Source organism: Microtus pennsylvanicus, chromosome 3 (assembly GCF_037038515.1).
Source record: "Microtus pennsylvanicus isolate mMicPen1 chromosome 3, mMicPen1.hap1, whole genome shotgun sequence".
NCBI lineage: Eukaryota > Metazoa > Chordata > Mammalia > Rodentia > Cricetidae > Microtus > Microtus pennsylvanicus.
The window spans coordinates 80,319,054-80,440,949 of record NC_134581.1 but is presented as its reverse complement, the minus strand read 5'-3'; the positions used below and the strand labels follow the sequence as shown (position 1 = coordinate 80,440,949).

General features: G+C 46.4%; 1 protein-coding gene across 1 annotated transcript; it reads left to right on the top strand.

Annotated features, from left to right (window-relative positions):
• The first annotated feature begins 11,866 nt into the window (after nt 1-11,866).
• On the top strand, nt 11,867-118,818 carry Clmp (CXADR like cell adhesion molecule). Its single transcript, XM_075966284.1, has 7 exons — nt 11,867-12,037; nt 91,433-91,590; nt 103,990-104,191; nt 104,981-105,148; nt 106,821-106,943; nt 114,828-114,969; nt 115,940-118,818. The coding sequence occupies exons 1-7, from the start codon at nt 12,013-12,015 to the stop codon at nt 116,238-116,240; spliced, it is 1,119 nt and encodes a 372-aa protein (XP_075822399.1). The 5' UTR covers nt 11,867-12,012; the 3' UTR covers nt 116,241-118,818.
• The last annotated feature ends 3,078 nt before the right edge of the window (nt 118,819-121,896 follow it).

Here is a 121,896-nt window from a genome sequence, read left to right as displayed (position 1 = left end):
CCTCAAACTCACAGAGATTCACCTGCTTCTGCCTCCCAAGTGTTGGGATTAACGGCGTGTGCCACCACTGTCCAGCTAAATAAATAAGTCTTAAAATAAATAAATAAATTCCCTTAATGTGGTTTGGAATAGTGGGGAGGCTTGGGCTATTAAGGTAAGACTGGAAACTCCCCCAACCTTGCCTAGTTCAAGTCCTGCCACAGGCAGTAAACACTGTGTATCGATGTCTCTTCGTGCTTTCCCTGGGTAGGGAGAGAAAACGCAGGCTCGGTTTCCTCTGTTTATCTGCTGTGTCTAGCGCAGGTCCGCACCAAAGGCTTGGGAGCTGAGTGATTCTCTGCTGCAGCTGAGTAACATGGGAAAGAATGGTGGCCTCCAGCGAGGTTCTGCCAAACCCACAGTGTGGACGCCTCGTCGTGTTCAGCTCACTTTCATGAAGAACCGAGGTTTACAAGGCAATAACTTCCTTGCTTTCTCCAGATAGGTAAGTAAGCCACAGCGATTCATAATTTGTTCAAGCTGGCTCAGTAAGGGTGATGTCTGGAAGGGCCCATTTTGGTTGGCTGACATCCACCCTCCGCCATTGGCTGTCTGCTGAACACTGTTGGTTTTGGCCACAGCTGTCATTTACCTTCCCCCACCTCCTAGGAATGGTATGGCTGGGGAAGATGCAAGGCCCTGGTTCTGAGTCACAAGTCTCTCTGCTTGCGGGGGCTGGGAAATGTTCCTCCCCATCTCCTGTCTCCTGAGCTTGGCCACTGCACACATCAGTCTTGTCAATGAGCAGCTGCAAGCAGCTGCTGTCAGCACAGAGCATCTCAGCCACAAACCATAAGCTTCTCACAGGCTGGACCCCAAGACTTGCCTGGGCTCTGTATGTGCTGTATCCTCCCCAGTCTCATTGGATGGTTTCAGCTAAGCCTCATTCAATGCTTGGAGAGAGAGAAAAAAAGAATCCCAGCTTTTCCATCAGCTCTATCACACCTTTCTCTGCCAGAGGCCACCATCTAGTTTTCTATTCTCATTTCTTGTCCATTGGGGAGAAGAGCAGCCATTCTGTGAGCTGTCTGTCCACACTCTAGGAAGAGAAGAGGACTCACAATAGGGCAGCTTGGTTGCACACTTGCCTGCACCTCCAACTGGAGCTAAATCCTGAGCTAGAACTTCCCGTGGGTGACTCTCCAGCTACGAGATGAGCAAGCTGGATTCAAAGGCACTCAGGGGGCCATCCGGCTGAACAGCTGCATAGCCACAGAGCGACTGTGGACTCAGGCCGGGGCTCATTTTTCAGGTCCTCACGCTGGCAGGAGCCTAGCTGGGAAGATAAAGACCTTTCTGTCTTCCGGTTTGGTAATTTCTGTTCTCTGCCAGGTGCCTACGCAGCAGCAGAGGGAAATGATGTTGGATTCTTAGGGGAGAAAACTCAAACGGGTCACGGTTCGATTACAGAATGAAGGTGGGCATGGATCTGCTCACCCTCCAGGTGGCCTTTGCCTTGGAAAAGCTGCCACTCAGCAACCACAGCAGCTCAGTTAGGGGGACAGTGGCAAGAGCATGCGATTAGGAGTCAGAGGAAGGTTCTGCACAGATGTCCGCTCTGAGCTACTACTGTCCTTCACTGTGAAATAAGGACCTGAGGCCAGGTCTCTCTGATGCTCCTGTCACCTTGGGAATCTGAGCCCTGGTGCTTGGCCTTAGCTCTCCCATGCATGTCCTGGGGGCAATTCTGAGCATGATCAGCTAGAATGAATCCTATGAACCCCCCTCTCCTTTACTCCCCCGACTCCAAGATGGAGAAAAATGAGAAGAAAGGAAACAATACAGGGATACTCTTTTTAAAAACACTTTTTATTTTATTTTATATTTCATATGCAATGGCGTTTTGCCTGTACACATGTCTATGTGAAGATGTTGGATCCTCTGGAACTGGAGTTACAGACAGTTGTGAGCTGCCATTTGGGTGCTGGGAATTGAACCTGGGTTCTCAGGAAGAGCAGCCAGTGAGGGTTCTCAACCGCTGAGTCCACTCTCCAGGCCTTAAAACACTTTTTAAAAATAATTACTTATTTTTAAGAGCGCGTTTCTCTTTGTAGATGAGGCTAGCCTTAAATTCATGAGCCTCCTGGGAATACAGCATGCACCACCATGCCCTGTTGAGGAATATTCTTCTCTATCCCTTTTGCTGTGTATTTCTTAGGCGATCACTAGACTGTACTTATTTTTAAAAGAGGGAGAAGGTGCCATCCTCTTTTCTGAGACCTGAAAGGACCCTCAGCTAGTAGGAGCTGCAGAGGGACACAGACCGTGGGCACTTCTTAACAGGAAGAGAGAAGGGAGCTAGCCAATCTGAGCACCAAGTTGTTCCGTACTGGGACCCTTCCTCCTGGACTCTAGCAACCTTCTCAACAGTCAAATGAGAAAGGCAACTATGAAATCACACAAGCAGAGAGGGGTTAAAGGATTGTGCTCAGGTTAGGGACAATGGATTAGAGCAGTGGTTCTCAATCTTTCTAATGAGACAACCCTTTAGTATAGTTTTTTATGGTGTGGTTGGTGACCCCCAACCATAAAATTATTTTCATTGCTACTTCATAACTGTAATTTTGCTACTGTTATAAATTGTAATGTAAATATCTGATATGCAGGATATCTGATATGTGACCCCCTTGAAAAGGTCATTTGACCCCAAGGAGCCACAACCTACAGGTTGAGAACCACGGGATTAGCTACCTTTCTCACCGCTGTGATGCAACACCTGCCAAAAGCAGTGAAGGCTTGCTCTGGCGCAGAGATGGAGGGAGACTCCACTGTGGCAGAGAGAGCATGCTACTTTGGAAGGAGCATGCGTCAGCTCATCGGGAGCAGAAAGAGAACACTGGTACTCAGCTGGCTTTCTCTTCTTTATTCAACCTGGGGCCCCAGTTTATTGGATGGTGACACCCACATTCAAGGTGAGTCTTCAGGTTAACCTTTTGGGAAAGACCCTCATACACAACTCCCTCTCCAGGTGTGTTTCCATAGCGATTCCAAGCCAGTCGTGCTGATGATGAAGACTAACAGATGCACTTTGGACTACCGGGCACATTTTCAGTTCCATGAGAGCTAAAAGGGGAAGGATGAGAAGGCTGGAAAGCCCCGAGCACACTGCTCCCAGAGAAGGAGGAGGAAGAAATTCCAAGGGCTCCCGCTGTGAATCAGCTCCTTGAGTTGCCCATGCCTCCCTCAAAGACCCAAGAGTAGAAGGATACATCCTGGGTGTTGCTGCAGAGGCAGCGGTGTTAATTTTCTTTGTGAACAAACATCCTCCTAGAGACAGCGACCACTAAGTCCCTGCCTCTTCAGCTGACCCCACAGGTGGGAGGTGATGACAGAACAGGATCCAGAACACTCTTACCTCTTCCTCAGCCTGACCCTCAGGAAGAAAACAGCCACTTTCTCTCCCAGGGTGAGGAGAACACTTCATTACTTAGCCCCAGGCACAGCCTCCATTAAAGTCACCCTGGCCAAACCTTGAAAGCCAACTGGGGCCTCTTACTGTCCAGCCATAAAAAGAAACACACTGAATAGCCAGGTTGAGAAGCATCTTTGTGAGAGAGGAAAGAATATATAAAGATAACCTTGTTTGAGTAGGAAAAGGAAATGAGACAGAAATTGGCTCTGTTTACTGCACAGAATGGAATTCTATGCACTCCACTTCAGCTTTGGTTAGAACAAATATTTACCAAGTCTCGTATGTGTTAGACACTGCAGCAGGCGCCTTCTCCATGGTGCTGCTAGGCTGAGGCCAGGAAGGTGCAATGACTCAAGAGGACTAACACAGCTGCCGAACCTGCTGCCTCCGACCCAGAACCCTTCCCTTCCGCCCACAGCTCCATCCTCCCACTCATCCTCATCCTCATAAGTCCGAACCTCATCTGCGAGGATACAGTGTTGCTGCAGCTATCCCAGCTGCTGCCCATGAGTCCAGCATGTGCAATGCTCGGAGTGGCATCCTCAGTACCTCGTGGGAGGGATGTGGTCTATAGTTCCCAGTGGGATGGGGAGATCTCAGAGGTCTTTGTCTTTCCGCTGTGGCCCTCTGCCCCTCAGTTTGTAGACATTCCTTTCTTTTTTCAGTCAACCTAAATTGCTTGTGGGCTATGAATTTCACAAGCATCATTATGTTAGCAGTGACGGTGGAGCTTGGAAGAATTATGCCTTCTCCGAGCTGCATGGCACAGTGAGAGTCACCAAGAGTGTGTGCAATCACGGCCCCTTTCCAATTCTTGCAACTTGGTGGCATGAGCCCACACCTCTCTGTGTTTGTGAATGGGTTTGGTGACCCACTGGGTTTCGGGATTTCTTCCAGGTGACTTTATGGAATGGATTGACAAGGATAACCTCAAATATTTTGTGTGAGGAATCTTTATCAACCCAGTAAAATCCAGGACTCTCGAAACCCCATCCAGCTATTTCTTCCACAACAAATTGGACGAAGGCTTTGGGCAAACATTAGCTAAGCAGTTAGCACTATGGCAGACAGGCCAACCATAAGTGGCACCCATGGGAATTGGTTGTTTGCTGGCACCACAGTGCACAGGAGTCCTGTATATGGCACAGCCTTGCGCGGTCTTGTATTCCAGCCTGGACATTTTATCCTGCTGGGTGGGGTTTACAGTGCTCTAGCAGGGGACCCACAGAAGAAAGCTGCTGGGGTCCGGCTGCCTCTTCCTGTGTGACCTTCCGGATGTGCCTGTGTGCACCCAGCTCAGCTCACCTGGTGGCTTCTGTGGATGGGAAGGAATTCACAGGCTTTTCTCCCAGACTTTTGTCCTTGACATCCATGCACAGACTCCGCTCAGGGTCCTGCTGTGAGCTGCACTCTCTCATTCCATGGACTGGTTTTTCACATCGTCTCCCTTAATTCACACCACACTCTTCAGAGCAAGGACAACTGTTCTTTAGGCACCATTGATTTTTAGTATTTGGCCCATACTGGGTACCCAGTGGATTTGCTGAGGGTTTTTTGTTTTGTTTTGCTGTTGTTTTGTTTTTAGTAGGCATATGCTTTGCCTTTTAGTTACACCCTCAACTTTGAATTATCAATTAAAAAAAAACAGGAATCTAGATGACAGATGGACTGATAATGATAGCCTTCCTTCAACATTACCATCTCTCAAAGTAATTGAGTCATTTAGTTTTAGCCTGACTAGTTGACTTGCTCAACTCCCCCGGTTTGTCAGCGAGGTCTAAGACGGTTTGACTCTTCTGGCTTTACGACTTGGCTTAATTGTTTACTACCTATGGCGTGCAATACAGTTGGTTTTCTTCCCCAACCCCGGCTTCCTCACTGTAATGTGATACTATAGAGCACATAGATGGTTGCCATTTATCTTAGCGCATAGAAAGCCGAGTGTGGCGACCGATGCCCGCAATCCCAGCACATGGGAGGCAAAGAAAGGAAGACATTCATGAGTTTAAGGTCACCCCACGTTATATAACATATTATAACGTATTCCAAACCAGCCAGAGCTATGCAGCAAGACCCTGTCTCGAAAGGAAACAAGCTCGGCATATAGAACACTGTTAGGTCTCCTACCCTCACTTTTGGTGCCTCTTCTGCCTTCCCCACCGGCCCTCACACACAGTAACTGTTAGACAGTTTGCCCTGTCTAATCTCTCTTCCATGTACCTTCTCTTTGTTTCCCCGTGTTTCTCTATCAGGTATTAAATGCAAAACATTCTAACTCGCTCCTAGGTCACCTCCAAAGCATCATGCACCCTCCACCCAACCCCATGAAGGCCCTAGTACTTTTCTAGAGGAGATATAAGGTGCTACTCTCTGGCACCCCAGAGAGCAAGAATGAAAGATGTGTGTCTTTGTTTTGAGGTAGGGTCTCACCCTATAGCCCAGTGTCAAACTCACACTCACAATGATTCCCCCACACAGAGATTGCACACACCTGCCCCACAAACAGCTACAAGCGCTTCCTTCCTTCTTCATTTCCCTCATTCTTCTCTTCCTTTTAATTTGTCTTCCTCTTCCTCCTTTCTTTTTCCTCCTCCTCCTCCTTCTTGGAGGGCAGGATCTCAGGTAGCCACACTGGCCTCCAACTTCTTACACAACTGAGGATGACCTTGAACTTCTAATCCTCTTGTCTCTTGCTCCTGGAGCTGGGATTGCAGCTGTGCATCGCCATGCCGGTTTAATGTGGAATAGTGGATTGGACATGGGTTTCTTACATGAGATATATCTCCAGCTCATCAACCCATAAAGCTGTATATTCAAAGTTCCTTACAAAATCTGGAGACAAGCTGGGCTTTGCGTGTGCATACTTGTAATGTAAACACATCGGAACTGGAAGCAAAAGGATCAGAAGTTTGAGGTCTTGCTAGCTGTGTATCAAGGTTAAGGTCAGTCTGAGCTACATGAGACTCGGACTCAAAAGAAACAAAACGAAGACCAATCAACCAACCAAACAGAAAACCAAAACACTGAGACACTGTCTAATGTTTACATGAAAGTTGGGAGTGGGAAGATGAAGGTTAGTGAGGGAGATGCTAAGGTTCCCCGCTCACAGATCACCAACTTTGTGGTCATCAAGGTATTTCCTGTTAACATGGTTTTGATGAGAAGATGCTGAACAAATTCCAGTCCCTTTGCCTGACATTCAGAAGCCGTCACCCTCTTACTTCAGTCCCCCGTTCCAGGGTATTTTGCTTCCACACTCAATTTTCATTTCACTTTTCAATCAGTATGTCCTAAACATGTAGACTCCATGCCTTTGGCCCAGGGCCCTTGCCAGGTCCTCTCTCTATCTCAGTTCTGTTCATCCTTGAGACAGAGGCATTGTTCTCCAACCCTGCTCCTCCACAGTGTGCTTTCCTTTCTTGGAATGCCCAGCATTCGCTTTTACTGTCAGGGTTAACTTGGAAACTTTACAGCATTACTTCCTTGCGTTGTTGTTGAACCATTTCACACATTGAAGTCGTCTCTCCCACTGGACGTGACGGTCCACGAAAGATAAGAGTGCCACATAGATCCTTGGATTCTCCCAGAGGAACCAGGATGGGCAGCCAGTGGGAAACTCTTACAAACTGTCCCCAGAAGTTCTACGCTGGACTGAGGTCAGTCATCTCCTGGAGCGGAAGAGCCCCACCCAAGGAAGATGCATCAGCTTCCTAGTGGTCACAAGATTTGGACTTGGGAAAAGTGGGTGTTCAAGATCACAGCACAGTAAGATCTAATGATCTCTGCTGACTAACAACCCTGGGCCGGAGGCATCTTGATTCCCTCAGCGCGGATGATGTGGATCTAAACCCACATCTGCCAGGCCTGCGCATGTCTGTCTTCAGAGGCACATCCCTCCAGCCAGAGAAAGGTCGCAGCGGAATAAAAGTGCTGCTTTAGAAGCTTACAAAATGCACCTTTCCTAAAAAGCAATAAAGAGGAAAAACCGAGGAAAGGGCATCCAGGGACTTTTGTACTGTTTTTACTACTTCTGGGTGTGTCTGAAATGATGTCAAGCATTTTTTAAAACTGCGAACCAGAAATAGCAGGAAAGGATGTTTCCAACAGTCTCCTTCCTGCCTCCCTCAGCCTTTATAAAGAATTCACTTTTCAACATATTCATATGCAACTTATAGTTGTGGCTGTACCCTATTAGTTAAGTGGTTAAAGTTGTTGTTTTTTTTTTTTTAATTGCCTGCTATGTTACACACCTTCGATCCTAGGACTCTGGAGGCAAATACAGGAAGCTGTCTATGAATTCAAGGCCAGCCTGGACTACATTGTGAGTTCCAGGCCAACCAAGGATATCATTCAATAAGTCCCTGTCTCAGACACCAGCTCCCCCCCCAAAAAAATTACTTCATAATCAAATAAACCTTTTAAATATTTTATAATGTGCATGGCTCCAGTTACCACTGAAAACTGTATGAATGCCCAGGGTCTGGTCAGCCACCTGAGACTATGTTGGTGTCCAAGGGCCATGGGCCACTTGGATATATGCCTTATGCCACTGGAGCCGTACTGATCTAAATGGTCTGTGCTGCCACCCTGGAACGTGGTACTGTCCAGCCCCAAGCTGTGATCAAAGGCCATGTCTGAGCCCATGACCTTACAACAGCCAGTGTCTGTGTTGATGTCTGTGCTTCTGTGGATGTTGAAGCACATGTGGATGCCCAGGTTCTGGGCTGCCACCTGGGGCCATGTTATTGTCCAAGGGCCACACTGCAAATGGGTTATGCTGACCTCAGTGGACTGTGCTGCCATCTGGGGCCATGGTAACATCCAGGTCCAAACTACTGCTCAGGGACATGTATGGGTTCATGGTCCTACAACAGCCAGGGTCTCAATTGTTGTCCATGGCTCCTGTTACCACCATGAACCATGTGGATACCTGGGATCTGGTCAACCACCTGAGACCATGTTGGTACCACCGGGGCCATACTAATATGGGTGGTGTGCACTGGGGCCATGGTGACACCAGGGCCCATCTGCTTCGGAAGGTCCATGGTCCTCCTGCAGCTGAGGTCTGGGTTGATCTCCGTGACCCATGTTACCATGACCCATAGGAACCATGTGTGTTGAAATCTGAAGGCTGTGTTGAGCCAGCACCACGCTTTGTTGGCCATGGGAGAGCTGGCCGTGACCCTTACTGGCCACTGAAGCATAAGAGCTGGCTCTGCCCCTCACAGGAGAGCTGGCCCCTCACAGGAGAGCTGGACACAGGAGAGACGGCCCCATCCCTCGCCACAGGCATGGGAGAGCTGGCCATGACCCTTACTGGCCACTGAAGCATAAGAGCTGGCTCTGCCCCTCACAGGAGAGCTGGCCCCACAAAGGAGAGCTGGACACAGGAGAGACAGCCCCACCCCTCACCACAGGCATGGGAGAGCTGGCCCTGATGGCATGGGGATAGAAGAGCCGACTCCTCACCTTGACCAAGGTAGACAGTCCTAGCTGCCCCAGACTGACCAGATCAGCTACCACCTAGACCCAAATCTAGGGCTTTGAGTTGGCTCACCCCAGTATCTACCCCACCTATGATTGTCAGAATGTGTGAAGGGACTGGTCCTGCGGAACCATAGTTGCAGGATCTCCGTGACTGGGGCAACAGATATCTGCTAGGCGTTTTGGTGAAAGTCCAGTATTGACAGTGGACCAGAAGCCAGACGTCTTGAACAAACCAACAACACACCGCAATGAACATTTGCCAGTAAAGCTGAACAAACCAAAGGGTCTACTGTGTGACCCACCTGCCGCTCCCAAGAGAGGTGGAGCGGTGGGAAAGATGGGAGAGTTAAGTGGTTTTTTGTTTAGTTTTGTTTGGTTTTAATTTTTAAAATTTTCTATTGTGGGGGACTCTATGGGGATTGAGTGGTGACTGTGTAGGGACTAGGAAATGGGTGGTCTGGGGTGCATGATGTGACATTCCGACAGAAGCAATAAAAATTGTGTCAGAAAGGTAGTAGATAGCTGGGCGGTGGTGGCACACGCCTTTAGACCCAGCACTCGGGAAGCAGAGGCAGGCAGATCTCTGTGAGTGTGAGGCCAGCCTGGTCTACAGAGTGAGTTCCAGGATAGCCAGGACTATTACACAGGGAAATCCTGTCTCAAAAAAAAATAGTATATTTAAGCTATCGATTATTGGAATGGAAGAATTTTAACATTTTCCAAGTTAGAGAAGGATATTTTACCCTACTAAGAGATGGTTTTCTTACCCTCTAAAATAGACTAAGAAAGTCCACACATAAAGCCTGGGTTGGATTGTCAGGGCAGAATGTGGGGAAGGAAAGGAAGTGGGTGGGTGAAAAGGAAGTGTTTTGGCTAATATCCCCAAACCCCAAGAACAACCCAGACTTTTGACAATATTTCTAGCTAGTGAAAGAGTTATGCGATCTCTCCTGGGTTCTACTTTCCTCATCTGTGAAATGGGACTGACTTACCGTACAATTGCGAAGGGCTAAGCCAGTCCTAGAAGCTAAGGGAGCCAGAGAGGAGGGATCAGCTCCCAAGTTAACTGCCCAGCTGAATGCTGCTTTAGCTCTGGCCCCAGCTCCCAATCTAGGAGGCCGGACTAAAGGTGAGTGGCAGCACCCTCAGCCAGTTCTCCGGGACATAAATGGGCTGGAGCTAGAGAGATCTGGTCTAGGGTTTTCCACAGCACAAGGAAAAGTGTTGGGGGGAGAGCTCTGACACCTGAGCAGCACCCCTCCCCCGCCCCACCTTTCTTCTCTGCTCTCTCCTACAGGAGATTAAGCAGCAAGAATGACTCCAGGCTCTTCCCTGTGTGCCCGCCAGTCTCCTGCCTTCTGCCCACCTCCTAGATAGTGCTCCTGGGACAGGAAAAGGGCAGTAGCCACACTGGGAAGAGGAATAGAGCCACAATGCTCTGCCCCAGTCCATCTTTGCTGTGTTCTGGAGCTGGTGTTTAAGTAGAGTTGTTCTTTGTATGTAGTTTCCAGTCGAGGTGTGGGCCTGCCCATCACTGAGTTTCTGTCTCTGCAGTAAGGCGGCGACACATTGCAAATTCCTTTCCAGGAGAAAAGTTTTCTCCCTGGCTGTTCTAGGCACTATGCTTTTTCTTCTCCCAACATGAGATGCCTGGGGGGAATTCCAGTTTATTGGGATTCATTGTTTTAAAAGCCTGACAGCCAGATTGCAGGACACAGGTCTGTCATTTCTTTATCCCTGCAAAGCTGGTTACACCTAGCTTAGGCTGGCTGGGAAACTCACTAAATTAGCTCAGGGTAGATGTGAACTCTTGGCTATCCTCCTGCCTCAGCCTCCCAAGTGCTAGGATATAGGTCTGCATCTTAATGCATCACCATTTCCTTGAACCTCAGATTTCCACTTCTCTGGAAGAGTGGCTGGCTCAGCCCTGTGCAGATTTAACAGCCGGTGACTGTAAATAGCAAAGACAAGGAGCAAAGGCAAAGGCAGCAAAGGGTCCACACATGAAAGCCAGAAAAAAACTGTTTTAATGACCTACTACTGCACAAACCCACTATTTACATGGTGACTCCAGTAACTTCATACCTACCTAACCAGACCTAGAAGGGACCGGAGAGGAGAAATGGGAGGCTGGGGAAACCAGAAAGAAGAGGAAGGAGATGAGAAGAAGCAAGAATGTGAACAAAATCCGGTGTGCTGGTGCGCTCAGAAGCAGATAGATCTCTGTGAGATTTGTGAGTTCGAGGCCAGCCTGGTCTACATAGATAGCCGTCCAGGCCAACAAAAAGCTACATAGTGAGACCCTGTTTCCCCCTCCCCCTCCCGCAAAAAAAGTGAATGTGTGTGTGTGTGTGTGTGTGTGTGTGTGTGTGAGAGAGAGAGAGAGAGAGAGAGAGAGAGAGAGAGAGAGAGAGAGAGAGAGAACATAGAGCATTGTGAGGGAGAAAAATATACAAAAGAGTAGAGCGATCAGGGAGAGAAAAGACAGAATTGAGAAGGCCGCATTCACCGGCTTTTGGCCGAAGTACTGCGGATTCTCTCCTGTACCGCATCAATTGGCACCGAGCGCCCCCCTCGATCACCCCGGGCCTCGGCCCTCCCTCCCGGGTGGGAGGTAAAACAGCCCCAGCAGCTAACCCCAAACGCAGAAAGGGAGGGCGGGAGCGAAAGGAAGGGAGGGCGAGGGGAGGGATGGAGGGAGGGGCTGCGGTAGGAGGCAGCCGTGTGGTTCCAGCTCAATTTTTTTTTCTCTTTCTCCAGTCGGTTTTCTTTCCAAACAGGGAAAAGTGTTCCACGAAGCGGTAGCGCCTTACCGCCTCGCCTTCTCCTCCCTGACCCAGGGCCCGGCCCCCGTCCCGGCGCAAGCTGGTGGAGCCAGGGCTAGAAGCCCTAGGTGCCCCGGGAGCGCAGCGCGCAAGGGACCCGGGCGCGGGGCCAGCGCCCGCACATGGCTGCAGCCCCCCGCGCGCACCCCGAGGCGCCGCGCCCTGCTAGCAGAAGGTCCGTCGGCTGCGCTCGGTCGCCCTGCAGCCAAGCAGCGCTGAGCCGGGAAGTGTCCGTGTCTGGGGATCGGGATGTCCCTCTTCTTCCTCTGGCTAGGTGAGTGTCTTGGGGAGGGCGGGAGTTTGGATGGCCCTGGGCAAACGCCACCCTGCGTTTGGGTGGAGACCCGCCTTCAGCACTGTGGTCCCTGCAGTCCCGGAGTGCCGCAACCACTCGGTCCCTGCCTCCGCGCCACCGAGGGGCGCATCTGGCAGCGGAGGACCGCCCAGTCGGCCATCGAAATGTCTCACACATCTGGGCCCTCCAGCCAGCTACGGGGTGGGGGCGTTTCCTGGTGGAGTTTAGCGGAGAACGGTTTGGTGTGGAGGGTACTTTTCAGCGAGCGGTTTGGTTTCAGGAGTACCAGGGGAAAGTGGAGAGCCGGGGAGGAAAGGTTCATCCAGGGTTTTCTGTGCCAGGTTTTGAGGGTGGGGGGAGCTTTTTGTTTCAAACAGGCGCCTCTGAGCGCTGAGATTAGAAACAGATGTGTTGAAGGGAAAGCGGGAGGGAGGAGAGGAGAGAAGGAAGGAGCAAAGGGTAGAGAGGGAAACAGGACAGGGTGCAAGAGGCACTAAGAAGCCAGGTGACCCCCCAGAAAATGCAGGCTGAATGCGACCCCGGGAAGGAGAGAAAGGAAAAGCCAGAGAAGCAGAGAAAACGGAAGACAGGAATGTGAAGAGCCTGGGCGAAGGGAGTCTGGAGTCCTTGAAACCGATGCAGAAAGGAGGCGACAGAAGGAAAGACCAGACTCTGCCCCCTTCTGAACCTGATTCGGGGCAGAGAGAGCCCTTCTGGGTGGTCCTTATTTAGGCGGTGTCCACCAGGAGGGTCTCCAGAGATGGGGATGTCATAAGGCACGGGCTGGTACGGCTGGGCTGGACTCAGGCAGCTCTGTGGACCAGGGCACAGAAGGGATGTCTGCAAAGAGCTGGAGGAGGTCTCCGAACCTGTGAAGGACCAGGCCAGGAAGGCAGCGGGACAAGCCAACAAAGTCCAAGCATGTGGGAGGAAGCAGGGATCCTGTCCACCTGGAGTCCAAACCCAAAGTTAGCCGGAGTTCAGAAATCCGAAGAGTATGCCAGGTGTGGCGGACCCCAGGGTGGAGGAGCGCTAACCAGTGGGTCTGAATTGACTAGCCAGGTACCCTGGGCAGATTTGTTTCCTTAGCTTTCCCCCCAAGAAAATGAGATGGTTTTCAGGGTGTCCCCAGGTTTGAGAGCCAGTATCTCTGGGTGTTGGATAAAGACTGGAGCCCGGAAGAACCAGTAGAGGTGAGGGAGATCTAAAGAGCCACCTGGCATGGTGACCAGAGCTTGCAGACATTCTCTGAAAACTTACACACAGGTTGGCATGCCTGTGTACCGCCCCCAGGCTGGTAACCACTACGGTATAGGCAGAGAGCTATGGCCCAAGGAGGGAAGGGGAGGGGCTCCTTTCTCAGCTCTTTGAGATATTGGCCAATTGTTGCAGCCCAGCTGGCATGGCTAGACGGCACCTTTGTCAGCCTCCCGGAGTCACCTCCCCGAGTCACACCTCTAAGCTACCAAAACTCAGATGTGCAATAGAATCAAACGCAGAGTTGCCTTAGTAGAGACAACTGTCATGCGAGTCCTTTTTATGCTGAGCACTTTGTTGTGGATGGTTTTGTTAATAACTCTGTTCTTCACACCAGTCCCACTGGAGACCTGTTAGGCCTAATCTCATATTGCCGATGAAATCGAGGTATACGGAGGTCAGGGAATGCCATCAAAGCCTCGGGCTCATAATGAGCAGAAGTGGGAGCTGAAGGCAGACTGTGCACGGTGTAGTGGGAGCTGAAGGCAGACTGTGCACGGTGTGCCATGCACCGTGGCCAGTGACTTGGTTCAAGTGGTTGGGGTCAGCTGGTAGGCCTGCATGTGGCCATCAATGGTGCTCATCTAATTTGTGAGGGAGGAGAGGCAGTGAAGGGCCTGACGGAGACAGAGATCAGAGGCTATGACTATTCACGGTTCCTTCTTTATTTATTTTTAAGTTTTACTTTAGATTTGCTTATTTTATGCGTATGAGTTTTTGCCTGCATGTATATTATATGCACCATGTATGTGCCTCTTGCCCCATGGAAGTCAGAAGAGGGCATTGATCCCCTGGAGCTGGAGTTATGCAGTTGCAAGCTGCCACATGAGTGCTGGGAACTGAGCCGAGTCCTCTGCACGTGCAGCAAGTGCTCTCAGCCACCGAGCCACCGCTCCCGTCCTGGTTCCTTCTTTATTGAGCTCTTACTAGGTGTGTGATCATTTCTTTCTCCCTCTCTCTCCTTTTGCTTTGTTGTTGTCTGTTTTTCAAGACAGGGTTTCTCTGTCTCTTTGGAGCCTGTCCTGTAACTCATTCTGTAGACCAGGCTGGCCTTGAAGGCATATGCCACCACTGCCCAGCATGTAATCATTTCTTTAGTGGGGAAAACAGGATGCTGAGTTGATTCCCAGCTTGATTTCTCTCCGAGTCCATCTCACAAACTCACAAACAAACCGCCTTCAAGAAGAGAAAGGATGGCTGGCTTGAAGTTCTCATGAATCTTCATCTACACCTGATTTTTGCCTTATCTGGCCATTAACAGATTCAGACTCGTGATGTCCTGGATCTAAGTTGCTTAAACTATTCAAATCAGAGACGGTCATCAAAAGGGAGGGATTTTAAGGGCACCTCCACTCCAAATGGCATCAGGCCTTGGGTCAGTAGCACACCAGGAAAGCAGTTGTGTTGGTTGGATCCACTCCTCTTTGTAAACCGGCTTTGAGCCTGGGGATGTTGAGGACTCCTCACAAAAGCCAAAATTAAAATTCAGACTTACCTGGGGGTAAAAAATCCTCTCTTATTCTACTGATCCTCTCAAGGGGGAGTTTTTCATGATGTTTCTCTCATGGGCGGTTGCATTAAAGCTTCTTTTTGTAGAAACTGCACAGACTGGCGGGAGAGCTGGGAAGTATGGGAGAGATTAACAGTCTGAGCAAGGGTAGATCAGTTGGCTTCATGCTTGTTTTGAACCTGCTAGTGAGTGAGGCCACGTACCCCAACTCTTCAATGTGAATCTAGCCCCTTCGGATAGCATTCTGAGCCATCTCTCACTATTCAGGTCTGGCTTGGTCCCCCCCCCCCCGCTTTCTTGTAATCGTTGCCATGGTTGTGTCCCACAAGATCCACACCTTCCATTCTACCCTCTGCTGTCTTGTTGGGTAACCAATAGGAAGCAAGGAGCCTGGACTGGAAAGTGGTGAGCTCTCTGGGTTCTGGTTCCATCTCTCTTACGTGTAAAAAGGGGATGGGGTGGAGGATCTTTAATTCAAAAGTTTTTCAATGATTCTATGACCTACAGGTCTGTAGTAGTTCTCACTTCTTTCTTTCTTCTTTTTTTGTCATTTTAAAACTTAACTTTTGGGCTGGAGATATGGATGGCTCAGCGATTTAGAGCATTGGCTGCTCTTCCAGAGAAACCAGGTTCAATTCCCAGAACGCACATGGCAACTCATAACTGCCTGTAAGTCCAGTTTCAAGGACTCTGACACCTTCACACAGCATACATGCAGGCAAAACATGAATGGACATGAAATAAAAATAAATTATTTTTTTAAAAAAACTTAACTTTTAGGTTAGCATGTAATAAAAGAGCCATTGAGGTTTCTCTCTCTCTCTCTCTCTCTCTCTCTCTCTCTCTCTCTCTCTCTCTCTCCTATTGAGCCCCATCCCCAGCCCAGTACCCATTGCTTTAAATACTGAGTATAAACACTTCATTCAAAGAGGCCAGGGGAAGAACTTGGCTCCCCAGCAATGAACTTGAGGCAGGCTGGCATACATAGTTCATGGGTGTGTAGGGCAATGACATATCTGAGTGGGAAACACGTCTTTCCCTCCTCTTCCCACGTTATTGATGATGGTCACAATAGCATTAGGATCCCAGTGGACTCGTGTCTCGTCCTGTGTCAGCTGTGCAACACATGGATCAAAGCGCCTAATGATGGTGAACTACTGGACAGATGTCTTGAAACACAGACACAGAAATTCTCATAGCTGAGAGTGGGGTGGGGGGAAATCTAGGCAAGTACCAGAATCCATGACTCTAAAAAATTTGAACTCAGACCTCTCAGAGAATCTAATGAAAATCACTTCTTAAAGCAGCATTTCTCAAACTGTGGGTCGTGAGCCCTTTGGGCATCATATATCAGATATCCCCCATATGAGATGTTTACACTATGAGTCATAACAGTAGCAAAATTACAGTTATGAGTAGCAACAAAAATAATGTTATGGTTGGGGGTCAGCACGGCGTGAGGAGCTGTGTTAAAGGGTGGTGGTTTTAGGGAGGTTGAGACCCACTCACTGTCTTAGAGGAAGACACATGTACATACATCAGATTTTCCAATGATCTCCAGGGGTTCGTTGATGTCCAACAAACCCAAATTCTTCCTTTATCAAAATCTACCTTTTCTGTGATGAAGAGCATACTGAAGTTCAGAGAGAGTTGGCTAAGAATTCCCAACTAGCTTAGTAAAAGAGTCAACACCAGCACGCAGATTCCATGATGAGTCCTGTCCCACATTCGTGAGGTAGAAGATGTCTTTCCTCCCCTTTCCTCTTGCACAGTTAAGCTTTAGGATCCCAGTTGGCCTTCCAGTGTTCCAGGCAGATGAGCTAAATGCTGAGTGATTGGCATGGTTTTCCATGTTGAGAAACTGCTTGAAAAACTAGGGCAGATGTTGAAACATTTCAATTTAGCCATCATAACTGGAAATCTTGGAAATTTTCTGAAGTGTCATGTTTGATGTATTCAGAAAAGAAAGAATATTTCATACTGCAAGTTCCAAACATGTGGTGTGCACACAAGGAACAGGAAGGGGTGTCAGTGGCTCCTATTCCTTCATAACTTTGCAGTGTTGTTCCAGGCTTCTTACACCACGTCACACACACACACCCCCAAGTCTCCAGTTTCTTCCTAACATTCCTCTAAAACAAGAATGCTAGACGAAGTTCCTCTCTGGGCTTTCTTACAGGGCTATCTCCTGCGATTCTCTGCCGGTTTTTAATTCTGGGAAGGATGTGGTTTTACCACCACACTTGCTTGGTTCTTTTGTTTTGTTTTCGGGTACTGCCCAAGTGTAGCAATTGGTGGCCATGATTATGCACCCCTAGCAGTCAATTAAGTACTGGGGACAAAGCAGTCTGTGACTTTAATCCCACAATTGCTCTGACGTTCTGAGAGCTAGGGAATGTCTTTCAAGGTCAGAGTGATGGCCAGATGCTTGTGCCTGGGGACTTTATAACCCAAATACTTACCAGAAGGACTTCATTCTAAGCAAAGTTACCTACAAGACAACTGAAAGGAGAAGCGCCAAGGAAAGACCAGTTTTGAGGGTTTATCGTACAAAACTCTTTATCAGCATTAAACCCTCTGCTTTAAAAAAAAAAAAGCAAAACTATTTGTGTGTGTGTGTGAGGGGTGGGGGAGCTGGTGGCCAGCAACCCACAGGAGTTGGTTCTCTCCTTCTGTTATAAGGGTTCCAGGGATTGAACTCAGGACATCAGGTTTGGCTCTGAAGCAAACTATCTTGCTGACTCCCTCCCCGCCCCAGCTTTTTTCTCTTTATCTATAGTTTACACATGATAAACTGTAAAGTTCTGCCATTAAGGTATAGAGCTCAGTGGGTTCCTTGCATAGATTAGAATTTGTGTTTGTGTTTGCAAATGTAATCCTGTATTTTAAGCCTATTTGTGCCACATTAAGAGAGGATTCTGTAAGTCATAATACTAGTTAGGAATTCCAAATCATTTTGGTGGTTGTTTCTTTGAGACAGCCTGGTCTGGCCTCAAACTTACAGCCACCTTGCTGGAGCCTCTCAAATGCTAGGTTACAGGTGTGAGCCAGAGCCACCACTCGGCTCCATTTCCAACATCTGGACAAGGCTTGGGAGCTGGTGACACGTTGGAAAGAAGAGGGAAGTGGCAGCTGGTGGGTGGGTTCAGGGAAAGAGCTGACGTGAAATTACTCTGCGGGAATGAATGCAATAGAGGAGTGAATCACCCAGCCACGAGAGCCGAAAGCCGTAACCTGGCCCTGAGGTGGGAAATGGATAGAAAGGGACCGTGCGCTGTGTCAGAGACAAGATGACTCAAAGGTTAAAAAGACTTCTCTTTAAGAATCAGAGAGGAGGCGCTCTACAGGAGAAATAGCTAAAAGAGAGAGGGAAAGCTCTCAGTAGTGAGGGGAGGCCCAGAGGAGAGCTTTGGGGAAGTACCCCCATCAGCCACTGGCAGGAAAGTTTCATACCACATGGCTTAGTCTGGGGTACTGTATAGGACAAGGAGCATAGAGTTGCTAGGTACAGCCAGGACCATAAATTAAGGGTTTTTAAACCCTCCAGCAGCGCATGGTTTCTCTGTCCCAAAGAGAGAGCGGCAGGGGGATGTGGCCTGATTTCTTCAGGCTGTGGGATCTGGCCACTGGAAGTGACCAGTATCTTAAAGGGACAGGCACAAGGGCTCACACAAAGTCTGCTGGCATGCCTTATGTCATCTTCACATTGGTCTTCGATAGTAAATGTCTTATTACTGTATTTTACAATAAATCAAGCAAGGCTCTGAGAAATAAAAATGAACTTGCAAGAATACCCTCAATAACAGATGAGCAGAGACAATAGCCCGGGACTGGGGATTCCCAAGGCTGGGAGACACACACAGTTATTCTACAAGGCTCAGTGCAACCAAACAAGAGGCTCAAGATGTTGGGCCATGTACCGTCCACCCCCTTTTCCTGCCCGACTCAAATGGTTTGTTTGGATTACCAGCTATTGTTTATGAGTGTGTTGCTATACACACCCTGTGTGTATCCCCATTGTTGGCTCTTCCTAACTGGTTGCAGGCCCATCGCTGTCTTCAGGATTCCTGGTGAGGTGGGGTGCCCCACTTTTGGGTCCGGCACAGGAGCCTCCCATATAAACACAAGATCCTGTGGCTATAGGTGTGAAGGTTTGGGGACTGTATGACCTGCCTGTGTATTGCACTTTCTAGTTAAATCCTGCTTTTAGCAGTTCTGACTTCCTTGATCTTAAAGAAAGAATGCAGACCCTTAACTCCCTTCCAAAAAGAAAGGGAAAAAAAGGTTTGGTTTTCTGAACTCCAACTGTCAGGATTCTGAAAACATAAAAGTTTATTTCCTTTGGCACCCTGCAGACCAAAATGGGGACGAATGATGAAATGAACCTTTATTTTGTGAGTGGCAGACGGTTGGTTCAGTCTGTGTCGCCCGGGCCAGCGTCTGGCTGCGATAAGGCTGAAAACTGCTTTGTCTCAGGAGAAACCAGGGAAAAAGCTTTCCTTTGGCCCCCTCCTGGGAGGAGAGAAGGGAGCTGTTCTCCTCAGAATAGCTCCTCAGTTAGCGGAGGCTTTTCTGAAGAGATGGCAAAGCAGGTTTGGAGAGGTCTGGTCATGAAAGCCAACTGAAGAAAAAAAAGAGGATGAGGATGGGATGGGGGAGAAGGAGGAAGGAAAGAGGGGAGGAAGGGAGAGCGGAGGGGAGGGGGAAGCTTAGAACCAGCAGAGGGAAAAGCTGCCAGCAGAGGCCTCCCTGAGCTCCATCTTCAAGGATAGAGTTTCCTTTCAGCATCTTTGATATTCAAGTTCATCACGGGTTCTTCTTTATTCATGGCCTCTCCCTCATAAACAATTACAGGTGCACCATCCCTGAGCTGGGATGATTCCTATCATATGGAAGGCCAGTTTCTCGCACTAAGCACTGAGCAGTGGGGGAAGACATTCAGAAACACATAGGAGAGAGGACACATGGGGAATGTGAGGGGGTCCCTAGGAGTTCTCAGAAGTCCTATCACCATGTGTGTGGGGGAGACCCTATGATCTCCAGTCTCTCGCTATACTTCCACACTATCAAGGTTGGTGGTAAAAAAGCAGCTGGCAGGCTGGTAGGGTGACCCATCAACATCAGAAAGGCTGGATTAATCAATGTGTGTCCTTGGCATCCTGCCAGGTGCCTCCTGGAGGGATTGAATCTCCCAGCATCCTCTGTGTCCTTGCCTACTGAAACATACGGTGTCACTCTTCGTCACAACCTGCCACCCCCATTGCCGCATCCCTCGTGGGATGCTAAAAAGAGAAAGAGAGGAAGAAAGAGGAAGAAAGGGATCAGTAAACTGGGATGTGTTCATTGAGATTTTTGGTTAACTCCTCGGCTGGATTCATAGGTGTTTTTCTTCTACATGGGAAACAAGCAGGATTATGCCAAGAAGGAATTTTCTGTTCCCAAAGAAATCCATTGTACAGAATAGAACTTCAGCCCCTGACATGTTGGGATTTCTCTTCTGGGTGATAGAAGGGAGTAGGAAAAAGCAAATCCCTAAGAGGGAAATTGTTTTGTGACTTCATTGTTTAAATTTAGGCTTGGGTTTGAGGGGGATCAGGCAGACGGGGAGCGGTGTGCCTTCTAACCCAAGTTCTGTCACTTCTCATTACTTCCAATGACAATTCCAATTATCTGCAATCACTCTTCAAGGGATGAGCAGAGGGAAGGCACAGAAAGCTTCCATGGAGACCAGCCATGGAGCAACTGCTGTGAGAGCCGGGTCCTTGGGGTCCCAGAACCTGGCTTGATGCTGGCCTAGGGCGCTTCATAATTGTGTGACTTTGAAAAAATGACTTCGCCTCCCTAACCTCAGTTTTCTCAGCAGCCATTGCATGTAGTGACAATGTCATTGCATTTTCTGTGCGTGTGTATGTGAAAACTAAATGTAGTAATGCATTTCGAGTTTTAGCTCCCTGCCTGCTACATAATCAGCAGTCAGTGAACGTCTGTTGTCATTATCATGACTGTCTTTGCCCAGGGAGTGTCAGCCCATGGGGTATTTGGTGGGTGGCCTGCTTGCAGTCAGTTGACACCAGGCCATTAGAGCCAGCCTGCAGTGGTCACTGCTGCTCGCTTATCCCACTGGCAAGTCCCTTAGTGTCCTTTGGGGGGTATCGTCCTGCTCTCGGACCTCACAAGGCTCATAGACCCATCTGTGCCCCATCTGTCTGCTGTTTCTCTGGGAGAATAATTTTATGTGTTACGTAGCTGTGTTCAAGATGACCCTCCCTTGACGGCTCAGCTTCCCGCCTGCAGGTCCCTGAAGCCATAGACTGTCCTGTAGATCTTCTTTTCTCATAACCTCTCCTGCATGCTCCATAGTGCCTGTCTGTGTGGGATGGCCCAATGACGAGTTTTACCATCAAATGACGCTTTTTTGGGAAACTCCTGTCCCTAGCCGTCGCGTGAGGGATGCATGCAGGTAATCTGTTGTCGAACAGCCTCTGAGGTGGTTTTTCCTCTTTTCGGTTAGAAAGTGAGACGTGCAGGTCACACTTGCAGGTGACACCGGACTGCTTGAGGACACGTGGTGGTAGCTTGCTTTCTGCCGTGGTGTCGATACACGGAAGGGCAAGGAAAAAGAGGCAGAGCTGGAAAGGTGGCTTGTGGGGAGGGAGTGAGGAGCTTCGGGTGGATTCCCAGCACCCATGCAAAAGCCTGTGTGGCAGTTTACTTCTCTGACCCAGTGCTGGGAGGCAGAGGGGGGTAGAGCCTCGGGGATCACCAGTCAGCTCCCAAAAGTGAGCAAGAGGGTCACTGGCCGACCACGTCTCAAAAAGAAAGTGATAGAGAAAGACAGCCGAGGTGGATGCCTGGCCTTCGCACACATGTGAATGTGTGCCTCCTGTCACACACAAAAACAGAAAGGAAGGAAGGGAGAGAGGGAGGGAGGGAGGGAGGGAGGGAGAGAGGGAGGGAGGGAGGGAGGGAGGGAGGGAGGGAGGGAGGAAGGGAGGAAGGAAGGGAGAGAGGGAGGAGAAAGAGAGAGGGAAAGAAAGAAAGAAAGAAAGAAAGAAAGAAAGAAAGAAAGAAAGAAAGAAAGAAAGAAAGAGAGGAAGGAGGGAGAAAGGGAGGGAAGGGGGAAGGGGGAGAAAGAAAGGAAAAGAAAGAAAGAAAGAGAGAGAGAGAGAGAGAAAGAAGAAAAGAGAGAGAGAGAAAGAAAGGAAGGAAGGAAGGAAGGAAGAAAGAAAGAAAGAAAGAAAGAAAGAAAGAAAGAAAGAAAGAAAGAAAGAAAGGCAAAGAAAGACACGGCAGCTTGGGTAACACGTGCAAAGTAATGATGGGTGATTCTGTCTCCAGTTAAACCTCGGGTGTTGCACTTATACAAATCAGACTAAATATACTACGACTAGCTATGCTCTTGGGACCGTCGTTGTATCTCCCACCCTTGTCTGTATCCTTACACAGTGTGCACTGGTTGGTACACAGATAGGGGCCAGTCTGGGGTCTGGCCTCACGCAAAGCTGAAGCTCCTTTGTTCTCAACTGGTCACGCCCTCACCAAAATTAGACTCCAAAGAGCCCAACACTCAGATCCAGGACGTGTTGAACTATCCTTCCCTTTTTAAGTTGGGGATGGGGAGACGTCAACAGGAAAACCTCAAGGTGAGAAGAAAAACCTGCTTTTTGCCACTGACCCAAACAGCAAGTGTGATTTTTTTTCTCCCTACAAAAGACAACCAAGCTGGTGTCCCAGATTCCCACAGGCCTAGAATTCCCACTCGAAACGCATTCTGGAGCCAGGCTGGTGGAGTAGGGGCTGTTCTCTGAGGCCTGCTCCCCATCTGCTTTCCTTGGGGGGAGATCTATCTTCCATCCTGTAGCCAACAGCCGGGAGCAGCAGGCTCTGCCCTACCTCCATCCACTCTCCCGAGAGGAGAGGCCAAAAACCAGGCCACCTTCTCTGCCCCACTGCCTCTCACTCCCTGTTCCCAGAGCTCTGAAATTCTCCAGGCCCCAAGGAATCCAAGTAACTATCCCCTGAACACTGACACAGTAGCCTAATCATCTTCTTGTCCCCCACTCTCCAGGCTCCACGTGACCTTCTCTTAAGTGTGGGGGGATGTGGAAGAGAGGGAGAGGTGAAGGGGGTGGGGAGAGATCTGTGAAGGTCACCTACCCTGTACCTATAATGCTGAAGCAGCTCCATGACGGTCCCACCCCTAAGCTCATCGGGTGGCTTTGTCTTAGGTCCCACACATTACTCACAGAGACCTCCGCCTTGATGACCTTCTAACTTCACCTCAAACCAGGCTCCCTCCTGGCAAAGGCTTGCTGACTCCCAGGCAGAGAGCTCTGTACCCTAGAAACATCGTGTCCATACCTTCCCAGTACCTTACATCACACTATAGGAGAACGCAGGCTCTTCCTTCTGTGATCATATGGGTCATTGGCTTATGTTAGATACTTAGAGATGAATGGAGCAGAAACAAAGAAACATATTAATGAATGGGGAAAAGAAGCTTAGGAAACGCCTATGTTTCCTCTCCCAAGGATCTCTTCACCACCAAAAAGGCCACAGAGAGGGCGTGATAATGAAGGTGCTGAGCAAAGCTGGCAGGGACATCTGCAAGGAGAGGGGTTTCCGGGCCAGCCTCACCGTCAAGGCCCCACAGAGCATCCTGGACCACGCTGACTCCAGGAGGGAATTGCTGGAGCGGCACAGCAGCGCAATGGAGGGGAGGAGAGGGCATCAGAGTCCTCCGGAGCCAAGAACAGTTCAGCTCTTCCAAGTGGTTTATTTCCACTTAATAACTTTCAGGGCATGCGGTTTCTCCTTCCAACAGTATCGTTAGTGGGCAAGACCAGACCAGCAATGTTGACTCAATCCTGTGTCGTTCATTTTGGGTCCTGTAGGCCAACTAGTGGAAGGGTACCCTAATATGTAGAGAGCTTAGGGCTGCCTTTCTCCCTCTTTCTCACTGTGTGTCTGTGTATGTGTATCTGCCTCTGTGCGTGCATATGTGTGCCCCTATTCATGCAGATATAGAAGCCAGAAGTTGATGCTAGGATGCCCCCCCCCCCCGGTCGCTATCCACCTTGTTTTTGTTGACAAGGTCATTACTGAACTGGAAGCTGTTTGGGCCTAGACAGCCCTCCCCCCAATCTACCTGTCTCCACCCCTCAGCACAGGGATGGCAGATGCCTGCAGCAACATCCAGCTTTCACCTGGGTGATGGGAATCCAAACGCAGAGCCTCATGCTTGCCCAGCAAGCTCACTTAGTCATCTCTCTGACCCCTTCCTCTCCTGCCTTGGTAGTCCTCACATGTCACTAACCCTACCAGGGGTTCTACTGAGGCAGAGCGAGTAGAAGAAACCCAAGTCAGGCAGTGATTGCCACAAGCTGGGGTGAGGCTGTAAGAAGTCTATGTTTCCTCGTTCACTCCTGAGATCCTTGGGAGAACATCTTGAGACAGATAGTATCAGCACGCATTTCCCAGATAAGGATTAGTGAGGTCAGTTGTCCTCCGTTGTCCTGATGCAACACAGTGAGTAGTGGAATCCAGACAAGAAGCAAAATCTCCCAGCTCCTAGATCATTGCTTATCCCCTGTTTCACAGTTCCGTGGGCAGCTGCTCTCATCTTCCCGTGTCTCCTCTCCACCCCCGGCTCATCAAACGGCTCTTCAGCGAGCTTCCTTTGAAAGGCAAACTTCAGGCTTCCCCACCGCTTCCTACAGGCCTCCTGTTTAATGGGTAGGGTCACCAGCTTCTCCAGTCTACTCAGGGTTGTGGGATTTCTCAGGACGTTAGGTGTAGGATCTTTAGGGCTGAAACCTGGGTAGCCTTGAGAAAGCCGCTCAGAATGGGGTCCTCAGACCGCAGTACTGGTTTTCCCAGCAATCTTGAAAGATGTGAAGACCCACATACATTCTACCCCTAATGAGAATCTCCACTGTACCAAGTTTCCCATGAAGTTTAAGAAAGAAAAAAGACATCTGAGACGCTCTAGCAAAAAACTCAGCGCCTCTGATGGGCACTGAGGAATTGGAGGTTCACATCGAGATTATGTGAGCATTGCTGTGGCCACAAAAACAAGGTCCACAAACAGAGGAAGGAAGGCATCCCCATCTGACCCAGTTGGAAGGAAATGCTTGGGATCTCTAGTGTTGTGGGAGGTCAAGTAAGCAATGGCTAAGAGTTCCTATCTCACCTTGTGGGGTTGAGTATCTCCAGTGACTCTTGCCAATGACAGGCTGGTCTTTGGATAGTTGCAGTTCCTCGGTCCCCAAGCCTATACCCTTGGATGTGGGCAGAGACTTACAACAGATGAGCGGTGTGCACAGCAAGCTGACAGATGGGAAGAAAAGCATGGATGGAAAAGCCTCCATAGGAACCAAGCTTGGGAAGCAGTGGACCCCAGCCGTTATCCGTTGATGGAGTGATGAGGCTGTGAAGGAGCTATCCAAGCCTGCACATGCCCCCCTTTACTGCACATCTGGCCCCATAATAACAAGAAACAAGCTATCAACGATGACCCAGCCTGTTTTCCCGTAGGGTGATTGCCAGGCTTGGGTATAAACAGGGGTGATAGGATTTGACTCTAGGTGAAGGGCTTCAATAATTTCTCTGGGTTCTGACCAACCATGCATCAGAACAGTTGTGCAAGTCTCCACGGAGATAGCGGAGACTTCTGTTCATCTTAAAAGAAACAAAACCATTTATGAACTTACTGTGTATATATGCTATGGGGCACACTGGAGAGACCAATGTGAGGCCAGATGACAGCCTGTAGGAGTTGGTTCAGTCTTTCTACTATGTGGGTCCTGGGATCGAGCACGGGTCTTTAGGCTTTGCTGCAAGTGCCCTTACCTACTGAGCCCTCTCACTGGCCCCTGAAATCACTTTGCTCTGAAATCTAGTTTGACAATCCGATGTCGCTTGGTACATAAAAGGTACCAAACGAAAGTGTAGAATACATTTGTATTTCTGGTATTGCCAAGCTGACTTGAACCAAAGCAAGCAATAACCCATATTTGTCACCTTTCTCTCTGGTTCCAAGTCGCATGCCCAGTGGACAGCTAAAAAGGAGGACAGCCCGGGGGGTAAGGGGGTGTGGCTGGCAGGCTCTGAGATAGATGTGCCCATGGCTCAGTCAGAGCCGCTTGAGACCAGGCTGATCTTTGCAGTGATATGAATCCTGCCCTGACACCAAGAAACAAAGCTGTCACTTCTCTCAGAAGGAGAATGTCTCTGACCTCAGTTTGGTTTGCATGACAACTTTTTCCGTGCATGTTTTTGTCTTTGGCCGGAGGTGGACCTTCTAAGATGATATGTTCTCGAGTCAGGTAGCCACTCTCGGCTGGATCCTGTGGGTAGATATGGAGCCACACATAACTAAGACTCTGCTCATGTCAGTGGGGTGAGGGGGACAGAGGAAGATAAAAATGACTAACAGTGTCAAACAGAGCCAAAATGTATGGAATAGACAAGGACAGGACTAGGGGTTTTGCAAAAGGACAGTTAGAAAGATGGAAGGTTCTTCTAGCAGTGGCGCAAGGATAAGTAGTGAGGGGGGAGCACAGTCACGTGAGGGCATTGCACTGGAGGTGGGTGCAGGGTGGAGTGTGGAGCATCGGAGAGCCTGGAGCAGAGGGTTGGCGGGAAACACGTGGGTGGGGAGGCTGTTGCGACATCCTGCCCTCACTCTGGAAATAGTACACATTGGTAGCTCACAGACTGGGTGGGGGGAGTCTCAGGTCGTGTTGTGGCGCGTTGGTACGCACTGTGGCATAGATGTGGTTTCCCCCAAAGGTTCTGGTGGTAGGTGCTTGGTCCCTCGTGTGGCAGTGTTCAGAGATGATGGGACTTTTAATTGTTGCTGTCCTTGGAAGGGAGGAAGGTAGTTGTTGAGGACTCTGGATGATTCCTGCAGTAGAGGTATGTTGTAAGAGTGTGCCTGCTTCCTGCCTCACTAAGTGCGCTCTCTCTCTCTCTCTCGCTCTCTCTCTCTCTCTCTCTCTCCCTCCCTCCCTCCCTCCCTCTCCCCCCACCCCCCGCAATGACATAGCCTACCATGAGACCATAACCAGAGGAGTTGCAACCTCAGACATACAGGATATTCACTTCTAAATAAACTTCCTTTGTTTACATATTAACCAGCGTTACTGTTTTGTTATAGCAATGGAAACTGACTAAGCCACGAGGGCCTCTCATTCTGGGCTTTTGTGCCCATCCTGAGGGAGAACGGCTAGGTCCCTTCCCACACTGCAGCTTCAGAGCCCTAGCGTGCTCTTTTGTAGCAGAGACCCAGACATAATGGCTTCTTTCTACTCTAGGTGAGAGCCAGGGCTCTTACTGTTGAGGTTTGAACCACAGCCTGTGGAGACAAGAGCGAAACCCCTTCTCCAACGGGAATTCATTCAGGTAGCAACAGCCCCTGTCACCTGCACGCTAGTAGCATCTGTGTCCCTGTCCAGCCTTTGCTCTCTGAGACCTCCCTCCACTATGAACAGAGCCTAACCATCTCCCAGGTTCTCCAGTCTGTGCGGCTTAACCCTAAGACCTCTTCCCCCGATGATGCCACAGTGGCTTCTGCCTCAGGGTCTCTCCGCCCCCACTTCCAGAATGTTCTTTCCCAGATGGTTACAAGCCTGGCTCTCTGCCTTTCAGGTTTGAGGGCACATATTGCCTCACTGAGACCTTCCCTGAACTCGCTCTGTAGTCTAACCAGGACGCCTGCTCCTTAAACGTCACTGTCACTTCGCCCTGTTATATTTTTCTCCCAGACATTTACCGCAGTCTTGAGTATCTTTTCGCACATCTCTTCTGGTATGTCTTAGCCCATTCAGGCTGCTGTAACAAACTGTTGGAGATTGGTAGCCCATAAAGAACAAAAATGTATTTCTTGGCGTTTTACAGGCTGAGCAATCCAAGATAAAGTTCCTGGCAGATTTAGTGTCTGGAGAGAGCAGTCTTGTGGATTGCCATTTGCTGTTTTCTTTTTGTGTCCTCCCTCACACAGTGCAAAAAGAAGGCATTGCACCCCTCAGGACCTAATTACCTTCCAAGGATCTTGTCCAAAATCATCACACACAGCACTGAGATTTCGACGTAGGAGCTACTGTGGGGAGGGAGAACCTCACAGCATCTGTCTATAGGAAGGCACTTTTGTCTAGTATCAGTTTGGTTTTCTGGAGCTGAGGATTGAACCCAGGACCTTACACTTCCTAGGCAAATGCTCTACCACTGAGCTAAATTCCCAGCACTTTAGTGTCAGTTTCTATCACAGCCTAGACTTCATTTCTGTCTTTTCCTCTATACCCCTGAGCCTAGAGCATTGTCTGGCAGAGATTCTCCACGCACGTCTGCATGGTGGGCACACAGGTGCTCTTGTCTGCACGGCTCATAGCAATACGGTTCAGAATAGAAGATCATTAGACAGCCTGCAACGATCTCAATGTGTGATTTCGCTTGAGCTTTACAGCACAACTATTGAGTAGGTACCGTCGGGATCCCATCTGATAGACGAAGCTGCCATAACACAGGGGTAGTCAGATGTTAGTCAGCTGGTTAGTTAGTTAGTCGGTCAGTCAGTTAGTTTGATGTTATAGAGCTAGCAAGTAAGCTGTCATGTTAGGGCAGGAACTCAGGCCATTTGTCTCACTGATGCATGTTCAAAGTAGACTTGCTGAGAACTCTGGAGACTGCCCAGCCCACCTTCTACCCAACAGAAATCCCCTTCAGGGACTACTCTGCCCTGAGTTTGAATACACACACAAGCAAGAAAGATCTCGGGACCTGCAAATATCTCTTCTTCAGACAGCTCTCAGCATGAGGAATGACTTTCTTCTCAGAGTGGGAGTCTCCTTTCCCGGCAGCTGCCACCAACTGAGCACACGGAGATTTATCGCTTTGCACTTTAAGATGTATTTTAAACCTTTATCTGTGGCAGGCCCCATGCCTGCCATGTCCGTGTGCATGTCACCTCATGCAAAACAAGTTCTCCCTAAAGTATGTAGTATCTATCCATGGACCTTTAACAAATATGGAAACTAAGGCACAGAGGTGATCGAGTGGCTTGTCCAGTGACACAAGGCTAGGAAGCTTCAGAAGCTATGTCCTTTCTGCTTCATCATTGCCTCACATCCTCCTCCTAAACCCTTTAACCATTTTTTCTGAGACAGGGTCTCACTATGTAGCTCTGGTTGTCCTGAAACTCCCTGTGGAGGCCAGAATGGCCTCAAACTCACAGAGATCCACCAGCCTTTGCCTCCCAAGTCAGAAACCCCTTAAGTACCTAAAGAAGTTTGGTTTTTTTTAAAATGTTTATCTTCTTCCCCTTCTTCTCATTATCCTTGACACTTCTCTCCCTGGTTTTCGCCATCATAGAACCATCCATCATTAATTTGGGTCATGTCATGCGCCAGCCCTTGATACACAGTCCAAGTTAATGTCCCATCAGGATTCTGAAGTAGCGCCATTTTGTAGAAGAGCCAGTGGTGAAACTCAGAGAAGTCATGTTTCCAGGTATACTCAGGAACAGGAAGCTAGCGTGAACTTGGGTCTCTCTGACTGAAATCAGAAAAACACTAGAGGGAAGGGATGGGAGGCAGTGGGAATCCTCGAGGGAGAAAATGCAAATTTGTATGTCCAGGGTTTGAGCATCTTTATCACAATGGCATGCTTGGCCTCCTTCAAAAAGTGACTTAAAAATGAAGGCTCTTCTCTGCAGTCTCATGAGTAGCAGAATCACTAAGAGCATCCCTCCATGGAAGACATTTGATAATAGTCCAAAGTGGTTTTAAAAAACAACTTCACGGAAATATAAAAGGCATCTGATATACTTTATGCATTTCAAGTATACAGTTGGATAAATTTGGATGCATGTATACAGCCATGAAGCCATCACCACAATGAAGTTGTTGTAAATTCATAAGTCCAAAAAAGCATGGCCTTCGAGGAATGAGCTTTCCAGGTTCTCGTCTTTTTTTGTTGTTGTTGTTGTTTGTTTGTTTGGTTGGTTGGTTGGTTCATTATGTAGAACAGGCTGGTCTTGAACTCAGAGATCTACCAGTCTCTGCCTCCCAAGTGCTGGGATCAAATGTGTGCACCACCACGTTCACTGAGGGTCTCATCTTCATGTGAGGGAAGAGAGAAGGATTCAGGAAAGTGGGTGAAAGCCTGCCTCTGATCCTGTCTGAGTCATGGTAAAAGGTAAACTGAGGTATAGTCCTGGTTCTGTAGCGCCTGTCAACCTCCCTAGTGTTGCTGTTGTTAGTTTTAAATTATTTTTGTTTTGTGTGTATGAGTGTTTACATGAATATGTTGTAGCATGTGTGTGCATAATATTCATGGAGGCCCAAAGAGAGCATCTGATCCCCAGGAAGCAAAATTAAAGATGGCTGTGAGCTGCCATATGGGTGCTGAGAATAGAACCAAGGTCTTTAGCAGGGGCAGCAAGAACTCTTAACTGCTGAGCCATCCCTCCAGCCCTTCCTTTAGACTTGAGACTAGCTTTTTGATTTATTTTCATCTCAGGACCACAGACCACATTTCCATTCTCGCTTGACTTCCTTGGATCCCTCATGAACCTTTCATCTGAGTTCAAGAATAAATTTATCATCAAGTTCTTTGGACTAAGGTTAAGGACAATGTAGCCCAAGGAGGCTAGTGCCATAGCTTCCATTTTTTTCTCAGGATCCTCACTCAGAGGAGGTGGAATGCCACACCAGCAGACACCAAGGGCACAGGACATCGCATCACTTGTCCTAGGGAGATGTGAAGAAAAGTCTGTTCACCTGAGACATGGCACCAATGACAGACCGAAGAAAAGATTCCACCCAAGTCTAGCTTAGTGAACCAATGAGATCATGGGGCTAACTTACAGGAGTGTGGGTGGAGGGTGACATACAGGAAAGTAGGTGATCCTCCAAACAGATGCATCACTGGACAGTCCCACCCCAGCATAGGGAAGGAATCCCCGCCCTTCTTTAAGACGGCATGGACGGAGTCTTCACTTTCCATTCACTTTCCGCTTCCTGTGTTCTCCAGCGTTTTCCAGATCACATGCAGCTGGGGCAGAGTCGCAGACAGCTGGGTGGAGGAGTGCTGGAAGGAGCCCATGTGGCTGGGGTCTTGATGAGGTCTGATACTGCCCCTTCCGCCCTTCTGTGAAGGGGTGCTCGTGAAGGTGATCACAGTTGCTCCGATGGAGATGCCCTGGGACATGCTCTGTGTGCTACAGAGAGCTTTCATAACGCAGGGGGTACTGGGTTGATATCCACTTCCTACTCTCCCTCACTTCAAACCCCAGATGGGTATTGCACCAAAAGAAGGGAAAACACCCTAAAACACTGAAGCTTTCAAGGGGTGGGGGGCTCTGAATCCAAAGTCCAGGCTTGCTCCAAAACAGCCTAAATGGCCTGAATGCCATCTTTCCCCCCAGAATGTCCCCTCTCTCTCTCCTCTGCCAAAGACCTCCAAACTAAATTCCTAAGTTCTTTGGGCCCAGTTTTCAAATGTAGTTCTCACAAACATGGCTTTTGTCACCTGCTGAGCTGTGAGCTCTCTGAAGACACGGGTCCATCTCTCCGTATCCTCAAAGTGCCCAACACTTAAAGCTCAAAGAATGTGGAACAAGTGAATGACCGCTCACTCCCGTGTCCTCAGCCTCAGGGAAGGGCTCGACCTTAGGGTCTCACATGCTTGCCGCAGACCAAGTATCCACACGCTGCACAGCATGGTGATTCTCGCGTGTGTGGTGGGTGATTCTCGCGTGTGTGGTGCAGAGCTGAGACAGCGCTTACAATGTCTTCTCACACTGTTTACTCCACTGATGTGCCCGGCTGATTCCGGTAGAGCTGCCCTGGCAGAGATGCAGCTTCCATCTCTCCCCATCCCTGCAGGTGCTGAAGGGGCAAGAGAGAACAGACATTGTGAAGGAGAGTAGATAGTTCTCAGGGAAATGGGAGGGGGCGTGTCTTGGCAGCTGGGATCCCATTAGTTCTGTCTTGGTCTTGGACAGAACTTCACAGAACACCTAGTTTCCTGGCCAACGGTGTCTCTTTCACCTCCCAGACATAGCCATTCCTTGTGAATACCTGTGGACAAACCCACGTGGTCTTACATAACTCAAAAAGGAATCTAGTTACTGACTAAATAAAATTTTATTTGAAGTAGAGTCGTACCTGGGTTAGTGTCTCTCAGACTTATATTTCAGGGATCCACAGCTTTTTGAGGATAAATGTCGCACTAGGCTGGGGGGGGCGCACACCTTTAATCCCAACACTTTGGGGGCAGGCAGGCAGATCTCTGCGGTCGAGGTCATCCTGGTCAATAAGGTGAGTTCCCGGACATCCAGGGCTACACAGAGAAACCCTGTCTCAATAAATAAATAAATAAATAAATAAATAAATAAATAAATAAATAAATAAATAAAATTTAAAATGCAGGCACAAAACCAGAAACTTGCTGTTAAACTATTGCTAGCTATAGATGTAAACAAAACTGCAAATCAGCATTCTTTTATTAAATTTATTCCTCAAAAGACTGGCATTTCAACTAGTATAGAAAGGCAGCAGGCTACAAACGAGCAGTGAGTGTGTGTGTGTGTGTGTGTGTGTGTGTGTGTGTGTGTGTGTTTGATATTCTTTCCTTTTCCATGTGCACGCACGGCCTTGTCTTTATACTTTCTTTCCTGGGCGGCTGGGAGGCCCTGTACTGCTGCAGTGTGAACGCTGCTTCACCCTGGACCAGCTGCACCAGTTTAGACCCTACTGTCAGGATCATGAAATGATCTTGCGTAGGAAACTCACTGCTGAAGGAGCCAAAAACTGTCTGCACCTTAAATTATCCACCTGAGGACAGGGACCAGGATGTGACCCTTCAGAGTGACTTACTCTGTATGCAGATGACAAACGTCTCCCTTTGAAGTCCTCTTTGATGTATGTGGCCCATGGAGTTCCTCTCCCAGGAGACTCCACATGCGTGCAGTCTTTGTTGACAAAGGCAATGCCCCCAAGCAAATCGGAATGCAGCCAAAGTGAAAATATTTCCAGCCACCTTTGTGAGGCAGGGTAATCGAAGGAAAAGCTGCGGAGGTAGAGAACCCTCTGCCCCCCTCTCCCTGCCTGCACTCTCAAAAGGGTAACATCCCGCTATCATCTTTCACAATGAACACAAACCAGATGGCTCCAGCCAACAGGAGAAATGTGAGGTTGAGTAAGAAGGTATGAGTTAAATAACTCCCAGGAACCAGTTTTTAAAACCCCGAACTTTCCCCTAATTTCTAGATAAAAGGCAACTCTCAGGACCTTAAACAGAGACTCCTAAGGGTTTTGGGTGCTGCCCATAACCAGAGGGCATTGTTCAGAAGCTAGAAAAAGCCCGAGAATGAGGTTGTGCACTGTGATGTCTCCCGAAAGACCGGACACCTCTTCCGGAGGAGGCAGCAAGAAGGAGGTCGTGTTTATTTTTTCAGTGCTTACCAAAACAGCTCAAGGAGACCCAATGTCAGGGATGTGAAACATCTTATTTCAGGAGACAGTGCTGTTGCATACAGATGAAAAAGGAGCCATATTCAAAGCGGAATGAATGTGGTTTGTCCCGACCATCTTGGCCGATGTCATTTCTTCCGGTTGGCCATCTTATTTCTGTTAATAGAGAAGATAAACACGATCACAATTTCCTGTTGTGCATACTATGAAAAAAGCAAAGTCTAACTATTCCTGTCCCTGGAGTGGGACAAGCAGAAGGTCATATGAGGTGGCATACGTGGTGGGAAGAACACTCAAATGTGTGCAAGAAAAATGTACAGAGGACGGGGCTTTGGCCTCTGCTTCAGGTAAAAAGCTGAAGTTCATAGATGTTTACATGCTAGGCTAGAGGTGTAAGTCCATGATAGAGAACTTGCCTAGCATGTATAAGGCCCTAGTTTCAACATTCAGTACAGCAAAAAACAAAACAAAGCAAACAAGAAATAGGGGGTGCGGGGGAGGAAGGTTTAGAGTCTAAGCTTGGATTTTAATCTGCTGGGGAGGAGGGGGAGGATGGTGCCACTTGCGTATTAGCTCCGTGATCTTAGGCAGATGCCGTAGCCCTGAGTCTCAGTTTTTCTATCTGTAAAAAATGTGTGGGAGCTTCAGTGTCGCACAGGAGGGTGCCAAGGCTCGTAGAGGTAACAAAGCTGGAGCAGCCTCAGACTGCCAAGCCTATGCTCTTTCCCTTTGCGACTCAGTTCTCCAAGTGAGAGCACACATTAAAACGTAACCAGCCAGGCATGCCATGGTTCCCTTGTGGTTGTTACGTTCAACCTTCCTTCTGGTATGTATGAAAGATCGCCCTACATCTACTTAGGTATGTCAACACATCCGTATAAAACTACTAGCATCACCGTTCAGTCTGGCTCACGTAAAAAATAGGGTAAAGGGGCTAAAGAGATGGCTCAAATGTGAAGAACATGTATTGCTCTTCCAGAGGACCTGAGTTCGATTCCCAGCACCCTCATCAAGTGGAACGGAACCACCCATAAGAGGGATCCCACACCTTTGGCCTCTTCAAATAAGTTGATGTGCCCATTCCTGCCCTACCCTAACTAAAAAATTAAAATAAAATTAAAGAAAGAAGAAAGGAAGGAAGGAAGGAAGGAAGGAAGGAAGGAAGGAAGGAAGGAAGAGCAGGTTATATCTTGGGACTTCTGCAGAGAAACTGGGATGTTATGTGACGTCCCCCATTATGGAGCAGTCTGTAACTGACATAACTTGTCCCCATAGAAAGACACTAGGTGTCCTCCATAGAGAGACACGGGCTTATTCTTGAGTGGTCAAAACCTATCACTCTGTTTCAGGAGGGAAAAGCGAATTATGCCTGCCTTATTGATAGTTATCCCAGAGAAGTTTGGGGAAATACAGTGGACTTTGAAGCTACTGACCCAGATCCAGTGGGGAGGGGTCACTGATGGTGCTCCCTGAAGAACTGACATTCGGAATGGTGAGGAGACGTGGCCCACCTGGACTGTCACTCTAGAAATATGGATGTATTTACTCATTCAGGGGAGAGATGTTAAACAGTACAAACCTTTTGGGATGTTTAAAAGTCTGATTTGGCAATTTAAAAAACACATAACTTTGGCCCATTGAGTCCATTGTCAGAAACTTTGGCTACGGACATGATCTAACATAATGACCAGTAGGCCGGAGGTGTAGTAGAGGAAGAAACTTACCTATCATGTATGAGCATCTAAAGCACAGTTAAAAGAACAGAAATGCGTACACGACCCAAAAGCTTATATACTAAAGGTAGCAATGTAAACCATCAGCATGGGCTGGAAACCCCCTAAGAGGAAAGTGGTTCAGAGACAGCCGGCCCTGGACCCAAAGCCCCGAGTAGGGTGTTTTCAGGAAAACAGATACAAGAGAGATTCTACGGCTTGGATAACTGCTCATGACACAATGCTCAGGACTGGAGGGCCAGTATCTATCTTATCAATGCTGAAAAGGATGGAGGAAACTTGTTACTTCCTATGAGGAATACAATTTTTAAAATATATTTAGACTGGAAGGATATGTGTAGTAAAAAGCTAAGAATGAATGTAGCTGATTATTATTTTATTTGTTGTTTTGTCCTTCTTATGCAAGTTACCTAATAACTGCTCAGTGTCTCTGTGCTTCTCTCTTCAAATAGTTTTCTTTTGCTTGAATCGGTACAAGAGTCCACAATCACTCCCGTCCCCGGTGCCTACCCCTCCTAGTGAAGCTTAGCATACACCAGAAAGTCCTTCTGGCTCAGTGTCCAGGCTGCCCATAATCTCAGGGCAGATCTTGACCACCTCAGTGCAGATCTTGGCCACCTGTTGCCTCCAGAGTAGGAGGTACAGTCCTGGCTTCCTCAGAACTTGGGGTTCACCACATAGGCCAGACCCTTTCAAGTCTGGTCTTTAAGCGTATTCTTTCTATACTGAGAGCACACTTTGCTCTTCCTGCCCACCCTTGTACATATACGAATACATGTGTGCATGTATATGGGTGTGCGTGTGCATGTGTGCGCACACACAGGCACTTACGTACTGTTCAGAATGTTGACTCCAGTGTCTTCCTCGGTTGCTCTGTACCTTATATTTTGACACATGTTCTCTCACTGAACCTGGAGCTCACCAGTTCAGCTAGAGTAGCTGCTCCGCCAGCTTCCAAATCCTGTTTCCCTGCTTCCCTGTGACTGGGATTAGAGGTGCCCACCATCATGCCCAGCTTTTTATGTGCTTGTTGGGGGTTGGTACTCCGGTTCTCATACCTGCACAGCAGACACTTTGCCAATGAGCCATCTCCCAAGCCTCCTCCCATCTCTTTTTGTACCAGATGATTCCTTGACCTTCAGGGCGAAGCTCAGGAGTTAGCCCTTCTGAAAAACCTTACTCGTCCCTCCCAAGCAGGGTGGCTGCTGTTTGCTGTGCTAAAGAAGACTCTTGCTCACTGCTTGATTTTCGGCAAACACAGTAACTAGTGGCTGTCCCCACACCATGTATTTTGGAGGAGGAAGTCTGACTCATTCATCCCACTATACCCAATGCCTGGCAGAGTCTCTGTCTGATGATGAACTGACTGAAATTGACCACTATCCTGGAACCGGGGTGGCATCAGGCAGCACTAGGAAGGTGGTCTATAAGGTGACAATGAACTGATTTTCAGGTCCCATGTCAGAGAACAAGAAAAACAAGGCTTTGAGGTTAGCAAAGCTGGTCTGTTAGGGAGGAATGTCCACAGGGTTCAATCGTTGGGGGGCTTCCCTAGCAATGGGGTCCAAACTCCCCATCTAATAGTTGCCAGGCACTGCCTCCCGGACCCTGGGAGATGGACACGCGGCTCTCAGCCAAGCTGAAGACGCAGTGCACTTGGCTTTGCTTCCTGCTGGAGCCCCTCTGCTTCTGCTGTCGGCCTGGCAGGTGTCCATGTCAGCTGCACTTCCAAGCTCAGATCTGCAATTTGAACCTACGGCCCCGCACACAAAGAAGCTGATGTTAAGAGCAGACCCGACTGCTCACAAAACACAGTGGGGCGCTTAGCTCCACAACGCTCATTAGCATCTTAAGTTCACATAAATATATATGAGGCCTGGGGGCTCCCCTGGGAGCCCCGGAGTCCCTCACAGGCAAAGAGAATATACTTCACTGGTACCTCCCCCTGGACCTCTGAAGTCCAGCTGTGTCCAGGGAGCCCCAGGGTTGTAAGGATATTCCGCAGCTGGGGCCCAGTAACTCATTTTCAGAGTGCAAAGATTAGACACATGATCTTTTGGGGAGCCGTAGTTCCATGCTGTCCATCCCTTTCTTCTGGTGCCCTACGTAGTAAAGGTGTCATCTCATATGCCGGATCCTGGAGGCTGCATGTGGGTAGCATAGCCCACATTAGATTCTGCGGTGAGGATAGCAGGGCAGGGGTTGGGGGCTGGGAAGATGAATAGATCCGGGACTTCGTGTTCTTAAAAGACTCCTGGGCTAATGGGACATACAAATCCGAGAGGAACACGATGTTAAAAGTGCGGCACAGCATCGACACCAGAAAATTGCAAATAGGAGCACAAGTAGCAGTTGATGAACCTTTTAGATGTCACGGAGACAGGGCAGGGCCAGAAGGAAGTGTCTCCAGATCTGAGCTCATCCCAGAGGGCTCCCTGGAAGAGGAGTACTTGGAGAGAAAGAGTGGATATGCATAGATGGCCAGCTATCTCACCTGCCTGGGCAGTGCAGGGCAGCTGAGTGAAGAGTAGAAAAACAGCCCCCAAGTTCCAGATTCCAGCAGCCCAGTGTCCAAGCCAAATAGCTCAACCAGCTCCCCAATTTCCACTTCTGGAAAGAAAGGGTCTCAGAGAAAACTCCTAAACGAAGACATTCAAAGCCACTATAGAGGGAGAGTGTCCATCTGATGGCAGCCCCTGGGCGCCTTCTACTGAAGCCAAGGGGCCCCGTCCCCAGTGTCAATGTGAAGTTACAACACCATCTGAGGCGTATTGTGGACCTCCCTCTACAGGATGCTATCTAAGAAAGTGCACAAAACACACAGTAGACATGGCATAGGGTGGTGGAGTGGGCCAAGAAATGAGCCATGGGGTTCATCTTCAGCTGAAATGTTTTTCAGATCCCAGGCCACTGGAGAAAAAGGTTTCCCCAGCCCTGATTTCGTTTCTGACATCAGCAAGTTGGCAGCCTACAATCAGTTTTACAAAGAACTTTCTAGGGCTAGAGAGGTGGCTCAGCAGTTAAAACCACACACTGCATTTGCAAAGGATCTGAGTTCAGATCCCAGCACCCACGCTGTGCACAACTGCCTCTAACCCTTGCTCCAGGGACTCTGATGTCCTCTTCTGGACCCTGCAGGCATGTGCATACATACATACACATACCCATAATTAAAAATAGGTAAAACTATAGATATGAAGAGACCTTCTGCTTTCAGAGCATCAGATTTTTATCAGTTGTCAATAATAAAAAGATAAAAATATCCCTTTGATCTGTAATGCTGTTGATGAGGAAACCAGGCATAGTGGGCACCTGCCTTTAACTTAGCACTAAGGAGGCAGAATCAGGGAGATCTCTGAGTTTCAGGCCACCTAGAGCTACATGGCTAGACCCTGTCTCAAAAAAAAAAACCCACACAATTAATCAAGTTAAAATTTAAAAGATTACTGGCGAGGGTTGCAAGAAAGTTCAGTGGGTAAGACTGCCACCAAACCTGGCAACCTGAGTTTGATCCCCAGGATCCACGTGGCGGAAGGAGAGAACCGACTCCCGCCGGTTGTCCTCTGATCTCCAGTGTCCATGGCCCACGAGGGTGCAAGCACACACACATATATGCATAATGAAGAAATGTAATTTTAAAATTTTTAAAAAGATTGGCGTGGGACTGGAGAGATGGCTCAGCGGTTACAAGCACAGACCACTCCTCCATGGGACTCACACAGCAGTTGATACCTGTAACTCCAGCTTCAGGGGACCAGACACCTCTTCTTCCTCCTCAGGCACAGACTTAAACGCAGGCAAAACTCACATATACATACATAAAAATAAACTACTTATGGGCTAGAGATCTAGCCCCCAATTCTGGCTTCTACAAGAACTAGAAACATCTACGGTGCACACACGTGCAGGCAAAATACTCATAGACATAAAATAAATAAATCTAAATTAAATAATTTTAAAAGGTTTTTAAAAATATTATTGATGACAGTGGCTATCACTTATTGAGTACTTCCTGTGTGCTCAGTGCTGTGGTAAATGCTGTACGCTTCTTACCCCCAAAGTGCTTAGTACCAAGTCTGGCACACAGTAATGGGAGTTGTGATGATCGCTGCCCTTGGACCCAGAAGTCCGCAGCAGCCAGGAACAGGTCTGACTTTAAAACAAATAACGAAAACCCTACCGTTCTGTGTCTGAAAGTCAGACAGACCTAAAAGCAGGAAAGCAGCTCTCGTTCAGGCCAGCCAGTCTTACTGACCTGTCCTCCCGCACTGGGAAAAGGTCACTGGCCTCTGAGTGCAAACCCAGCCTGCTCTCGTCCTGTTTAAACAAGGCCAGGAGGCAGGCGCGCAGCCTGTGGTTGAGGAGGAAGGAACCGAAGCTATTTGGGATTCCTCGCAGACTCTGGGCTATTGAAGCTGTCAGGCTGATACACAAGTTCTGTCAGGCTCATAGCTCTTGGCGTTCTGGCTGCCTCCCCTTGATGACCATTTATAGTCAACCCCACTGAAGAGAGCGGAACCCTGGCATTGGGCAAAGAGATGAAGTTGGAGAAGAGGCACCTGGTGCCTGGGAAAGAGGCAGTAACTACGAAAAACCTTCTTAGATCCGAAAACCTATTTCCGCAGAGTGTGGGCCCAGCTGCTCCCCCTTTGGGCCCTCAAGGAAAGAACAAGTCATTTGCAGACTTGATGTTTTGCACAAGGAGGCACATCTTGCCTGGCCTGTTGGTATTGCTGCACTCAGTGTCCAAAGCATGGCAGGATGCTGGAGAGCGGAACGAATGGAAGGGTCACGCTTACAGACAATATTAACATATATTAATTATATATGACAATGGATTTTATTGTGGCATTTTCTTACATGTACATAATGTATTTTCATCATATCCATCCTTCTTGTTCCCTTCCCACCAATTACTTTCCTCTTCTATATTAACCCCGCTTCTACGTGCGTATGCACATGCGTGTGCACACGTGTGTGTGTGTGTGTGTGTGTGTGTGTGTGTGTGTGTGTGTGTTTTGAGCTGCTGTGATGGTTTGAATGAGAATGGTCCCATTGAATGATTGGTTCCCAGTTAGGGGAAGTGTTTGGGAAGGATTAGGAGGTATGGCATTTGTGAAGTAGTATGGTCTTGTTGGAGGTGTGTCACTGAGAGTGTGTTAAACAGTCCAGCGTGCTCCCTGGCTGGGAGCATGTTCTGCTCTTTGCGTCGTCTCCATTTTCATGGATTCTGGAGCACCGGTAGCACGGACTCTAGGCCGACCCTGTGCTCTCGGGTTTCTAGGATGACAAAGGATAAAGGGGAGAGTTGTAAGATCCCTGGAGACCTGGGGTTGAGTGAAATGAAGAAATGGAAACACGAGGTCAGGGAGAGGTCAGCCTGGGCTACACGGACTCATTTCGCTGATATCCCGTTTCAGGAAATCAGGGCTGGGGGTGATACAGTGGTAGAGTACTCCCTGACCATATGCAAAGCGCTGGGTTTGATCCCCAGTACTAAAGACAAAACCCAAAGAAACCACTGTTTGATAAAAGAAACAAAACACCATCCATAATCGAGGATGTCTGGATTTCTAAGAAGGCAGGAGATGTCCAATAACGCCACTGAAGAGAGGAAGGCTTGCTGGCTGCAAATGCCACAGGGAGTCAGTACTTCAGTACTATCCCCATGATCACTACTGTGGACCTCTGTGCGCCTGCTGAAACACAGAATAGCAGCCAGCTCTGTTTGTTATGAGCAGCACAGCTAGGACTGGGGTGACGAATAGCCAAGGGCAAGGATGGGTAAGGTACCAGATCCTGGGTTTGTACACATCGAGGAGGCTTTATAAGCATCTTTTATAAGGTTGAGAAGCTTGGGTTAGTTTTATTCTTATTTTATAGGTGAATAAGCTAAGGCTTCAGGAGAAAAGGGACCTACCTGCTCAAGGTTTCAGCTTTGCCAGATGCAGAGCTGGGCTGCAGACATCTTGCTATAGCCTAGCTGTTTTTAGCAGTCTGTTTATACCAAGGTCAGATCCTTGCTTAGGTCGTGTCCTCCTGGGAGATGATGCCATGTCCTCAAAAGGTTGGTGACAGACCAGAAGTTGCTCTGCGGGCTTTGTACGGTCCTCTCACCGACGAGTAAAAAAGAGAGACACTGTCTCTATTTTTGAAGAGGTGTTGGTTTCGTTGGTGCGCCCTGTCTCATGCACAGCATTGAGCGATACTGTCAACATCACATTTTCATAGTTGCTTTTTCTAGAACTTCGCAGCGATCATGACCCTTCTGCTCTGACATCCTTTCTTTCTCAGCCACGTGATAATATATTCATGTTACAAATTTCCTGCTTGGGGCTGGAGAGAGGGTTCAATGGTTGAGAGCACAGGCTGCTCTTTCAGGGGACCGGGGTTCAATTCTCAGCCCCCACGTGGCAGGTCACAATTATCTGTAACTCCAACTCCAGGTGATCAACACCCTCACACAGATGTACAAGCAGGAAGAACACCAACTCACATAAAATAAAAATAAATAAACCGTAAAAAAAATTCCCTGGTTGACTCCAAGTCCGAGGAGCCTGTGGTCACTTCTATTCACTTTTAAAGAATTTATTATCATGTTTTAAAAGCCCCTTAATGCAAATATGACTTCATTTAGCCATCCAGATTTATTGTGCAGTTTTTATATTAAATAACTGATACTATATTTGATCCTAAGAATAGGAAAATGGACACAGTCATCTCTTCTCAAAAGAGGTGGATGTCTAAGCAACACGTCACAGTGTTTCAAGGGCAGCCCTGAGAGTACTCTTATCTACATCAGCTTTTCATTCATAAAGAACACAATCAGTGAGTTCCTTCTAATTTAAATGTCCTAATGGAGATACTAAAACCTGGGGGAGTGTGTTGAGGACAGTGAACAAACAAACAACAATGGCCCAGAGAAAGGAAGGATCGATTGTGGTTAAGTACACACGGAAGCACCGAATCCTGAGCTAGAATCTCAGGTATTCCCTTTGACCTGAACTTTAGCACTTAGCTCTGAGTGACCTTGAACTCTGACTCCTCCTGCCTCCAGCTCCTGAGTGCCCACCTCTGAGCTTGGTTATGCTAGGGATCAAACCCATCCGTGCTAGGAAAGTGCCATCCACGCCTACTGCGTGAACTCCGCCCCCAGCTCAAGCACATTCGTGTTTGTTTGCCTAGAATTATTTCAGAGCAAACACTGAAAACCTGGCTGAATGGTTACCACACCACTGTCAGTGTTAGCAAAGAAACAACGGAGAGGCCCATTTGGATGTTGTTGCTATAAATGTAAGTTTTGGACAATCTTGTCATTCCTCTGTTTGGCAGAATTCTCTATACATACAGTGCGACTAAAGTGAAAAATGGTCTTGCCATAAACATACAAAATTAAGTATAAATACTTTTATCTCTTTTAGCTATAGGTCTCAGAACTAACTCATCAGTCAGCCACTAGTCTGGCCTTCCCAACTTTAATACAAACTGCTCTGATCCTCCACCAAGCCCTTATGCCTAGACTTGTAGACAGGTGATGCTTCTCCCCTACTCCTTGCACACACAGGAGGCTCTCCCCTACTCCTTGTACACACAGGAGGCTCTCCCCTCCTCCTTGCACACACAGGAGGCTCTCCCCTCCTCCTTGTACACACAGGAGGCTCTCCCCTACTCCTTGCACACACAGGAGGCTCTCCCCTACTCCTTGCACACACAGGAGGCTCTCCCCTCCTCCTTGCACACACAGGAGGCTCTCCCCTCCTCCTTGCACACACAGGAGGCTCTCCCCTCCTCCTTGTACACACAGGAGGCTCTCCCCTCCTCCTTGTACACACAGGAGGCTCTCCCCTACTCCTTGCACACACAGGAGGCTCTCCCCTACTCCTTGCACACACAGGAGGCTCTCCCCTCCTCCTTGCACACACAGGAGGCTCTCCCCTCCTCCTTGCACACACAGGAGGCTCTCCCCTACTCCTTGCACACACAGGAGGCTCTCCCCTACTCCTTGCACACACAGGAGGCTCTCCCCGACTCCTTGTACACACAGGAGGCTCTCCCCTCCTCCTTGCACACACAGGAGGCTCTCCCCTACTCCTTGCACACACAGGAGGCTCTCCCCTACTCCTTGTACACACAGGAGGCTCTCCCCGACTCCTTGTACACACAGGAGGCTCTCCCCTCCTCCTTGCACACACAGGAGGCTCTCCCCGACTCCTTGCACACACAGGAGGCCCTCCCCTCCTCCTTGCACACACAGGAGGCTCTCCCCTCCTCCTTGCACACACAGGAGGCTCTCCCCTCCTCCTTGCACACACAGGAGGCTCTCCCCTACTCCTTGCACACACAGGAGGCTCTCCCCTACTCCTTGCACACACAGGAGGCTCTCCCCTACTCCTTGTACACACAGGAGGCTCTCCCCTACTCCTTGCACACACAGGAGGCTCTCCCCTACTCCTTGCACACACAGGAGGCTCTCCCCTACTCTTTGTACACACAGGAGGCCCTCCCCTCCTCGTTGCACACACAGGAGGCTGTCAGTCCCCAGGGGCCAGAGAGGACTGTTTACTTTGCTATGCATCACCTAGAGCTTCAGTGAAAAAGCAGGTTTGAACTCAGCTGAGTCCCGATGGTACGAGAAGTTGTTCAGTCTCTCATGCTTCCTGATGAGGCTGGGGCTACGGGCTGTAGGACACACTTGAAGTAGCACTGTAGATGGCAACACAAAGTCTCCACTGCCTTCTGCTCTCCTGTTCCTGCTGTATCCTGCTCAGGTCATGCATTCTGCCCTAGTATCTGGACCAGACTCAGCCTCCTGAGAGGTCTGTCTCCCTACACACCTCGCTTTCCACTCCATCCTATGTGTGTCTGCTAAAAGAATCTCCCGATATTATAATTTTCCCCATGTTTCCCTCCACCCCCACCAAAACAGCAGCCATGAGCTTTGCTGACTGGTAACCTGTACTGAAATTCCTACAGTTGAAGGGAAGACCCTCTCGGGATGGGCTGTGGCTTTTTCCGTAGGAACTCGCCTTATTCCCACTGACTTGGTCTACCCTTCATCTGGCTTGCTGCTCTGCCTTGAAAACTTTATGACCATATTTCATCCTGCTGATACTCCTTCCTGCTTCCAACAGCAGCTCCGACCTCTTCTTCCTTCTGCACTCAAACTTTCTCCCTCCTCAGCACTGGTACTGCTCTCCGCATCTCAGAATGATCTTGCCTGTCTGGAAGGTTCCAAAGCGCTTTGCCTAAATGTAGTTACTTATGTATACTTTCATCCTCCCCGTGGGCTCTTAAGCTACTTCCTCTCACTCAATAAAACCCACAGCACCTCTACGGTACTGGCTCCCAGCAAGCTTTCAATTAATTCGTCCCAGGTGCCTGAGAAACTCTTCCCCAGAATCTGTTAATGGCTCTGCGTTCTATTTACATTACTGATCTTCCTGTTTGGGATGTGTTTTCAACCGCCCCAAATCCTCTATGGGAAGTCACGGAACAATAAATGATCAACGATCAGCTGTAAAAGTGGACACTTGGGAAATGTTTGTTGAATGAATACATGAATGCCTTCAAGCCCACGTGAAGAGCAGGCTGTTGTCTGCTCTTCTCTGCCTCTGGCCCTTTTTTTATTTCATCTTTCCTTCCACGTGATTTTTCCTAAAACTCTTTGAAATCCGGCTCGACTCTAGTGTGAGCCCTAGCTCCTCTGCAAACTTCCTCCTGGCTCCGGCTGTTCTGTGGCCTCTGGGTTAATATCATCCCTCTAAACTGTGAGCTTCTCCGTGTCAGGGACCACGTTCTTTGCATCTCTCTATTTGACAGCACGAAGGCTCCCTATCCCGGTTCCATATCCACATATTCTGCACAGCGCTGTGACTATGCAGGTGCCAGAACCTCCTCCTCGCTCAGAGGTCCACTCTCAAATGTGAGCTTGCAGACATCCTAGTGCCTGCAGGGTCACAGGCTGCTAACACCCCCTCCCAGCAAGACTGCAGCCAAGAGTTCACGTGCAGAACGAGTTCCCAGATGATCTGGGCTCCGAAAACTGCTCTTGGAAGACAGCTGCGCGGAGGAATGAGATCCAGCCATTCGGTATAAGAAGGACAGATAGAAAGAAAGAAAATCAGTGTGTCTCACATGCAGGCTGAGCGCAGTGAGTCTGGCACATGGCAAAGGTTTGATAAATATTTAACGGGTTAAATTACTTGTTCCGCCTGTCTTAGTGCTACCTCCACAGACAGATGGGAAGTCATTTGCAAGTGGAGATTCACAGTGCAGCTTTTGCAGATGCCAACGGGAGAGTCCAGGTGAAGCCTCTCACCTGAACTCTGGGACCACCTCCCCCTGACCCATGTGTTGCTCATGGAAGAAAGGAAACCTAACCCCAACTGTTCCAGAAAGTAAGGGGAGGGGAGGAGAAGGGTTCAAAAAGATGTGAGGTAGGACCAAGGCGCTCTGCCCACCTTAGGAAATCAGTAAGCCAAAGACTCAAGACTGACCTCTGACATGAATTGTGCAGAGTCACACCACATGATTCAGCCTCCGCTCCCAAGGACCTCGAGTTACACAGCCGCTGTGCACTCTGAATTTCTCTTGAAATACACAGTGGTCATGGGAGCTGGCCTCTGGGAAGTCACAAACGTGTAGCAAAGATACGGCCTCTCCTCGTCAATAATTTGCCTTCTTTTAAAAAAAAAGACACTAAATTCATAGAATATAATTGAATTATTGCAAAAAAAAATTCTTAGCACCAAATTCTACCTCTTAGTTGTCCAAACATATAGAGAGAATTCTTCAATGTAACAATATACAAAAGTGTTCCCTTTGCAAAAATAAGTTCATCCCCACCAGGAAGGAGACCTGATCACAAATCTGGTAGACATAAGAAAGACTGAAAAATTCCTCCTTTCCTTTCCGAGCTGGATACCAAAGGACACATTTGAAAGCAGCCATTATCAACAGGCTGAGTGTCTGGCAAAGGAAGACAGCTCCTCAGCCTTGCAGGCTCGGGGCATCACAACCATGCTCTGAAACTTCCCTCCTGTGTGTTCCCTGCACGCCTGGGCATCTCACCACCGTCTCAGCAGACACTTGTAATTGTCGGTCACTGGCCCCCTGTTCTGTTAAGTGTGAGAAACTGATCTCCAGATTGAGGCTGTGAAGAGGAGCCAACATGACTTCAGACTGACTGGCACACTGACTGGATGCATCTGTTGACTCCATCCTGACTAGGGATTTGTTCTCATTCACGGGCGAAGCTTGGGTAGACACTTCCCACACCTGCCTGGAGGACATCACTCCTACGGCACAGTGATCCACAAGGACGACATTTACCCTTCTCAACCACTGCCTCTCTGTCCCTAGCTCCCTCTCAGTGTCAGGTGCAAGCTTTCTTCTTGTTAGTTGGCGGCTCCTCCTTCATGGTGGCCTGTAAGCTCTCACGCTATTTGTTGGTAATCTGATCTACACACATTCTGGAAGGTAAAGATAATTCTCAAGGAGAATGGGCTTTGAAAAGACCATCCAGTTGTTTTGATATTTTTTTAATATCACATCCAATTTTAAACACATGAATTTCTTCTCTTTTTTTGGTTTTTTTGAGCCTGCCCTGGAACTAGCTCTTGTAGACCATGCTGGCCTCGGACTCACAGAGATCCACCTGCCTCTGCCTCCTGAGTGCTGGGATTAAAGGAGTGCGCCACCACCGCCAGGCATAACACATACATTTCTTTAATGTTTTGACGGATCTTGAGTCTTCCCCGCCTTTTTCAAACATCTTAGAACTTAGCCTGCAAAGCAAGTGTTCCACAGACTTCTCCAGACTGTCCTTTTGTATCTCAGCACCTCAGAGGAAATTTGGCTCCTAAGAGGAGGCTCTGTGAATTAGCCAGGGGCCCTCCAGTAGTTACCACTTCCCAGTGCTGCACAGTGTGTGGCCCTTTGTGTGCAGTCTTCTTTAATGCTGATGCTATTTCTGTAGAACTAACACTATGTAGGAACTGGCCCTGGGGTAGGAAGGATGAAGCCACTTGCTGGGTCCTAACACCTGGAGGGAAGAAAGCAGATTTCCAAACCAGATCTGCCTCCTACCAAGTCTCCTGTGCTCCACTGAGCAAAATCTGAGGACAGCAGAATTTAGGGGCTGTAAATATCTGTGCCGGCTCTTGGCTCCACAATTTATTGGGAAATTAAAGCTGGTCACCCAACAGCAAGATGCCCATGAGAGAGGAGTTCTTTAAAAAGGAGGCAGGAAGGCCTCAGCAAGAGATGGGTCCACCAGAGCTGAAAAGCCCTCAGACCAAGACAGAATTGTCTGGGGCCAAGTCTAGTTTCCAAAAGTGGAAAGCGACAATCAGGTCTTCCATAGCCACCTTTAATTCAGATACGAGGAAAGCTCAGGCAGATGGATTATGGGATCAGATCTCAAAATAACTTCTTTAAGGGCTGAAGCAGATCCAGAGAAGTGCTCTCCTCTTTCTCTCATATGTCAACGTATGAGGTGCAAGTTTTTAAAAGTAAAAAGCAAGCCAGAAGCAGATTAGAAGAGGTCTTATGGGAAGGGAGATACAACGAAATAAAGAGCAATGGAGTCCAGGTGATACGAAAGAGGTGGGCAAGAAGATTGAAAGAGGGCAGTGAGGGAGGAGGATAAATTAATAACCAAGTACAAAGACATAGTGAATGAAAATGCGAGGATGAAACCTACTGCTTTGTATGCTAACCGGAAAGACATTATTTTTAAAGGAATGTGTGTTATAGCGCTGAGCATGTAACTCAGTGGCAGAGCAGGTGCCTAGCATGCCGGAGACCACCAAATTCAATCCCCACGAGCTAGCATACGTACCTACACACACGTGCATCTGCAGAGCCTAAATTCTCTACCACTGTTATTGCTTTGAAGCCTTCTCCTGAGAGGGAAGCATTTTATCAAGATTGCAGTATTATATTATCTAGGCACCCTGAACGTTAGCTAGCTAACTCATTAAAAGGGATGGCTCTCTTTGATTGATGAGACAGCAGGCTATAATTGGAAGGGCACTTAGAGGCTGAGCAGCAATACGTGACTTGCCTACGATCGCATAGTGGCCCAGTAGCTGATGTGAGGGCCCCACTTTTAACCCTGCAGTCTGTGGCACTTTCCATCACACACATCCCGTCCTGCCAAAAGCTGGCTGGACATCAGTACTTGAACCAAGCAGTGTGCTTTGAATGCAGGCCGAGTGTTCTATGCAGGAGCCTGAGAGACCAGACCTGGGAATTTTGTGCAAAAGAGACCAAGTAGGAAGAGGCAGAGGCTAAGGAAGGGCGGTGGAGCGGTGCTGTAGGGTCACGGGAGAAAATGCCCCTTGTCCTCCTTCACCACTAAGGATAACAGAATACACCAAACTCGAAATACGAAGACCAAACAACCAAACCCAATATGGTGGCACCTATTCGTAACATCAGCACTTTGAGAGGGTTTAAGCTTGGGCTACATAAAGTTCAAGGCCAATCTGTGCTACTCACAGAACCAACAAGGGACAGTGAGAGAAATGGCTCAGTGGATAAAGTCATTTGCTGCCATACTTGATGATCTGTATTTAAACATTGGTGTCCACGGGGTGAAAGGGAAGAATTGACTGCCCCAAGTTATCCTCTGCCATTCACACTCCAGCATGCACACGCACGCACACGCACACACACACACACACACACACACACACGTTAGGGTGGGGGAGTAAATGTAAAAACAGACAAAAGCCACCAGAGAACATAAAGAACATAAATAATGAGAGTCCTAGCCTGCGCCTTCATTTTATTTTATTTTTTCCATTTTTCAAGACAGGGTTTCTCTGTGTAGCCCTGGATGTCCTAGAACTTACTCTGTAGACCAGGCTGGCCTCGAACTCACAGAGACCTGCCTGCCTCTACCTCCCGAGTGCTGGGATTAAAGGCGTGCGCCACCACTGCCTGGCTGAGCTTCATTATTTTATGCCGTGCACTTGCGGAAGAATGGCGTAGCTTCTCAGCCTTCTCTCTCCTTTATTCACCATAGAAAGAGGAGGTCTGGGATGCGTTATAGATTTGACATTCTGGGCTTCTCTTGGACTTGACTTATTTGAAGCGACAGTCCTGGGACTGTTCAGAACATCCCACTCTACCGTGGCTACCCTCTAACAAGTTATCTCCCCAGGTTCTGCTGAATTTTACCTTAGAAGCCAGAGCCAGCTAATGAATTGGTGCTGGCCACAGATCATCTGTACCGCCTCCATTCCCTAGTGGATGGGAGCATCCCTGAGGGTTCCTTCTCCTAAAGATGCTCACTAGCCTTGGACGTTTAATAGAAATCTCGACAATCATGTCTTAGCAGGGTGGCAAACTGAAGTCCCAGGAGGAAAGTATCCAAGGATGCTTTCCCTTCAGTCCCATTCGCTGATGTTGGGGATGCTTCACCCAAGTTGCTGGAGGAGAGGGATATCATTTATTAGTTTTTTATTAGTGACAGGGAGTATACCTGGGCATTTCTCTAACACACAGCCAACAAGAACGCTTGCTTGTGAGCCTTTCTGTCTGTGAGATGGAGCGTGTCTGAGAAGCATTATCGGCGATGTCTTCAAGCTAGAAGCTGTGCCTTTTGTGGTATTGCCTTATGGTAATGGCTCTCCCCGCCCCCAAATCTTTAATCAGTTAAATATTGCTGCCTATAAAACCTGTAGCCCTAACACGGTGGTTTAAACCAGTCAACACTGATCAGTTCACAGTTTCTGTGGACCCAGAACTCAGACGGGGCTTAGCTGAGTGGGTTCTGGTTTAGGACCATCCTGAGGGTGTGATCAAGGTCAGATGCCATTCATCCAGAAGCTTGGTTAGGACTGAAGAGTCTGCCTCTGTATCAGTCTGCCCAGACTGCCATAGCAAAGCACCCCGGGTTAGGCGGCTGAGAGAACAAGCACGTATTTTCTCAGAGTTCTATAGGCTCTACGATATTAAGGTGCCAGCAAATTTGCTGTGTGGTGAGGGCACTCCCTCCAGCTTCTTTCATGTGTAAATATGGAGAGTTGTCTCTCTCTCTCTCTCTCTCTCTCTCTCTCTCTCTCTCTCTCTCTCTCTCCTAACAAAGATGGTTATTTGAAGGGGCCACGCCCTCCTCATTATGATTTCTTTTACCCTCAGTTACTTCCTCAGAGGCTCCATTTTCAAACACAGCTACAGCTGGGACGGCAACTTCAGCGCAGGAACTGGGGCAGGGAACACAAACTCTCCTCAGCCTACTCCTTCCTCAGGAATGCTCATTTATGCAGGATTGCGCTAGACTCTCCATGACTGTCCTTTTTCCTTTGTGCTGTGATTCCTGACTCCCCACAAAAGGAGCAGCCCAAAAGAACAGGGTAGAAGCCACCGTGTGTTATGCGACCCAGTTTTGGAAGTGAAACACCATCATTTCTGAAGGATGAAATACCGTTGGCTAAACAGGTTGGTCTTCCTCAGTGGAGGAAGCATCTACAGATGGTTGTGAATGCCAGGGAGCCATCTTGGAGGCCAGCTCCCACACCACTGTGAAAGATCAGGACTCGACTTCAAAACCAGTAGACCCGGAAATAGAACAAGATTCTAGTTCTGTCGCTTCTAAGCTGTGGAAAACTAAACCTCGCTGAGCCTATTTCTCTGTTGTTAGGACAGTAAGACTTCAGTTTAAATGGCTGCTAAGTATGAAATGAGAAAAGAGACGTGGCATGTCACAAATAGTCACCAGGTAAAACCGTTCCCTCCTCCAGACTTGTCTCACCGCCACGAGCTCTGTCTGTAGCGTTTCTCGGCCTTCACACCCCTTTCTCATCTAAGGACAGTATAGGACTTCTAGAGTGTCACTTAGAAAGGCCTTAAATGTCAGTTAATCTAACTCAACACATTTATAACCTTCAAGTTTTTTTCTGTTATTTGTTTCCAAGAAGCCCCATATTGTTAAAATACTTTTGACCATCAAGAAAATTATGGTAATTACATACTCACCTCCCATCCTCCCATTAAAGCATCTGTCACAGCCCACCAGAAATTCCTCCCAGTGCTCTCTGGTGCTTCCACGACGAGCTGTGACTCTTCTAGTGAAAAATAAAGTGATTATTTCAGAGAACCGAAACAGTGAAAAGATTCATGCGTTCACACAGGTTAGTCTGTAATAGAACTGGGGTTCTATACTGGTTGCCCCGATTCCAAAGCCATAACCATTCCTTAATTATAAGTGGCCACCATGTTTATTTGCTCTATGTCCATGATCTGGTTTACATATTTGACATAAGAGACGTAAAGTCCTATCTCATCTAAATTGGAGATCTCCTAGACAAATTGTACACCTTCTCAGGTTCTATTTGCACAGTCTGCACAAAGGGATTTGGCCCTCAAACATACAAATCTGGTCCAGTAAATACCATAAAGCAGCCTATTTGGCCTCCATGTAAAGATCTCCTAGAAGTTAGTCTAGTTACTAGCCTGAATTTAAGATAGAGGGTGAAGTCTGTGTCTTCAGGTTGCCTGGATCACACTCCCATCACAAGGGGAAAAAATCAGCTTCTCACTGACTCATAGAAGTGCTGTAAGGATGGAGGGGGGCAGCCTATGGAGCCCTCCTTGTGGAGGAGAGCTGAGAGGGCTTGTGTTTGCACCAATCTTGCTTTGTCATGGGGAGCAATGGCTGAGAAGTCAAAGGTTCCCTGTTTACCTGGGACTGGCCTTCAGCTTCAGGTTTGGGTGGGAAGGTCAGCATTGTGATAGGTGTCTAATCCCATTGCTTCTCCAATAAGGGTCAGAAAAGAACCAAATAAAGAAAAGCCCAAGAATTAAAGCAGTATCTCTCCAGCCTACAGATGTAAAACATTGGTGTTTAATAAGTAAGTTAAGTGAACTAGTTATTTAAAAGTCAATACTTCATAATTAGTTTTATGCTGGGTTTTGTGTGTGCATGAGGTCCCCAATCAGCTCGTAGTAGAATTTCTCATATATGCTCCAGCCTGCCCTAGCTTTATTACAGGGCACAAGAAATAAGAATTTTGTATTTTCCATTCATGGCCCAAATATTAAGCGAGAGAGGTAAATCGCTGGGGGTGGGTACATTCCTGGTAACAGGGCTCAGAGGCACTGGTAGGAAAGAAAAGGAAGTTGAGAGAAAAAGATCAGATAAAAGTTTCAGTGGGGCCCTATCCCACAGAGACACATCTGAAACTCTGATCTGCTCCAGCCCTGCAGGGTGTTTGTGCCCGGGGAGAGGAGAGTTCAGTGTTCCAGATGACTGGCAAGCATGAATGTCATTGCTAACTGCCATGCAAGCCCCGAAACCTTGGGAGCTCCATGGAAGGCAGTCCAGAGTGATGCTTTAACGTCAATTACACTTAATGTCACCGCACTGTTTTCTCTCAGCCAGATATGTTTCAAGGCAAGAGATCATGATTCCCAGGAGAAAAAAAAAGAAAGAGAGAGAGAAGAACAGAAAAAAAAAACCTTTAGAAAAATTAATAATCAGCTGCTTTTGAGGGCACTGCATATCGGCCCAGTGACTAAATCATTTTTCAACATGTTCCCCATCAGGCATTTCTTACACAACGTCTGTGCTTAATATCTTTTACTGCAGAGTTTGGCTGGGGCATATGTTAGATACAACATGAAAAATATACAGGGGGGCAATATGGAGGCCAAGGAAAACAAGACCAGGTACTTGGCAAATATTTTCCTAATCTGAGCTATAAAGCAAATCAGTATTAGATGACCTCGAGGGGTACATTTGTTTATCCGGGTTGTCATATCCACGTGACATTGACTGAGTGACTTAAAGAACAGAAGTTCCTATTCTCACAGCTGTGGAAGCTGTGAGTCTGGGATGGAAGTGCTAGGGTGTCTTCACCCATGATCCGTAGACGCCTTCTTTCATGTCTTTGCACGATCTTCTCTCTGCACCCCTTTCTGCCCCCTCTATAGATTTGTCTGTAGTATTGGAGCATTCCCTTCATGGAAGAGAACAGCTTGAGAAAAATGAGTCGAAGTTCTAAGGGCAGAGGACGGGGCTGCAGACTGCTTCCTCTCCCAAGCTGGAGAGTGGAACAAACAACAATAACACACACACATCCAGGCCCATGCGGTTATTAAGAGCTTCATAAACATGACCTCATTTTCATTACTAGAATATCACCCTAATAACCTCATATTAAAGGAGTTTATATTTGAAAGAAATCACTGGGGTTCGTGGTGCTTATAATTGTAATCCCAGAACTCGGGCTGAAACAGGATTGCAGCAAGTTCTAGGCTAACCTAGACTAGACAGTCTCAAAATAGGAACGATAACATCAGACTTTATCTATATCTACAGTCATACGCTGAAGTCCTGGAGGTTAAGACTCCAATATAAGGGCTCTGAGAGCACACAGTGCAATCCCCACATGTGAAAAGCTATGCAAATCTATCAATAAAACCTCTGTGCCGCGTCCTTCACATGCGGTGCTATTGGAGTGAGCTGAGATGGGAAAACTGTCAGTCACTGGTGTGGGTTGAAGAAGGCGTCACTGACAAGTGGGAACCCTGTTAGCTAGAAAGGGGGGAAAAGTTTGCATGAGGGTAGAGAAAGGAAGTAGGAGCAGAGAGTATCCTAGATGGAAGGGCTGGTGTAGGAAATGTTTGGATCTGGCTCTAAGAAGTTGTGTTCAGAGGTTGGATAGAGTAACTTCGTAAGATTGGAGCATTCGCTTTGTATAAGAGAACAGCTTGAGAAAATGATGAACCAAAGATAGAGAGCTGGGCTGCAGGCAGACTTTCTCTTCAAAGCCAGGGTTACAGTAAAACAAAAACAATAATGTGTACATACAGCCCTGTGCAATTATTAAGATTTTTCATAAACACTATCTCATTTTCATGGCTCTGATACTCAATGAAGTCATCAGGGCCTCATTCCAAGCATTATATGATGGTTATTATTTGAAATTTAACTGGAGACGATTTAAATGGCTCAATCAGCAGACTTTTGAGGGCGACCATCGGGGTGGTGTTAGAGACAAAGCAATCTGATGGGCGTCAATTATGAAGAACATTCTGGAAGGGGAGAGAGAACGCTATTTATGATTAAATCAGAAGTGAGCTGAGAAAGGGGGCCAAGTGGGTGGTACTAAAGATTTAAAATGTCCAGTAGATATAAAATATGCTATAGTTGGTATTAGTTAATAGATATGGTATATAGGAAGATTCCATGAAATAGGCAAAAGTGGCTCTGGGTAGGGTTACACATTTGGTTCCCGATTGACTTCTATATCTGGATATAACTTCATTGACAAGACTCTGCCCCCACTTTGTAGGTAGGACCAGAAGAAAAATCAGCTTCGTCATATTCAGTATGCCTCTCAGGCACTGGATTATTATACTGTAATTGTGGATCAGTCTCTCTGTCCTATCGCAGTATGTGTTCCTCGGCTGGGAAAGTGACAATACATTATTTATCCTTGTTCACCTCACAGCTAGTAAAATGCTTCAAAAGTTAGATGTTCAATAAACACCTTTGGAATTCATGAATCAGTGAGTGAGAGTAAGTAGCCAGGAAAACCAGCACAGGAGTTGGGTTGAAGTTGAAACCTGAAAGAAAAGAGGAATTTTATCTGTCTGTCTGTCTGTCTGTTTGTTTGATTTCGATTTTTCAAGATAGTGTTTCTCTGTGTATCCTTGCTTGTCCTAGAACTCCCTCAGTAGACCTGGCTGGTCTCAAACTCACAGAGATCCGCCCACCTCTGCCTTCCAAGTGCTGAGATAAAAGACGTACACCACTGCCCAGCTGAAAAGAGGCATTTTATAAGACATGAGTGAATTGGGTGAAAAATATAGAACCTAGAGGCCACTGGACAGATCTAAGTCTGCAATCAACAGGGCAACGGGGATGGAGAAAGGTCAGAGTCAAAGGTGTTCAGAATCTGCAGGGCCAGGGCCAGGACCGAAAGCAAAGGAGGAAATGGGTCAAGCTCTCATCCCTAGTTCTGAGTCAGGAAACAAAGGGGGTGGTACTAGAGTTAGAAAAGACCCCCTTCAGTCAGGCTCAGAATGCAGGCAGCACAGCACCAAGTGTGAGGTGCCTGAGATAGTCCGAGAGAGGAAAAAGGTCTGGATGATGGAGTAGATTAGGAAGTTATCAGCATCCATGTGTGTGGAGACCTTGGAGGTAGCGAAACATCAGGATAAGTGTGAAGGAGAAAGGAACCTGGAGCCAGGTTTCATGGTTTACATTCTTGAGAAAAAGGAACTGACGGAAGAGTAAGGGAGAATGGGGGTAAAGAGTGGGTGGGCTGACTCCTTGTGACCCGAGATCATATTTGCATCTCCCTGTGTCTGCTTTTTAAAAACCTCAGACTCTTTTTTTTTTAGTATTTATTTATTATGTATACAGTGTTCTGTCTGTGTGTATGCCTGCAGGCCAGCGGAGAGCACCAGACCTCATTACAGATGGTTGTGAGCCACCATGTGGTTGCTGGGAATTGAACTCAGGACCTTTGGAAGAGCAGGCAATGCTCTTAACCTCTGAGCCATCTCTCCAGCCCCCTCAGACTCTTAATATAGAGGAATAAGGAAATATAAGAGCCAGCGTTTACCGAGTGCATGCATTGGTCAAGAACTAAACACTTTCCTTGGGTGCTCTCATTTACTCTTCTTAACCATACTATTAGTGCATGATCCGTGTGTGTGTGTGTGTGTGTGTGTGTGTGTGTGTGTGTGTTGGGGGTGAGAGGGGTTCACTTAGCCCAGGCTGTCCTCATTCTCACTATATAGCTGAGACAAGCCTTGAATTTCTAATATACCTGTATCACCTCCCAAGTGCTAAGATTACAAATAGACCACACACAGCTTACTTAATTTTTTTTGACAGAATATCATTCAGACATAAAAATATGCAATATGTAGCATGGTTGAAACTGCAGACATGATGAAATAAGCCTGTCACTAAAAGGCAAAATCAGTGAATATGCTTATATCAGTTATATAAGGAGTCTAAAATAGTCAGACTCGTAGAATCAGAGAAGAGACTAGGGAGTGCCAGGAACTGAGGGCTAGGAAAATGAGAAGCTACTAATCAACAGATGTATTAATTTAATCCTACATTTTCTAACTTTAAGTATTAAAGATATTTCAACTCATAATTAATATAAAAATATGAACAGGATCTTTTATGCTCCTTTCCTCATTGTGTCTATTTTATTTTCACAGTCTCTCATCAGGGGCCGCATTTCAAGTGTTTAATAGCCATGAGTGGTTCAGCTCTAGGAGCTCTAGACCTGAAAAGCCTGGGAATCGTACTGCAATCAGACTGTGATGGAGACAAACCCTGAACAACCAGAGAAATGAGGTAGAAAGCAGTCTATTGCTGCTTCTTAAGAAAGACAGGCAGCGAGAGGCAGGGACAGAGACTGGCCATATTTACTCACCTCATGGGGGAACGCCAGGACTGAGGTCCGTGTGCTTTGAGTTCACAGTCAATGTCCTCTCACCACGCAATGACAGCAAGGTGTGGGATCCTGGCTTTGGGAAACTTGCTACAATTTGGGAGTGGGGGCTAAAAGCAAAAGCCGCTGGAACCCTGAGGAGCCCACCTTGGTGAGAGGTCTGGCTGGCAGATGGGACCATGAAGAACACTCACTGGCTTCGGGAGATTTATTTTCATTGTATGCATATGAGAGTTTCACCTGCAGGCATGGATGGGCACTCATCCATTGTCTGTGGCCTGGTACCTATGGAAGACAGAGGAGGGTTTCAGATCCCCTAGAACTTGAGTTATGAGCTCTTATACTTTTAACCACTTAGCTTTCTCTCCAGCCCCCTCTGCTTGTGTCTTGATGTGTCTCCCCTGAGCCTATGCAGGGACACCAGCAAGGAAAGGGAATCATGGGCACATGTGCAATAGTAGATTGCTGTGTCTCAGGATCTCTAGTGCTATGATGAAACACCATGACCAAAAACAAATAGGGGAAGAACGGGTTTATTTGGCTTATATTTCCACATCGTAGTCCATCATTGGAGGAAGTCAGAGAAGGAAATCAAAGAGGTCAGGAACCTGGAGGCAGGAGCTGATACAGAGACCATGGAGGGGTTCTGTTTACTGGCTTGCTCCCTGTGGCTTGCTCAGCTTGCTTTCTATAGAACCCAGAACCACCAGCCCAGGGAGGCACGACCCACAATGGACTGGGCCCTCCTGTATCAATCGCTAGTTAAGAAAATGTCCTGCAGGCTTTCCTACTGCCCAATCTATTGGAGGCATTTTCTCAGTTGAGCTTTCCTCCTGACTTGTGTCAAGTTGACATAAAACTAGCCAGCTTAGCTTGTTGAAAAAATTGATCCATGAGAGAGCTGGGTGTTATCCTTAACTATATAGTAAGCTTGAGGATAGCCTAGGCTACAATGGCATGCACTTTCAAAGAAGAGATGAGAAGAGAAAAGAAGAAAAGAAAAAAAGAGAGAAAAGAAAATCCATCTTTTCAAGAACATCATCCCCAACTCTTCCTACCTCATTTACTTCCAGGATTCCCATGGCTCTGGAAGCTTTTCTATAGATTGTGTCCACTCCCTCTGAACTACAGATGTGGAAATTGATTCCTAAAAAGAGGGAACTGATCACAAGACCCTACAAGTTGCCAAAGAGCAAAACCAACTGTAGAGCCCAGGCCCTCTAAGTTACTGTCAGCCCCATTCTTTTATCTTTGACATCTGATAGTACAGTCGCTTCCTTTAGCTCGGAAGTTTACAAAGCTTTTCTGAAATGAACACACTGATAAGTATCTTCAGCTTTGAAGACCAAGTCAATTCTGTTGCAAAGGCGCAGCTCTGCTGAATTGCATGAAAGCAGCCAGCGACCATAACGAATTTAAATTTCATATAATTTCCAGAGTTCAAAGCAGGTCAAGTGAATCTACAGTAATAAAAGTTGGAATGTTGATTCGGGAAATGACTAAGACCCAACACAGGGAGGATTTCTGGTCCTGGGGATGTTCCATATCTTGATATTTTTACGTGTTAGTTAGGCCTGTGTAGAGAAACACAAATGAATTTCATGTCATTTCCATGTGCCAGCAAAGATTTTTTTCCCCCTTTTTCCCAAATGTGAAGGGGTGGGGACATTTGCTTAGTGTGTGCAAGACCTTGGGTTGACCCAGGACTGCAGCACATGCACACACACACACACACACACACGCACACACATATATGTACATACACACAGACACACACACTGTTCTCAGCACCACATCATACAAAGTGTGCGGCGGGGCTGGTGGAGAGAGGTGTTGGTATTTTGGTTCCATGGAGACCCCATAGTTGATCCCTCTATCCCTCCTGCCCCTCCTTCTCATGATAATGAGAAACTCCACCACAGAGTTGAAAGTCTTTATTATAGTATGGAAAAGTGTTCAAAGTCTATCAAGAACTGGGGCCAGAGAGAAGACTCTGTGGCTAGCAGCATTTGCTGTCCTTGCAGAGAACTCAGGCTCAGTTCTCAGCTCCCACAGGGTGCTCACGACCATCTGTAACTCCAGATGCAGGGGGTCTGAGTCCCTCTTCTGACTCTCAGGAGCGCTGGGTGTGCACATGGTACACATGCATGCATGCACAGAGGCAAAAATGAAATTAATTTTACTATGAACTGGTGTGAACTGCAGGCAACACACACGCTAATGCCCATTTAGTTAAATGTACGGGCTTCCTTTCATCTGAGTACACACACTGGTATTACTGGATTATTGGCGACTGGATGAAAAAAAGAAATAAAAAGGAAAGGAATATGACCGACTGATCCTAGGTGCGGTGGAGGAGAAAGTCTATTATAGACATAGCCAGAGGCAGGGACATCTGGGAGAGTCCTAGGTGGACATGGCCCTGAGCCATGTGAGCAGAGGGGGAGGAGGAGTGGAAGGGAGAGTTTGGTACCTGGCCAGGGTATGCCAGCTCACAGACATACCAGGAGACATGACAGGTAGGGACTGAGGGATGCAGGGAGGACCTGGGGGCCAGTGTGCCCTTTGATATACTAAATAGGAACTTCAACCATTCATCCCAGGTTTGAAACCTAATAGAGACCACACAGGAAAAAGTGTAGGAAGTTTTTGTTTAAGTTTTATTTTTATAAAAGTAATGACAATTATGGGCTGAAGAGTTGGCTCAGTGGCTAAAAGGACTTGTTGCATAGGACCTGGGATGGATTCCCAGAACCCACATGGTGGCTTACCATCTCTTTGGGCACCAAACATAAATGTTGTGCACAGATATACATGTAGGCAAAACACTCATACACATAAAATCGAAAGAAAGAAAGAAAGAAAGAAAGAAAGAAAGAAAGAAAGAAAGAAAGAAAAAATTTGCCAGGCGGTAGCTGCTCATGCCTTTAATTTCAGTCTTTCCAGAAGCAGAGATAGGCAGATTTCTGAATTTGAATCCAGCCTGGCCTACAGAGTGAGTTTCAGAACAGCCGAGGCTTATTTAAGAAGTATGAAGGGACTAGGTAAAGGAAGGCCTCGGTGTTTTAAAATTAATAAAATAATAATAATATATTTGTTCTATGAGTTAGAAACCTTCAAAAAGGTTTAACAAGTGTATGTGTGTGCGTGTGTGTGTGGTGGCTAACCTCGATTAATTTACCTCAGAACCACAAGTAAAACTCTTCTCTTTGCTGTGTCCTCAGAGGGGAATTAGGGCCTCTTTTACACTGAGAAATCAAGAAGATATTGCCTGATGCTGCCCAGGCCACTTGGAATCAGAGATCCCGGGCCTTGGGGGTTTCTAGTCATTTTGTTATGGGGGAGGCGTTCCTGCCAGAATGCTTGTGGTCTAAGTGCTCTCAGCGGGTCTATCTAGAAACCCAAGGGACAAAAGAAATGCAAGAGGCCACAGCAGCAGCAGCCGCCGCGGGTCCCTGGTGTCTGCCCCCAGCTGTCGCAGACCTCCGGCACATGTGGTTTCAATCACCCAGCCTGGCGCCTTCCGCCCCGCGCAGAAGCCTTGCTGCTCCGAGGGCTCAGCGACTTCTTTGTTTGGGAGGAGCCCAACCCAGCCGGGGTGGCCTCCCTCGGGGGTGGCTCTGGGCTCCGCCTTGTTGGTCTATAAAACTGCCGCGGTGGCAAGGCATCCCGGGCGGCCGACTGCAGGCAACGTGGGGTAGTTGGACTGCTGAGCTCTGGGTCTCTGGGGAGAGCGAGCCTCGCGCCCTCTCTGCAAATGCTGGCCAAAACAAGCATCCACCAGATGACCCTAGCGGGACCCTGGAAAAACCGCTGGTTCTTAGCAGAAGGCCATCTCCCCAGCGTCCGAGGATACCCTTAGCCTGTCTCTCATCCAGGCTCTCTCTCTCCATTCCATCCTTTGAGTGGGTACAATTTTGTGAACTGTGGAAAGCGAGCTTTCTAGTTTGGTTTTCTAAAGGAGGATTTGAATAGAAACGCACACGGGGCTCAGGGAGGTGGACACCGCCGGATGACTTACACGGTTTGGGAGGTAGACAAAGCCTGACAACCTAGTGTTGTCCGCCTGTCACACTGGGAGCCAAACGCTGTTCACCCGCCTGTAAACCGGGCCCATTTACTGTAAGTTACTAGAATAACCCTTTGGGCTTAGGTTGCACACATTATTTCTTGAATGCAGTAACCTGGGCTGGAAGCAGACATTTACTGCAGGCGATCATCATCTTTCACAATCCCATACCTGGTCTGCAGTCCGGAAATACCTGTTGCCTGGGAAACAGAGGTCTCCCTCTGCGTTCTTAGTCTCATTAATAAAAGAATTTAAAAAACGGACTCAGAGGAAGCTTGAGGACAATTTTATTACAGCTTGAGAGGAAAACAAGACAGGTAAGCTGAAAGGGAGGAGGGGAGATGGAGAAGAAACCTTCTAAGTTAGAAATGGAAGTCAGAGAAAGTGAGATAGGCCGGGGCGTTGGGGAAAGCATATTCCGGATTTGGTCTAGTATAGAGGGCTAGAAAAAGGAAAATATAGTTGTCCAGAAGCCAAGGTGTGCTTTCTCTGGGACATTCACTGTGGGTCTTCAGGTTTGATCATAGCACCACCTATAGTAAATAGGCTTTATAAAGCAGGGTTGGGATTTTATAGGGCTAACAAAAAAAATTTTTGAAGGTTCATTTTATTTTTTGTTGTGTGTGTGTGTGTGCGTGCGCGCGTGCACACAGGAGTACGGGTGCCCACAGAGACCAGGAGAAGTCACTGGAGCACTGGACATGTTGCCACAAGCGATTGATTGTGAGCCACCCATAGTGGGTGCTAGGAACTGTTGTTTGTCAGAGAAACAAGTGCTCTTACCCCCTGAGCCATGTCTCCAGGCATAACTTATTTTTTAGAATATCTTTATGAACATTGTAAAGATGTGTGATTATCATCCCAGGTATTTTATTATTGTTGAGATAATTAAGACACAGAGAAAATTTCTCAGCATCAAAACAGTTCATTGTTTATTGTCACCCTCGGAGATATTGCAGCTAGTCTCCAGGACACCAGACCCTCCCTGTGTAGGTCTGTGACGCTGCCAGCAGCTCACACGCCCGTTTTACAGACTTGAACATAAAGCACTCTGCTTTAAATCCCCACTGGCTCCCCTTGGCCTGTGTGTCAGGGATGACCTAATCCCCTCACTATGTTGTTGCAAAAGAAAAGGTTATTCGTAATACTTGTTGGAGGAGGAAAGGATGACTCTTCAAAGAAAGACTAGAAGAAGAAGAAAAAAAGCTTTCCTTCTACTCCTCCAGGTTTCCAGCCAAACCCCTGGAACAAAAGACAGATGATCAAGAGAAAAGCATATAAATTTAATGTCTTCTCTGACATCAGAACATTGGTAAGGAAATGAAGACTCAAAGAAATGATTCAACCTGAGTGTTTTTATAGTCCATTTAATGAGGAGTGGAAAGTCATGGAGACAAGGGGATGAACTGGAAGGCCGAGCTGAGTGAGGCTGTTCACTGTGACTGACTGCAGGATCCCCCAGTCCTTTTCCTCTAGATAGGGAGGACATCTCTCCCGGGACCTGCCACAGGAGAAGACCACAGGGTCCTTGTGCTTTTTCCTAAGGTCCTTTCAACTTAAAATAGTCAATGTGCCAAAGTGTCATCTGGATTTTTTTGGTTTTTTTTTTAAATATTTATTTATTATGTATACAATATTCTGTCTGTGTGTATGCCTACAGGTCAGAAGAGGGCACCAAATCTCATTATAGATGGTTGTGAGCCACCATCTGATTGTCGGGAATTGAACTCAGGACCTTTAGGAAAAGCAGGCAATGCCCTTAACCACTGAGCCATCTCCCCAGCCCCAAAGTGTCATCTTTTGAGGCAGTATTCCAAAAGCCCTATTTGTGGTCACTACAATGGGGTTTTGTAGGAGGGGAGAGAGATGGACATTGTTGGAGGAGCCTGCTCATTTGTTCCCAGCTGCCCAGAACCAAAATAATCACATAGAAATCTATTAATTGCAATACTGTTTGGCCAATAGCTTAAGTGTATTTCTGGCTAACTCGTATCTTAAATTAACCCATTTCTATTAATCAGTGTATCGCCACATGGCTGTGGCTTACCCTCAAGGTTCCAGCGCATCTGTCCCCAGCCACCGCTACATGGCTTCTCTCTGACTCCACCTTCCTTCTCCCAGCATTCAGTTTAGTTTTTCCCGCCTATTCTGCCCTGCTCAGGAGTAAAGGAGTTTCTTTATTAACCAATGGTATTCACAGCATATAGAGGAGAATCCCACATCAGAACATTAACTACAAATACAAAAAAAAAAGAGAGAGAGAGAGAAAGGATTTACCGTCATGAAGCAGGGAGGGAAGACTGGAGGATGGAAACATGAAGAATATGCAGTTCTTTGCTGAAAGTGACTAACGAGGTATTTGCTAAGAGTAGACCAGAGTGGTCAGATGATAGTGAGATCGAGAATGGGATGGTTACTCAGAAAGATGCTTGCGGAAGTGAGCCAGCATGGCACCCAAGGTTGTGAAGAAACAAAAGAAGACTTGGAAGGTTCTGACCACAGCTCAGTCAAGGAAAAAGTTTGACAGTCAGATTTCTAGTCATAACATCCTGTCCATCCTCCAACGACGTCACTGGGAACATCTCATCTTTCCAAAGACATATTTCCCAGGTTATCCTAAGAGTTCTAGGATTCCTTTGGTGAGTAGCTATAACCTAGGAGGTCAGAGGATTAGGAAACGTTGAAGAAATTTTCATTTAAGAACTAGTTATCTCAGCCGGGCGGTGGTGGCGCACGCCTTTAATCCCAGCACTCGGGAGGCAGAGGCAGGCGGATCTCTGTGAGTTCGAGACCAGCCTGGTCTACAGAGCTAGTTCCAGGACAGGCTCCAAAACCACAGAGAAACCCTGTCTCGAAAAACCAAAAAAAAAAAAAAAAAAAAAAAAAGAACCAGTTATCTCTGTGTGGACCCCAAATAGCTTTCCTTTGTCAGTTCCCAAAGTAACCATTCATTTGTGAGTCCCTAATAGAGTTCTTGTGCACCCACAAAGTGGGCCTGGGTGAAGAATTGACCTGAAGACTCTGAAATCATAACTAGCTATTTGTGCTAACAGGAACTCTGCCCAGCACTTGGATTCAATGCTGCTTCTTTTAAAAATGTGTTTGTCTGTAGAGGCTGGAGAGATGGCTCAGTGGTTAAGAACGCTGGCTACTCTTCCAGAGGACCTCGGTTCGTATACCCAGCACCCACATGGCAGTTCACAACTGCCTGTAACTCCAGTTCCAGAGGATCTAGCATCTTCACACAGACATACATGGAGGCAAAACACCAAAAAAAAATACAAAAAATAAGCTTAAAATGCATTTGTTTGTGTATTTGTTGTGTGAGTGTGTGCCATGGTCAGAGGACAATTCTATGGAGCTAGTCGTCTCCTCACACCTTTCTGTAAGTTCCAGGGAGGGACTGGACTCACATCTCCAGTCCTATACTGGTTGAGATATCTCACTGACTCAATTTTGCGTGTGTGTGTGTGTGTGTGTGTGTGTGTTTGGTGGTGCAGGAACTTAAACTCAAGATTTTATGCATGCTGGGCAAGCATTCTACTGATGCCCTATATCCAAAAACCTTATTATGCTTTCTTTTCTCCCCTCCCCCCATAAGCAGAGTCTCATATAGCTCACTCACATTGGTCTCAAACTCTTTATGTAGCCAATAACAACTTTGAACTCCTGATCCTCCTAAGTGCTGAGATTGTAAGCATGTGCCACCATGTACAGGTCTCCATTTTTTCTCTCTCTACTATTTCACAGAATAGCTAAGGTGTACGCTATATGGCTGTGCCCTCGTATTCTGTAGGTTAGATGTGAACGCACTAGAAAGGTCCAATGTTTTCAATTGGTGTGATAATTTGTCAGAATGTAGCCCTATTCTAAGTCAAAAAGCTGTTTTGTATGGATACAATGCTCTGTGCTTCGAACAGTGTTATTATAGTTAATCTTATGACAGCCATGCTATTCTGTTCATTGGCAAGCGTTAAAATAGGCTTCAGCCATGAAGGATCTTAGTAAATGACAATCAAGACCTCAGTTTGGCCCCAGCCAGTCCAGGAAACCGTTGGTCACCCTGGGATTTCTAAATGTTTTGATGTTTTTGTTGATGTTGATTCTTTGGGGTTTTGTCTTATTGTTTTATTTTCAAGGCAGGGTTTCTCTGTGTAACCCTGCCTGTCCTAGAACTCTCTCTATAGACCAGGCTAGGCCCTAATTCACAGAGATTCACCTGCCTCTACCTCCCAAGTACTGGGATTAAAGGCGTGTGCCACCGCTGTCCAGCCTGATTTTTTTTTTAATTGTGTGTGTGTGTGTGTGTGTGTGTGTGTGTGTGTGTGTGTGTGTGTGTGTTGGGACAGGTTCTCACGTAGCCCAGGCTAACTTGAACTCACTGCCTAGGGAAAGCTGACCTTGACTTCCTGATCCTCTCAACTGTGTCTCCTGAGTGTAACATGTACCACTATGCCCAGCTATTCCTAATCTTAAATGTTTAACATTAAACTAAGAATGATCTTAAAATTAGCTGTAAGACTCAAAATATTCTTTCCCATATTTTTTCCCAACACCTAATGCTTCTGGGAAGTATTTCTCTTCAAATGTATGGGAAAAGTAAACTCTCTATACTCTTTACCTTGGAGGGAGAAGAACAAGGGTCTAATAGGTTAAGTTATTCTAGGGAAAGAAAAGGATCTCCTCAAATGACCTACTTTGAAGTGATGCATAATATTTTTGAGATTCTTCCAGGGAAGTAAACAAAGATGTTCCCCCACTGTTTCCTCCGTGTGTGAATAGGTACACATCCGGGTACCTGGCCCTGTTTAGAAACAGCTTCCGGCGAGGTTTTAGACTGGTGAACCACTTCCTATCCCTTTTCAACAGCTCAATCTTCATTCCAGAATTCTAAGCGACCATCCCTAGGCAGGAAGCAGAATGGTGCACCTCACTGTGGTGTCAGCAAAGGGTTATTCTCTCTGATACTTGAGCCGCATTAGCTGCTCAACAAAAACAGGGAAGAGACTTTTCTTCTCCCTCTGAACTTGTCTAGTCAATACCATTTTTCCTCTCTCTGTCTTTGTCTCTGCCCTGGCCCTCCATGTTCATATGTGTTCGGCGTGTGTGCATGTGTCTGTGGAGGCCAGCCGTCTATCCGGGTGTTGTTCCTCTATTACCTGTATAGCTTTTTGTTTGAGATAAGAGTCTCCTACTGGACTAGAACTCACCAAGTAGGCTGGCTGGCCAATGAGCACTAGGGATTCGCTTGTTTCTACCAGCCCTTATCAGTTTACAAATAGGCACCCCCACCCTGCTATTTTGCACAGATTTTGAAGATTAAGACTCAGGTCCTGGTGCTTAACAGAGCAAGCACTTTCCTAGCTAAGGGATCTTCTCCAGCCCCCAGGTTTCTTCTTAATCCACACGGCTTGGATGATAAAGAATTTTGCCAAACCCTGCCCAGAGAGCAGGGTAGAAGAACTCGGGAGTCTTGGTTACTTCTCTCCGGAGTCGGGGTCCACTTCTCAGTAAGTCAGAGGGTCTCTGTCAGCTCTGCGTGGAGATGATGGGAATTGCTATAGCGGCATATTCTTTGTGTTTTAATAAATAGAGCTTGCCTGAAGGTCAGTGCAAAGCAGCCACACTAGTCAGCCATACAAACTAGGCAGTGGCTGCACACACCTTTAATCCCAGCAGCCACACTAGTTAGCCAGAGAGGCTGGTCGGTGGTGGTGTATGCCTCTAATCCCAGCACTAGAGAGAAATATAAAATGGGAGGAGACAGGTCTCATGCTCATCTCAATCTAAGAATTCGTGGATGCAGGATCGCTCATTTTTGGTCTGACGTAGAGGTAAGAAAGAACCAGTGACTGACTGGCTGCTTTGCTTTTCTGACCTTCAGCTTGAACCCCAATATCTATCTCTAGGTTCTTATTATTCATGCTACACTGCTCCTAGCCCACAAGAAAACAGATGCTATCCCTTGAACTCTACTCATTTTACTGAGAGAGGAGGAGCATGCTGTTAAGATCGTCCGGTCTCGGAGCCAGGCGCTTGTGGGTGGTGGTGGTGCATGCCTTTAATCCCAGCAGAGGCAGAGGGAGGTGGATCTTTGTGAGTTCGAGACCAGCCTGGTCTACAAGAGCTAGTTCCAGGATAGGCCCCAAAGCTACAGAGAAACCCTGTCTCAGAAAAAAAAAAAAAAAAAAGGATCATCCAGACTCTCATCCCCACTCCACTCTCATCTTCCCTTCACATCTTCAACATTCCTAGGAAGGGAAAATTACATCCATTCCTGCATTAGGAGATTCTTTTCTTGGAGCGGGTCTGCTTCCCTGTGGCTTGGTGGTTTCGAATGCAGGAGATGAAATCCAGTCCTTGGCTCTACAAGTTATATTTATTTCTCTAGTATTTCAGGGCTGGAACTTCCAAGAATTAAAAATGAGTGTTTGGTTAAAAGGAAGGGGTAGGAGGATTAGATGGGAAAGCAACAGCTTCTAAAAGCAAAGACGGTGCCTGGGGAGGAAGAGACCTGGGTTCTAGTTCCAGCTTTACTATTAACTTGTGTGGATCCTCCTTGCCACTCGGCTCTCCCGTTTAGAAGGCAGTCTGGTTGGGTAGCAAGTAACACTGAGAGGCTGGGGATCCAGACACAGATCTTGTACTAAAATAAAGACTGCGGCATCCAGCTCTATATGTTCAGCCAGTTTTTCCTCTCTAAACTGAGTGTTATTGTCTGTAAACTGGGAATGAGAGCTCACCTGTCTCACAGTGCTGTGGGAAGGTTTGGGCAAGTGTTCCATGAAGCTAGTGCTCAGCATAGACATTCCATGAGTCTCACCATTTCTGTACACCTTAAGATTTGATGTTTTTAAAAAGATATTTTTTTATGATTCAACGTCATGTCGATGATTATTAAAACTTAATTTTCTTTCTCTCTTCCGCCCATTTTATTGTTTACTTTTAAGAAATTCCTTACCAGCTGGAGAGATGGCTCAGTGGTTAAGAACACTGGCTGCTCTTCTAGAGGTCCTGAGTTCAATTCCCAGGAACCACATGGTGACTCACAGCCATCTATAGTGGGGTCTGATGCCCTCTTCTGGCCTGCAGGAATACATGCAGATAGAGCACTCATATATGAACTAAATATATTTTAGGAAATAAGAAGGAAAGGAAGAAAGAAAGGCATTTCTTGTTTTTTTAAAGATTTATTTGATTTAATTATGTATTAGTTTGTATGTCTGTATGGGCATGTGCACATGAGTGTAGGAGCCCAGAAGAGGATGTTGGATCGCGTGGAGTTACAGTTACAGGTGGCTGGGAACCAAACCCAGGTCCTTGGGAGGAACAGGTGGTCTATTAGTCATGGAGCATTGTTTCCAGCCCTCTGAAAAGGTTCTAAGATAATGAACTTGCCTTGCATTTGTTAAATGCTTTTTCTTTCATTCATTCTCGTTTTGAGACAGGCTGCCTGGAACTTGTTATATAGCCCACGCTGGTCCTAAACTCACAGAGATCAACCATCTGCCTTCCAAGTACTGAGATTAAAGATGTGTGCCGCTACCCCTGGCTGTTAAATGCTTTTTCGTCTTCTGAGAAACTGTGGCTTTTCTTGTTTAGTCCACAAATGTGGGAATTGCCACGATTGGGTTTTATTGTTCTGTGCTTGGTTTGGGTTTTGGGGGATTGGTTAGAGTCAATTTGGACTCTGAGGGCGAAACACGTGATCCAGAGCATCGTTCTCAATGTCTGCTGCTTGAGCAGACCAGATTAATCTCTGATTGTTTTTATGTTCAGAGGGACACTGGTCTGAAACATTCCCTTTTCTCTCTCTGCTCTCTTTGGGTTTAGGCTTAGAGGTATAGGGATTCAAATGTGTTGAGGAAGGTCCCCGCTCTCTAGTTACTGAAAGAGTTCACACAGAATTGGTTCCTCAGGCTGCAGAGATGGGTCAGCAGTTAAGAGCGCTCACTACTCTCCCAAGGGTCCCATTCCCAGCACCCACAAGACAGCTCACTACTGTTTGTAACTCCAGTACCCTCTCCTGACATTGTGGGCCTTCCTTGCACAAGGTACATAGACATACATGCTGACATAATACCCATACACATAAAAGAATAAAATAAAATAATTTTTTTATACAGAAAATGATTAGTTTCTAGTTCCTGGCAGGTTGAACTCTATATCTAAAGGTTGGAGAGAACACCTGCCCATTAGTTCTCTCCCCCTGTATGTTGAGCCTTACTTTTCACTCTGGAAGAGACGTGACTATTCTGGAAGTGGAACAGGGTCAAGATATGGTACAGAGAGGTCTTGATGAGCTGGGAATGGGGCTCACTGTGACATTTGTCAGCATGTGTAAAGCCCTGGTTTTGATCCCAGCACAGGAAAAAATAACCACGGTATTCAAAGATAGAATTATATATTCACAACCTCCTATACTTTTCCCATACAGAATTCTTCACATTTATACAGCTAGTATTTTATTGTATTCAATCTATCCTATTCAATGTAATTAAATACTTGTAATTAAGTGTTTTCCTTTTATTCCTAGGTGTCTTCTTCAATTATAAGTTTTATAAGAGAGGAGACTAGATCTGTTTTCTCTGCTATTATCTTCATAACCTACCTCAAGAATAGAAAGCTAATATTTAATTAATTCATGAAGAGGTGAATGAATAAAATAATTAATGCTTTCAGATGAGCTTTCCAGGCAATTTGCATGTTCCTCTGAAAATTAATCAGGTCAGCTTATATTTATTGAATGCCTGTTGGTGATAAGCATTGTATAAATGCAAAAGTTCACGTGAGAAGTGATCTTACCTGGGGCGGGGGTGGGGTTAGAATATGACATAAATGTGAATTTCTTTTACTTCTTTTTTCTTATTTATTTATTCATTCATTTTTTTGTGTATGTCTCTCTGTTTCTGGGCATTTGCATGAGTGTACGGTCCCCTTGGAACTAGAGTTACAGGAGGTTATGAGTCACCTGAGCCACCACCCAACAATTAATGCTGAGAAATTAACTTAGGCCTTCTGCAAGAATACTAAACTCTCTTAACTACTGAGCTATTTCACCAGCCATAAGGATGCATTTCTTTAAAAATACTCATGAAGTGTGTGTGTGTGTGTGTGTGTGTGTGTGTGTGTGTGTACACATGTGGCAATCAGAGAATAACTTGTGGAGTTAGTTCTCACCTACCCTGTGGGTTAAACTTATATCATCAGGCTTGGCATCAAATTCCTTCACCCACTGAGCCATTTTGCTGACCCATCTCTCTATTTCTTTATTTTTTAAAACAAGAAATTAAGATAGGTGTGGTTGGTACATGCCTCTAATTCCAGCAGAGGCAGAGATAGGTGGATCTCTAAATCCAAGGCTAGCCTCGTCTACCAAGCAAAGTTCCAGGATATCTAGGGATACACACACACACATATACACACATAAAACATACATACACATACACATAAAACACAAAAAAAAACCCACACTGGCTAGAGAAGAAAGAAACATTGTTTTTACTTACTGACCATTCAAAAAATGACACTCCAGGACTCCAGGCGAATATTCATTGTACAATGTCTTAGTCATTAGGGGTTTTTCGTTTGTTTAGTTTGTGTTTTTGTGGTTTTTTGAGACAGGGTTTCTCTGTAGCTTTGGAGCCTGTCCTGGAACTAGCTCTTGTAGACCAGGCTGGCCTCGAACTCACAGAGATCCGCCTGCCTATGCTTCCCTATTGCTGGGGTTAAAGGCGTGCGTCATCAACACCTAGCCATCTTAGCCACTGTTCTATTGCTGTGAAGAGAACCATAACCAAGGCAATTCGTAGTAAAGAAAGAATTTGTGGGCTTGCTTACAGTTTCAGAGGGGTAGCCCACTGTATGCACGGGGCATGGCAGCACCAGAGCAGCAGCTGAGAGCCGCATCCTGATCCATAGGCAGAGGGAGAGACTGGACCTGACATGGGCTTTTGAAACCTCAAATCCCATCCCCAGTAACACACCTACTCTAACAAGGCCACACCTCCTAATCCTTCTAATCCTTTCAAACATAGACATTCAAATCTACGGGCTATGGGAGTCATTCTTATTCCCACTACACACAAGTTACAGATTACATAATCACGCTGTAAATCCAAGTGGTCCTATCCTACTACTAGTTACTTGCCTTTGTTTGTTGTTGCTTGGAACAGGGTATGTAGCCCAGGCTGGCCCAGATATCATAATCTTCTGCATCTTCCATTATTCTGGCTTTGAGCATATCTTTTGAGAAGGACATACCAAAAAGAATATCCATTTTGTTTATTGCTGGTACTTTTGCGCAACTTAAAACCTTTACTGGTACTTGACATTTACATTATTGTTTAATAAGCAACAAACCCAATCAAGTGAATAAATGATGGACATAAAAGGACGTGACCAGATACCTAAAAAGTGATAGAGTGTGCCTAGATATGTGATGCACACACACCTATATCCCTAGGACTGGGGTTGTAGAGGCCGGGGGATCGTGAGTGCAAGGCCAGCTTGGACTATCTGATTAGGCCTTGTCTCAGAACACACATGCATGCACGCGTGCGCACACACACACACACACAGAGAGAGAGAGAGAGAGAGAGAGAGAGAGAGAGAGAGAGAGAGAGACCAAAACAAGGGTACAGGATCTTTAGCTTCTTTAGAGCTACAACCCAGAGGAGTAGAGCTTTGACCCTTCTAGCATCAAAAGCCAGACAGGCCTGCCAGTTGGGTGAAATCTATCCAGATCTCCTGTCGTCTCAGTTCATTCACCTGGAGCGATAAGAGGGGTCACAGTAGCAAGAGGGCAGAAGTAGATGTCAGCCAGTGTCTGCAGCCATCTCAAGGAATGGTAAACCTGTCAACTGGAAAACTGCCGATAAAAAACAGAGGCTTCCTGTTAAACCAAAAAGAATAGTTGGGGGGGGGTAGGGGGCTGTCCTCCTTAAGGCCAGCTCCCCACTTTCCCCATCAAATGGCTTGCCCTTTCCTCCTAGCTTCCCTTCCCCTTGTAACCCAACCTTGACTGATGGGTTCACTCCCCACCGAACACCCAGCTCTCCTACCTCACCCCTACCTCTGTGAGTCACAGTCTCCCTTCTGTCGCTGTCCTGCCTTCTGAAGTGCCATGGCCCTTTGCAGGGAAGCTTTGCTCCCTCCCTGATTTTAGCATCCATTCATTACCGTCTCCTGCAGGCTCCTGTGGCCCTCAAAGAGGTGCCAGGATTTTGCAGCCCAACAAGGTTTATGGCTTCTCTCAGAAGCTTCACAACTCTATTGGATGCTCCATGGGGGCAGGGAGAAGGGATCCCATGTCAATCAATCCTGCTCGTGTCATAACAGAACCCCTGAAGGATGCTGGGAACAGTATATGGTCCGGTTGCTCACTCACTGGCTGATACGAGAACTACGGGCTGAGACCTTTGCCTGTGTACCCCTGTGTCCTCTCACAGACCTTACCGCCAACTTCTCATGCCCAGGAATATCAGATGTCTCCTAGAATTTGGCAGAGTTCATGCCCCAGAAAGGGCACAGCTGGAGGCAAATTTGATATGCCCAGAAAAGCTGATTACAAGACTAAAAACCATAGTGGTTTTTTTAAAGATCACAGAGAAAAAAATGAAAGATTTAAGCAAATATTTTTCCTAAGCAGACCTCAGTCTCGAGAAGGGTTTCCAAGTGCAGACACAGCAAAAGAGACGAGGGCGGAGAAAGCGCTGTGCTGGGCAGAGGCTTTGCTTCCACTGCAGCGATGCAGGGTGCGTCATTCAGCTCACTCATCCAGAGGCTCTCTGTGCTTCCTTAGCGGCTGAAAACCTTCATTCACTTTTCCCAGTCTGAACCAAAAATACCTTAAGCTCAGAGAGTCTGCTAAGTTGAAAGAAAGGAAGAAAAGAGGAAGTGAGAACAGCCGGGGAAAGAAGAAAGAGAAAAAAGAAAATTAAAAAAAAAAAACCCACACGGGTTTTTATTGGAAAGTATTGGGGGAGGAGAGTAGCCAAGATCCCACCAGAAGCATATGTTCAATGATTTTTAACCTGAGATGATTAAAACTATCCTTATTTTAAGGAGAAAAATTCTCAAATTAAATATTAAAAATAGATTTTAAAAAAAACCCACACAGTTTTTCCTTCTGTGGTTTCTTAGGTAAAAACGATAATACATTAGTGAGACCACAGGTCAGATCCTGGTGAGGGTGAGGAGACAGCAAAGGTAGGCTCAATAGTTCTGTGTGTCTGTAATTCTGACTGTTAGGGAGATTGTGGCTGAAAGATCATTTGAACCCAAGAGTTCAAGGCTAGCCTGAGCATCATAGTGAGACCTTGTCTTATCATCAAATAAATGTAGAAGCGTGAGGCGGGCAGAAGGGCAATCAGTTTGAGGCCAGCACGAGTTATGTAGCAAGACCTTATCTTAAAGAAAACAAAATGAGCAGACAGGCAGACTGACTGACTGGCTGGGAGTGTAATCGGCAGTTTTCTCATTCTGGTTGAGATTTGCTTTCAGTTCTTCCAGTACCTTCTGTGGAGAAGCAGAGCCTAATGGGAAACAGGAGCTCTTTCTCCTCTTGTCTCACGCTGGGCAGAGGGTGTTGCAACAGAAATGGTTCCCAGCCTGAGTGTGACCACCCGGGATCCAACGGGAGCTGCTGAGCACAAGGACCAGCTGTCCTCCTCTCCAAGGACTGTCCTCTGTGGCACAGAGCTGGGCAGCGCTACCACAAGCAGTCTGGCAGCCGAGGGACTGAAGTCAGCAAAGATGACTGTGGTACAGGAAATGGGAGGATGAAAAGTCACAGACAGATTCGAGTTTTAGATGTTCTCAGAAACAAAAGAGTGGAGATGCCCGTGTACCCTCCCCTCGAAATACTGCCTATACACAGCAGCGGATTGGCCCGAAGCACTTTCCTGTGTCTTCTCTCAACTCCCATTAAGATGAAAACAAAGGAATGAAATGGTCGTGAGTTCACAGGGACAGGAGGATGGGGAAGGAAATAAAAGTAGAGGAGAAATGTCGAGTGTTACTGATGAGGGCAGAGGAGAGAGAAACAGCTATGCTGGAGTCCAGTGGTGAAGACGCGGTACTCACGGGGAACACGCCAGTTCATCATCACAGAACCTGGGTACAACAGAGAGCTGAGCTGAGCTCACAGCTGGGGGTGAGAGATAAGCTTTTAAACAGGATAGTTAAAGCCGGTCAGTGGTGGCACACGCCTTTATTCCGAGCACTCAGGGGGCAGAGGCAGGCAGATCTCTGTGAGTTCGAGATCAACCTGGTCTACAGAGCAAGTTCCAGGACAGGCACTGAAGTTACACAGAGAAACCCTGTCTTGAAAAAACAAACAAAACAAAACAAATACCCCCCCCCCAAAAAAGGGGGTGGGTGGTTAAGCAAAGTGTGGTGGCACATTTCCATAATTCCAGGTTAGGAGAGGAAGAAGGGAGCATCAGGAGTTTAGAGCCAGCCTTGGGCCACACGAGACCTTGTCTCATAAAGGGTAGGGGGTACTTAGGCTTTCTGTTCCTACACCTTCCATATAGACACCCCAAATTCTCTGTTATCCCAGTAGGGACATTTAGGAAATCAGACACAGAAGCATCAGATGCAGGGCAAAGGCAGGGTCTGTAGGCCTTTGCCCTGAAGCTGCTCTACGTCATTCACAGTCCTCACGCACATAGCCCTCTTGTTGACAAACAGCTGAGAGCTAAAGAGATGGCTCAGGAGTTATGAGCACTGACTGCTCTTCCAGAAGTCATGAGTTCAATTCCCAGCAAACACATGATGGCTCACAACCATCCATAATGAGATCTGGTGCCCTTTTCTGGTGCTCAGGCAGAACACTGTATATATAATAAATCTTTAAAAAAAAAACATTCTCTGGGTGAAATGTCACATGCCTATAATCTAAGCACTTGAGAGGCAGTGGTAGGAGGGTTAGCAGTTCAAGGCCGTCCTCAGACATCTAACAAAGACAAGTCTAACCTCTGTCTCACAAAAGAGAAAAAAGAACTACTCTGTGAACAAAGGCACAGCTACAGAGGAACACAATCCCTCCCCGGGAAAAAACAGAAAGGACTTACAGACACCACCACTGGGAAATTCTATAATGAAAAGGTCTACAGAGAAGCCCAGCATGGACCGAGCCCGTGCATTCACAGTACCATCCAACTGCTCTCTCTCTCCCAAGACATCTGAGTGAAGAGGGAGAGAGAGAGAGAGAGAGAGAGAGAGAGAGAGAGAGAGAGAGAGAGAGAGAGAAATGCAAGGAACACTGGTTAATACCCCAGAGACATAAATAGGATGAGTGCTTAAAAAAATAAGATATTATTTAAGAGGAACAGGTAATAACAACAATAATAGCAATGTTTACTGAATGTTTATTATGTATCAGAAGTGTATTTAAACTAACTGAATTCTCACAATATAAATTTGTTTTGTTTTTGAGATAGCATCTCTCTATAGCCCTGGCTGGCCTTAAACTCACAAAGATCCACCTGCTGGGATTAAAAGTGTATGCCACCATGCACAGCTTTAATTTATATTTAATGCCCATAGATTCTGTGCGCTTATTTTCCCCATCTTGTAGTTGAGCAAACTAAGGTGTGAAGATGAAGAGGAATGCCCTGAAAGTTATGCAGCCAGAAGAGGAAAATATCTGCTATGTGAATGGCCAGGTCTAAGAGCTTTCCTATAATGCTTCCCAAGAGAGCCCGAAGGAGGATCCTTGGAATAGCTCAGTGAAACGACATGAGAGAAAAGACATGAAAACGAGAGGACCCATCCAGGAGGCCTCACAGCTAAAAGGGAACTACAGAAAGAAGTTGTGCGGATAATATTTCCTGATACACGAAACAAGTCTTCATGCTAAATGACTTGACAACAAATGAATTAAAAGAGAAAGGAAGGAGGAAGGAAGGAAGGAAGGAAGGAAGGAAGGAGGGAGGGAGGGAGGGAGGGAGGGAGGGAGGGAGGGAGGAAGGAAGGAAGGAAGGAAGGAAGGAAGGAAGGAAGGAAGGAAGGAAGGCCAGCCACACCGAGACTCATAGTAAGTGTGACAACTCTAGAGATGACCGTAAGAACCTAAAACTTGCTCCCCCGGTGATTCCACACCTGTGGTGAGACAGGACATCATCATGACCGTAGAAGCTGGTGCCACAGGCTGCCACCTCATGGGGGACAAGGTACCGGGAGGTAGGGAGTCCTGTTTCCAGCCGGTAGGGCCAGCACCACTCTCATACCCACAGGATGATGTTCTCAAAGACATTTCTAGAGCTGTGTTTTACTCATCTCCTGGGCATTTCTCCACCCAACCAAGCTGGCAATCAGGACTAAGTATCAACCACACTAACGGAGCAATGCAATCTGATAGTTGAACAAAATCAGTATCCAACCAGACAGCCTGTGTCTAGTCAAATGGTAAACCCGGTGTGGCACACAGAATGCGCATCAACTTGCACAGAGTAGAAGGGAAGAGAGGGACAGGTATGAAAGGAGTTTTACTTTCTACTGTGTTCCTTTTGTTCTGTTTGAATGTTTACTTATCCTATGCCTACATTCAAAAGCAAACCCTTTTAAGGGATGCTACTAGTTAACTGGATGGGGATGGGGGTACTCATCCTGGATGATGAAGCACACGGCTGTTTTCCATGTGCATGATTTCTCCTCTCCGCTGCTCTTCCACCCTCAGCATGAAGGATGCCAGGTCTGCGGGGAGGGAGGTCAGCTCAAACTGGTTTTCAGCTCTGACGGAATTGCAAAGATGTCCCCCTGGCAAGACAAACACGAGACTCAGAGCTAGATTGTGTGAAGGGAAACCATGAGCAGAGAAGGAACAGATGAGCATGAAGTCGCCCTGTGAGTCATCTGGGTGCGGGCTAGTGCCAGGACCAAAGGAAAGCTCGGGAACCACCTACCCGCCTTTAGGAACTCTCCCCTGCTGAGGCATGCTGCCTTCCAAGTGCGATGCTGCTGAGCATCGGGAACGCACGGCCGGGGTTTTCCTGTCCTACCACCTCGATGTGAGAAGCTGATGTCCAGTTTGGGCTGTTTGCCAGGACTCTGTCATTGAGTAGAACCATACTGACCAGGACCCAGATTTTATTAGACATTGTTATTCAGTCTCTGGAAGAATGACGTTCTTAGAAATTTCCTTGTGGGAAAGAAAGGAAGAAGAAAGAAAGAAAGTCGAATTTGACCATGGCTCTGCTTACCTCAGTAGTTCTCAATCCATGAGTCAAGATCGTCTTTCACAAGGGTTGCCTATTAGGTGTTTACATTATGATTCAAAACAGTGGCAAAATTACAGTTATGAAGTAACAACAAAGATAATTTTAGGGGGGGCTGGAGAGATGGCTCAGAGGTTAAGAGCATTGCCTCCTCTTCCAAAGGTCCTGAGTTCAATCCCAGCAACCACATGGTGGCTCACAACCATCTGTAATGGGGTCTGGTGCCCTCTTCTGGCCTGCAGCATACACACAGGCAGAATACTGTATACATAATAAATAAATAGATAAATATTTTTTTAAAAAAAGATAATTTTAGGGCTGGGGGTCACCACAACATGAGTAACTGTATTCTTATTTATATTTTTAAAAAACTATTTTTTCTCATTTTATATGCCAAGAGGAACGTATTAAAAGGTCTCAGCAGGGCTGGAGAGATGGCTCAGAGGTTAAGAGCACTGCCTGTTCTTCCAAAGGTCCTGAGTTCAATTCCCAGCAACCACATGGTGGCTCACACCCATCTGTAATGAGGTCTAGTGCCCTCTTCTGGCCAGCAGGCATACACACAGATAGACTATTGTATACATAATAAATAAATTTAAAAAAAAATAAAAAATAAATAAAAAAAATAAAAGGCCACAGCATGTTGGGAACTGCTGGCTTACACACTTAATGTAAGAAGTATATTACAGCTTGCTAAAGGGTGCAAGAGATTGCTCACTGTTTAAGAACGCTTGCTGAGGGCTGGAGAGTGGCTCAGTGGTTAAAAGCACTCTCTGTTCTTCCAGAGGTCCTGAGTTCAATTCCCAGCAAACACATGGTGGCTCACAATCATCTGTAATGATATCTGGCGCCCTCTTCTGGCCTGCAAGCATACCTGGAGACAGAATGTTATATACATAATAAATAAATTTTTAAGAAAAAAAAAACTTGCTGCTCAGGCACAGGGCAGAGTTTGGTTGCCAGCACCACACTAGATGGTTTACAGCTATTACAACTTACCTGTAACTCCACATCCCAGGGAGATCTGACTGCATCTTCTGGCCTCCCCAGACACCACACACGCAAGGCAGACACACACACACACACATAAAATTTATTGTAATCTTTAAGAATTTATCTAATATGGAACTTAATGTTTTCTTTTTGATTATTTTTTGTGTGTGTGGGTGTTTTTACAGGCATGTATGTCTGTGCACCTTGTTCATGCTTGGTGCCAGAGGAGACCAGCAGAGGGTGTCGGATCCCCCGGAAGTGGGGTTAGAGACACTTGTGAGCCTCCATGCAGTTGCTAGGAATTGAACTGAGTCCTTTGAAAAAAAAGCAGCCAGGTTGGGGCGAGTGGGAGGAGAGGAGAGAAGGGGAACTGGGATTGGTATGTTAAAATAAACAAACAAATAAATAAATAAATTTATTTACATAAAGAAAAGCAGTGTTCTTAACTGCTGAACTATCTTTAAAGAGATAGCCCCTACATGTCTTCTTTTTATGTAATTGAAAAGGTACTGTGGCATCTGGTAGCTTCTCGTGAACTCTCTAATAAGAACACATTCTAACTGTTCCTCCCAAATACTCAGAGACTAGCAACTTTAGTCTTGTAGAGAATTACTAACAGACTGTGAAATATCGCCTACAAGTGTTGTGCAGGAAGTGACTGCTACTTTCCGTTTGCCATAATCTCTGAAGATAGTTTTGGGGATTTTGCACCCTGACCACAAAGGAGACTTGTAAAGTTTTCCTAATGTCGTAGTCCAGGAAGATATACAACCAGAGCGACATGAACTGTCTTGTGGTTGATGTCACTTATAGGACACAGTTTCGTGTCACAGTGCTAGAGTTAAAATCCTGGTTTTAACAGTTAATACCACTGAGATCTTTAAGCAAATTAGCCTTCCCGAGTCTTCGATTTTGTTCTGTAAGATGAGATAAATTCTGTTTTATAGGGTTCTGATTGACATTTGTGTGTGTGTGTGTGTGTGTGTGTGTGTGTGTGTATACCTTACCTGTCTAGACTTTAACGCACAGACTCGTTCTTTCTTTTTGTTTTGTTTTTGAGACAATTTTGTTTTGTGTAACCCTGTCCTGGAACTTTGTAAACCAGGCTGACCTTGAACTCAGAGAGCCACCTGCCTCTGCCTCTCTAGTGCTGGGATTAAAGGTGTGTGCCACCATGCCTGGGCCAGATTAGTTCTTTCTTATTTCTGTGCCTTATATAAACACAACCATGTACTAAGTATTTCTGTTGTGCCCACCTTCTTTCAATTGGCATGAAATTCATCTTGTTATTTTGGAAACTCTGCTATAAAACGCCATCGTTTAATCACAATATTTAATCTGTTCCAAGCACTAGTGGTGATGTATGAGTTCATTTATAGCACAAAAGGGAGCCTGAGCAGAGAAGATTGAGAAACACCTCTGAATATAACCAATAGCAGAAGAGAATACAGAAAAGGTTTTGGGGTTTTGTTTGTTTGTCTGTCTGTCTGTCTGTTTGTTTGAGACAAGGTTTCTCTGTGTAGCTTTTGGAGCCTGTCCTGGTACACACTCTATAGCCTAGGCTGGCCTCGAACTCACAGAGATCTGCCTGCCTCTGCCTCCCGAGTACTGGGATTAAAGGCATGTGCCACCACAGCCCAGCCAGAAGAGTTTTGAGAAGACTCTAGAACAGTGTTTCTCAATCTGGGAATGGTGATCCTTTGGAGTTGTGTATCAGATGTTTAAATTATGATTCACAATGGTAGAAAATTGTAGCTATAAAGTAACAACGAAAATACGGTTATAATTGGGGGTCACCACAACATGAGGAACTGCATTTAAAGGGTTGCAGCTTTAGGAAGGTTGAGGACCACTGATCTAGAGCAATGTAATTTTTATTAACCAGATATTAATATGTTACCAAGAGTCTCTCTCTCTCTCTCTCTCTCTCTCTCTCTCTCTCTCTCTCTCTCTCTCTCTCTCTGAAAATGATGGATTAGAATTATGCTTCTATTCCTTATTGTGTGGTTATAGCAAGCTAATCTTCCTATTCCATGTCTGTCTGTGGAAATGAGGGTTACTGAAAAGACGGAAAATGGAAACAAATGTTAATCAAGTAGCAGTTTTTGCATATACATGCCCAAAAAATCTTTAGCTATGTAAGTGTGATGGGACAGATCTGTAATCCTGTCACTCACGAAGCTAACGAAGAGAATGAATCATGAGTTTGAAGCCAACCTCAGTAAAAAGGAAAGCTTAGTAAAGATGGCAGGTTGGCTCAGCGGGTAAAGGCACCAGATGCTAAGCATGGCTATTTGAGTTTCATCCCTGAGACCCATAAAGGGGAAGCAGAGAACATCTCCACCCACTGTTCTGCGACTTTCGCGTGTATAGAGGGCACTTTCTCACGTGGCTGCACACATACACACATAAAATCAGAAAAAAGATTATCAGCTATTGTTAAGCAACATTTCTACCCAAGAGAGATAAATGTATCCGATAGCATGTTTGTATTGTCATTTTTAATCATCCTGGGTGGGATTTCCCCGTGCGCAGAAAACACGGCTTGCAGCCAGGCGGTGGTGGTGCACGCCTTTAATCCCAGCACTCGGGAGGCAGAGGCAGGAGGATCTCTGTGAGTTCGAGACCAGCCTGGTCTACGAGAGCTAGTTCCAGGACAGGCACCAAAGCTACAGAGAAACCCTGTCTCGAAAAAAAGAAAAAAAAAAAGAAAACACGGCTTGCTCTGCTGGTCCATTTGTCTATGTCCTCTGCCCCTGCTGTCCCTTCCTAGAAAGTGACTGAGGAAGGAGAAGAGGTAGAACTCAAACCAGTCCCCCTCTGTTTTTTACTAGCTGTGATAAGACGGAGACTGGATGGAGGCTTTCCTGCATCCATGGATTTGAGATACCAACATCCTCTCCGTTCTTCATTGTCATGGGTCCCTAAAGAAGCACTATCACCCTCTGAAGAAGTGCCTACTTCCAAGTCCCCTCTTCTGTTCAGATCTCCTCCGTCAGTAATAAAAGATTTAGATTTAGAAAGTGCCTTAGCACTTGGAGTGAGACAGAGGCTGTAAATAGATATGCTGATGTAATAAGCCCGCGTGAGGTCTAGACCTCTGAAAGTGTCATTCATAATCAAACGCACACACTCTCGCTGGTCTGTGGATTGGCGCAGGCATGATTGCAGCAGACTCTGGACAGGGATGTATGTGTATGTGTTCCACGACTTCAGGACACTTTTGCTGTGGTTCATAGTCTCAGAAATAGTCGTATATGAGCAGTTTGACACATCTTTGATGCAGACTAGCTTGCCTCACTGGCCTAAAGCCTCGATGGCGACTTAGATGACCTGCACGCCTGCTCTAGTTTGAGGTTCTTGATCCCAAATAACCAGCATATTCCAGGATTTTTTTTATTTTTATTTTTTTTTATTTTTCGAAACAGGGTTTCTCCGTAGCTTTTGGTTCCTGTCCTGGAACCAGGCTGGCCTCGAACTCACAGATATCCGCCTGCCTCTGCCTCCCGAGTGCTGGGATTAAAGGTGTGCGCCACCACCGCCCGGCCATATTCCAGGATTTTGTAGGTAGGGTAAATTATTGTCCTAGAACAGTCTAAATTTCAAGGCAGAGAGAGCCTTAAAGTACTGACATCTCTGCATCTCTAACCATTTATGTGTATGTACATGTGTCTGTGTGAATACACATATATGATGTGTGTGCCTGTGTCTGGAGAGGCCAGAAGAGTTCCCTTGGCGCCAGAGATACAGGCATTGGTGAGCACCTGATGTGGGTGCTGGGATCCAAATGCTGAGCATGGTAGTTGAGCAAGCAGCAAGTGTTCCTGACAGCCGAGCCGACTCTCCAGCCAGTTCTTTGGTCTTCTGTTTTTGTGTTGTTTTAGGTAGGCTCTCCCTCACTCTGTAGCCGGGCGGGCCTTTATTTTTAGCAACCCTCCTGCTGCCGTCTCCCAGATGTCGGTATTATAGGCATGTGGCGCTGGCACAGGTGGTAGGTTTTGTTGTTGTGGTTGTGGTTGTTGTTGTTGTTGTTGGTTGGGTTTTGATATTGTTGCTATGTGTTTTGACACAGGGTTTCTCTGTGTAGCTCTGGTTGTCCTGGAACTCACTCCGAAGATCAGGCTGGCCTTGAACTCACATCTGCCTCCCAGGTGCTGGGATTAAAGGCCCGCACCACCACTGCTCAGCTTGGTGGGACTAATTTCCCTCCTCATCCGTTTTATTTTCTGCCCTGTAACAGTATTGCACAGCATTTGAGTAATTGTTTTGTTTTTTTCTCATAGTGTCTTCTGCAGCTAAAATAAGTGTTTTTGGACTTAGACAAACAAAGCACACTTCTGTTTAAGTTGCAAAGGTAAAATGTTGACCTTATGGTGTTAAAATTTATTAAAAACCGGGGTTGGAGATATGGCTCATTGTGGGAACACTGGCTGCTCTTACAGAGGACCTGGCTTTAAGCACCCCCGTGTTGCTTACAAATGGCTGTAACTCTAATTCAAGGGGACCCAGCACTCTCTTCTAAGGCCTCTTTGGGCACCAGTCATACATGTGATACGTCAACATATTTATAGGCAAGACACTTAGAAATATGAGATAAAACTTTTCAGTTTTGAAGTATTAAAACACTGTTAGTTTCTTGTTCCTGGATAAAATTCTCTGAAAAACCTGCTCTTTTCTGGAGTTTCCATTTGTTGCACGGGCCCTTGAATATTAAGTGCGTGTAGTTTCAGCACAGAACACCAAAGGTTGCACCGTGCAGATCAAGCATAAGTCCAGGAGAGTCTAACACTCTTGTCAGTTATGAGCTCTGTTAGGGGAAACCAAGGTGGGACATTTGTTAATTCCCCCTGAGTGAATTCTGCCCCCGTGTGGATTAAAGCCTCTACAGAGCAGAAAGGAATGCCATAGCCCTGGAGACCTGTTCTGCATTCTTTCCAAGAGTGCGCTGAGGAAGGGAAGGAAACAAGGAAACAAAAGAGGCCCTTGCCTCTTTGGGTCAACTGTAAGAGCTCAGCATGGTGAGGACACACACCCGCACACAGTAGCACACATTGTGTATCTCCTACTTGTATGGCATAAATACATCAAGTCAATAAATGCTTCACAATGAGAAATGTTTTTTATTTCATTTTATTTATTGTTTTTAATTGAGCTATACATTTCCCCCCACTCCCCTTACTTCCTCCCCTCCAAGAAACATTTTGAATATTCAGTTTAACATCCACGTATAAGGATCCCCTTTGCAGCCCCTGCATAACTGTATGTGAATGAAAACGGTACTATTCTGCAGCCCATTCTGCTATCAGACAGTATGATCAACAGCAAGTCTCTCAACACATTAGCTCCAGGTCTGGGTGGAGCTCCGTGGCAGAGTGCTCGCTTAGCCTATGGCAGGCCCTGGGTTCCTTCCCCAGCCCTGCAAAACAAAAGGCCAGCAACCACCATGTGTTAAACTCAGATGCTGTTCCGTCTCTTGTAAGAGAATCATGTGATTGTGTAGGTAACGTGTGATTACAGAATTGAAGTTCCATCTCCCAATCCATTGTTTTATGGTTGAACCAGTAATGCCAGAAGGATATAATTCTGCCCCAAGTAACAATACGCAACAGGTTTATGATGTACTCGATTTTTTTTTAAATCTAAAGAAGCCCTTTTTCTCACATGAAAAATTCATAAATATAAACAACATGATAAACTTTTATTTTAAAAGATCATGTTGGGGCTGAAGAGACGGCTCAGTGGATAAAGTGCCTGCCACCCAAGCATGAGGACCTGAGCTCAATCCCTTGCATCTGTGCAGAAAACATCCGTGCAGAAAACACGGGTGTAGTGGCTCACACTGTAATCCCAGTGCCAGAGGGCTTTTTAACCAGTCAGTCTAGCCTGCATGGTGAGTTCCAGACCATTGAGAGACAGGAGGTGGGGGGAGGGGAGTTGATTTCTGACCTACACACACACTGAAACCCATGAACACACAGACATAGAAAATCAGGTTGAATATGGTAAAAATGATACCCGAAGGTATTGGTTCATAAAAAAATCTGGCATCTGATAGAGTGCAATTGAACTTCCAATGAAAACAGATCGTGGACATTCATTTACTGTGGTGCCATGATAAGTTTAGAGGCTAAGACCTCAAAAGCGTCTCCTGTAACTCTGGCTGAGTCGGGTGACACCTAAGGTGTGTACACGTGGCTGAGGTTGTAGTCTATTAACCTCAGTCACTGGTCTCTCGCTGATCTGGAGCCAGGAGGGAGGTTGAGCTACAGACAGATCAGCAAGTCACACACTGAATGACACAAAAAACACGAGGAGCCCTCCTGACACGTCAGATGCTGCCCCTGCCTCCCTACACAGGAAACCCTGTTACTTGTTTGGTAGACTCTTTCCCTCTTGCTTTGGGGATTAGACCTAGTGCCTTATGCATGCTAGGCAAGGGACCTACCCCTGAGCTCTAGTCTCCGCTGACCCTCACCTATAGCTGTGCCAAGTATTCTTTATACACGTTTCTCTAACTTTATCAGGTCCTAGTCACATTCCTCGGAGGGCAATCCTTTGTTTTTGTTTTTATATCCGTCTCTTCCAGCTCTTAGCACCTCACCCTGCCTCATTTGCTAACACGGCTCAGAGAAAGTGCAATGGGACTGCCCCTCATCTGTAACATCATAGCACGTGTTACATAAGTGCAGTCTGGACTTAATCCGCAGTCATATCAACTGGTAGCCAATCCAGTTCTTGTTTGATTCCAGGTTGCACCCCTGTACTTGTGTCTGGGTGTAACTTTCAACTCGTCTCTATTAAATTTCCCCTTATGTTTGGCTCAGAATCCCAGCTGAAAGACAGTTATGTACCCCCAGAGTACCCAATTGGATTAACGTGTCTGCCTAGCTTGGTGTGTATATATTTAATAGAAATTATCTGTTTCCCACTGATTTTGCAAGGTAAAGGCAGTGATCTTAGGGACAGGGGTGGTCAGAAGTGAGCTGTCCCCACAGTGCTTCCTATAAACTGATTGGCTTCCGCTATGTGGCCTCGGATTTCTCTTCTCTAAACAGAACTGATAGCATTAGCTTACTGTGTGGTCCTGGGCCTCATTTTGGAGAAGGCAGTTGAATGAGCTGAGTTAGCTGTTCCATTAATTGAAGGAGTCACTAACCATCCGCCTCCCAAGGACTTTAGGGGACAAGAGACCCACACCTTTGTATCCCCAGCACCATCTGCACTTGGGAAGTGAAGAGTGGAAGGTTTGAGCGTGGGTGGACATGAAGCCACAAATTGAGACAGTCTGTCACAGAGGACAGTCGGTCCTCATCTTTTCTTTCTTTTTTCCCCTTTTTTGAGACATGGTCTCATGGATATAGCCTTGGATGGCCTGGAATTCACTGTGTAGACCAGGCTGCCTTCAAACTCAGCAATCCACCTGTGTCTACCTCCAAGTGCTGGGATGAAAGGCGTGCACCGCCATACCTGGCTGGAGACTTCATCTTGAATCCAGAAAACTTAGGGCTGGGGATGTGGTTTGTAGTAAAACATGTGCCCAGCAGGTACTCAGCACTGTAGGAACAAAACAGAATAAAAGCTTACCCCGTTACACTTAAATCAACGCTGGGCTCTCCCTTCCCCCTCTTCTGTTCCCCTCTCTCTGCCCCCCTTTCCTCCTCTTTTTATCCCCCTCGCCATTTTTTCCCTTATCCCCACCTCCCCTCCCTTCCTCCCTCCTTCCCATTGTTTGTTTAAAACCAGCCCTCGGACTAAGGTATGAAGAGGAGGAGTCCTGTGTCCGGTCTCCTGACCACAGCCTATGGCTTGGTCCTTGTGCTAACCCCACTATCTTAGAGAGTCCTGCAATAAAAACCCTCTGGGGTGTGGGGACTATCCTAACCAGACATCATCCCAGTTTCCAGATGTTTGAAATTCCACTGGCAAACTTCAAGCCTCATTCCTTTAGCTTTAGGCCTTGTCTAAATGCCAAATATGCTCGCATTCGAGAAGTCGTTGAAATGTATCTGGTGGTTAGCAATTCATAGCTGATGCAGCCTTTCTCTCTCTCTCTCTCTCTCTCTCTCTCTCTCTCTCTCTCTCCCTCCCTCCCCCTCTCTCTCAGTAATTTTTAATTTTACTTTTATTTTATGTGCACTAGTGTTTGCCTTCATGTATGTCTGTGTGAGTATGTCAGACCTCGGAGTTACAGACAGTTGTTAGTTGCCGTGTGGGTGCTGGGAATTGAATCCGGGTCCTCTAGGTTCAAAAAGTCAGTGCTCTTAACTGCTGAGCCATCCCTCCAACCTCCCTTTTCCTCCTCTCTTCTGAAGATAAATAGGTCCTGTGCTGGCCTGGGTGCTAGGCTGGGGAGGAACGATATGTTTCTCTTGGTAGAAGAGGAACCTCACTAGCTGGAAGTGAGGCTGCCAGTTGGGGAGACTGGCAGAAGAGGCCAGGAACCCCCTACCCCTGGGATCCTCCATCTGCAGCTAAGGCATGCCCATACCCTTCTCCCCAGACCTATCTCCTCCCAAAGCCCTCACTATTCTGCTGTGCTTCCCCAGTGCTGTTCTGTTTCTGTCTTTTACAGTGCAGTGTGACAGTCATTAATAACAACCTTTGCTGAGTGTGTGCTCTGTGAGATCCTTGACACCAGCCATGTACAATCCTCCCAACACCCTTTGATGTTGGTGTTCATCTTCCTTTCACAGGGCAGAGAAGGCTGAGGGAGGCCAGGGACTCTCTGAATCCAGGTGTGATCCCAAAGCTCACTCCTGCCAAGGCATCATGGTGCCTCAGGAGTGTTCCAGAAAAGTCTGGATGTCTCACTCGCGCGAGTCCACACACACAACCCTCACCGTATAGAACCCTACAAGCTTGGCTTGAGTCACTGAGTCTTAAGTCTTGGTCTGTGCAATGAGAGGTTGATGAGAAGGTTCCTGAAGTCCGTTTTATTTTTACTGTCTTGTTTTTAGACAGGATAGGCCACTGCAGCCCAGACTAACTTTAAAGTCACAGTACCAGTGTTTCTTTTGTCTCAGGCTTGCAAGTGCTGGAACGGCCCTTCCTTTTCCTTTTCTAACTATTCGTGATGGTTTTAGTCTCCTGAGGCTTACTCACGCATCCTGGGTAAAGAAAAAAATATGGGAAAGCTCCTCCTGCTCAGGTTTAGTGAATGCTAAATGTCCCAGAATCATTGAGAAAAGAAATATCATTCAATTGAAGGAAGGGCGTCTACACTACTGTCACCACTAGAGGGCACTCCACTGTACGCTACACAGTGTGCGCGCACAGACTTTGATACCTGTCATGGGATAAGTAATCTATTGTGGCGCTCTAATTTTGTAAACTCTGACCTACACAGGCTGATAAATAACTCAGATCCAAACCCCTACACCAAGCTCTGTGGTTTTCCTGGAGCCTACTGTGACTATACATTCAGTAATCATTTCTGTAGCTCATCACCCAGAACCTGGGGACATGTGGGGAGCCTGTACGCACCAGCACAGGACAAGTGGAAAGCCCTGTTGAGAAAAAGGACGTTGGAGTCACTGGTCAGTCCATTATGTCTTATGTGGTATACTCAATAAACTATAAGAGAGAGAGAGAGAGAGAGAGAGAGAGAGAGAGAGAGAGAGAGAGAGAAAGAATATGGTTTTTGTGAAAGTTTTCTCTTGTCTGGTCTTTTTGAAGGTGGTCTGGAATAATCAAGAGAATCTAATGAAACTCAAGGTTTTAAAAAGCAAAATTTAGGCTCCTCTAAGAGGTAGCCCCTTCCTCACTACAGAGGAGTGGAGGGAGCTGTTTCCAGGGCAGCTCCTCTGCCTGTCCCAGGACGAGGGGCCTGCTGGTAACTCTAGGGCAGAAAGGTTAATTCCCCTAGCACCGGTTAAGTGTGGGGACTGCCTGTAAAAAACCCCACTGGGGAAAGCCCACGGCTCCGGGAAAGCATTTTGCTTAAACATAGAAAGTTTTTCTTTCCAAAGTCCCCTTCCAACACCTCTTCCCACAGACAATGCTACGGCAAAATGTCGGAAAGTCTCCCCTTCCCCGCACCCCTGTTTCTCACTAGCTTAGCTAGGCTGTAGTTTCTTCTTAAACTTTACCATCTGTAAGGATCCCCGCCCAAAAAAATTCGTGTTGCCCAGGGACTCCTAGACTAAACCAGCCATAGGGTGGCTGGACTGCCCTTTCCCTCCCACCCAGCAGATGGCAGGCACATGGCAAGCAACTCCCACAAATACTACCAAGGCCCCTGCCAGCCCAGGCTGTAGAATCAACATATGGTAATAATTATTATCTTGAGAAAACAAAAGGGTCACAGAACTCCGCAGAGATTCTGGTGGCATCTTGGAGTCGGAGGGGCGGAGGTTCAAGGATCAGAGCAGATTCGCAGGCTCCGATTGATGCTCCCTGCCTTGCTCAAGTCATTTGTATTCACAGAGACACCCTCCCGGTGCTGCTCTGTTTAATTCTGGGTGTGTTATAAATAGAAGCTAGACTTCTGTCAGAGCACACCACCCACACCGCGTTCCGGTCCTCTGGGGACATCTGCCAAATCTGAGCCTCGGTTTCCCTCTAGTGGCCTCTTTCGGCAAGTCTCACAGCCAATCCTTTGCGTTGATTTACTCCGCGTATAGCAAAGGCCTACTGGGTGCACTTGGGTGCTGTTCTCTAGCTTTGTGTGACCACTGTGCCGGTTTCAGAAGAGACAAAAGCTAATGATTCCTCCTCTAAGCTCATCTCGGTTAAATGCAGACAGGCCAGTTTCTCAGTTTTCCTGGGGGCTGCCGTATGGAAACTGGGGGACTGTGGATTAGGCAACAGAGAACTTCTGCTCAAGTGAGTTGATTATCAGGACCTCATAGCCGGATTCTTCTTCCCTATGCCTTAGTCTGCTCCTCAGTAAAATAGGCTTGACTACTATCTGCCATGTGTTCAAACCTACAATGCAAAACCAAAAGCAAAAACATGTCGGTTTACAGAAAACCTTTCTCACATACGCAGTAAAAGGAAACTGAAAGTATTATTTCTAAACTGATTGTGCCGCAGAAGCTGGGCAAGACGTCAGTTTGTTCAGATACAAGTGTAGCATGTGGGTTTCCTCTCAGTCTTCCACTTGACACCACACTTGTTCCAAGAGCACTTGATGCTTGGGGGTACACATGATAGAAAATGGCAAGAAACAGATGTTGGGTTGGGAGCTGCCTGACATGGGGCTTGGGAACTGAGCTCAGGTCCTCTGGAAGAACAGCCAATGCTCTTCATTGCTAGACTGTAAACCGCCTTGGGTGGGTTACTCAGTCTAGGAATTGTAACCCGCCTGGCAGTTCAGTAATTCCAGGGTCCCGGAGAGGTACTATCTGGAAGATAATGGGCGAGAGAGAGGAAGGAGGCCATGCTAGGTTTGTCAGAGCCTCCGTTTATTAGAGACAGGGTTACAGCTTATATAGGATAAGGAATTGGGGGGGGGGGGGGGCCACAGGGGCCTGAACTCTTGCCGGTCACGTAGGCAGGAAGTCACGAGTTGACACACCTAGTTCCCTAGATAGCTTGGAATGTGGGGCGGGTTCCGCTAACAGATAGCTCTCTATTAACAGCTAATTGGGTGTGGGGTAGGCTCTGTCAATAGAACGGTTCTTAATAAAATTGGGGGTGTGGGGTTCTCTGCAGACTCCCCAGGGCGATGGTTCCTGTAATAATTTTGGGGGGAAAACGGCTCCTGACACTAGACCTGCTGCCTAGTCCCATGTTCTGAAAGTTTTTCTTTTCTCTTCATTTTTTTTTCTCTAGACAGAGTTTCCCTATAGCTCTGGAATTCGCTCTGTAGACCAGGCTGGGCTTGAACTCATAGAGATCCTCCTGTCTCTGCTTCCTGCATGCTGGGATTAAAGGTGTGCACCACCACTACCCATTCTTAACGATTTTTTTTAACCCATGTAGCCCCAAACTTTTGATTCTTCTGTTTAGCCTCCACGTGCTAGGATTTCAGGCACAGTTCACTATCCTCAGTCCTTGTTTTCTTTATTTTAAAGGCAGGGTCTCACTGTCATGTCCAAGTTCAAGTGATCTTCTAGCCTTAGCCCCTGAGCAGCTGGGATTCCAGATGTGTGTCAGCATGACCAGTGAGGCGCTTAGCAATCACAGCAGTAGCCTTTCACTCACCAAGTGCTAAACACTGTACTAGACAGATGACTTGCATACAGGGTTTCTCATATTTACAAAGCCCTTACTATAATCAGTTGCCCATAATTTCTCTTCTCTACTTTTGTATAATCCTTCTATTAGGAATAAGTTCCCTTTTTATTACAATGGCGTTTGTCATCTTTTTGTCCACCTAAATGCGTGCCTCTGGAAAACAAAAATCACTCTGGGGTTAGAGCAGTTCATGTGAAAAATAAGAAGGTTCTTGATGAAAAATAAGAAGCTGGAAGGTTCTCTCCCTCTTAAATGTAACTTCAGAAACAAAAGTTGCCTGTAGCTCAACACAGGGCTCCCATGAGTACCATCCTTCCAGAACGATGTCTTTTCCTGCTAGGAAAAGACAGATCAAGACATAGACTTATATCGTTCATTTTTGTTTTATGTTGTTTGCCAAGGTACTGGAGACTGAACCTGGGACCTCTCGTGTAATAAGCAAACACCTACCACTGAGCTATATCCACAAATATCCACAAGTCTCTCTTCGCTCTTTTTATATTTGGTATTTTCAAGACAGGGTCTCACTGTGTAGCCTTAGCTGTCCAGGAACTTACTCTGTAGACCAGGCTGGCCTTGAACCCACAGAGGTCTGCCAGCCTCTGCTTCCCAAGTTTTGGGACTAAAAGCATGAGTCACCACGCCTGACTCAATCTTCAATGTTTATTCAGAGACAGGGCCTCACTAAATTGCCCAGGTTGGCCTTTAACTCCCTCTGTAACCTAAATTGAACTTGAACCTTTAATCCTTTTGCTTTACCCACTCAAATTTTCTAGGATTATAAACCTATACCACCAGGCCCAGCAATGATCTTATAACTGATTTTAAAAAGCAAACAACAGCAAAACTAGGAAGGGGAACTTACCATGGTAGTTAGTGAGGCAGGAGGGTTGCCATGAGTTTGAGCTTAACCTGGGCTGGATAGTACACTCACAGTCAGCCTGAGCTACAGTATGAAACCCTTTCATGAAAGAAAGAGAGAGAGAGAGAGAGAGAGAGAGAGAGAGAGAGAGAGAGAGAGAGGAGAAAAAACTTCAGAGGCTAAAGAGATGGCACAGCAGTTAAGAGAACTGGGTGCTCTTCTGCAGGACCAGGTTCAATTCCTAGCAACCACATGGTAGATCACAATGTCTGTAACTCCAGTTTCAGGGGATCCAACACCTTCACACAGACATACATTCAGGCAAATATGAACGCACATGAAATAAAAACAAATTATTAAAAACCAATAAACCACAACTAACTAACACCATAACAAGGAAAGACGATAGGCACCAATAGGGTAAAGTCCAGGGACTCTAAAGCCGCTTTGGTTCTGCTCTTGGGAGGAGCCAGGGGCAGCAAAAGACTTCTAATACTTCCAGCCTAGGCTCTCCAACGCCTTGGCTTGCCCCTTTCTTGCTCACGGGAGCTCGCATGGCTTATCGTTGTGATCTCTGACTCGTACGTGCTATCATCCAGCGTCTGCGTTGCTCATTAGAGGTTTTTCCTCTTTCCAGTATCCTATTATGTTGGAACGTTGGGAACTCACACTGAGATCAAGAGAGTGGCAGAGGAAAAGGTTACCTTGCCCTGTCACCATCAGCTGGGGCTTCCAGAGAAAGACACCCTGGACATTGAATGGCTGCTCACGGATAATGAAGGGAACCAAAAAGTGGTAAGTACTCTCCTCGCTAGAGCTGCTCTCCTCCCCGCCCTCGCATTTGCTTTCAAACCTTTCCCATCTAACGATAGCCTGAATGATTTCACATGCAAAGCTACAGAAAATGACCAGGATGGCACACACCTATAACCAAAGCACTCAGGAGGCGCAGGCAAGAACAACTCCAGCTTGAAGCTAGCCTGGGCTACATAGTAAAACTGTGTCTGCAAAAGGACAGGAAAATAGAAGGGTATTTGGGTTGTGAGAGTGTGAGAGTCTTTGGGTTGGGCAGAACTAGCTCACAGCCACCTGGCACTGGGGAAGGGAGTCTGCGCTCTTAGCATCTTTGACTAAGAAGGGGTCTAAGACGAAGTAGCCTGTTACCCAACCTAGTAGGTAGAACTCCAAGCCCAGAACTCTCTTCCTCCTGCTTCTCTGAAACCATCATCACCTGCCCAGGTTCTGGCTTTACGTAGTCATGACTTCCAGGTTCTAAAGATCACAGACTATGACAAAGAACACGTAACACAGAGGGACACATACCGGACATGAATGACAGTTCAGTGCTGTTCACAGATGTGACTCGTCCACGAGGCAACTGCTGGCTCTGAGTCAAAGAAGGAAGAAACAGGCTTGGGACTTCCACACTCGATGTAGGTAGAACCATGATGGGCTTTGGTGTCCCATGCTTCCGGCAGTGTGGACAAGCGCAGCAGTGCTCAGCCTCCTGAGGATGCCCTGCCCTGCCCGACTATGACTGAGCCAGCTACAGTGACCATCCTTTCTGCCTCGGCGGCCTGCAGCCAGGGTCTCCACATTCACTGTTCTCATCCACACAGCAGCTCACAGCCGTTTCTATTCAAAGACTCATCTTTTCCTCAGACTCTGACTGAGGAAGGTTGGGAATAATGAATGGATAAGAAACCTAATTCCTTAGAAACACCAGTCAGACACAGAAGTTGGCGGTGTGTTGCTGAATGTTAAAATCTAGAATGTGTTCTGTTCTATTATTACCAGCTCTTGCAGACACGTTTACGGGGCATCTATGTTTTTGTCATGGTCTACCCTAGTGACCGAGAAACCATGGTAAGATTTATTGGCATGTCTGAAGTGTGTGGCATGTCCCTTCATAAGGTCTGCCCTCGCTGTGCGTCTGAGGTCAACTCCACTCTGCTGAACCTCTCTCTGTCTTTAGAACTTACTATGCAAATGAGGAAGTATGTCCTTCATCCCATCGGGCAAATTTCTCCATAAGCAGAAATGCTATTCAATGGGGCTGGAGAGATGGCTCAGTGGTTAAGAGCACTGGCTGCTCTTCCAGAGGTCATGAGTTCAATTCCCAGCAAATACATGGTGGCTCACAACCATCTAGAATGAGATCTGATGCCCTCTTCTGGAGTGTAGACAGGCATGCAGGGAGAACATTGCATATATAATAAATAAATACTTTTTTAAAAAAAGAAAAAGAGGGTCTGGAGAGATGGCTCAGCGGTTAAGAGCATTGCCTGCTCTTCCAAAGGTCCTGAGTTCAATTCCCAGCAACCACATGGTGGCTTACAACCATCTGTAATGAGGTCTGGTGCCCTCTTCTGGCCTGCAGGCATACACACAGACAGAACATTGTATACATAATAAATAAATAAATATTTTTTAAAAAAAGAATTCCTGTCTTGAAAAACAAAAGAAAAAAGAAAAAGAAATTCTAGTCAACTTTGGATAAGGTTACATTTTCATAAACCAATAGGAAATGTCACAAACTCAGTATGCATTTAATATACCTAGCTATTGAATATCAAAGTGGGACCTATCTTACCTTAAATATATTCCTATCCCTTTTTCCTAGGGTTGGGCAAAATGGTCTAGCATAATCCTATTTATGATTACTAGAATGCCTTGCATCTTATGTGAAATAAGATTTTTATGATTTTTTAAAAAACGTGTCTTGTGTGTCTATGCGAAGGTGTCAGTTCGACTGGAACTGGAGCTACAGACAGTTGTGAGCTGCCATATGGTTGCTGGGAATTGAACCAGGGCCCTTTGGGAGAGCAGCCAGTGCTCTCAACCACTGAGCCATCTCTCCAGTTCCATGACTTTTTTTTTTTAAATCTATGACTTGGGGAGTCTTTTAAATTTGCCTTCTTTTTAATGTAGCTTTGCTTCTTTCTCTGATTTAAAAAAAGAAAAAGAAAAAGAAAGTTAGTCCTTTCCTCCGAATGTCCCTATTACTGATTTCACAGGAGGGTTTGTGCTGGGAGAAGCTAAGGCTCCCACTAAAATACCTCTCAGGATCACACTGGAGTTTATCCTGCTTACACAGCTGCCTGCATCACCTTGTTGTGTGATCCTGCTTGTCATCTTGTCCTCACAGCGCGTCCTCCAAAGACGACCTGTTCTCTGCAGAGCAAGGTCACCTTAACCTGACTGTGTTTACTCTGAGAATGTCTTGGTGGGTCATACACAGGCTATTCTCAGCTCTGAACGGAGCAAATGGGAGTTCCTGGAATAAAAGCCAAAGAATAACAGCCCTAAGAAAGACTCTCCTCTGACCAGACTTGAGTCCGACTCCCAAGTCCTAAGTGATCTGGGGCTGTCCTGCAGTCTGTCTTGTGTGAGGCTCCTGCCAAGTCAGTTTGATGAACCTCGCGCTCGGTATCTCCCCATCTGCGATACTGAATCAACTGGCCAACCTTCACCAAAAATCCTCTCGAGCCAACAGAGACAGAAACGCTTGCCTCTGATGTTCCTTAGCGATGCAAGGCCTCACTTATCCACTGAGGCCGAGCTGAGCTGATCTCTCTCCCCAGCTCACGACCTGGCGGCAGTCATCCCTACAGCCCTCATTATGATCCCAGTGGAGAAGATGCTGCCGCCATCCTTAAGAGGATATTGCTGGCTAGTTTCTCTCTTGTGGGTGCTTGTGGGTTTATCGCCACTCACACAGAACACCTCTTTAACAACCCACACGTCTGACTGTTGCCCGAATGTTTTCATTTGCAGTAAAGGGGAAAAAAAAACCCAGCTGCTGACTTATTTGGTCAAACAACCGTGCGGGTGAGGCAGTGAGCGTAGGTTTAAAACCACCACTCACCTGGCTTTCTGCTGTCCCACTTTCCTAACTTCCCTTCAGCCGACGATCTAAGAATAGTCATTTCTTCTGTCATTAAGACCCACAGATTTATTTAGCATGTGCTCTATGCCATTCTAGGTGCCAGGATGTAGCTGTGAAGAGGTCATCATATCACTGCCTCCTGGGGGCTTCTGGGAAAAGACGTTCAATACTTTGAAAGGAAAACAGGGGGAAAAAGCTGGGGAGGTAATGCACTTGATGAAGCCCTTACCCAGAATGCACCAAGGCCCAGGTTCAACCCACAGCATCAGTAAACTGGAGGTGGGAGTGCACACATGTAATTCTCGCTCTCGTGAGGTGGGAATGGGAAGATCAGAAGTTCAAGGTAATCGGTATCTGTATAAACAGTAGGAGCACTACAGTCTTGGCTACAGACACCCTGTCTCAATGAACAAGCAAAGTCTTCCCAGAAACTATAGCCATTTCAGCATGGTGTTTTGTTTGTTTTGCTTTATAGAGGCAAGACTTTTCACCTTTTCACCGAAGGGAGGCTTTAAGTCTTCTCTTCAACGTATTCAAATTTTTAAGTACTACAACAGCCGGACAGCTACCTAAGAACAGCCTGCTGCGAGGTGACAGAGGAGAGGGTCACCTAGACAGCATGGAGAGGCTGGGTAAAGGGGCAGTCACAGCTCAGGCAGGCTGGGGCAGGACTGCAAAAACTTCCTCACAGTCCTCAGAATCCTGCGCACGATTTAAAACGTACATATTGTTTATTTCTGTGATTTATTTGTTTGTTTTTGTTTTTCGAGACAGGGTTTCTCTATGTAGCCCTGGCTGTCCCCCAACTCACAGATCCGCCTGCCTCTACCTCCCAAGTGCTAGGATTATAGGCGTGCGCCACTACCACCTAGCTATTTCTGGAACTTTCAGTCAATGTTTTTGGACAGTGATTGTCTGCAGGTAATGAAACTCCAGAAAGTGAAACTACAGAGTTAAGTGAAACTAAGAGGATTGTTACATAAAGTCAGAAGCTCCCCGCCATCCCCCAAGGCTTGATGGAGGAGGAAGAACAGCTTCCTGTTAAAAAAAGAAGAAGAAAAAAGAAAGAAAGAAAGAAAGAAAGAAAGAAAGAAAGAAAGAAAGAAAAGGAAAGAGGAAGGAAGGAAGGAAGGAAGGAAGGAAGGAAGGAAGGAAGGAAGGAAGGAAGGAAGGAAGGAAGGAAGGTGATGTAAAACTTGTGTTTGCTTTTTTGAGCCAGAGTCTTGCTCTACAGCCCAGGTGTCCTCATACTCATGGCAATTATCCTGCTCTACTTGCTTCTAAGATGCTGAGCTCAAGGCTGGAGAGATGGCTCAGAGCACTGGCTGCTTTTCCAGAGGTCCTGAGTTCAATTCCCAGCAATTTCCAGGGCACATCTGATGCCCTCTTCTGGCCTGCAGGCATACGTGCAGGTGAAACACTAGATAACCCAATTTAAAAAAAAATGCTGAGATCACAGGTATTCAATACCACACCACCCAATGTTTTTAAGATAGCGTCTCCATCGCTCAAGCTGGCCTTAGATTTGAAACCCCCTTTCCGCAGCCCCCTAGTGCTAGAAATACGGGCACAGATCACAACATGCAGCTCTGGTCGAGGTCTCCAAACATTCCTAAAGAAAACATAGCAGCACAGGCTCCCAGGCTGGGAACTCCCAAACGGTGGCGAAAGTGGCGGAGTTAAAGAAGTGAGCCTGGTGGGACTGCGTGGAGGATCTCCCAGCCGTACTAGGGACTTTAAAACTGTTCCTATAATAACGTCATGGAGTTATAGAAAGATTTTAAGAGTTATAGGGACATGTTTCATTTTTAAGGCAACCACGCGGACACAGGTACACTAATTTAAGAGAACCTCAAGTACAAGCAAGCACAATTTCATGCTATCCAATGAAGGCTTCCCTTCCCCCACCTCCTCCTCATGCTTCTCCTCTTCCCCTTGAGTCGTGCTTTAGCAAGTTCACAAACACACACACACATGCACAGACACAAGCACACACACGCAAAGAAAAATTTAAAAACATTTTTTTTTAATCTCACTTGTCTGTCCCAGACTGGCTTTAAATTCCCATTCCTACCCCCTCATGCTCCTGAAGTCAGAGACTGCAGGCATTCACGGCCGCACCCAGTTTACAATCGTTTAAACCACAGTCACATGTACTTAGGAATCTCAAGATAGAGCTAAGAAAGAAATAGTGGGCACAGCTGCCAGGACTTTTAGCTTAAGAGAGCGGGGCTGAGGGAGGCGGGGAAGAGCCGGGAACGGCTGAAATAGACGGGTGTGCTAAGTGGGCTAAGCAGTGACGCAAATCACAAGTTTAGCTTTGCATTTCAACTTGAGAAATGTTTTTCTCTCTTTTGTCTGGGATGCTCAGAACAGGCAGGGAACATCTGGGGATGAGTAGGCAGTCCCAGGAACTCGTGGATCTCAGTCTTGGTAGTATTGCCAAAGGATTCAAGCACTTTTTTTCCTTTGTCCTAAGGTTGGATAAACTTCAAAAGGGAGATTGACCATCCCCTCCCAAAAGTCAGTCGGCAGCATACAGCAGAATTTTTCTCTATGTTCTCCTCAGATTAAAGACATCAAAATGGGGGATGGAGAGATGGCTCGGGGGTTAAAAGCACTAACTGTACTTACAGATGACCCGGGTTCGATTCCCAGCACCCACATGGCAGCTCACAACTGTCTGTAACTCCAGTTGTAGGGGACCTGACACCCATGGCAAAAACACCAATGCAGATTTAAAAAAAAAAAAAAGGAAGAAAAAAAAAGAAATTAAAACAGAATTTATCCAGTTCCCATGGTAACCTCTTACACATCAACGTTTCCTCTCCCCTTTGTCTTTGAGCAAGAAAATCTTTGATGGAAAACAACAGAAACCAGGTGCCGAAATGGCTGAGAGGGTAAAGGTAAAGGTTGGCGACCTGAGTTCAGTCATGTGGTGAAAGGAGAGAACTCATTCCCACAAGCAGCCTTCTGGCCTCCACTCACGTGCCTTGGCGTTCACAAATACACAAATAAATAAATACAAATGAAACAGACAAGCAATTTTGCAATTGCTTCACAGGCCACAGGGCAGCCGAGGAGCTGCCAGACTGTGTGGCGGATTCATCCAGTCCACACAAGTTGTAACAAGTTGACCCAGGTCCTCCAGGACCTCCCTAAACACAGCCTCGCGATAGCTGTAATTCATTCATTTACTTCTTTTGTTTATTTGCAGAAGGGTTGGATCAACTTTCATTGCTCTGTCAGACGACGATGTACAGTTTACTCTCATCACTTCCTTTTTCTACAATTAAGATAATCAGGCTGGCCGGATGACTCAGCGGGAAAAGGCAATGGCTGCCAAGCCTGCTGACCTGAGTCTGATCCCAGGGACCGACTTGGTGGAAAGAGAGAATCTGCTCCTACGGATTGTTCTCTGACCTCTATACACGCCCGTTTGTGTGCCTACAAATCATGTGTGCATGTGCGTGCACACCTATACACAGGCACATTCACACACACAATAAATCCAATTAGCCAAGTATGGTAGTGCTCACTTTTCATCCCAGCACCCAGGAGGCTGAAGCAGGTGAATCTGATCCAGGATAGACAGGAATGCATAGTGAAACCTTGTCTTTAAAAAAAAAAATGTTGCAGGGGTACTGTACTAACCAGGGACAGGAAAGGCTATACACAAAAGGCAGCCTACGTGAATGTTTCTTGAGCAAAAATAAGAAGAGAGGCACTTCTGAAGGAGAAGGGTCATGATCATTGCCAAGGACACCAGAATCAAGCAACATCGGAGCCAGGTGTTGGCAGCACCCAGGGCTTTTGAGTCTGAGGCAGGAGAGTCATGAGTTGGAGGGCAACAGTAACATTTCTTTTCTTTATGCTGGGCGGTGGTTGCGCACGCCTCTAATCCCAGCATTCGGGAGGCAGAGGCAGGCGGATCTCTGTGAGTTCGAGACCAGCCTGGTCTACAGAGCTAGTTCCAGGACAGGCTCCAAAGCCACAGAGAAACCCTGTCTCGAAAAACAAAAAACAAAACAAAACAAAACAAAAGACCAGGTAATGCTGTACCCCAGGCTATCCTCAAACGCATGTACCTCAGCTCCCAAGTGCTGGGGTTGTGGGTATGAATCACTGCACCTGACTCAGAGAATGATTTTAGGGTAGGACTATTGAATGCAGAGCTGGTAAGTCCCCAGCTAAAGCTCGTGGCTGGACACGATCAGAGAGCCGTACCGGGTTCCCTGGATGTGCCCAACATTATAGAAAGTACATCCAGTGACCTGTCTGCCCATTTCCGAAGTCTTTCACAGTTGTTCCTCAAAGGAAAATGGTTAAGACTGAAGTGTAGCTCGGTGGCAGCTTGTGCTCAGCATGCACAAGGCCCCCGGTTTAATCGTCATTCCCAAAAAGGAATTTAAAAAAATGGTACAAAGAAATACCATGGATGAGAGCAGAGTGTAGGAATCCTTCCCAGTCTGTCACCATAGGAAAGGTTTCACGAGAAGAATGAACAGGCTTCTTTATGTGGAGACAGAGAGAAAGAAAAATTACCTAAGTGGAGCAACGCAGTCAGGAAAGGCCAGGGTGGATCACACAAGAAGCACAACCCATATTGATGACAGGGAAGCCAAGCAAGCTGCTGGTCCTCAGCTGTGTGAAATGGACCCTTTGGGAAGGACATTAGGAGAGTAGTGTGGTGGTGATTTTGAAACCCCTAGGCTGAGCCTGGTCATCTTTCAAAGGCGTAAGGAGCCATTAGAGGTTTGAGCCAAAGGAGCAAATGTGCGCTTCATATTCATAAGACTGACTTGACAGTATTTTGTAGCGTCAATGAGAAAGGTCAGAAACACACCATAGCCGGAAAGAAGCCAGACCTGAGCTCACTCCACATATAGTGGTGTGCACCTATATATAGTCCCAATTATTTGGATGCTGAGGCAGGAGGATTGCTAGACCTTGCCTCAGTCTCTCAGATACCGGGATTACAGGTCTCTGCCCACACCTGCCCCACAGTACTGGTTTGTGAAGGTGAGAGGACAGTACTGGATAAACACAAATATAATAAGATATATTGTTCAGTAGTCTCTCCTTTTCTTCACCAAGATCGTGAGCTAGCTCTTCAGAGTAGGAGCTTTGCCTGCCTCTCTGGTTTCTCTGTGCTAGGCAATGTCTGACATGGAAGCTCTGAGAAAGATGTCGTCTTCTTCCCCCCCCCCCCTGCATTTTATTCATTCATTTCATGTATTTGTTTGTTTGTTTATTACATGCCAATCCCAGCTCACCCCTTCCCCACCTCCCGCCCCGCATCCACTCCTCAGAGAGGGTGAGGCCGCCCCTGGGAAGTCAACTAAGTCCATCTCCATCTCCTCATTGAGACGGGGACCCTCCTCCTCCCTCCCACCCCACGCCCATCCCACGCCTAGGCTTAGCAAGGTGGGCTCCACAAAGTCAGTTCATGCATTAGAATTAAATCCTGGCCCCACTGCCAGTGGCCTCATATACTGCCCAAACCACACTCTGTAGTTTTTTTTTCTTCTCTGCAGTTATTTTTTTTAAGATTTATTTATTTATTATGTATACAGTGTTCTGCCTGCATGTATGCCAGCAAGTCAGAAGAGGGCACCAGATCTCACTATAGATGGCTATGAGTCACCATGTGCTTGCTGGGAATTGAACTCAGGACCTCTGGAAGAGCAATCAGTGCTCTTAACCTCTGAACCGTATGGATGTCTCACTGGTAGCTTTAACTCTTTCCAGGAAAGCCTCTGATGAGTGGCAGAGCGGCAGCATGTGGGGCTGGGGCTGGGTGAAGGAACTTGGGTGACACAACTAGGAACAGCTGTGTCCAGATGTGCGCCCGGGAGATCCCCATATGCTTCTGTGCTTACCCGAGGGCCATCAGTTCTGTGGGTCTGGACCGCTCTCCTGTTCTGCCTCTCGTCCCTTATTTAGCCTGCTTATCTTTCAGATTCAAATACCACTGACTTTTCTGCCACATCCTTCCTGCTATGTTCTGAGCAAACCCAAGGAAATGTATTCTGTGTTTATGTTCCTCTCCTCATTAATCTCACTCAATCGTGATCAAAATAAAAACAAGGGTTTTGCGCATCCGAGTGCCTTTTCCATGTCTGGTGGGAAGCGGTCATTCCGTGTTTGCTGGTGTCGAAACCCAACAGGATGGCAGAGCTGCAGTTAGAGGACTGAGGTTTTGGCAAACTCCTTCAGCCTGGCACAGAAGTGGCAAGGACGATCTGGGGGAAGAGCAAAGACCTGCCGGTGTTGGACTCTAGCATCCAAACACCAAGAAGGAGTCGCCCCCAGAGACCATCTCATACACCACAGCCGATGTAAAAGCATGAGGATTTTATTAATTCTGTCATGACAGGGTCCCTCAGCATTCGGGAAGCCGAGGGACCTCGAATAGCTGGTACAGTCTACTTTTAAAGGGGCCACAGAAGCAAGGGGGGTTGTTCTTTGACTATTCTGATTGGCTTATTCGAAAGGGCTATTACCAATAATTGACTGGAGAGCTGTTGCCAGATCAGATGAGGTAAGAGGTCATTTTGACCCCGTTTCCCAGGGGACCGAACCAAAACATACGTATATGGGTAATTGTTCAGGAACTGAGTACGTGCGAGTGTAGCTGTTAGGTCCTTGGTTCCCAGGGGAGGAGGGGAAGCACTATGGCACAAAGGCTGAGAGGATTCAGAATTGTCAAAAATGGCTTCAGGATTGTCTTAAAGTCTTACATTGGCTGGCAGGCAGGCAGACTGCACTAGTAGGGGATTGTTATCTTAGGGAAATCTAAGATGTGTTTTCCCTAACTGGGAAAACAAAGATGCCCAGTTCGGGTATTTTGTGGGAGAAATATGATTTCTTTAAGTAACTTTTAAATTTTTAAATTATGCATTTTTATTTGTTTTATACACGTTGGTGCTTTGTCTACATGTGTATCTCTCTGAGGGTACCGGATCCCCTGGAACTAGAGTTACAAATAGTTAAGAGCTGCCATGTGAGTGCCAGGAATTGAACCCACATCCTTTGGAAGCATTGGGAGTCGTCAGCATCATGCCCTGCTATTCCAGGAGGGCTGAGGTGGAGCGCAGGTCCTGGTACTTGAGCTGAAACCACTTTGCCCACTGAACCATCTTCCTGGTCTTGCGTTCTCAAGTTCTGTGAGAACAAAACAGGTTACTGGAACTGACTGGTGAGATAGCTCAACCAGGAGAGTAATAAACCCAGTCGGGGGGAGGGGAGCCATGCAACCTAGTCTCTGATCAACGTATGACCACCTGTCTAACGGGTTTCCTTGGGGTAAGGCACCTGTGGAAACGGAGTCTCACATAACAGGGACCAGCAGTCCACAGGGCAGCGTAGGAATTTCCAAAACTTGTGCAGCTTACAGCCTGTTTTCCCTCTCATTATATTGTTGATTCTTTGGGCGGTTTTTAGTTTTTCTTTGTCAGTCACACATGCAAGAGCTGTAATTTCCCCTGGAAAGTCTGCCCTTTCTCAGATATTTTCCCCCTTAGATTCAACAGGGGGCTAAATGTTTCTTAAATCTCTTATCTGGAGTTACCAACTACAACGCCCGATCCTGGGAACTTTTCTGACTCAATAGAGATAGTTATGTACATACGAGAAGGCAACACTTGGGACATTAACCATGTCTCACACGTCTGGAGAGGAGATAAGGCATGCAGACCCAGAACTGGGAGAAAGGCTCAGGAACGCGCACAGTGCCAACTGTTGGAGTAAGTTCCCTGGGTACCAAGCATAGAGAAGCAATGATAGGACCTAGTACATTCTGATGGGAATCGTGCAATGTAAAATGTGGGGTGGATAGATCCCTCTTTACCATACACGGGAGCTTATATTGGTGGGAGAAGAATGGCATAGTGAGACGGGAGAAAGAATCCTTAGTCAATGTCTGCTTTTACAGAGAGATTGAGACGTGGGACCCTCTTGGAAAAGCCGTAATAAAAGCATATCTTGCAGACCCGAAAGTATTATCTGGGTTTGCATATTGTTTTCCTCCAAGCATTGTGCCCATATCTATTATTTCTTGACTTTGTAACCGCAAGTAGCTGCCAGCTGGCGTAAGTGCTATGAGAGCAGGATGTGTCTGGCTCGATATTTAGTTAAGCCTGCAAAAATGCTGTACTCTGTGTGTAGAATAAGGTTATGCAGGGGTCGGGAAAGTGTGTTGGGGAAGTATAAAGGGGAACAATGGGGGCTTTCATAATGCTCACAATGTATCCTTAACTTGTGATGTATTTCATAAAGTCAAAAATAGAAGCCAGAAATAAAGCTGTTCGCATAGCCCTGGTATGAAAAACTGTTTGAGTATAAATAAAGGTGGCCTAAGTCGTTGAGTGCAGGGATGGTGATGCCTCTAGAAGTTTCCTTTATTGTACAGGATTTGACTATCCTGTTTTTTTTCATATGAAGTTATGTATTATTTTTTTTTAAGGTTTATGGTGAGTGCACTTTTTTTTTTTTTGATGAGTGCACTTTTTGAAGAGATCACATTCAAGTGGCAGGAAAATGCAGACAACAGAAAAGGTTATAGTTGGGAAGGGTGTGCTTTGGCCTCATCCTTGTCCTTTCTCCTCAGTTCTTCTCAGAGACAACGACTGGTGTCACCTACTGTGAGCCCCTGCAGAAACACTATGCTCAGGGTGTGTGTAGCTGACACACATTCAAGCAACTCAAAATGGAGCAGTTCCGAGTACTTAAGGAAGCAGTTAGTACTTTATAAATAAAAGCTGCACAGGCCAGGTGTAGTGGTGCACACCTTTGGCCCCAGCACTCTTGAGGCAGAGGCAGATGGATCTCTATGAGTCTGAAACTAGACTGGTCTACATAGTGAGCTCCAGGCTAGCGAGGTCTACCACAGGGAAACTCTGCCTGAAATAATTAATTAATAGTACACAGGTAAATATAAAATATTATTTTTGGAAGGAACAGCAAAGACCAAGCAAATATATTATAGTTAGTTTCTAATAATCTCTTGGATCTTTAGAATCAGCCCAAACTTGCCCGCTTTGTGTCAATGGGAATAGCCCCTTTCTTCCTCTCCTCCTCTTCCTCTCCTTCTCTCTCTCCTTCACTCCCTCCCTCACTCTCTCTCTGGACAGGATTTTGTTTTGTAGCCCAGGCTGGCCTGTTCCGGAACCTGTGATCCTGTTTCCTCAGGCTCCCCAGTGCTGGGTTACTAGCTATGCACTGGCGCACCTGACCCTTTCCTCATCTTGACAGCAGGAGAAGGTGAAGAGTCCCCTTGACTCGGCCTCTGTCTGTCTCTCCAGGTTATCACTTACTCCAGTCGCCATGTCTACAATAACTTGACTGAGGAACAGAAGGGCCGAGTGGCCTTTGCTTCCAACTTCCTGGCAGGAGATGCCTCTCTGCAGATCGAGCCTCTCAAGCCGAGTGATGAAGGCCGATACACCTGCAAGGTGAAGAACTCAGGACGCTATGTTTGGAGCCACGTCATCCTAAAAGTCCTAGGTAAGGAAGGACTCCAAGATAAATGCCTACAAATTATGAGGTATCGGGGGTGGGAGGGCATAGCCAGCTGCAGATGGTAATAAAATCACCTCTTTAATTCTTACAGAGCACATTTAGACATCAGCAGGGTCCAGTTCCCACAAAGAAAACATAATTATAAGTGTGTGTGTGTGTGTGTGTGTGTGTGTGTGTGTGTGTGTGTGTATGTGTGTGTGCATGTGTGTGCTATAGCTTCCATGCGAAGGTCAGAGGACAACTTTCAGGACTCACTTCCCTCTTTCCGTTGTTGGTTCTGGGGACTGAACTCAGGACTCCAGGCTCGCAGAGCAAGTGCTTTCACCCACTGAGCCGCCTTGATGACCCATAGTTATGATTTTCCCCGAGTAGCTCATTATAAAATTTAAGCACCCTCTAATATTTGGATAATTTCCTTTGACTATTTAAATAATTACTTCCAAACTACTGATCTTCTATCCTTGTTCCAATATAAGTTAGAATTATATTTAGCTTTCCTAAAATCCCAGGTAAATAACAGCGTTTGGTTTTTGAAACATGGCATGGGGCTTTCTGAGGCACTGCAGGTTCCGCAGCTGCTGGTAGCAGCTAAGGAATGCCCGGGAGAGGGACCAAGGGAGAGGGCGACTGGGCTTTAGGAAGGGAAACCAAACAAAAGTTGGCAAAATGGATGGCTAAATAAACAGCCTCTCGGGGTGTAGTTCTTCCACTGACTCTGGCATTAGGAGACCCTCTGAACGATCACATTTTTAAAACAATTTTTTTTTTCACCAGTGAAACCATCCAAGCCCAAGTGTGAGCTGGAAGGAGAGCTGACGGAGGGTAGCGACCTGACGCTGCAGTGTGAGTCGGCGTCGGGCACGAAGCCCATTGTGTATTACTGGCAGCGGATCAGGGAGAAGGAGGGAGAGGATGAACACCTGCCGCCCAGATCTAGAATCGGTAAGTCATCTTCCTGTCCGTCCTCAGGGCCAAAAATATAATACAGTGGCCATGACTTCCAAATCTGCCGGGCCAGCAGCACGCCGGATGCCCTTGACCGGGCTGAGGAATCTCCTTTCTGTGTGGCTGTCAATGGCTTGCTTTGCTCTGGTTTGGGTTGATTTGGGGGTTTTGGTTTTTTGTTTGTTTGTTTGTTTGAGGCAGGGTCTCCTATAGCATCCTGTCCTAGATTGCTTTTCTGCTCTTGTGATAAAACACTATGACCAAAAGCAGGGAGGAGAGGGGAGGGTTTGTGTTGTCTTACGCTTCCAGGTCACTGTCCGTCTTTGAGATGACAGGCAGGAAGTCAAGACGAGAACCTGCAGGTGACCAGGCAATGGTGGTGCACACCTTTAATCCCAGCACTCAGGAAGCAGAGGCAGGCGGATCTCTATGAGTTCGAGGCCAGCCTGGTCTACAAGAATTAGTTCCAGAACAGGCTCCAAAGCTACTAAGACCCTTGTCTCGAAAATTAAACAAACAAACAACCTGCAAGCAAGGAACCATTCCTGGGTTAGAGTCAGGTTAGGGTTACAAACACTGCTTTCTCTCTCTCTCTCTCTCTCTCTCTCTCTCTCTCTCTCTCTCTCTCTCTCTCTGAATATGCTTAATTAGCTTTCTTACACAGTCTGGGCCCTCCCACTTAGGGATGGTGCCACCTGCAGTTACCTGAGCCTTCCTCCTCCGACATCAACCATCACCATCGATAGAGACAGTCTTTCACAGACACACCTAGAAGCCAATGTAATCAGTTGGGGGTTTCTTCTTCCCAGGTGTGTCAAAATGATGATCATAAACCAACCAGCAGAGGTCGACTCTCAATCAGATCAGATGTAGGATCTTCTGTAGGCCAAGCTGGCCTTGAATAACTGATCCTTCAGCCTCTACCTCGTAGGTGTTGCCAATACAAGCATAGGCTACCACCATGTCCAGTGTGAACCTTTCTTGCTGCTATTGTTTGTTTTTTGAGACAGGTTGTCATAAAGCCCAGGTTGACATAGAACATACCTCATAGCCAAGGGTGGTCTTGTATTCTGGACTATGTTGTCTCTGTCTGGCAGATGCTAGGTTACAGGGACTTACCAACATGACTGGATATTGTTAAATCTCTTGAATTTTGTTTTCTTACCTGTAAACTGAATCAGCAAAACCCTACTTCTTTCTTCAAATGTCATAAAAGTGAAAGTTGGGGAAATGGACCACATAAACTACTGTATCTAAATCGTTGAGGATTCACTGACTGTTCGCCATCTTTTTTTTTTCCTTTTGGCTCTGCACCAGAGATTGGACCTAGGACCTTGTACATGCTCCCTGCCTGCCTCTGATAGAATCTCGGGAAATTGCTAGAATAGCCTTGAACTCCCTCTGCAGCCTGTTAGGCCATAAATGGGTGATTCCCCTGCTCCACCCTCTCAAATAGCCACCAAGCCCTTTGATCCCAATCTTTTGTAACTCTTGATATTAAATTAACAATTTTATTAAATATTAAAATAATATTTACCCATTTCCTATGTTTTAAAACAAGATCTTTTCTGTCTTTCCATTCCATTTGGCATTATCAGTGATGCGCGACAGTAAACAATATAGACCCTGTCGTGGAGGAGACTTATCATTCTGCTTTCTGCTTGTATAGATTACAACAACCCCGGCCGAGTGCTGCTGCAGAATCTCACCATGGCCTCCTCTGGGCTCTACCAGTGCACAGCAGGCAATGAGGCTGGAAAGGAGAGCTGTGTGGTACGAGTGACTGTACAGTGTGAGTATCTCAGGGTTGGAGATAAAACCCAGCACCTTGGGCATGAGAGCCAGCCTTCTACCACGGAGCTAACTCCCCAACTTTCCAAAGGGGATTTTGTTTGTTTGTCTCATTGAAAATTCTTTGGGGTTTTTTTTTTTTTTTTTTTTTTTTTTTTTTTTTTTTTTTTGGTTTTTCGAGACAGGGTTTCTCTGTGGTTTTGGAGCCTGTCCTGGAACTAGCTCTTGTAGACCAGGCTGGTCTCGAACTCACAGAGATCCGCCTGCCTTGGGTTTTATATTTGTTTGTTTGTTTTTTGTTTTGTTTGTTTGTTTGTTTGTTTTTGCTTTTTTCGAGACAGGGTTTCTCTGTGGGTTTTTTTGGAGCCTGTTCTGGAACTAGCTCTTGTAGACCAGGCTGGTCTCGAACTCACAGAGATCCGCCTGCCTCTGCCTCCCGAGTGCTGGGATTAAAGGCTGAAAATTCTTATTCTTGCATCACAAGTTTAGTCTAAAATGTTTTACTTATGATAAAAGTAAGGTCAAAGTCTTTATTTCCAGAAGAACATGATTTTGACTGGTTGTATGGCTACCAATGCGAATTAGCCAGCTCTCTGAGCGATGGAGCTGGGAATTTGGCTCATTGGGCTAGCATGTGCTAGTCAGCACCATGCTCCTGTAAACACACACACACGCATGCACACACACACACATGCACGCACGCACACATGCACAGACTTGGGTAAGGTTAGAGATACACACATACAATCCCCGAGTTTAGAAGGTAAAGCAGAATAATCTGGAGTTCAAGGTCATCCTCCACTACACACAAGAAGTTTAGAGTCGGGCTGGAGAGATGGCTCAGAGGTTAAGAGCACTGCCTGCTCTTCCAAAGGTCCTGAGTTCAATTCCCAGCAACCACATGGTGGCTCACAACCATCTGTAATGAGGTCTGGTGCCCTCTTCTGTCCTGCAGGCATACACACAGACAGAATATTGTATACATAATAAATAAATAAAACATTTAAAAAAAAAGAAGTTTAGAGTCAGTCAGAGCTATATAAGACCCTGTCTCAAAAAACCAACATCAAAACGAAACAGCAGGGTCAAGTGTTTTGATGCATCCTGTAACCCTAGCACAAGGGACGCTATGACAGGGGGATAGCGAATTTGATGCCACCTTGGGCCACTTGATGATAACATTTTTTTTTAAAGAAAAGAGCCAGGTGTGCCAGCACTCGGGAGGCAGAGGCAGGTGGATCTCTGAATCTGAGGCCAGCCTGCTCTACAGAGTGAGTTCCAGGTCAGCCAGGTAGATATAGTGAGACCCTCTATAAAAACAAAAATAAAGAAATAAATATGACAAGAGAGAAAATCAACCAACAGTCTTTTTTTAAAAAGATTTATTTATGCTGGGCAATGGTGGTGCATGCTTTTAATCCCAGCACTCAGGAGGGAGAGGCAGGCAGATCTCTGTTAGTTGAAGGCCAGGATGGCCTTCAAGAGCTAGTTCCAGGATAGGCTCCAAGAGCTACAGAGAAACCCTGTCTTGAACATCCCCTCCCCCCGCAAAAAAAAAAAAGATTTATTTACTTATTTTATATATAGGAGGCTCTATCCACATGTACACCTTTATACCAGAATAGGGCATCAAATCTGCTATAGATGATTGTGAAACACCCTGTGGTTGCTGGGAATTGAGCTCAGGACCTCTGGAAGAACAACCAGTGTTCTTAACTGCCGAGCCATCTCTCCAGGTCCAATCAATGGTCTTAACCAGCTCTAAAGCTTATAGTCCACAAAAATGGCAGCCTGCCAAAATATCTTCCATGGTGCAGCAGGAGCACTTTCATCTGGGGGATTACCAACCACTGTGGTGGGGACACACACACACACCACACACATGTACACACACCACACACACATGCACACATACCACACACATACACCACACACACCCTGTGGCGGGAACATGCACACACCACGCGCGCGCACGCACACACACATGCACATACCACACACATCCGCATCACACACACACTGTGGTGGGGACACATGCACACACCACACACACGCACACACATGATGACAAAGGCATCATAAGCCAAGTTACAAAGTAAAACAATCTGAATACTTGTATTTATTTCTGTGTAACAATTTGCCCCAAATTTAGTGACTTAAAAATTTTTGACTCTTGTAGGGCCCAGGGCAGCTTGGTACACACCTGCCAAGACAGGCTCTATAGACACCAACGGGAAAGTAGGCCTGGTCTCACTAGTTTACCTTAAAGGCAGTACCTGGTTCCGAGAAAGACCAGAAACTGAGACCACTCAGCAAGGGACCTTCCAAAGGAAATTCCTAACATTCCAACTATTGTAGATAGGATCACCTGGCGTCCCTTAGCCCAGCACACCTATCCCCCTACACCAAGGCACCCCTAGACAAATGTCAGCCAATCTGGGGTCCTGAACCTTAGAAATCCCTCACCCCAACTTCTGCTTTTATTAAAAAAAAAAATACCCCAACTGAATCCAGGGCTCTGTGATCCATGGCAAAGTGTTGAACACACAGAGTCCTGAGTTTGAATTTGAATAAGAATAAAAGCTCTTAGCCGGGCGGTGGTGGCGCAGGCCTTTAATCCCAGCACTTGGGAGGCAGAGGCAGGCAGATCTCTGTGCGTTCGAGACCAGCCTGGTCTACAAGAGCCAGTTCTAGGACAGGCCCCAAAACCACAGAGAAACCCTGTCTCGAAAAAAAAACCAAAAAGAAAAAAAAATAATAAAGGCTCTTTGCTTTTACATATGGGACTCAAACTCCTTGTTGCTTTTGGGGGGACTCTGAGGTCTGGGCATAACACTCTCAGTTTCTATAAGTCTTAAATTCAAGAGTGGCCTAGCTAGGAAGTCTCACTCTCTCCTTGGGAGAGGTTACACAGTTACACATCTGCCCTGCACACATCACAAGACCCAGATGCTGGAGGCTAGCCCTCTGACACGGCTCCCTGTGGCTGCCGACTGGCCTGAAGCAGTCATTGGAGTTCTGGAGACTTGAGAGCTAAGACGTGCAGTGATTCTGTGGAAGCAAAGCCTGAGCTGTGCGTTTTATTTCCAGCAATGAATCACGGACTAGCAAGGGTGTTCGGCAGATAAAGGCTATTGGCACCAAGCCTAATAGCCTGAGCTCGGCGCCCAGGACTGTCTGGTGGGAAAAACCAACTCCCTCTAGCTGTCCTCCACAGGAGGGTGCAGGGAAGTATTCATACCCAGCCCCACCCCCCTCCACACCACACAAGCCACTAGTTAATGCAGAAGCTGTTAAGATGCTAAAACTGGTCCAAAGAGCACTTGAAACCTTAGATTAGGGACAGAGACACTTTAACTTGGAGATTGTGAAGATCGCTGGAGTAGGCAGCAACACAGTTAATGTTCTTAAAACCACGGGCTGTGGTTTCTGCGGTCACTGAGTCTGTCAATTTTCCTGGGGTTACAGAGGGTCAGGAACTGGACTTCTGTCCTTTCATGTATCAGTTGTCTCACAAATTTAACAAGATCCTCACAGAAAAACTAAGCTGCCTATCATGTCAATTGAAAGCCCACTCTTTTTACTTGAAGCTATCATGTCGGTGAAAGGGGAAAGAAAATAGTACCAACTAGGTATGGAAGCTCAACAGTCAGGAGGATCATGGACTCAGAGTCAGTCTGGGCTATAAACCAAGGCCGTGTCTCAAACACACACACACACACACACACACACACACACACGAATAATACCAATTTTTAGAAAGGTCATGTGTTGAAACAATAATAAAATTGTTCCTTAGCTAGCCCTGGTAGTACAAACCTGAAATCTCAGTACTTGGAAAGAGGAGGCAGAAAGATGGGGAGTTCAGTATCATTCTCTTACATAAAGAATTTGAGGTCAGGGCTGAAGAGATGGTTCAGAGGTTAAGAGCACTGGCTGTTTTTCCAGAAGTCCCGAGTTCAATTCCCAGCAACCACATGGTGGCTCACAGCCATCTGTAATGAGATCTGGTGCCTGCTTCTGGCTTGAAGGGATACATGCAGGCAGAACACTGTATACATAATAAATAAGTAAATCTTTGAAAAAAAATACTTTGAGGCCAGTCTAGGCTACATGAAACCACGCCTCAAAAGTCATTTTTTAACTGGGCAGTGGTGGCACATGCCTTTAATCCCAGCACTCGGGAGGCACAGGAAGGCAGATCTCCGTGAGTTTGAGGCCAACCCAGTCTACACAGTGAATTCCAGGACAGCCAAGGCTACAAAGAGAAACCCTGTTTCAAAGCAAAAAGCAAAAAAACAAACAAAAAAAATTGTTTAAATAAAGTAATAAATGGAGATGGGGGAACCCAAGTACTTTTATATTCTTGGTATAAATTCCAGAACCTTTTGTTATAATCTTAGTTTTGGAAAGAGAAAATATAATGTAGTGAAATTTCAGAGAATACTATGCAAACCCTGAGCGCACATTGTGACAGTGTCAAGCGAATGTGTCATTGCAAATGGCATCAGGGACTTAGGTCAGCCATTGCTTCCTGCTGCCTCTAAGCTGCAGAGTCTAGTATGGATTACTTTCCTGTTTCAGATCCCCAGTACAGGGAATCAGTCCATTATGCTGACTTCTTCTATGTAACACTTTGTGCCTGAAATTCTTCACTGCTTCATTGTTGCTTAGGGCTGTAACATGTTGACTGGAGTTGAGCTTCTCTGGGTTTAGGGGGAAAGGAAGGTGCAGGAGAATGGAACTCAGAGCCTGGCACATTCTTTTTATTTATTTATTTATTTATTTATTATTTATTTATTTATTTTTAGTTTTCCTTTTTCTTTCTTTCTTTTCTTTTTCTTTTTATTCTTCGTTTGTTTTTGTTTTGGGGAGACAGGGTTTCTCTGTGAAGCTTTGGCTGTCCAAGAATTCACTCTGTACACCAGGCTGGCCTTGAACTCACTAAGATCCACTTGTCTCTGCCTCCTGGGATTAAAAGCATGCATCACCACTGCCCAGCAAGCCTGGCACATTCTTTTTTTTTTTTAAATATTTATTTTTTTTATGTATACAATATTCTTTCTGCATGTATGCCTGAAGGCCAGAAGAGGGCACCAGACCTCATTATAGATGGTTGTGAGCCACCATGTAGTTGCTGGGAATTGAACTCAGGACCTTTGGAAGAGCAGGCAATGCTCTTAACCGCTGAGCCATCTCACCAGCCCCAAGCCTGGCACATTCTAAGCAAGCAGTCTGCCACTGAGTTCTATCCTCAGCCTTTGGTTTTTATCTTTCTGAAAAAGAGTCTTGCTGTGTAGCTTATGTTGGTCTTGAACTTGCTAGAAGTTTGAAGCCAGACAAACTTGGGCATTCTTCATGGCTTGACTTCCCAAAAGCTGAAATTATAGTGTTTCCCACCAACTGGACATTCTCACTGTTCTGTAGTGTTTTGTTATACAAGTATGCCACCATTACTAATCCATTCTATTAATGTGTTTTATTAATATATAATACTTATTATTGAGACAGGGTATTACTAGGCTTTCTATATAGCCATGGATAGCTTCAAGCCCACAGAGGTTCTCCTACCTTTGCCTCCCAACTTTTGGGATTATAGGCATGTACCACCATGCCAGTTATTTAGTTTATTTAAATGTAGACAGAAAAATGCATTCAACTGTATTCAGCAACATTTCTGTGAATTTATCCTCTAGAGATATTCCAAAGTATGCAACATACATGGAAATTAATGAAATATTATTTTAATTGTGAAAAAGTTCCATAGTATGCAACATACATGGAAATTAATGAAATATTACTTTAATTGTGAAAAAGTAAGAAAGAACTTCAGTTTCTGTTAGTAGATAATCCATTCAGATTGTGTGTTGGTGGTGGGGTCATAAGGAAAAGAGCATCACCAAACTGACTTTGTTCACATAAAGTAAACCCAAAGCCAGTGCGATGAGTAGGTGCTTACTGCCTAGCTTGATGAGCTTACCTTGATTGCAGGAATCCACAGGCTCGAAGGAAAGAACAGATTCATGCAAGTTGTCCTCTGACCTCTGCGTACACTCACAAAGGCACACATGCATAAACCCATTTTACTTTTTTCTAATTTTTTATAGATTTATTTATTTTTATGTATTTTATGTATACACATGCTCTATCTGCATGTATGCACACCAGAAGAGGGCATCAGCTCTCACTACAGATGGTTATGTCACCATGTGGTGGCTGGGAATTGAACTCAAGACCTCTGGAAGAGCAGCCAGTGCGCTTAACCTCTGAGCCATCTCTCCAGCCCCCTAAAGTCCAATTTCTTTAAAAAACAAAAAAATAAAAAACTGCATACGCACGCGCACGTGCACACAACACACACACACAATCTTTTTGCCAGGCATAGTGGTGTGCACCGTTAACGCTAACTCTTGGGGGGCAGAGGTAGGAGGATTTCTGTTATGTGTGAGGATAGCTTGATCTACATAGTGAATTCCAGGCCACCCAAGACCCTGTCTCAGGGGGAAATTGGATAAAAGGTCCATGGTTATAGTGAGAGGCAGTTTAGTTTATAAAGATAAGCAGCACAAGAGGAAACAGCACTTTCTGTTGACAACACTTTCAAAATAGAAGTGGTACCCTCGTACCTGCTTTTAAAGCCTTGAGTTCAGCCTAGCTCTCTCCCCATCCTCTCCAGCCTGTACAGTCTGAAGCATCCTAACTCTACCCTTGCTTCCTTTCCTTCCCTTGGAGCCCTTCATTCTCCCTAGAACTGCTGTAGCCTGCTTTCTTAAACAGAACTTGAACCATGTAACTCTTCTATTGCCTCTATACTAAAACCATTGCATGGCCCATTAGGCCTCATAGGAGCTTGTACCTTCCTGTCTCTGTGACTTTGCCGCCCCACACGTCCTCTCACTCGCTGTCCTGCAGCCCGGCTCACATCCATCACACCCACTATGTCTAGTTCACCGCAAGACAGCCCTGGCATTTGTATTTCAACTCCACACCCCTCCATCGGAGTCCTCCTTGCCCAAACTGAAACCACGTTCCTCTGTTCTCCCTCTGAATTGCCAGGCATCCCCTTTTGCTCTCACAGCCACTGGCCAGCATTCTTTGTATCTATTTCTTTATTGATTTGCTTTTTTTTCCTTTTGTTGAGTGCAAACTTGCAAACAGAAAAGCTCTTATTGCTCTTTATCATACCTAGAACTGCCTGGCTAACCTGGGCACTTACTAATAAATATTCAACACATTTCATATTCAAATGAGAGTACTAATCTACAAATCAAATTCACCTTGAGTTCTGAGTTTGAAAGCCGCTAGTCAACCACACACAGAATTGTACGCTGTAGGCCGGGCGATGGTGGCGCATGCCTTTAATCCCAGCACTCGGGAGGCAGAGGCAGGCGGATCTCTGTGAGTTCGAGACCAGCCTGGTCTACAGAGCTAGTTCCAGGACAGGCTCCAAAGCCACGGAAAAACCCTGCCTCAAAAAATCAAAAAGAAAAAAAAAAGAATTGTACACTGTAAGTCATACAGGCTATAACCAAGTTTATTTTACCAGTAGAAAAGGGAAGTTAGAAAAAGGGGTGTGGGCAGAGCTAGAAGATGGCCCAAAGGTGTCTTAATAGGATTAAAATGTTTTTAACAAACATGACACAATAACTTTCCCAACTTATTTTATCATATAAATCAAGCCAGACTGCGTCACCAAAATATGAGCCAATTGAATATAAAGTTTGTAACTATCGCTTGCAAGAGTACGGAAAGGTTCAATCACACAGCCTGTGAGGGTCATGGAATGTGGGTTAGAAGCCGTTCTGTCCAGGGCTTCTGTCTAGAGTGTCATGCATCTCCTAGCTTACGTTTGACTTTACTTCTGTCTGTGCTTCTGAGAAAACAGACGTGCAAAGCATTGGCATGGTAGCAGGAGCAGTGACGGGCATCGTGGCCGGGGCCTTCCTCATTTTCCTCTTGATCTGGCTGCTAATCAGAAGGAAAAGCAAAGAGAGATATGAGGAAGAGGAGAGACCTAATGAGATTCGGTAAGCGTCCCAGCTTCTGCAGACTCCTTTTACAGGCCCGGTCCATAGTAACTGCTCAGTATAAACCGCCCTCTTCCCCTCTGCACTGTGGATCTCTTCAAAGGATCGTTCTGGCAGGAGGGAAATTACAGTGTAGGGATAGGAGGTGTGACTCACTTTATTGGGAAACCGTCCTTGCTCTGGCCTGTTTTCCGTTGCTGTGATAAACATCATGACCTAACGCAGCAGTGTGGGGGAGAGAAGGGTTCATTCCCCTTAGAGCTACGGTACAAAGGGAATTCAGGGCAGGAACTCAAGGCAAGAGGCTGGGGGCTGACAGCTGAAGCCGGATGCACTGATGGAGGGTGGTGCCTATTGTCTAGCTCCTCAGAGCCTGCTCGGCTGCTTTCTTATAGAACCAGCAACACCCACCGAGGGGGCCCCACCCACAGTGAGCTGTGCTCTCTGACCTCACTCATCCATCCAGAAAATGCCCTACAGACTTGCCAGAAGACCTGTGTGGCGGTGATGTTTCCTTAGTTAAGGCTCCCTCTTTCTAGATGACTCCACCTTGAGTCAAGCTGACAATCAACCAGTATAATTTTCAACTTTACTTCTGATTCATTACCACTTAAAAAGGGTTTATAATAAAGGATGATATAACCTACAGGACATGAAAGGATTTAAGTATACAGACCCCAAAATCAAGGCAATTCTATCCAGACCATTTCAAGCTGAGCCACACACATCCTTCCGGTGCAACTGGTGGGGCCTCTGGGAAACAAACATTTCCCTAAACTGAGCTTTAAGTCTTACAAAACAAGGAAGTGCTTTGTTCCTTAGCGGAGGCCTTCCTTCCGAGGTTTTTGGCTTGAGGAATTTATTGAAAAAAAAAAAATCTCAGTAGGAAGTAACTTTCCTGAGAGTCACCACACCCCTGGCAGTCCTGAAGTTAATCTTTGCTGTCTTCTGTTCGTTTTTTTCCTTTCAGAGAAGATGCAGAAGCCCCCAGAGCCCGCCTTGTGAAGCCTAGCTCCTCTTCCTCAGGCTCCAGGAGCTCCCGCTCTGGCTCTTCCTCCACCCGCTCCACAGGGAATAGCGCCTCCAGGAGCCAGCGGACACTGTCCAGTGAAGCAGCGCCCCAGGCGGGGCTAGCCACCCAGGCGTACAGCCTCATAGGACCAGAAGCAAGAGGTTCTGAACCAAAGAAAGTGCACCACACGACCCTGACCAAAGCAGAAACCACACTCAGCACAATCCCCAGCCAGAGCAAAGCCTTCCAAACTGTCTGAATCACAGTGGACTTGACTTGCGCTTTTTCCGGAAGTCAGGATCTTAGCCTAGCCACTGGAGCTCCTTCACCAGCCACACAGCCCCTCAGCCAGATAAGAACTCACTTAAGTAGCTGCCAACATGGCATGGACCAGTTCTGATAAGCACCTTCCTTATAGGACACCAAACAATGGACGTAGGCAGGTCATCTCTATAAAGGCGCCTCATCGTGCCTTCCGAGCGGAGGTGGAGGGAAGGAGGGGCCCAAACCTAATTTGCTCACCAGGACTGTGGTGAAAATAAGGGAGAGGTGAGGTGGCGTACACCTGAAACATCTTACACAGAAGTGTTGCAGGTCACCACAGTCAAGAAGAAATGGGAATCTCATAGGTCAATTTTCTAATCATTTCTGCAAATGTATCGGATTAGCGTGATTATCCAGATAGTCAAAACAGAAACCCACAGCCTTATATTACACCTCTCTGCAACATGTATGGGGACAACTGCTTCAAAGAAACTCACATTAAAAAAAAAAAGAAACACTTGTTTTTCTACCTTGACTTGACTTCATGTATCATAAGGTCTGAACATTAATTTGGGGAGGATTTGAAATAGTGGGAAACAGAGAAAAGTGGTTTTCTCTTTCCTTATCTACAACCAACCTTCAGATTTCCATGGGACCCAAAATAATAACTAAGAAAAGAGTCCAACCAAGATGGGACACGATGCTGTGAAGAATTCCATTTTGATGTTCAGAGGATTGCTAATAGATGACAAAACATATATCCGGGGCAGTTGCGGGTCATTACTCAAATCTGACACCCCTAAAGACTTCTCTACTGGAAGTTTCTAGAAGAAACAAACATTCACGTCACTTAATGAATGTCCTTAGGGAACGAATCCTCTAGAGAACGTCTCTTAGGAAAGTTGAAAGATCCTCTTGCATTCTGCCTCCTGCTCCTCTCTCTGAGAACACGTGAAACCAGACTGTCAAGACTGATTGGAATAGAGAGGGACATTAGACCTTTCCCTTGCTAGGTCAAAGGACACTTAATACTGGCCCAAGCTTGGCGATTCTTCTGTTTCTTTCATTTTAGAAGGATGTGAATGTGGGACCTTTGAAGACTCTAGGCCTTAAATTTTCAGGGATCATTTCCTAAAGGCATTGAAAATACATGGCCCATCACTTCCCACTGAAAGGCTGATCAGGAGGGAACCACAGTGTCTCTCTTCTCCGCCTTAGCCTCCAAGAAAAGTCTAACTGTGGGCTGGAAGGAACGCAGACTACCATTAGGGAGCAGGTGGTGAGAAAAACAAGTGGGTGAAGGGAGAGGGTTCAGCTGGTAATGCTTTCTTCCTTGTCGGCATTTGGGAAAGAATTAGCAGAAAGGATTCACCAGCAAAACTATCAAAACAACTCATACATGGGGGAGGGGGGAGAGAAAAAGGTGTCCAAGAAATTAAAAAACAAAAAACCAGCCAGTTCCCGATAAGTAACTTGCCTTTTGAATGGTTTTGACAAATAGGTTACCTATGGCATAGCTGTTTAACCTGAATTAGCTCTTCAAGGAACAAGGCAAAGTCAGCAGGTCCTGGTGGGTGGAGCAGAGCGGTTCCTTTTGTCAACCAGGGCAAAGGCTAGAGGGAAGAGGGAGCCGTGGCGGCCTCTGTGAAGAAGCAGTTTCTGAAGCGGCACTCAGATGCTGACAGGGAGAGGTGGATGCGTAGTATCGCCCCGTTTCTCTGGCTTTTTATCCTGTGTTTAACTCGCATAAGAGCATCCTCACAGAGTATACATACATTTCCTTCTAAAGTGCCTGGGAAATGATGCTTGCATTGAGTTGTCTGGATTGGTTTGGGTGAGCTTCACGCATGCTAAAGTGACAGTCCTAACCTGAGTTTTGTCTTCCTTTGAAAGAGGTAGAAATAAGAGACATTGGGGTTATAACACAAATGCCTGTTCATTTGAGAGAATAGGCATATTTGAAATGCTTCTTATACTAACTCTTATCTCGTTGTAAGATTTTTTTTTAAGCCCTTTACTCTGACTACATTTTTATTCTTCCTGGAGGATGGTATCCAGGCAACATGCCTCTTCTGCTATGTAATTCTGAGAATTCTCCTTCCTGGAGTCCCTGAGCCAAAGGAGCTTACCATGAAGGCTGCAGCTGGGTCGCTAGCAATCTTCTCCGTGCTTCCTGCCTTTGAGCAGCAGGGGTTTCCTGTCTGTGCTCTCGGTGCAGGAACCAGTCCCCTTTGTTTGAGAAGGAAATCCCCATTATTTAAAAGCGTTGTTGGAAACTATCCAAAAATTACCTGGAAAATTCATTCCCAATGGAAAACTACAATAAGGACACAAAAGAGATTGTAGTAGGCTGAGAAATTCTGAGAGATAAGGCACTGAAGTCGTAGCAATGACAGAGCCCCTTCCCTTTGAATCAGGCGGTCAGCTTCAGCAAGACAGAGGGCCGGCTGCAGATGCAGTGAGAGCCACCACAGGCTCCAAACCTTAGTCCCCTGATTGTGCAAACCAAGCTGACTGAGTCCTCAATGTGAAGCAAATAGAAAATGAAAAAAAAAAAATGATGAACAGGAGCCAAATAAATAAATAAAATAAAAGTTTGTAAGAGAAAAATGCAGATGGAAGGATGTGGACGTTTAAAGAGAAACCATTTCAATAAAATACATAAGCCAAACTCAAATCTGTAAAATAGTGAAATGGAGGTTTTTGTTCTTATGTTGTATGCAAAGGACTTTAGAATTCTGTTCCAAAAAGTTTTTATCGTTTGCCTCATTTCTGGTGTTTTTCTGTTTCTGTGTCAGTCGGCTTTGTTGCCTTGTAAACGAAACTGTACGCATCACAAAGCAGTTACAGACTGTAACTCCATGTGTATCGGCAATGAAAAAATAAATAAGGGAAGACAGTACTGTAGGAGAAGCTGGGGTCCGTGGAACCTGCACTGGAAAAATACATTTATTTATACCTTGCTGCCAAAAGGACAGAACTCAGGCCAAAAGATCTATTAGTGACTGACTTCAGTCACAAGTTTATTGTTAATCCCAGAGATTCGAAGAGAAAGACCGCCGACCCAAATCATCATGGCCAAATTAATTAAAGTAAGCAATTAGTTAAAGCAGGTGGGTTCATTAGTATAGGAAGTCCTTTTTCCTCTCAGGGCAAGATGTTGAGTGTAAATGGCACAAAGGCAGTTGCTTTTAAGGACTTCGTCAAAATCATCAAACAGTAATTGTGAAAGCGAGTATTTTGTGCCCAGGTTAAGGACCAACTAAGGGATCTGAAGAGAAGTCACCCCCGAGTGTTATAGAAATCTGAATACAGCTTTACAGACATCCACATGAATCTCATGGCAGAAAGTAGCAGCCTGGTGGTAGGTCCCTGTAACAACTCTCCTGGAGGAAGGGTTGAAGTTCACCCAGCCCGGCATACGTGAAACATGTCTCAGAAGGAGACAGAACAATAATGGTAGCTATCATTTACTGAGACATCATGTGACAGGCACTGTTTCTTTGGAGACAGGATCTCATGTAGCCCAGGCTGGCTAAATACCTGTAGCTAAGGATTACCCTGAGGTCCTGACCCTTCTCATCTCTACCTCCTAGAGTGCTGACATTATGAACAAATTTCACTATAGTTAGCTTTTCCTCCCCTGACTCCCAAACTCTAAATATAGTATACATTTTCTCCCAACTCCATACTCATATTAATTCTATAAAAAGATGCAAGCGCGTTCTCATTTTATTTATTCATTTATTTGTTTGTTTGTTTTGTCTTGTCCTGTTTTTTTGCAACAGGATCTCTCTGTGTAACCATGCTGGCTCTCCTAGAACTCACTCTGAGAGACCAGGCTGGCCTCGAACTCACAGAGATCTGTCTTCTTCTGCCTCCTGAGTGATGGGATTAGTGTGTGCCACCACTACCTGGCTAGTTTCTAAAATGAGAATGCACCAGATGGTGGTGGTGCATGACTTTAATCCCAGCACTCAGGAGACAGAGGCAGGCGGATCTCTGTGAGTTCGAGGCCAGCCTGGTATACAAGAGCTAGTTCCAGGATAGGCTCTAAAGCTACAGAGAAACCCTGTCTCGAACAACAACAGAAAGAAAGAAAGAAAGAAAGAAAGAAAGGAAGGAAGGAAGGAAGGAAGGAAGGAAGGAAGGAAGGAAGGAAAGAAAAGAAAGAAAGGAAACAAAATTAGGTCTTGGAAAGACAGCTCAGTCCCCAGTACTCACATGGTGCCTCAAAATTGTCTGTAACTCCAGTTCTAAGGGACCCAATACCTTTTTCTGACCTACTCAGGCTTCTTCATATATATATTACATATATACTCATGCAAGTGCATACATATACACATAAAAGTAAATAAAATTAAAAAACAATTAAGAAGGCTGTGAGATGGTGGCACATGCTTTTAATCCCAGTACTCTGGTGACAGAGGCAGATCAGATGGATCTCCGTGAGTTTAAGGCCAGCCTGGTCTATAGCATGAGTTCCAGGACAGCCAGGCTACACAGAGAAACCTTGTCTGGAAAAGCAAAATCAAAACAAACAAAAAACAAAGGAGAAAACTAAAACACAGAGAGTTTAAGTCAGTAGCAGAGCTCAAATTTAAACACGGTCATGTCAGTATGGCAACAAGACATGGAATCCCAGCACTCGGGAGGCAGAGGCAGGTGGATCTCTTGTGAGTTTGAGGCTAGCCTGGTCTACAGAGCTAGTTTCATGACAGCTGGGGCTGTTATACAAAAAAAGCCTGTCTTGAAAAACCAAGAAAAAACAAAAACAAAACAAAAAAACAAGTAGCAACCTGAGCAACATAGCAAGACCTCATCTCAAAGATAATTATACATGTATCCAGTCATACACCATTGGATTCCATCAGAACTGATAGAGCTTGACTAACTGCTCAGTCCTAAAATCCTTACAGATTTACCCAAGACCAGGGACTTTGCTTTCCTTCTGCTTGGTTTCTCATCCCTACCCTTTTCAATCTACACAGTGAAGATCATTCATACGGTACAAATTATTTTATAAACATATATATATATATATACATACATATATATATCAAAGTAATCATGGGTATAGATGAAATGATGCACACAATTTTCAGAGACTGTTTTTTAAAGATTTATTTATTTATTATACATACAATGTTCTGCCTGCACACCAGAAGAGGGTACCAGATCTTATAGATGATTGTGAACCTGATGGGAATTGGAAGAGCAGCCAGTGCTCTTAACCTCTGAGCCATCTCTCCAGCCCCATTCAGAGACTATTAAGCATAGAGTATCTTGAACACACTGAGATTAAGTTGATAATAATGATTAAGATATACTAATTTTATTAAAAATTGAGCTCAAACATTTAAGGGACCCCAGATGTAGAAGTCACTAGGGTCACAGCTGGGTGGGTGATACATGCCTATAATTTCATCACTCAGAAAGTTGATGCAAGCCTGGCGGTGGAGGCGCACGCCTTTAATCCCAGCACTCGGGAGGCAGAGGCAGGCGGATCTCTGTGAGTTCAAGACCAGCCTGGTCTACAGAGCTAGTTCCAGGACAGGCTCCAAAGCCACAGAGAAACTCTGTCTCAAAAAAACCAAAAAAAAAAAAAGAAAGAAAGAAAAGAAAAGAAAAGAAAAAAAAAAGAAAGTTGA

Coding starts and splice junctions, on each gene's coding strand:
- Clmp (XM_075966284.1), top strand. CDS start 12,013: ATGTCCCTCTTCTTCCTCTGGCTAG. Junction 105,149..106,820: donor GCCGCCCAGATCTAGAATCG/GTAAGTCATCTT, acceptor CTGCTTGTATAG/ATTACAACAACCCCGGCCGA. Junction 114,970..115,939: donor GAGAGACCTAATGAGATTCG/GTAAGCGTCCCA, acceptor TTTTCCTTTCAG/AGAAGATGCAGAAGCCCCCA.